The 144,179-nt window shown below is 41.0% G+C and overlaps 1 protein-coding gene across 1 annotated transcript; it reads left to right on the top strand.

Moving 5' to 3' along the window:
* Positions 1-77,387: 77,387 nt before the first annotated feature.
* LOC148033020 (uncharacterized) lies at positions 77,388-79,487 on the top strand. Its single transcript, XM_087683724.1, has one exon. The coding sequence runs from the start codon at positions 77,750-77,752 to the stop codon at positions 78,386-78,388; it is 639 nt and encodes a 212-aa protein (XP_087539850.1). The 5' UTR covers positions 77,388-77,749; the 3' UTR covers positions 78,389-79,487.
* The last annotated feature ends 64,692 nt before the right edge of the window (positions 79,488-144,179 follow it).

Raw genomic sequence — 144,179 nt, 5'->3', positions numbered from 1 at the left:
GTTGTATGATCTCAAAAGAAAATCCAATGTAATTACAAGCCATGAGTCAAAGCCATATGAAATCCCAAATGTATGTATCCCACGATTTATGTAATGGTTCAACAAGTCATATCAAGTCACAGCAATGTACCTATTTGTATCCATCTCAAACTCACTGAGAAAAAGAACCTTACAAAGAAGACTAGAGCACAAGATAATGAATAACAAGTCAAAGGTGAAGAGCATGAAAAAAAGACCAAGAAGATCGAGGACATCTCCAAAGGATGCCAAAGAAGCAAAAGAAAAAAGATGAAGATAAAGAAATTTCCGTTGTTGACAACAAAGAATTTTTCCCATAGTGGATCTCTATTTCCTGTAGTGGATCTTGTTTTCCTATAGTGGATCTTTATTTCACATATTGGATCTTATTTCCCATTATGGATGGAAAATCCCTTACCAAAGATGTAAAGTTTCAAGCCTTAACTTGACTAGGCTACCAAAGAGGTAGTCTCTTGGGCCATGTCATCATGTAGGGGGGGCAAAAGCCAGCAAGGGTCATGACTCGCCATTTGAGGGGGGGTGTTGAGAATAGCAAATTATGCTTGATATGTATGCCCATAGAGGCTAGATGTGTGCCCAAAAGAGGCTTGTTCATAAGTGGCTTTGTATGAGAGATATGACAAAGATGTATGATCTAGAAGCTCTAAGAAGAGATGTCTTGAATCCCATATGCATAGTGAGGAGAGTGGAACAACCCAACTACTATAAAACATTGTACTTGACTATCACTTTCAAGAGTTGAATGCAATATATCATGATGCTTTCTTCTTTTAGTTAGTGTCTTACACAAGATTATGTTTATGAGTCCAAGCTTCCATCTTGGAACCTAATTCCCTTGTGTAATAGTCAATCCATTGTATATGTCATCATGAGTAGTGTCTTCATCTTCCATCCTCCATAGCTCCTGCCATGCTCTAGATCTATGTTTTTGACATTCATATGGGGTCATATGGAATATAATGTTGTATCTTGGTCCATATAGGCTCTATCTGTCTAAAAATGAAAATATATAGTAATAAATAATAATATAAATAAAAAATCAAAATAATATAATAAAATAGATTTTACATATGGAAAATTTACAAAAAATCATGAATGTATCCTTGAATGTATGGTGGGTCTAGGGCATGAGGTTTACCCTCATCTTATCCCCATTATTTATGTTATAGTGCATGCTTATAGCTTTCCACATATGAAAAACACATACCATCAAATGAAAATCAGAAACAATAGAAAAATAGGGATTGCGAGAGTTAAACATCATTGAAATACTGATTTTATGCATATCTTGATACATGGTACTCGCTTGTTTAAAGCTAAGAAAGGGCAGTAGCACGGAATATTTTAGTGATGCCTTAGCAACGAAGCAAGACACACTACATTAGTGTGAAATCATGAAAAGAATAGTTTGTGCACATCCACACTATTTGGTCTATAAGTTTAGTTTTTTGTGCACTTTATGGCATTCACTTTGTATCTACATATGTGGTATTAAGAGAATCATCTCCTGGATGCATACACTTGTTTTTTAGCGATTGACCCTCATTGAGTGTGAGATTCTCTAAGCTATAGGTCTAGTATTATTGCTCTCTTTGGGGCCGATATGATAAGGATCCCATGAAAATGCTTGAGCATATGCCAAGAATATGAAAGAGGTCTTTCACAAGTTGAAAGTCTCTATTTCTATTCCACATGCTGCCTAGTTGTAATATTTATTGCATGGATTGGACTATAATATCCAAGTGCAGCTGAGTAGTGTCCCTCTAGTGGATATAGAGACTGCTATAGCCCGAGCAGAGGAAGTAGAGTCCCGGTTATAAGTAGCCTATGCATTGAGGGTAAATCTAAACTCAAGCCTTAGTCTTGGAAATAATTTGGGATTAGTTAGTGGAGATCAAGGTGTGATCAGTATTTCTATGAGACCAACTTGAATGGTAGAGGAAGTATGATGCAAAATGTGTCATTGTTGCTAGCTTCTCTAAATGTTGCTAAGACAGTAGGGAGCCAAAGAGCTCCTTTATAAATGAAGGGTCCACCATACAGGTAGCGGTCCCTTTGCAAGTTGTGCAACCTAGTGGGAGGATAGCTCATGAACCCATTGGTTATGAGTCCTCAGCATCAAACATTGTAAAGGGAGTAAAAGATATGATGAAACATTATACGAATATGATTACTAAGCAATACCACGAGTCGACATAGATGTTAATAATCTAAAATGTTAGCAAAATTTGATGGGTACAAGGAAGCCCAATGATGGGGACCCATCACGATTCAGCTATAACTGGTGTGGTGGGCAACATTTCCCTTGTAATTTTCCTAATGTCAAATGCAATATATGTGGAAAGTTTGGTCACTTATCCACCATCTATTGGAGTAGGGTTAGTTCTCTCCAGTAAGGTAGTCAAAAACCTGGTCCTATGAACCATCATGCCAATTATAAGAATACTACATGAGAGGGCCCTAAGAAAATTTTGCAAAGGGGTAAAGCCACACTACTTGAGGAAATGCCCAATGGGATAAGTTTGGTTGAAACTTTACCAATCAATGAGATTTTATCTCCTAACAACGTTAGGGTAGTAACTAAGGGTCAAACCTCCCACTATAGAATGGGAGGCACTTGAGGGAACCTCAACTACTATTGGAACCTCAAGTTCTAGTGATTTTGAGGAGGATTCTACTACTGAGGAGGTTTACCAAGTATTTTTAGGGCAAAAGGCAGGATTTGTGATGTTGATGTGATAGAGTTGAATCTTAGGACTCCCAATGGTTCTCACCCCATTAAACTTGGTATTATGTTATTTGCTTATAAGTGTGTAGATTATGTAGCAATCCTATAGGATTTTAGGGATATATTTGCATGGGTGAACTAAAGGGAATCCCACCATTTGTTGCCATGCATACAATCGTGTTGAAGGAAGGTAGTAAGCTAGTGAGGTAGAAGGTTAGATGTATGCCTTTTGAGCAGAGAGTGCCTTTTTTTTAAAGGAATTGATGTGTTTAAGGAAGGTTGGTCTGATCTTTCTAGTTGAACAATACAGAATGGTGCTCATTGGTAGTAATAAGAAATGAAAAAATTAATCAAATTTTCCTATGTAATGATTTTAAGGAATTAAACAAGTAGACGATGAAGGACTATTATCCTCTATCCTTTATCAATCAGATTTTAGATCAATTGGTAGGGTGAGAGATATACTATTTCATGGACTATTTTGTTGGTTATAATCAAATGGCTATTCTTGAAGAGGATAAGTTAAAGATGACATTCATTCTATTATTTTGTACTTTTGTGTACCATGTGATGGCTTTTGGCCTATGCAATGCTTTGGGTCTTGGCAAATAACAACTAACAAGGCATTTGCCGATATATCTCCTGAAGAGCTAAAGGTTTTTGATGATTTGGGGGTAGCTACCATGACTTGCCATAGACACTTGATTGTTTTATGCACATGTTTTGAGTGATGTTGTGAGTATTGCATAGATTTGAATCCTCAAAAGTGTGTATTCGTGGTGCCTTATGGTTTGTTATTGGGTCATGTTGTGAGTGTAGTTGGTATTGCCATCGACCCTAAAAATGTGGTTGTTATTGTGGCCTTAAGCACGCCCACTTGTCCTAGGAAATTTCACAGTTTTGTTTCATCCATGGGGTATCATTGACTCATAGCCATGTTTTTGAATGGAAAGAGGTATGCAAAGTGGCATTTGAAATGGAATTATTCAAAGCACTGATTTTAAAAACTCCAAAAAGGGGTTGAGGCTAATTACATCTTCATAGCAACAATAAGATGTAGTATTAGTTATTGTCTATCCCAAATTTGGAAGGCACAGCTTTATCATCCTACTACATTTGCAAATTGAAAGTTGGGAATTTTAAAGCTTCGTTACATCTACTTGGAGAAGGTTTTCTTGGCTATGGTATTCGTCAACAATACGTTTAGACATTATATTATTTATGAGAAGGTGGTGTTCTTTACCAAAGTAGAGGGATTGTGCTTATTATTGAACAAGCTTTAACCCCCTAATCACCTTGCCAAAGTGGTTGATTTCTTTGCAAGAGTTTGATTATGAAATTAAGAGGAATCCACCAAAGCTAAAGGGTATTGTAGAGTGCCTAGTGTATTTTAGTGAGTCTAAGGAAGAGTGGGCTGATATTAGTGAGTATGAGGATTCATGAAAAAATAATGCAACCTCTATTCTGTCATGGTATGTATCTATTACTCATTATCTATCAATAGGTAATTTGATGAAAACTCTTTCTAAATTTGAGAAGAGAAAGATTAAGCAAAATCACTTCACTTTTCATTGATTGTGGGTGTTTTATAGATGAGATTTATCATTGTTGTGTGGTGACTGATGAGGTATCCTTTATTCTAGAAAAATATCATGATTTAGCATGTGGAGGCCATTTTACTAGATGACTTGCCATCTAGAAAGCTTTACGTTATGGCTATTGGTGGCTAACAGTTTTCCAAGATTCTTTTGCATATATATTGTGTTGTGATGTCTGCCAAAGACACGATGCTAAGAAAAATTGTAAGTGGCTACTTAATCCTATTATGGTGACTTCACCCTTTGAGAAGTAGGGCACTTATTTTGTTGGACCTATGCATCCTTCCTCCACTACACGAAAGCATTATATCATTGTGGTGACGAACTATTTTACAAAATAGTCTAAAGCTCAAGCTATGATGAAAGAAAATGCCAATGAAATAAGTAGTTTTATTTGCCGTTTTGGTCTGCTTAAGGAACTAGTGTCTGGACACATTTTTTGAATAAGGTTATAGAATCCTTAACTAAAGCTTTGAAAATTAAACATAATAAAACCACCCTATATAATCCCCAAGCGAGTGGACAAGTAGAGAGTACCAATAAGTAGCTTGTAGGGATTTTATCCAAGACTATATTTGAGGATAAGTGCAATTGGGATAAGAAATTCCATGTGGCTATTTGGGTTTACAATATGACATTCAAGAGAGTGATAGGCCACACCCCATTTAAGTTGGTATATGGAGAAGAGTATGTCTTGCCCTTGAAAATTGAATTACCTACTATGAGGTTTACATTGAGCCATTCTTTAGGTGAAGAGGAATCATTGCAATAAAGGTTGACCTCCCTAGCATATCTTAATGAGATCTAATTGCAAGCTCTGTTACATCAAGAGGTAGGGAAGAAGAGGATTAAAGCACTTCATACCTTTGTGCTAAAAGATATAAATTTGTGAAGGGTTTTTTTGTCCTATATTATGATGCACGTCACGAGTTATCTCGTGGCCAATTAGAACCCAAATGGGATGATCATTCATATAGGATGAATGGCTCTACGACCCTTTTAGTAGATTTGCAAGGGTAGAGTTTAAACATAAAGTAAATTTTAATCAGTTGAAGCCCTATTATGTGTAGGGGATGACATCAGACTTGATACATTTGCAGGTCTTCCAGGATCTAGCTTAAACTTGCAATAGGTACCAAGGAAATCAAATGGGAAAAATCATTCCTTATCTTGAACATTCGTATTTAGAGCAGAGTTACCACCAAGGTTCAGTGATCTGGTGGAGTAAGCATTATCAGATGGATGTTTTATGTGGGATATTAAGGTCTACTACCACCGCTATCATAGGGTTCTTATTAGCATCCCTTATTGAGTTTTGTGAGGAAAGAGGGATTGTACCTATCATACATCCTCTCTCTTGACTTGACATTGACTACCATAAGTACAAGTAGACTAATCGATATAGCATGGTCTATCAATGATGCATAGATCTATACTTTGTATTTTAACAAAGCTTCATGAAGACCCCCCACATAGAGTCATTATGAAAATGAGAGTTTATTTAGATACCATTTTAACTAATAATATGGTAGAATACAATGTCTTAATCATGGGGCTAAATATAGTCCAATGTGGTGGTATCCACCATTTATTAGTGTAAGGAAACTCCTAGTTGGTGATCAATCAATTGAATGGGACTTACAGTGTGAGAGATCCCATTCTATGGATATATCATCATGTAGCTTTGGATATACTTGAGTTTGAGATGGTGACTTGTCAGCAGGTTCCTTAGCGGTGGAACCGCTTTGCCAATTCATTGGAAAATTATGCCTTTGTTGAAGATGTGTTTCTCAACTATGATCCTGGAGGGGTTATTAGAATTACTTGATCTTATTAGCCTAGGGCTACTATGGGTACTCCTTTGCTGACATGTCTTGTTATGGCCACCGATGGTTAGTATGGGTGATGAGTCGTAGTGACTGACCATCTTCCAATTCTTTCATGGATGCATAGGATTATTAAAAGACATAATTTTTGGACACCCCTTGTTATTTATGCAAGGAGGTTAGCCAATATTTTGATGCATTTAGTATAGGGCCTAAGTGGCCCATCCCTTGGTCCAGTGCTATGTCTCAGTATGATTTATGTGGGGACCAAGGATTTATTTTCAGCTAGAAGATGTTATATGGTGTGCCTTATAGTTTTGTTTTCATTAGGCCAAGAGTGTCATTTCTTTTGTAGTGTATTGGTTGATTTCATAAGGCCAAGAGGGCTATGTATTTGTTTGGTGCAAGTGCAGTTAATATTTTCTTATCTTAGTGTTGTACCAAATAGGTTCAATGGAGTACCTGGAGCGATCCTCTTGCTGCACAAAAGCTTCTTATGGCCAAGTCTAAGTGATGTCCTTCCTTTATGAGTTCTTTCCCTTTGTCCTATATATATGTGTGTGTATGTGAGGGATTTTCTTCTTTTGGGGACCAGCAGTCAAGGCATGAAGTCCCAAGATTAGGTTAGGCGTGTCTGGGGAGCTCGGAGTAGTGGTCCATCTCCTGTGAAGGCATTGTCAGGCACTCCAAAAGTTGTTTTTGTGAGTAGTCTTAGTGGCCCTATCTTACTAGCTTGCTAGGCGGTTGTTTCTATGAGTTTCTATTAGATGTGAGGTAGATAGAGAAGCCTGCCAAATAAAAGAAACTAATGAAATATAAATATATCTGGAAACTAGTATATGGAGGTATGTAAAAAGGGGTTCTAATCCTTGAACAAAAGAAAAAGGAAAGAAAAAAAGAAAAATACTAAGATGAGATGATCATTGCCTTGTGAAGGCCTGGTAGGTTCTTGGGGACAAGAGTTAGGACCCAAGGCCGATCCGTTGTCTTCCTGGGGGTGACATTTAGTCGAAAAATAAATAAGGATGATTGAATCAAAAATAAAAGTGAGTGCAAGAAAAAGATTTAGTGTCACCTTGTGAGAGATTGGTAGGTTCTTGGATATCGAGATATTACCTTGAGACCAATGTCTTGTTCTTCTTGGGTCATAATACGTTTAGCTCCCTCATGTTTACATGATCGAGTATCAAGACCTAAATTATAATAAAGTCATAAATCAAAATGACTTCAAAATGAAATCCTAGGCTATAGGAGTCCTCACCTAGTAGGAGTTCCTGGTCTAGTTATCCTAGGTCTAATAATAGGCAGGTTAAACCACCATTTAGGATGACTCCTTTAATAGTTCTTTTTGGCTAGTGTATGGGTGTTGGAATAGTTGGTTAGCGACTAACCCTAGCCCTCCTTGCAATTATTCTTAGTCGATCCCTTATGGATCTTCATATCTTGATTTTGTCAATGGTTAGGGTGAGAGTTGTGTTTGTGTTTTATTGTGTATTCTCCTTTTTAGCAACTTGATGCTCTTTATGATTTATTGATGTGTAGGTCATTTCATGGATTCGACAAGCTAAGTCACCCTATCCTGTGGTCGCCAATGAGAGAAAATTTTTGGAGCCGACTTAGAGCATAAAAGTAGCCCAAAAAGTGTAAAAGAGCAAATTCTCATGAAAAATGAATTGAGTGTGGATCAAGGAGCTAGAGTTTTCCTAGATACATTTCAATTCTAGGAATCCAAGGTAAGTCTTCGTTCATTGATCGAAGGTTGTTTGACCCCCCATTTAAGGGTTGCAAGATATGGCATTATGAAATGACTAGTCAAAAAGTGCATAATGGAGACCAGATAGATAAATTTTGATGCCACAAATCCATCCGTCCAATTGGATTGGAATTTGACATCCATTTATCTTGCCAAAGAGGCCAGATTGATAGATTGATAGATTTCGATGCCACAAAGCCATCCATCCAATCACATTGGAATTCGAACTCCATTTGTCTTGCCAATGAGGCCAAAACCACTTATCAAAAAGTGTGAACACACAAAAATAGAACTAGTTAATTTGAAGATTAGTGGTTGAGCCTTAGACGGCTTTAAAAATCTGAAAAATTAGTGTGAAGGGGGGGAGGCTTTTTTTGTGCCCCTTCAGTTCATCAATATGCCTCTTTGTTCTGAGCAAGATGATCAAATATTGAAGGCAAGGCTTTGATCTATGCAGAAGGCTCTCCGTTTTGGCTATATGCATGCGAGAAATGATGCAAGTAATGGAATTCTTAGTTTTTAGTCTTTCTCTCACCTCTTTCTACACCTTGTTCCAATGGGTATTCTATGTGAGAGAGGGTGTGGGTGTGATGAAAGATTTTGGATGTGTGATGATGCTAAAGTATTATGGAGCATAGGTCAATGGTTAAGGATGCATCAATGGCGAAAGAAGACCGTCAGCAACTTCCTGACTTTGAAGTGTGTATAGATTTGAATGACATTAATCACGTAAGTGGTCGTTTTTTACATTTCATGATTATTTTTTCATGCATATTATGGGAAATAGTTTAAAATGATTGAATACAATTTCCATTGCTTGAAAAATTAGAATTCTTAGTTGGTTCTTGTTGTTCGTAATATAAAAATGAAAATAAAAATATCGTAATGCGAAAGTTATGAGATTTTGGAAGAATTGAGAGATTCATGAGTTTTCATGGTTCTTATAGTGTTCATATGGGGTCATATAGAATATAATGCTATATCTTGATCCATACAAGCTCTATATGTCTGAAAAATAATAAATAATAAATAATAAGATTAATAAAAATCAAGAAAAATGAGAAAATTTAGATTTTATGCATGAAAAATTTATAAAAAATTATGAATGTGTCCATAAATGTATGGTGGAGCTAGGACATGAGGTTTAGCCAATTGACTTATCCTCATTATTTATGTTCTAGAGCATGTTTATAACTTTTCACATAAGAAAAACACATAAAAAATACTCTTTATATCTACCATTGAATGTAAAATCATAAACGATAGGGAGAAAGGGATTATATGAGTTAAATATAATGGAAATACTACTTTTATGCATATCTTGATACATAGGACTTGCTTGTTTTAAGTCTAAGAAAGGGCAGTAGTATTGATTATTTCGGTGTTGCCTTAGCAACAAAGCAAGATGCATTATTTCGGTATTGATTATTTCGATGTTGCCTTAGCAACAAAGCAAGATGCATTATGTTAGTGTGAAAATAATTATTTGTGTGAAATCATGAAAATAATTATTTGTGCACATTCACACTGTTTGATCTATAAGTTTACTTGTTTGTACACTATATGGCATTCACTTTGCATCTGCATATGTGGTATTAAGAGAATCATTTCTTGGATGCATAGCACTTGTTTTCAAGCAATTGACCCACGGTGTATGAGATTCCTTAGGCTATAGGTCTAATGTTATTGTTTCCTTTGGGACCAATATGGTAATGATCAAATTATTCCTTGGAACATATGATTAAAAGAGCAGACTATATGGTGTATATGCTTTATGTTGAAGTAGCACATGTTGGGGCTAATCCCTGGGTTATAGGAGAGCCGTAGTAGAGCCATAGCAATAAGCTGGGGGTGCTCCCTTTGTTTGTGCTATGAGGTGCTAGACACCGTTATGTTTGGGTACTCCAATTGCTTAGAGTTAGGAAGGGCAACACATTGGACTATGATTTAGAGGTTTTATCTGCAAATTCTTTGTTTCATTAAATCAGTTCATAGTGTTTATACCTCTCTAGCCATGAGGCTGTGGGGTCATTTACGTGAGGTTACAAGGCCCTAACCATATGTTGATGTTTATAGTTTCGTCTTTGCCTCCTAGATTTCGAGTGTGGGTCATTAGCCTTGCAAGGCCGTGGATTTATGTTTCTAGGTGGCAGTCCGTGATGTTTAGGTATCCATTTGAACTAGAGTTCAGGGGCTTTAGCATTGGGCTCTTCTGGCATTAAGGCTTGGAAAGTTGTGATGAGTCACAACCCCCCTCGTTAGACTTGACGATGGGTTTCTCTACCGATGGCTTTGCAGATTTAGAAGGAGTCATGCCGCCCTTGCTGAAAACTGTAACTATGCGAACGTTGCCCATGGTTAGGTGGATACACTACGACTCATAGTCGACATTGCAACGAGCTTGCTTCTTAAAGGTTCGTCCTAACAACAACTTTGTGCCTACACCTTTAGTGTTAGGCACCACATAGAAGATCATTGGCATGCTTTCAGACTCGATAGAAACTACAACCTTGCACTTTCCCAAGAGTGTGTACAATCGGCTTCCATACAGGATGAGCTTAGCATTAGTGGGCTGTAATTGTAGTTTGTCAATTTGGGTCCAATGTGTTGAGATGGCAAGCTCAACACGTATGGACATTGATGATGGACCGCTTGGCTAGATGAGTCCTCACGTCTACACTTAGCACGTTGGTGATAATTATGATACTCACATGGCCAGTGACTTATCACTTATTATATTTAGTTTGTTAAACCTACCTACAGCTAGCAAAGATATAACGCAAGTCAATTAGTGTAGTCGGTTATGCACTATTTGACTTAGAAGGCCACTTTCCTTTATGTTGTATCTTATCTATACTTTGTGTACATTATATAGCATGTGGAAGAAGAAGAAACTAGCAAGAAAACGTTTTGACCTCCATCTCTCTTCTTGTGTTCTTGAGTGAGCTTCCTCTTGTGTATACAGTGTGTGTTTGGTGCAACAGCTGAAGCACATCCCCCCATCACGTGATTCTTGACATGGTATCAGAGCCGTGCCACTGAGAGAGGCTGATTTTGAAGGTTGAAGTGAAGGAGAAGAAGCAAGGTTCGAGCAAGCAAGCAACGGGTAAGAAGCTCTCCCATTCTTCCACTCTCTCTCTTGGATAGTGCCTATGGAGGTACCAAAAGGAGGGTTGAGCAAAAATCTCAGATTGCTGTGAGATTTTGGGCGTCTGAGGCCATTTCAGGCCCCGTTTTAGAGCCGCAAGGTTGCGGATAGTAGTTTCAGGGTACACTGTGATTTCGATTGTATTGACCAAAAGTGGATGCACAAGTTACAAATTGCGAATCTGTAAATTTTGAGGTGTTTGCAAGAAGCAAACATAAGGTTTATTTGCAAACAGGTTGCAGATTACATGTACTATTGAGCAATCAGTGAAAAAGGTTGCTTGGTGTATTGTTGTGCACGTGTTGTGAAAGATTGCAGAAGACTAGCTTGTTGTGTTGTATCCTTGTTTTTGATAATGGCAGAGAACAGTGGAAATCCCATTATTGAGAAGCTCTACAAGAACAACTACCCTTCATGGAAGTTTCGTGTGACGAACTTCCTCATTGGAAAGGGCCTTTATGAGTTTGTTTCAGGTGAAGAAAAGGAGCGAAAGCTAGGTATCCCTTTGACTATAGATGAGTTAAAAGCATGGAAAGAGTGGAATAAGAAAGACAAAAAGGTGATGTACTAGCTATCTGCAATCATTGATAATACTATGCTTGGACATATCAGGAATGCAAAAACTTCACATGCAGCTTGGACAATTTTTGAGAGCATGTTTTTAGTAAATACAAAGGCACAAAAGATTCAACTCAAGCAAGATTTGAATGACTTGAAGAAAGGAAAAATGTCTATCAATGAGTATGTGTTGAAGGTGAGGAGCATTGCAGATGCTTTAGCAGCGATTGATGCAATGCCGGATGATGATGATTTGGTTTCATCCATTCTGAGTGGCCTTAACAATGAGAAGACATGGAAATCATTTGTTACTTCAGTATATGTACGGAAGCCATTTCCAGATTTTGATGAGCTGATCTCTCTCATGATTTCTTAAGAGATCAATATGCAGGGTGATTCGTTTGAAAGAAATAGTAAACATGTCCAAGTATTTTACTCGAGTTCAGGAAGGGGACATGGTAGATCCTCTTCGAGAGGCCGTGGTATGGGACGTGCTGACGATAACCAACAAAACAGGTTCAATCAACAGTTTGGTGAAATGTAGGTTTTTGGAGGTAGAGGAAACTTTAGAGGCAAGGGGAGCTCTAGAGGAAGAGGTGGATGGCAGAATAGAGGCTCTGAAATTCTACTATTGTTTGCCATTATTGTGGCAAAATAGGACATATTGCAACCAATTTTTATGCTAAGAAGGATGATATTCACAGTGGTAAATTGTAGCAAGAAAACTATGCATCGTCTTTGTAATGTGTCCACCTATTTCCTTCAAGACACGTCTTAGCAGTCCATCGGAAAGGAGATCTAGAAAACTCCACCCGGCACTCCCATGGAATGCTATAGGGTTTGCGATCTAGGACCTCCCGCATCTGCCACATAGCGGAAGTATTCTAGCTATTCCCACTTAGGACCGACCCGAATAAGGGTTTCCCCTAATGGTCATTTCCTAAACGGCAACTAGCGTCGAACTCCGAGCGAACTACTTTACGCAGAAATGCCCGGATCAAAGCGGATTCACGCTGCACTTGGTTCAAGGAGAGTGGGAAACGAGAGGGATGCAAAGCTCGACCTCTCTGCCATAAGGCATAGTCCTATTCCATTCCCCTAAAACAGCGTAAATTGGGATTATTATAACCTAGACTCTAGGTTAGCACCCTTGCTATTCATTCCCTTTGAAACGATCTTCTTGATGCCCATTATGATTGAGAAAACTTCCCGGCCAACTGGGACCACCCATCCGTAGGACGGACCCATGGCCACATCCATCGCACTTTCCTCAGTTGTTCTAGTTGTCTAATTACCTATCACATTTAGTTGGACATGCATCAAGCATATTCCTTAATTAGCCGGTTAGGCACCAGGTCCTTCATGTAATCATAGCACTTGACATAGAAAAGCAGTGTCAACAAGATCCTTTTCAACAGGTTATCATATTAATCTTTGGAATACATTTATAAAGTTCAGCCCGTAGGATTATCCATAATCTGCCCGAAGGTTATCCAGCAATCTACAGGGATTACTAATCCAAGATTCCGCCCGTAGACTAGTATGCAGGCCTTGAGATCCAATCTCGAGTCACATTGGCCTCTTGTGCAGGGCCCAAAAGGCGAGGGATTTACGGCCAGAGCCACCCCTGGCACCCAAGCATCCTCTTGCTCTAAGTAGCGCTCAACGGAGAGACCTCTCGCGGCGAGTTTAGTCCACCTTCACGGTGCGGCTAAACAATCCCCTTGGTTAGGGTTAGGCAGACAGTCGGGGGCAACTGAGGCTGCCACTTCCTTCAGGCCTTCAACCTGAAGCATTAGATATCTTTTCATCCTTTAATTCCTTGAGCAAACAAAGCAAACAGTGCTCTCTAAACTATTACAAACAGAATGATTTCCAGTGGTCGTTAATTTGGCCAACTGCTAAGGAGTGAATCCTTCTCTTCGAATGCATCCAGCATTCGATTCCGGGATGAATTGTGACTTGGCAAGATCCCCAAGGTTTTTTTTGATAACCCGTATGTCCTTCGGTTAGGGCTGTACCCTATTAACACAACTTAACCAATACCTTAAGTTCTATTAACAGTAAATATGTTGCTCCCAACTATTGATTGATCCTTTGCTTCCAAGTAAATATCTAATTCCCTTATCTTGGTCACTTTTCCCAAGAAAGGTGCTATAATAGGATGACTACTCATCCTCTTGCAAGATAAACTTGCGCAAGAATCTACCAATCTCATTCCAAGGAATTGGCCATTCTCGTATGATCAAACCACAAGATCATGCGACTCTGCAACTTGTTGCACAAGTGTCGCATCTAGACCATGGGACTATTTTACCCATTGAATGACGTCTTCTAATCATAGAATCATGATTAGATAGGAAACAGGGTTAGGGTGTCTTCATATCCCATCCATTCTTGATTGCACTAGGCCGACATCGTCGGTCCTAGGGTTCCAACTCCATCCGAGTTTCATCTTTTTGGCGAGCGATCCTTAGGGTAGAAACCCTAGATCGTTTCTCGCAAGTATGTCCTATTGTCCCTAGATTCTGTGAATGTGGGCAGGTCTTTAGGGTATGAGAGTCTCAACTTGGCAATAAGTGCGACTAGGTCACGTCCTCAACGTGCTAAACCCTAGTTAGCACTTGAGGTATATTGCATTGACTTGACCATCCTAAGCGAATCCTTTGTAGTTTAGGTATTTTGGGTAATTAAGATTACTTGTCTTACGATAAGGACGAATTATTTGAAAAGATTTTGTCTTGATCGAAGAAGGGAAAACTAGTTGCATTACGTCATAATTCATGTAAGCATGCGATTCATTTCCTCTAGATTTGCAATCCCTAACTTTTCTTGTTAAGACCAAGCACGCGTTAAATTTGCATAACTTCTATTGATCCTACTAAGACATGCCTTCACAATTCATGCCACTAAACTTTTAGGGTTTTAGGTTACAACGAACCATACAACCTTTCCTAGGTACACCGCAATTAAATGATATTTATGCCAATATAAAACTAGAGTTATCCTACTTTATGCAGCCCTAGAATCATTTCCATGCCTTGCAAATTCCTATGGTTGTTAGCAATCTTCTTTAATGAATCATTACTAAGAAAGATTTGTCTAATAATGCAACATGTGATTTAATCTTTTCCATGCATAGTCGAAGGTGTACTACAATAATTCTGACTTTATAATGATAATCATTGTTGTTCTAGATTCGTTACTTTGCAATGCACAGAGGCCACTTGCTAAAAATGCATAAACATCTTTCATTCATTCCCTTTTAAAAAAATACAATTGACCAATCTTCATTCAAATTATTTCCTTTCAAATAGCCAACGTAATTCAATTGCAAAAGTGCATCTTATCAAACTAGGTGGATTTGACAAGCATAAGCGCAACCTAATTCCATGAATTAGCCATGCATGTTTGTAATACCTCGACATAAATCAAGAAATAGGAAGGAAACCTGGACTTGTGGGTTCGGTGAAATGTCTACATGAATGTTAGGAGATGATCCTCCTGGGGTTGCGCCTTGTGCCTTTTTAGGGACCATGGAGAATTTGACCTTCCTACCTTAGCCAGACTTATGATCTTGGCCCGTCTCCCTCGTATGCGAAATTCCCTTTGCGGTACGGCCTCCTTAACTGATGCACCGTCTTGCGGAATTGGGCTTTGGAAGGCCTTATAGGCTTCCTACTCAAAGCTCGGAGGAAAGAGAAGTTATCTTTAGGAGGGTTCAATGGGAGAGCCCTTAAACCCGGCAAGGATATTGGCCTTGTGATGGATGAAATGAAAAAGGCTTTTAATTCCAGGTTACAATGGACTTAATAGGGACTTCACGGAAAGGGATAAAATGGATTTAAAAGACTTGTGTGGGAAGGTTTTTAAAAGGAAACCGGGGGGGTTTTAAAAAGGCTTTGTGGTAAAGCTATGGAAAGGGCCTTTAAAACCCGAGCTAAGGTGGCTTTTGGGAAATGCAAGGGGGAAAAAGGGGGCTTAAATTTAGAGGGGAAAAAAACCAACTTCATAGGGAGCAATGGAAAAGGGGTTTTAAAGAATCTCGGGGGTTAAAATGAACTTGTGTGCGGATTGCAATGGAAAAGGGGGCTTAGAGAGAGCCCCCTTAGAAGCTTCCAAGAAGCTTCTTGTGGAAGCTTCTGTGGGCGTGTGCCGTGGAAGAGGGAAGTGGTGATGTGGATTCCTGCAGGCGACGACAGCTGGCGCAGCGACTTCAGCTCTCCCCTCTTTCACCTCGTGAGTTGGAAAAGCTCGTGGGGGCAAAGACCAGCGATGTAGAGGTAGCAGACGTCTAGATCGTACTATTTGCGCTTGACTACCTGCATGTCACCATTCCGATTGGCTCACATGAGAGTGTCGAGCTGCTTTCCTAATTGCATCCATGTCCGGCACAAGAAGCGCGCGGGGCAGCAGCAACTATGGTCTCGGCGAGACACGTAGAAACGCAGGTTGATTAGAGAGGGGAAAGGAAGGACAAAGATCTCACTTGCTTTCTCATTGTCTCTTTCCTCCACTCCCTCCTTCTCCACCCCTTAGAGGGGGTATTCATAGGAAGAGGGGGGGTGAGCTCCCTCCCACGTGGTGCCGGCATGGCTATCCTCCCCTCCACCTCTCAAGTTCCCATTTTAGTCCATCCCCTTCCCTCAGCCACGCTTCGGCTGGGGTAAGGTAGTAAAAAAATTTGCCATAAATCTATCAATTATCCTCTTGACCTCCTCCCAAGAGGAGGTTCACATGTAGATATGCGGGTTTTTAAACCTCGGTCTTGTTTGGCCAGTGGAGAGTCATGATATGTCGGGTACAATTTAAGGATTGCACTGTCCATAACTTCAATGCCGGCATTGTCATTTGCATGAGTCTCACACGGATAGTAATATTTTCCAAATGAAATATTACATTCTCTCCCCCTTGGAGGAATCGAGATGTCCGCATCTCGAGATAAACTAGGGATAATGATGGATTAGAGTGCTTTCATCCATCCAAGTGGCATCCTCCTCAGGATAATCTTTCCACTGGATGAGGCATTCTCTCAAGGTTCTGGATCTCAGTTGTCTCTCCCTAACATCTAAGATCCTGTCAGGCCGTAGCTCAAGGACTCCTTGGCTAGGCATTACAACTTGTTGGTCATCAAGTACATGGTTAGGATTAGGTACATACTTCTTCAATAGGTTGATATGGAATACATTATGAACCTTTAGGTTCTCAGGGAGTTACAGTCTATAAGCATTAGGTCCTAGGCACTTGAGGATCTTGTATGGTCCACAATACCTTGGACTTAGCTTCTTGCAATCTCTAAGGATAGGGAACTCTTCTTTGGGCGTACGCGAATGAAGACCATGTCTGCTTCCTCAAAGATTCTATATTGACGCTTCAAATCCGCGTATGCCTTCTCATGTCTATCCTTGATGGCTTGGATGTCCTATCTTATTGACTTTACTTGGTCATCCATGACTTCCAACATCTGCCTTGAAGCTTCAACCCTCAAGGTTGGATCTGAGAAGTTTAGGGGACTTCGATAGTCATGACCTTACAATGCTTGAAAAGGGGTCATCTAAATGCTTTGTTGGTAATAAGCATTGTAGGCAAACTCAACCAAAGGCAAGTATTGAATCCACCTTTTTGGTTCACGATAGCAGTGTGCCCTTAGCATATCCTCGATGACTTGATTGACTCTCTCCATTTGGCCCCATCAGTTTGGGGATGATAAGCTATACTAAAACAGAGTTGGGTCCCAATGGCTTCAAAGATAACTCTCCATAAGTGTGATGTGAAGAGAGAATCACGATCACTAATGATTCTTCTGGGTAACCCATGTAGCTTGAATATCTCCTTGATAAAAAACCTTGCAATGTCTGAGGCTTTATAGTTTGTCTTTACTGGAATAAGGTATGCAACCTTAGTAAGCATGTCAACCACAACCATGATGGAGTTGTATCCTCCTTGAACTTTGACAAGACAAATACTCAGTGACATATTTGAGAATGTCACCTTTAAGCCTCTCCCAATAGTAGCTCTTACTAACTGCATTGAGAGTCTTGGCATAGCCAGGATGTCCTGAGAAAGGGGAATCATTAGCTTCCCACAATATCTTCTACTTAAGTGACTGGCTTGCTGGTATACATAATCTTGTTCTATAGTAGACAAGTCCACTATTGATAGAGAATTCATGATACTTAGCCTGTAGCTTTTGGTCCTAGTCCTTGATAGGGATCTCCCTTAGCATCTTTTGATAGGTTGGATCATGGCATGCTTTCTCTCTAGCTAGCTCAAGTATTGGGTTGTTTGGCATGGATACCTTTGTGGCTAGAGATCTAACTGTTGATGGATTTTGCAAGATTAGAGAATTAAGGAATGCCTTACGACTGAGTGCATCGGAAACTAAATTCTCCTTTTCCAGTCGGTATTTGATTTCAAAATCATACTCCTCCAGCACTTCAATCCACCGACGTTGCCTCATGTTGAGCTCGTTCTGGGTAAAGATCCACTTGAGACTTTTATGATCAGTCACTATAGTAAACTTGTTACCCAATAGGTAGTGTCTCCAAAGCTTTAGGGCATGGATGATAGCTAACAATTCAAGATTATGGGTAGAATAATTCTTCTCATGGCTCTTCAGTTTCCTTGAAGAGTATGCTACAAGATGACCTTCATGCATGAGCACACATCCTAAGGCAAGCGTGCTAGCATCAATTACTACCTCGAACTCCTTACTGAGATCTAGAAGTTTTAGTATAGGTGCTGATATCAAACTTTTCTTTAATCTATCAAAGCTAGATTGTTCGGCAGTTGACCATGCAATGAATGTTTGCTTCTTCAGTAAGTCCGTTTTAGAGGTGCTACAATCAAAGCATAGTTTTTTATGAAGACCCTATACCATCTTGTCAATCCAAGAAAACTGTGTATTTCTTTTACAGTTGTTGGTATTGGCCATTCTAGAACATCTCTGACTTTGACTGAGATTCCTTCCACTGATATGATGAATCCCAGATATTCAATCTGACGTTTGAAGAATGCACATTTCTTCATCTTAGTATAGAGCTAATGTGCTCTCAATGTCTCAAGCACAATCCGAAGTTGGGTTTCATGATCTTCTTCTTGTTTGGAATAGACTAAGGTATCGTCGAAGAATACGAGTACGAAGTCATCAAGATATGGTCTAAAGATATCCTGCATTAACTTGTTGAAGGTGGCAGGTGCATTCGTGAGTCCGAATGACATAACTAGGAACTCAAAGTGCCCATATCTTGTGTTGAAGGCCATCTTTGGGATATCTTCTTCCTTGATCCTTATCTGATAGTAAATAGACCTAAGATCAATCTTGGAGAATATCTTTGCACCCTAAAGACGATCAAGAAGCTCATCTATTCTAGGAATAGGATACTTGTTCTTGACAGTTGATTGATTCAACCCTCTGTAATCAATACACAGTCGAAGTGTTCCATCTTTTTTTTTTTTGGAACAATACTGGAGCTCCCCATGGTGAACTTCTAGGAGGGATGTAGCCCTGATCTAGCAGTTGCTTGAGTTGTTCCTTCAGCTCAATTTCTTCTGGGATGGACATCCTATAAGGTCTCTTTGCAATTGGTGTAGCTCTTGGCACTAGCTTGATCTCATGATCCACTTCTCTTTGAGGCGGGAGTTCTATCAACTCTTCAGGAAATACGCCCGCGTATTCCTTTAGCCATGAAGGTCCTTCACTAGACTCATGCTTCTGATCTAACTTATTGAGCTTAATCAAGTAGATAGGTAGTCCCTTTCTGACTCCCTTTATAATCCGAGATGCTTTGGCCAATTGAATTTTTGGCTTTCTAGCCTCACCTTGAGTTGTGACCAATTCCCCTTCAGAGTTTTGAAAGGAAACTTGGCCCTTTCCACAATGAATGTGGGCATCATTAGGTTTAAGCCAACCCATTCCGAGTAAACACTCATGGATACCTAGGTTCATGACTCTGAATCTGACCGAAGTCATCTTTCCTCCCAGAAATAATTCCACCTTAGCAGTTTGCTTGGTACAAGTGACCTCACGACCATTTGCTAATTCCACAAGCAAGGTAGGTGCTTCTACTATGGCTATCCCTAATCTTTTTACACAAGCTGGTGAGATAAAGGAATGTGTACTGCCACAGTCAATCAAGGTCTTGAAACCTTTACCTTGATAGTCCGATGGTGTCTGAATCACTGAAAACTAGCGATTGGGCACTTTCTTGTGAAGAGCGGCATGGACTGTCACCCTTTCAAACTCTGCTTCCATGGTCGGATCTTCTTCTTCTCACATTTCCCTATTGGCAACACAGGCGGTTCTTCCTCTGCCTCGAGTAGCAACTCCGTGGCCATGGCCAGTTCCTTGGAAAGGTGCTTGGCGATGTCCTCCTCCAAGCTTGGGACATTGACTCTTGAAATGACTGGGCTCGTTGCAGTGGAAACAACGGAGGTTTTGGCCATTGCTTTAGGTAGGGACAAAGCTGTTTGCATTATTAGTCCTTGCTTTCTTTCTTTGTCCCCGATTCTGACCTTGAACTCTCTTCACTTGAGGTCTATATGCTCCTCTGTTCTGGTCATTATAAGACCAAGTTTTGTTACTTCTTGGCCTCGCTTGCACCTCTTGAATTATAGGTGCAGCTCGAATGAGTGCGTCCTATAGATCTATTGGGCACATAGATTCGAGACGGGTATTCACTGGTGGGTTTAAACTAGCACAAAATTTTGACACTTGCTGTGTCATGTCCATCTATGGTGCATACTTAAGAAGTGAGATGAATTTTGAGTAATATGCGTCAAGAGTGAGTCCCAGCTATTTCAGCTCGTAGAACTCATTCATTTTCTATGTGCGATACGTAGATGGTAAGTACCTTCCTTGCACAGCTTTCTTCAGTTTTTCCCAGGTAACGGATCCTTCTGCGATCCCTTGATCTCTGCACCATTGCTTCCACCAAAGCCTAGCTTCGCCGATGAGCTTCAGCTTGGCGAGTATAGCCTGGTTGGCGGGTGCAGTACTGGCTGCTTCAAAGTAATCCTCCATGGATTCTATCCAAATCTCAACATCCGCTTGGACAATCCTACCTTTTCCATCAAATTTAGGCAGCTTAATCTGCTTGTGAAGAAACTTCTTCTCCTGGATCACGGTTGTATTTGATGTAGGAGGCAAATTGGGAATCTGTACCTGGGGTTGTGCGTGGATAAAGGATTCTTAACATTATAACTCATTAATCGTTATGATTTATATTTCATACCCAATTCAGCTATCAACCAAGAATCCTAGCCACTTAACTTTTTATCAATTCTCATAGACAAAACAGACATTGATAAAAAGAAGTCTTATTCCATTTATATGGGTCTAGCCCTTTCAGAGTACAACATTTCTTGAGATGATAGGGCAACTGTTTACGTTTAGTTTGGGGAGAATAATGTTGTATTACATTTATCTACGGAAATTGGATAATAGTATGGTTTTGGGTCATGGATCTTCAAGAATCGTAAGTCATCGAAAGATTAGGGTATCCTTTCCTTTGGAACCCACTCTTCTCATAGCGCCCCAACACCTTGATTCTGTCAGCGGGGATTACACGGGTCACTTCCTCATATACATATGAGTTCAGCTCAACCCTCGGACCTTGAATATGTAAAGTTGAGTTTACGTGAGCGTCCACAAAAATGAACAGCTTTACAATCTTTAGGTCTTCCAACCACTTGATCCTCTTTAGGTTGGTTTGAAGGTATGCAAACCGATGGGCAGCTATGTAGTAGATTCCTGAGTCACCCGTCCATCTTCGTTCCACGTACAAAGCCGATGGATTATAAATACGATCTAGGATGCTCATCATACCAACCCTTTGTCGATAATCCAGGGAATGCATCGCGGTCATAAACATGCCTCGGAACACTAAGAACCTGTTCCATGCTTCATAATTCTGCAAGACAGCATCGAAAGTAAGGAAATGTTCTGAACAGAAACATTTTCTTTACTTCTTCTTATTAGGATTTCTTAAAAACAAATCCTTCGTTGGTTTGCTCTGATACCAACTGTAACGTGTCCACCAGTTCCCTTCAAGACACGTCTTAGCAGTCCATCAGAAAGGAGATCTAGAAAGCTTCGCCCGGCACTCCCATGGAATGCTACGGGGTTTGCGATCTAGGACTTCCCGCATCTACCACGTAGCGGAAGTATTCTGGCCATTCCCACTTAGGATCGACCTGAATTAGGGTTTTCCCTAATGGTCATTTCCTAAATGGAAACTAGCGTTGAACTCCAAGCGAACTACTTTATGCAGAAACCCCAGGGCCGAGCGGATTCACGCTGCACTTGGTTTAAGGAGAGTGGGAAACAACAAGGATGCAAAGCTCGATCTCTATGCTATAAGGCATAGTCCCATTTCGTTCCCCTAAAATAGCGTAAACCAGGATTATTATAACCTAGACTCTAGGTCAATGCCCTTGCTATTCATTCCCTTTGAAATGATATTATTGATGTCCATTATGATTGAGAAAAGTTCTCGGCCAATCGGGACCACCCATCCGTAGGACGGACCCATGGCCACATTCATCGCACTTTCCTCAGTTGTTTTAGTTGTCTAATTACCTACCACATTTAGACAGACATGCATCAGGCAGCTTCCTTAATTAGCCCCTTAGGCACCGGCTCCTTCACGTAATCATAGCACTTGACATAGAAAAGTAGTGTGAACAAGTTCCTTTTCAACAGGTTATCATATTAATCTTTGGAATACATTTATAAAGTCCAGCCCGTAGGCTTATCCATAATCCGCCCAAAGGCTATCCAACAATCCACAGGGATTACTAATCCAAGATTCCACCCATAGACTAGTATGCAGGCCTCGAGATCCAATCCTGAGTCATGTTAGTCTATCGTGTAGGGCCCGAAAGATGAGGGATTTACGGCCAGAGCCGCCCCTAGCACCCAAGCATCCTCCTGCTCCAAGTAGCACTCAATGGAGAGACCTCTCGCGGCGGGTTTGGTCCACCTTCGCGGTGCGGCTAAACAACCCCCTTGGTTAGGGTCAGGCAGACAGTCAGGGGTAACTGAGGCTACCACTTCCTTCAGGCCTTCAACCTGAAGCATTAGATATCTTTTCATCCTTTAATTCCTTGAACAAACAAAGCAAACAGTGCTCTCTAAACTGTTACAAGCACAATCATTTCCAGTGGTCGTTAATTTGGCCAACTGCTAAGGAGTGAATCCTTCTCTCTGAATGCATCCAGCATTCGATTCCAGGATCAATTGCGACTTGGCAAGATCCCCAAGGTTTTGTTTGATAACCCGTATGTCCTTGGGTTAGGGCCGTACCCTCTTAACCCAACTTAACCAATACCTTAAGTTCTATTAACAGTAAATATGTTGCTCCCAACTATTGATTGGTCCTTTGCTTCCAAGAAAATATCTAATTCCCTTATCTTGGTCACTTTTCCCAAGAAAGGTGCTATAACAGGATGTCTACTCATCCTCTTGCAAGATAAACTTGCGCAAGAATCTACCAATCTCATTCCAAGGAATTGCCCATTCTCGTATGATCAAACCACAAGATCATGCGACTCTACAACTTGTTGCACAAGTGTCGCATCTAATCCATGGGACTATTTTACCCATCGAACAACGTCTTCTAATCACGAAATCATGATTAGATAGGAAACGGGGTTAGGGTGTCTTCATATCCCATCCATTCCTGATTGCACTAGGCTGACATCGTCAGTCCTAGGTTCCAACTCCATCCGAGTTTCATCTTTTTGGCAAGCGATCCTTAGGGTAGAAACCCTAGATTGTTTTTCGCAAGTATATCCTATTGTCCCTACATTCCGTGAATGTGGGCAGGTCTTTAGGGTATGCGAGTCTCAACTTGGCAATAAGTGCGACTAGGTCACGTCCTCAACGTGCTAAGCCCTAGTTAAGCACTTGGGATATGTTGCATTGACTTGACCATCCTAAGCAAATCCTTTGTAGTTTAGGTATTTAGGGTAATTCAGATTACTTGTCTTACGATAAGAACGAGTTATTTGAAAATATTTTGTCTTGATCGAAGAAGGAAAAACTAGTTGCATTAGGTCATAATTCATGTAAGCATGCGATTCATTTCCTCTAGATTTGCAATCCCTAACTTTTCTTGTTAAGACTAAGCACACATTAAATTCACATGACTTCTATTGATCTTACTAAGACATGCCTTCACAATTCATGCCACTAAACTTTTAGGGTTTTAGGTTACAACGAACCATACAGCCTTTCCTAGCTACACCGCAATTAAATGATATTTATGCCAATATAAAACTAGAGTTATCCTACTTTATGCAGCCCTAGAATCATTTCCATGCCTTGCAAATTCCTACGGTTGTTAGCAATCTTCTTTAATGAATCATTACTAAGAAAGATTCGTCTAATAATGCGACATGCGATTTAATCTTTTCCATGCATAGTAGAAGGTGTACTACAATAATTACGACTTTGTAATGATAATCATTGTTGTTCTAGATTCGTTACTTTGCAATGCACAGAGGCCACTTGCTAAAAATGCATAAACATCTTTCGTTCATTCCCTTTAAAAAAATACAATTGACCAATCTTCATTCGAGTTATTTCCTTTCAAATAGCCAATGTAATTCAATCGCAAAAGTGCATCTTATCAAACTAGGTGGAATTGACAAGCATAAGCGTAACCTAATTCCATGAATTAACCACGCATGTTTGTAATACCTCAACATAAATCAAGAAATAGGAAGGAAACATGGACTTGTGGGTTCGGTGAAATGTCTACATGAATGTTAGGAGATGATCCTCCTGCGGTTGCGCCTTGTGCCTTTTTAGGGGCCATCAAGAATTCGACCTTCTTGCCTTGGCCGCAGATGTATGATCTTGACGTGTCTCCCTCGTACGCGAAATTCCCTTTGCGGTATGGCTTCTTGACTGATGCACCGTCTTGCGGAATTGGGCTTTGGAAGGCCTTATAGGCTTCCTCCTCGAAGCTTGGAGGAAAGAGAAGTTATCTTTAGGAGGGTTCAATGGGAGAGCCCTTAAACCCGGCAAGGATATTGGCCTTGTGACAGATTAAATGAGAAATTCTTTTAAATTCCGGGATACAATGGACTTAATAGGGACTTCACGGAAAGGGATAAAATGGATTTAAAAGATTTGTGTGGGAAGGATTTTAAAAGGAAACGGGGGGGTTTAAAAAGGCTTTGTGGTAAAGCTATGGAAAGGGCCTTTAAAACCCGGGCTAAGGTGGATTTTGGGAAATGCAAGGGGGAAAAAGGGGGCTTAAATTCAGAGGGGAAAACAACCTGCTTTATAGGGAGCAATGGAAAAGGGGTTTTAAAGAAACCCGTGGGTTAAAATGAACTTGTGTGGGGATTGCAATGGAAAAGGGGGCTTAGAGAGCCCCCTTAGAAGCTTCCAAGAAGCTTCTTGGAAGCTTCTATGGGCGTGTGCTGTGGAAGAGGAAAGTGGCAACATGGAGACCTGTAGGCGGCGGCAGCTAGCGCAGCGACTTTAGCTCTCCCCTCTTTCACCCCATGAGTTGGAAAAGCTCGTGGGGGCAAAGACCAGCGATGTAGAGGCAGCAGACGTCTGGATTGTACTATTTGCACTTGATTACCTACACGTCACTGTTCCGATTGGCTCCCATGAGAGTGTCGAGCTGCTTTCCTGATTGCATCCATGGCCGGCACAAGAAGCCCACGGGGCAGCAGTAACTATGGTCTCGGCGAGATGCGCAGAAACACAGGTTGAATAGAGAGGGAAAGGAAGGACAAAGATTTCTCTTGCTTTCTCACTATCTCTTTCCTCCACTCCCTCCTTCTCCACCCCTTAGAGGGGGATATTTAGAGGAAGAGGGGGGGTGAGGTCCCTGCCACGTGGTGCCCGCATGGCTATCCTCCCCTCCACCTCTCAAGTTCCCTTTTCAGTCTATCCCCTTCCCTCAGCCACGCTTCGGCTGGGGGAAGGTAATAAAAAAATTTGCCATAAATCTATCAATTATCCTCTTGACCTCCTTCCAAGAGGAGGTTCACATGTAGATATGCGGGTTTTTAAGCCTTGGTCTTGTTTGGCCAATGGAGAGTCACGATATGTTGTGTACAATTTAAGGATCGCACTGTCCGTAACTTCAATGCCGGCATTGTCATTTGCATGAGTCTCACATGGCTAGTAATATTTTCCAACAAAAATATTACAGTCTTCATGAAAGAATGAAGAAAAAAATAAGCATTTGTTTGTTATGCAGCATATGATGAATGCAGTTACAGGAAATGGGACACATGATGATGTATGGTATGTCGATTCAGGTGCATCTAATCATATGACCAGTCATGTTGAATGGTTTGGAGAGATGCAGGACTTACAAAACCCAGGTTATATATCGATGGGTGATGATTCATGCCACCCAATTTCACACATTGGAAAGGTTCCCTTATCCTTGTATGATGGCCAGACAAAGAGTTTGACAAATGTATTACATGTGCCATCAATTACAATGAATCTAGTATCTGTTATGGTAGAGCAGGGGTTGCAGGTCCAATTCAATGCAAAACATTGTTTTGTAGAAGACTTTAATGATAAGTGCGGGTTGGTCACAAAAGGAAGTAGAGTTGGTCGAATGTTCGCTTTAGATGCTGGAATTCCTGCAATGGATGCTGCTATGCATGCTAAAGGAAAAGGAGTAGTTACACATATTGAAATATGGCATAAACGTATTGGACATGCAAATGTGCAAAGGCTGAAATTAATGCAATCCAAAGGATTGGCTGCAAGGTTGCCTTCTTTTAGAGTTGCAGAATTGCATAAAGTCTGTGAAGCATGCCAGTTTGGTAAGTAGGCGAGATAACCCTTCTCACATGATAGAAAAGTGAGAAAAAATATACTTGATGTAGTACATACAGATGTTTAGGGGCCTACACAGAATGTATCTCTTGGTGGGAGCAAATACTTTGTCACATTTATCGATGACTGTTCAAGGAACACCATATTGGGGAATATGGGAATTTCCCATAAGTTTGGGACACGTGGTCAAATATTTGGATTTGCCATAACTTGAGCACTATTACTCCAAATCAAGCGCTCTATAGCTCAATAGATTCTATTTTTCAAGCGCTTTCCAATGATAGGTCACATCATATGGTTTTGAGAAACTTATGAGCATGTTATCCGGGTGCCACCTTTTTAGTATTCAAAAAATGGAAATTGGGAGATTCCCAAACTCACTAATATTGTGTTAAGGAATCTATGGGTATACTTCATGAAGGAAAAGAGTGATGTGTTTGAGCACTTCAAATCTTTTAAGGTAGCTGTTGAAACATAAATAGGCTTAAAAGTGAAGTGCTTGAGATCAGATGGAGGGGGAGAGTACCTCTCTAATGCGTTCAATGGATTCTTGAGGACTCATGGAATAAAGAGGTAATTTACTTGCATGTATACCCCACAGCAAAATGGTATTGCAGAAAGGAAAAACAAGCATATTGCAGAAGTTGCACGTACATTAATGGCTGAAAAGAATATGCCCAAACATTTTTGGTCTGAGGCTGTCCATACTCTTATCTACATTATGAACAGAACTCCCATAGCTGCAGTTCATGGGATGACTCTTGAACAATGCTTTACTAGCAAGAAGCCTGATGTATCGCACTTGAAGGTATTTGGTTGTGTTGCATACGCTCATGTGCCAGATGAGCTACGGAAGAAGCTTGATCCAAAGGCAAAAAAATGTGTATTTATTGGATACTCTTTAGAGCAGAAAGGGTATCGTTGTTACAACCCTGTCACAAGTGAGTCCAGAGTGAGCAGGGATGTTATCTTTGATGAGATGGAAAGTTGGTATATACCTGTTGGTGATGTTTTGGATGATGATAATGATTAGGACAGCTATGTGCAGAAAGATAAACAAGAATTATGGAGTCTTAGTGGACTAAAAACATCATTTGGTACTACACCTACAGTGAGCCCTTGGTCTGGAAGACTAAGGAGTAGCCCCACATCTTCAGGTGGATCTATAAGTGTTGCAGGGAAGGACAAAGGAAAGAAGAAAGTGTTGGATGGTAATGATGTATCTACTAGTCATTTGGGATTTGATGAAGATTCTAGTGGTTTAGAGAGTTTGGATGATGAGCTTGGCATTCCTTTAGTCAGGACACCAAGTGTACAAAGAGCTCATAGTAATGTAAAGGCTCCATTGAGTGATCCGGTGATACACAAATCTAGCAGGGTCAGATACCATGTTAAAAGATTTGGTTTTGAAGGTTATGCATCTCACCATTATGCTTATATGGTGAAACTAGTTGAGGATGTTGAGCCCACTTGTTTTGAGGATGTTGCTGGTCATGCTCATTGGGATGTAGCAATGGATGAGGAGATGGCTGCATTAGAAGCCAATAAGACTTGGGATTTGGTACTCTTACCTAAGGATAAGAAAGCTATTGGTTGTAAGTGGGTTTACAAAGTCAAGCATAATGCAGACGGTTCAGTTAGTAGGCATAAGGCTAGGCTAGTTGCAAAAGGCTATGCTCAAACATATGGCATAGATTATGAAGAGACATTTAGTCCAATTGCTAGGATGGAAACTGCTAGGTGTGTGATGGCCTTGGCAGCAGCAGCCAAAGGTTGGAGTTTTTAGTAAATGGATGTTAAGAATGCCTTCTTGCATGGTGAGTTGCAAGAAGAAGTGTATATGGAGCAGCTAGCAAGTTATGAGGATTTAGAGCATCCCACATATGTGTGTAGGTTAAAAAAGGCGCTCTACAGGCTGAAGCAAGCACCTAGAGCATGGTCTAACAAGATTGGAGAGTATCTTGTCAATATTGGATTTTGTATTTCTGATGTTGATCACTCATTTTATGTGAGAAGGGAGATGCAGGTTTGGTCATTATAGTCACTATGTGGATGACTTGATTATTACAGGTGACAGTGACAATGGGATTGCTGAAGTTAAGGACTTCCTGAAGAAGAAGTTTGAGATGAAAGATTTGGGTGAGTTGAGATACTTTCTTGGTATTGAGGTGATTAGATGTGATGATGGTATATGACTGTCCCAAAGGCAGTATGGCTTGGATATGCTATCCAAGTATGGTATGATAGCATGTAAGCATGTTTCAGTACCATTGGAGCAAAATGTGAAGTTAAGTGCTAATGTTGGGGATGAGATAGAAGACCCTACTATGTTTAGGAGGATAGTAGGGAGTTTGATCTACATGACTATCACAAGGCCAAACTTTAGCTACGCTGTTGGCCTTGTCAGTTAGTTTATGGAGATGCCTAGAAAGCCTCATTTGGATGTAGTTAGACGTATATTGAGGTATGTGAAGTCCACTTTACATTATGGACTTTTTTATGAGGCAGATAAGGACATATAGGTCTTTGGATACACAGATGCAGATTAGGCTGGTAGCATGTCAGACAGAAGATCTACAAGTGGATTCATGTTTTTCCTTGGTAATGCAGCAGTTACATGGAGCAGCAAAAAGCAACCTACAGTTGATTTATCGAGTACAGAGGCTAAGTATAGAGGTGCTGCTATGGCAGCATGTGAGGTGGTATGGCTGTAAAAGTTATTAAGTGATTTGGATGTGTAGGGAGATGGTCCAGTTGTCATTCATTGTGACAACATGAGCAGCATACAGCTAGCTAGGAATCCAATGTTCCATGTTAGGACAAAACACATTGAGGTGTACTACACTTTGTGAGAGAGAAGGTACTTGCAAGAGAGATTGACTTGGTATATGTCAGCACACAGGATCAGATAGCTGACATTTTCACAAAGGTATTGGGTGCAGAGAAGCTTCGAAAGTTCCGAAGCTTACTTGGAGTTGTAGAGATAGAATTGAGCTTGAGGGGGAGTGTTGAGATGGCAATCTCAGCACGTGCGGACATTGATGATGGACCGCCTGGCTAGATGAGTCCGCACATCTACACCTAGCACGTTGGTGGCCAATATGATACTCACATGGCCACTAACTTATCACTTATTATATTTAGTTTGTTACACCTACCTACAACTGGTAAAGATATAATGCTAGTCAATTAGTGTAGTCCGTTATGCACTGTTTGACTTAGAAGGCCACTTTCCTTTATGTTGTATCTTATCTATACTTTGTGTACATTATATAGTGTGTGGAAGAAGAAGAAGAAACCAGCAAGAAAACGTTTTGGCCTCCATCTCTCTTCTTGTGTTCTTGAGTGAGCTTCCTCTTGTGTATACAATGTGTGTGTTTGGCGCAGCAGCTCAAGCACATCCCCCCATCACGCAATTCTTGACACAATAATCATGAGTTAAGACATTGAAGTCAACCCCCTCATCGATCAATGCATTGATGGTGCATGTGTATTTGGTAGTGACCATTATGCTTAGGTAAGCTAGTTTTATAGTGTCCTCATCCTCGTCGTCCATCTCGGTGATAGTGGTTACTTGTACTTTGATAAGGGGCGTCAACAATGGAGGCTCCTGCAATGGGTGTGTGGGAGGAAAGTACTTATTTATGCGGTTGCTATTGAAGAATCCTATGCCCTCACCTTCTAGGGTTTTAAGTTCTACGTTACCAGTCTAGCTGATGGTTCAAACTCTGGTCCTAGCCCCCAAAACTTCATTTTCTTTTTATGTCCTTTGACTGAGTACAATAATACTAAGTCACCTTGTTCAAAGTCTCACTACTTGGCATGCTTGTCAAACTAGCTTTTGCATCTTGCCTTTTCATATATTAGCATGTTGGTGGCTAGAAGCTGAGTTTCTGATAAGCATTCGAGCTCAATCACATGCTCCGTACATGCCTCCTTCCCATCCCATCTCTCTTGAAGGGCTATCTTTAGCCTAGGAATGAAGATATCTAAGGGTAGGATTGCCTCAGTTCCATAGGTCAGCCTAAAGGGAGTCTCCCCCACAACCATTTTGTAAGCCGTTTGGTAAGTCCACAAGGCCTCCATCAACTTGTTATCCCAGTTTTTGCGCGAATCGCAGACCACCTTGATCAGGACATTCACTAAGATTTTATTTGTGGATTAAGCTTGTCCATTTTCCTAAAGGCAATAAGGCGAAGACTTTCGATGGATGATTAGGAAGGTGGATAAGAGATGAGCTATCACTTCGTTGATGAAGTGTGTGCCTTGGTCACTAACAAGTTTGATGGGACAACTGAATCGAGAGATCACTTGCTCCCATTAGAACTTGGTAGTGGTTCGAGCATCATTTCTCCTTGTAGCATGTGCTTCTGCCCATCTCGCTAGATAATTGGTGGGGACAATGATGTATTTAGCTTGTGAATACTAAGCGTTGGGACTAATGGGTCCGATGAAGTCAAGTCTTCATTTCTTGAAGGGTTGTCGTGCAATGATTGGGATCAGCTCCATGTGATCCTTATGAATGGGAACATTAGTCCGTTGGCACTTATCAAAATGCCCTATGAATCTTGTTTCATTTGGAAGAGAATGGGCCACCACAACTGGGACTGCAGCACCTTGCGGGCTATCCTGTCTCCATTGAAATATTCTCATGCAATTCCACTATGTGTCTCTATGAGTACATCATGCATTTCATGCTCACATGCACATATGCGCAGCAACTCGTCTTGCCCCAACTTGTAGAGTTGGTTTACTATCAACTGATAGGGTTGGATCCTCAGGATGAGCTGTCTAAGTTGAGCCTTTTCTATTGGTCATTTAGGCAGTCTGTGCTCAAGCATTTGGACTATGTCATCTGTCCAATACGGCATAAAATTGGCCCTAAATAGATCTTTTTTGTTGGATAAGCAGAATAGATGCACGTCCGGCAGTTCATCCATCCACAATGCCTTATCCAGTAGCTTCTCCCGTGGAGATGCAAGATAGATGGTCAACCATGTAGCGTTGCTTCCCTTTATGTACCACAACAGAGAAGTCAAATTCTAAAAGTAGAAGTAGCCATCAAGCGATGTGTCCTGTAGCACAGGGTTTATTGACAAGATATAATAGGGCTTGATGGTCCACCAAGAAGGTAAAAGGCATAGCCAAAAGATAATGCCAAAATTTCTTTACAAAAAACACCATGGCCCAAACCCTCTCTCTTCGTGATTGAGTAATTTATTTTGGTCTTAGTGAGTTTTTTGCTAGCAAAGCTCACTGGATAGTCTAGGTTGTGCTCACCAGGCTAGCACACATAACTCTTACTGCAAATTTTGAAGCGTCAATGTGCACGTGGAAGGTGAGTGTCTAGTCTAAGGCTCATAGAATTGGTGCCATTGTCAAATCCTTTTTCAGTTCCTCATACACGTGTTGGCATTCCTTGGTCCATTTAAATATGATCACCAACTTGTATAGAGGTCTGGCAATCAATGGCCTAAGAAGCACTGAACGCCCTTGTAATCAATTGGGGGTGGGAGACTGACAATGATCCTGATCTTCAAGAAATCTGTGTCAATGCCATTCTTCAACAACATGTGTCCTAGGATGCATCCATGCTTCACCCAAAGCTAGAACTTCAAGGGGTTCAATGAGAGATGATATAGTCGATACCGTTCAAAGACCATTTGGAGTTTGTCTAAGTGTTCCCTCCAAGTAGAGTGTACACACAAGTCATCTATGAAGACCTTTAACTCCTTCCTAAGCATGTCTTTGAATATCGTGCATATCAGTCATTGGAAGGTGGCAGACATGTTAATCAACCTTAAAGGCATGAGTACATAGGTAAATATGCCCCATTCAGTGGCGAACATAGTTTTATGCCTATCATTAAGATGTGCTTGCACCTAATTTTAGGTAAAGATGCCCCATTCAGTGGCGAACATAGTTTTATGCCTATCATTAAGATGTGCTTGCACCCAATTTTAGCCAAAGAAGCCATCCAAAAATTTGTAGGTCTCCTTGCCAGCCACTCTCTCGATCATGCGCTCGATGTATGGCAATGGATAGTTATCTCGCTTCGTAGCCATATTTATCTTCTTGTAATTGACACACTCTCTAATCTTTCCATTCTTCTTTAATACAATAACTATGGGAGAAACCCAATACGTGTGTTCAATTTCATAGATGAATCTTGCTCTCATTAGCTTGTCAATTTCTTCCTTGATGGCATGGGTGTGCTTTGGGTTCGTGGAATATGGTCGCTACTTGTTGACTGGTGTTGCGTCTGGTATTATGGGTATGTTGTGAGTTACTAGACTTGGGTAAGACTTGGGTCTGCCCCTTTGAGCTCCTCTAGTGACCAAGCAAGGACATTTGTATACTCTCGTATTAGAGCAGTGAGACTTGCTTCCTCTTCCTTAGTCAAGTCATCGGCTATAAAGATAGGTCGGGGTGTCTCGCCTTCTCTGGCTAATTTGACCTCCTTGACCTTTGCAAGTCCTTCCATTGGTTGGTTCACTTGCTTGCCCCTGTCATTTAGCTCCCAGCAAGATCACTAACCTATCTCCTTTTTTGAATTTCATGAATCACTTTGATAGGTCTTGTGGTTTCTACTACTCTTCTGTCTACATTTCCTTAGGCAGCTTCCATTGTTCCTCCCTTAACTGTCGGCGTCTTAGGTAGATGGGTAGGTCTCCCTTGGTGTGTCTAGTCTTGGGAGGTTGAGGTATCTTTGGATCACTCTCTGAACTAACTTCCGACTCGGAATCAAACTCTCCATCTTTGCTAGAAGAGGGAGTCTCTCTTAGTAGCCGTAGCTTGAACTCAGGTGAGTCCATTCTTAGCAATGGTGTGTCGCTTGGTTGGGTTAGGCCTTCCTGCTCATAGTCAAGTGTGCCTATGTGCTCCACAGTTCAATCACAATCCATGCACATGACTCCGCTTCCTTCCCTAAAGGCATTCTCTTGCATGGTCTTGAGTCAATTCATTTTTTCAATTACATGTCCCCTAGTGTCATATTCTATACTATCTGTTTCCCCTTCACTCTCATCACTGAAGGAGCAGCATTCTTCATATTCATAATCAAAGCTGTCTTTGTCCTATTGCTCCCCATTTCCCAAATCCTGATACGTCTCTTCTGGTTGGTTGGGAACTAAGGCCCAATTGTACCTCAAGTTTAAATTGTGCACCTTGGACCATCGCCATTCAAGCTCGTCCACGAGATCTTGGAGTGGCTTGAGATTAGTTGCTAGATTACTAGCCAACTTGTCAGTTAAATAGCCTAGGATCTCCAAGAGCTCGCATCTATTGTTCGGGACTTGGAATGTGATAGGGCTAGGCCTTCTATGTAGGCTTCTCACAATCATGCAGATTGGTAATGAGGGTGTGTCCTTGGGCTTGCCAATTGTCTTGATCGATTGTTCGTACTCCTCATTGTCTGAGAACAGCAAGTCGATGGTAGCAAGAACATGCATCTAGTCTTGCTCGTCCTCAGGGCATGAGATATACTTGGTTAAGGCTACGTAGGATTTCCTAGTCTGGCCATCACCCTTCAACATGGTGGAGATGGCCTCTAGGTCAACCGGCATAGTCTTCTAGGTTTCCATCTCTACTCTTACATCCTCTGTTCGATTACCTAAGAAGATGAGACCGTTGCCCTAGTCTTCTATGACTCTCGCGTTGCGCATCTAGGGCCGGCCTAGCAAGATGGCGTAGTCCACTCCCCTCATGACTATAAAGTCAACAAATAATTGGACTCCTACGATCTTTACTGGCTAATTCTTTAACAGTCTGATTAGTTTTACCTTCATTCTATTAGCCAGTGTGATGTTGAACCCAGTAGTCTTGACATGTGGGTTACCCCAAGTTTGAAGCACCACATAGCTTAGGACAGTAACTCCCACTCCTATGTCTACAATTCCCTTTCTTGTGACATCTCTAAGAGCTAAGATTGGTAGGACTGCATGCATCTCTCTGCCTTCCCAAAAGGCATTCACATGCAAGGACTTAGATACTAAGTGTAGCGTTAGACTAGGTATTTGTGTTTTAGTGTCATGCTCATGCAAGTATGCGGTAACTTTTTCTTTGATTCTTCAACCCACCATTTCAGCTCTTGCCATAGTGCTAGATGCTATCTAAGAAGGTCTCCTAATCTTAGAGTCACAGCGGTAGTCACCAATGTATTAAGAAGGTTGCCAGTTGCTTGCCTCTCTCCTACCCCCACGGTGTCTGGCCACCAATGGCCTTGACTAATTTGTTGGCTCATAGCATTTAGAATTTGACTAAGTGGCACTGCTTGTGATGCACTCACATCCCTTGACTTTAGTCCTGGGGGTGGGACTGGTGTGCTCATGCCTGAGGGATCATTGATCTCATCTTCCAATATGGACTCAGCATCTTTGAGGTGCTCTTGGGCTTCTTTCACCCAATCCTTCACCTTCTCGATGGCTTCGAGATATCACTTTGGTTGGGGTACTCCCCGACCCTAGCACTTCTCATTGTTGCAGCCATATTTTTAGAGCTAATGTTTCTGTCTCTACGTCAGTGACCTTCTGTCCACTGGCAGGCAGTGTCATGGCACTTTTTGTTTTGAGCATGATCTTAACGTCTGGTCTTTTCTTCCTCTATCTCCAACTCTTCCTTCCGATTGAGGTTGCGTCAAGGTTGCTAGGCCTTGGCAATGATATGTCAACCTACTTTGTTTGTGCATGGATCATGACATGCAATGGGATAGGCATAGCCTCCCCATCGAGTGTCTCAACACCGAACAACCCCAATGGAGCCAATAGCTTGTTTGCCAAACTAGAGGATGTTTCTATCTAGGGCAATCAATAAAGAGATGAGTGATTCCACACTCAGCACATCTTAAGTCAACCTTGTCTCTATTAGCTTACTCCCTCTCGGGGCAACACAAAGAAATGTGTCCTGGGTGACAACAAGTCCAACACACAATTGGCTCTTGTGTCTATCCTCCTAGGTCTCTGCCTCTCCCTCTACCTAATGCCATCACTGGTATTGGTCAATAGTCCATAAGGATTGCATTGCATTTTTCATTGTATGATAACAAGAGTTTATATAAGGCTCATCTCATTGTTTGGCATAGTGGATTAGAGTATCACTCAGTGGACGGGTTACGTAGGTTCTAGGTGGTTGTAATATACCCCCCTTAAAAAGTTTTTTAATTTTAAAGAATTTTTTTTATCCCTCTCTCTCTCCCCGTCGACAGTACGTTGGGGAGAGAGAGAGAGAGGGAGTGAAGTGAAGTGATAGGGAGCATGCAGCCCCCCAGGTGGGAGGGGTGGCGGCCATACCACCCTCCTCCCCCTCCTATAAAGGGGATCCCTTCCCCCCACCCTCGTGGAGCCTGCACAACATAGCCCCCCTCCTCCCTGGTGATCACGCTGCCCTGCTGTCCCTCATGGCCGGCACTGCGTAGCCCCCCCTCCAGCTTCGCGGTAGGCAGCAGCACCCCCCCCTGTGGCCATCGTTTGAAGCCCCCCTGGCCATGATCAGAGAAACCCCCCTCCCCCCCCATGTTCAGCAAAGGAGAGAGAGAAGAAGGAGAATGAGAGAAAGACGGAGAGAGAGAGAAGGAGAAGAAGAGAGGAAGAAGAGGGAGAGAGAGAAGGAGAAGAAGGGAAGAAGAAGAAGAGGGAGAGAGAGAGAAGGAGAATAAGAGAAGAAAAAGGAGGAGAAGAAGAAGAAGGAGAGAGAGGAGGAGAAGAAGGGAAGAAGAAGAGGAAAAATGAAGAGAAAAAGGAGAGGGAGAGAGAGGAGGAGAAGAAGGGAAGAAGAAGAAGAGGAAGAGAGAGAGGAGAAGAAGAGAAGAAAAAGAAGGAGAAGAAGGAGAGGGAGAGAGAGAAGGAGAAGAAGAAGAAGAAGAGGGAGAGAGAGAATAGGAGAAGGAGAGAAGAAAATAAGAAGAAGAGAGAGAGAGAGAGAGAAGGAGAAGAGGAGGAGAAGAAAGAGAGAGAGAGAGAGAGAGAGAGAGAGAGAGAGAGAGAGAGAGAGAGAGAGAGAGAGAGAGAGTTGGTGAGTAGAGAAGGTGTTGAGGGCTGTGTTTGAGGAGTTGTGTTCGAGAAGCCATTTTTTTTCAAGCCACCCCCTCATCGGCAAAGGTCACCTTACGACCTTTCCTTTCCCAAGCCTGTCATCTTGAAGGTCCGGACTATCCAAACCCTACGTTGTAAATGGCTCCCAAAAAGAGAGTTGTGAGAAGTGTAAGTACTAGAGCTACCAATGGTACCGGTAATGCGGGAGAGGCGAGCGGAGCGACCAATGCAACAAATGCCCCTACGATTATGAATCAAACCCAGGTCCTTTTGATATCCTAGGCTTTATAATTAATTTTAGCTAAGCATATTCTATATTATTTCAAGAAGAAGAAATAAAGGGATAGTTAAATGCATGGAACAAGAACAAGCCTTAGGATTTTTGTTTACTCCAAGTGATAGTTTGCATGCATGAAATGGTAGAGAATGGAGTTTGCATAAGTTTATATGCATAGAATGATAGCTTTTACACACATAGAATGATAAGGTTTTTGCATTATTTCACATAAAATAATAGTTTTTAAACCAGTTCAGTGCATGAATAGTCATCTAGAATTCATGCTTCGCCATCGTGATTAAATTAAACATATGGAATGTTAGTTTCCGTTCATAGGATGCAATTGCACCGGTGGATAGAAACCTAGACTTTCATATATGCAAGTCACATGAGATCCAGTGCATTAGGAATAAGTATTCGTTGCCAGGTATGAAGAGAGTTAAAGATCGATTAGGATGTACTAATATATTAAACGCACCATGTGCATGATGGGTAAGTTCGATTGGAAAATTCTGCATAGTACCGCACTAAGAGAGATGGAAGGGACACATGCATCTAGACTGTATCCTGAAGGCCTAGATGAAAATTCTTGCATTTCCAAGTGTGTTAACTAAACTTGGTTAGAGGGAGATGAGTAAAGAACTAGAAGAATAAAAGAGCCTTGGTTGGGTTGCGAATAAGGCTTGTTCATTGCCTTGGTTGACCAGTTAATGCTTTGAGTTAGGGTTAAGATACCATAAGGTAAGACCCAAGGGGAAGAGCAAGTCAAAATAAGTTAACTTACCAAGAAAATTTGCTTGCATGATCTTGTTTGAGATTATTGGGATCTCGCCGAGTTGCAAACAATCCAGGATTGGATGCTGGGAGCGTCCGAGAAAAAGGAATCACACCTTAGCATTTGGTCATACAAACGGCCTCCGAAATGATCGTGATTGTACACTTAGGTACATTGTTTGAACTCCTTTGCTCAAGGAACTAATTCAAGGAAAACACTTAATGCTTCAGGTTAAAAGCCTAGAGGGAGAGGCAGGAATAGTTACCTCTGACTATCTGCCTGGCCTTATCCAAGGGGTTGTTAGCCATGCTAGGTATATGGACCTAACCCACCGTGAGAGGTCTCTCAGTGGGCTGCTTGGAGCAGGAGGACACTTGGGTGCCACGGGAGGCTCTGGCTGTAAATTCCTTGCCGCCGAATCTCGTACAAGAGGCGGACGTGACTCGAGATGGGATCTCGAGGCCCGTGTACTAGTCTACGGGCAAAACTTGGAGCAGTAATCCTGTAGATTGCTAGGATAGCCTTCGGGCATGATACTTGATGTACTCCGGGATTATGATAAATAAATATCAGTTATTTGAAAAAAAAAAAGAAACTTGCTTGACATTGTTTTTGTGTCAGTGTCTAAGTTATGTGAAGAAACCAATGATTAAATTGATTAATTAAGGAAGCTGCTTTTGCATGTCAATTGCAATGTGGTAGGTAATTAGATAACCAAGCAAACTGAGGAAAGTGCGTTGGATGTGACTTGGGTCCGTCCTACGGAAGGGTGGTCCTGATTAGCTAGGAACTTTTCTCAAAGGATGAGATAACGAGTCTATGAAGACCTATCATCAGTAGAGTTAGAACCCCGATTTATGATGTTTTAGGGGAAAGGAATGGGACTATGCCTTATGGCAGAGAGGTTGAGCTTCGCATCCCTCTTGTTTCCCATTCTCCATGAACCAACTGTAGCATGAATCCGCTTCGACTCTATTGTTCCTACGCAAAGTGGTTCATCTGGAGCTTGACGATAGCTACTTCCTAGAGATCTTGCTGATAGGAAAGGAACCCTGACTTCAGGTTGATCCTAAGTGAGAACGGCCGAACATTCCGCTTGGGGTAGACTCGGGAAGTCCTAGATCGCAAATCCTGTGACATTCCTTGCGAGTGCCAGGCGGAGCTTTCTAGATCCTCTTCCCTATGGGCTGCTAAGGCGTGTCCCACAAGCGGACGAGCGGACACGCTACAGTTGGTATCATAGTGAACCAACGGGATCTAAGGATTACAAGGGAACCTAATAGAGGAAAATAAAGGGAATAAGGGGATAATCATGGGAAGGTGAGTAAATAGAGCAGTGTTTTCTGTTGAAAACATTTCTTTACTCACTTATGGATGCTGGGTTGCAGAATCACGAAGCATGGAGCAAGTTCTGGTGTTCCAGGTCATGTACATGACTGCAATGCATGCTTCTAATTATCACCAGAGGCTTGGCATGATGAATATTCTAGACCGCATCTATAATCCTTCGCCCCTGTATGTGGAACGGGGATGGACGGGAGACTCATGGATATACTACATAGCAGCCCACCGACTCGCGTACCTTCAGACCAACTTGAAGAGAATCAAGTGGATGGAGGATTTAAAGATCGTGAAGCTATTCATCTTTGTCGAAGCTCACATAAACGCAACTTTTCCCATTAACGATCGAAAAGTCAAGCTGAACAAGTATGTCTATGAAGAAGTGACCCGAGTGATCTCTACCGATGACAGGATCAAAGTATTAGGGTGCTATGAGAAGAATGGGTATCAAAGGAAGGGATACCCTAAGCTTACTATGACTTACCGTTTCCTAAAAATTCATGACCCCACTCCATATTATTATTCCATCCCTGTAGCCGATTGTAACACAATGCTATTTTCTCCAAATTGATGTATCAATCAGCTTGTCCTACTTATCCAAAAATAAATGTACTCAAAGGGTTATGCCCTCATGAATGAATAATTCTTTTTACTATTGTCTATCTTGATCATAAATGTTAACTGTGGTGTTAAGTGATTAAATCACTTGGCTAAAGGCTGTGCTAGTCATATTAACATAATATGGAAATGTATGATAAGATGTTAACATAAAGAATCTTATTGTCCAAACGCAACCCCAAGCGTAGGTTCCAAGTCCGACTCTTGCACTAAGTCCAGCTATGGTTCAAGAGAAGAAGTTCTTTCTCAAACAAATTAAGCCACCCGAGTTTGATGGCAAGGGAAGGACTGTTCAAGCCGATGCCAAGATCTGGATTGAGTCCATGGAGGACTATTTTGAGGCAACAGGAACTGCACCTGCTAACCAAGCCATGCTCGCCAAAATTAAGCTTACAGGCGAAGCGAGACTTTGGTGGAAACAGTGGTGGAGAGACCAAGCAATCTCAGAGGGGACAGTCACTTGGGATAAGCTTAAGGAAGCTATGTGAGGGAGGTATCTGCCACCTGCTTATCGCACACAAAAGATGAATGAATTCTATGACTTGAAGTTGCTAGGATTATCCTTGGAGGCATATTATTCAAAGTTTGTTTCACTCCTAAAGTATGCAACCCCAATGGATATGACACAACAGGTGTCAAAATTCTATGTTGGGTTGAATTCACCCATAAACACTCGATTGGAATCAATGTGCCCAACGGACCTACAAGATGCACTCATTCGAGTTGCTCCAGTAATACAGGAGGTGCAAACCAAACCAAGGAACAATAGGATTTGGCCTTACAGAGATCAAAATAAGGGTATGTTTAAGGCTCAGACCAAGAGAGTGTAGAGTCAAAATCAGGGCCAAAGAAAGAAAGCTAGGGCCAATGCTGTCAATAACTTTGTTCCTACACAAAGTAATGATCGCAACCCACGTTGCTTCCATTGCAACGAGCCCGGACACTTCAAGAGGGAGTGTCCCAAGCTTAGCAGAGGACATCGCCAAGGGCAATTCCAAGGTCAAAATAGAGCCGCTCATGGCCAAGGAACCACCGTTATGGCTAGAGGGAGAACCTCCAGTGTTTCCAACAAGGAGTTGGACGATGAAGAAGATCCATCCATGGATGCTGACATTGAGAGGGCAACGGCTCACACCGCTCTTCACAAGAAGGGTCCGAATCGCCAATTCTCGGTGATTCAAACTCCGTCAGATTATCAAGGTAAAAGCTTCAAAACCCTGATTGACTGTTGCAGTACACATTCCTTCATTTCACCAATCTGTGCAAAAAGATTAGGGATAGCCACAATAGATGCACCTACTTTACTTGCGGAATTAGCAAATGGTCGTGAGTTCACTTGTACTAGGCAAACTGCTAAGGTGAAATTCCTACTGGGTGGGAAGGCAACTTCTATGAGATTCAGGGTAATGAACCTAAATGTCCACGAATGTTTACTCGGAATGGATTGGCTAATACCCAATGAGGCCCACATCCACTGTGGGAAGGGCCAAGTCTCCTTCCAAAATTCTGAAGGGGAACTAGTCGCGACTCAAGGAGAGGCTCGTAAGCCAAAAATACAATTGGCAAAAGCAACACTGATAATAAAAGGTGTTAGAAAGGGCCTACCTGCCAATCTGATTAAACTGAATAAGCTAGATCAGAATCAAGAATCTGGGGAAGAAACATCATGGTTAAAGGAATATGCAGACGTATTTCCTAAAGATCTGACAGAACTTCCTCCTCAAAGGGAAATCAACCACGAAGTCAAACTTGTGCCAAGAGCTACACCAGTCACACAAAGAGACCGTATAAGATGTCCATTCCAGAAGCTATCAAACTAAAAGAGCAACTCAAGCAACTGTTAGGCCAAGGCTACATCCATCCTAGCAGTTCACCATGGGGAGCTCCAGTACTGTTCCAAAAGAAGAAAGATGGAACACTTCATCTATGCATTGACTATAGAGGGTTGAATCAATCAACCATCAAAAATAAATACCCCATTCCAAGAATAGATGAATTACTTGCTAGTAGCCTATGTGCACACTTGACAGTTAAATCTTATATCTACATGTTAAGCATGCTAGGTTGTTGAGGATTTACCTTTTGAATAGTCCTCTTTCGTTGCTTGATTTCAATCATGAGGGGCTCAGTCACTCCAATGTTATTGACTCAAGACTTGGATTTTCATTTAGATTTCCTCTTGTGCTTCATCGCTTTTGATACGGTCTAGCCTTCAGCTAATAGAGGTGGTTTAGCAGAGGTTTTTGGTACCTAAATTCATCGGTTACCTGCGTAATACCCTTGGGCACGTAGCAACACTTTGGATATCTATCACAGCATTTTGTTGGCTCTCCATTGATACCGTGTTCTCTAAGGCTTGGGCTTCTTTTGTGGTCTTCTACGATATTTGTAGGTCCAAATCCTATCCTTGGCATTGTCTCCTGACCTTCTTGTTTTAAGCATGGCCTCACTCACGGGTTCTCTCTATTCAACATGCTCTTGTATCAACTCTTTGAGGAACTCCTTGCTCTTGTTATACTGGGCTTGCCTAGTATGTCAGAATATTCATGGTTTTTCCCTCAAGGTTTGATGAGGTCACCCTTGCTAAAGGTTGTGATTATCCTCACACCTAACAGTGTCAAGTATATCCTCTTGCTACATAATTGGCCTCACACTTCGTCGCCCTTCTGAAGGATCTTCTTAGGAGGGTTTCCTTTCCACAATTTGCACTATTTGGAGGGACATGGAATAGGATAGGCAAGCTTTCCATTTCAATAGTTACAAGGATCCTACATTTCCCTATAAGTGCTTGTGGGTATAACCCATAAGGATTAAGAGTTGCATTAGTTGGTGTGAGCTTTGGTTGGCCTAGTTGAGTCCATGCTTCATAGGTCAAGATATTAAAATATACTCCTTCATCGATGAGAGCATAGACACTATGCTCTCTTTTTGTGGCGAGTTTGACCCTAAGATAATTATGCAGTACTATGTCTTTATCTTTTGGGTCTTGACTTATAAGGTTAAGCCTTCTGATACATGCCTTTGAGTCCCCAACTGCACAACCACATGTGGATTCTCTACTAATGTATTTGGTCGTTTGTGCAGTGTTGTTCAAGGTGCATCTATTGTTAGGACTATCATGTCTAGTCATCCTCGCAGTTCTAGCTTGATGTTGTTGCATTCAGCTTTGACTAGATGCATTCCGAATGCAACATATATATGTTTTTGTGGTGTGGCCTATTTTCCCTTCTTGGCTAGATTGGCCCATTGAGGTTCTAGGGTCCCTGGTTGTCTTTGTTTGGGTATGGGCTTTTGGTTGTTGTTTTCAAGTGAGAATCTATGCTTGTGTAGAGCCATTACTAGGATCTAATTTGGAGGACCTGTCATGATGCGCGTTTTCTCTCTAGCCTACTTGGGGGAGGTGTGAAGGGGACAGAGCCCCCTCTATGGGGGTTCGAGGGGAGGGGGAGGGGGAGGGGGAGGGGGAGGAGGGAAGTCCCCCCAACCCGCAAGGCCATTACACTAAATACCATGCATGATTTGAAGGGCCATTCATAGCCAAGTTTTGAACTACTTACTCTAGATTTCAGCACTGTGATAAATCTATGATGTGCTTTTGGCTCTATATAGTCTCTGGGTCAGTTTCTAGGTCTACAAGGTTAAAATTTTGAAAAAATCTAAATTCAAATCAACAAATCTGAATTGTAGGGGTTGAATATTCAATTTGGCCCATCCAAATGGTTGAGGGCTAAATGAGAAAGGGCCGAATGCAACTTGTTAGAATGTCAAATTTGGCCAGTTTGAATATGGTTGTCCGAGGGCCGAATGGATGAACATTAGTGGGCCGAGGGCTAAGTGGTTTATCTGAATGGGTGTGGACCAAATGGCAAAGGGCCGAGTCAAGATGCAAAGTTGGTCCAAATGGTTGATTCGGCCCCGGGTCCGAGTCCTAAGTGTTAACCCTAACACAAAGAAAGCAAAAGGAAATAAAAAAGAGGCAGGGCAAAGGCGGAAAAAAGGTATCTCGATTGAAGAAAGAAGAGGAGAAAAGGCAAAAAGCACAAGGGCAACCTTAAAAGTCCAAGGAAAATGCAAAAGAGGAAAGGTGCATTTTAAAATACAAGTGCCAGGCTCTCTCCTGTGCAAATTGTAAAGATAGACGGGCGGTGGAGAAGAAGCAAGAAGGATAGGAAGGAAATAGGAAAAGAGGACCTAGGCCAATGGCCAGTCATGTAAAAATGGGAAGACCGCCCAAGGAGGAGTAGGGCATGTATAAAAGCCAAAAGTGGAATGAGAAGCTCATTCTTGTGTGTGGCCAAAAGTGGCTCTCCTCTTCTTCTTCTTCTTCTTCTTCGGGGAGGATAAGCTCTCCATCTTCTCCTCTCTTCTTCTCTTTTCTTCTCTTCTCTTATCTTGCTTGTGGCAATGGAGCTTGGAGCATGGAGCTTGAGGATGGAGCATGCTTGAAGCTTGCACTTGGATCGTGGAGCTACCGGAGTGCGCGGGAGAGGAGGTAACTCGATCGGCATGGAGGTAAGCTCACTACACCCATAGATATGGATGGCACATCGGCTATGTGAAAGGTAGCCATTAGTGCTCAGCTTGGAACGCTTGAAACAATAAGCGGTCTGAGGGTCTTGGCGGTTGAGTGAAAGCTCCCACATTTTGGTTCCGTTTCCAAGACCAACGGATTCAAGCCTTGAGCGCTTACGCGCTTCGAATCGAGTATTGAAGTAGAGTTTTCCCTGAACTAGTGCTTGAACCAGATAGGTAGGAAGCGAGGGAGTTTGAAGAGGTATTCAATCTCCTTAGAAAGTAGGTCTTTGGTTTTTTGGATTTGGAAAAGCATGTTGGAGTAGTGTAGGTGATTACTTTGTGATTTGTATGCATTTAGGTTAGGAAAAAACAAAGAACAAGAAGCAAACAGTAGGGTTTTCTGTTGTTGTATAACAGGCTGAAACAGGGAAATAGGGGCACAGATCCTTGGAGTGCCGTTTGATTCGAGCACCATAGTGATTCCAGGCATGTCTGACATTTCCTTGTAGTGTTTTGCATGTATCTAGAAGGCGTTGGATGATTTGGTGGAGTAGACATTGACCTAGAGGCATCATGCGCAACTCGCGGGCCATCATCCACGCCATCGGACTAGGCCGTCCAAGTCCCAGAATCGGTCTGCTCCAAAAATCGGACCTCTCTGAAAATCGGGCCACTCCGAAAATCGGACCACTTTTCCGATCCAATTCCTAGAATCGGACCAGTCCCAAAGTCGGACCAGTCCAAGAATCGGACCACCTTTGCCTGTCTAATCGGACACTCGACCAGTGTTCAATTTTGAAAATCAGACACTCGGACGTCCGATTCTGATAATCAAACTCATGAAAATCAGACATCTGAGAATCGGACAGAAAACTGTCAAAATTAGACAGGCATCTAGAACACAAATTTTGATGCATCTAAACCCCGAGATTCATCCCAAAGGCTACGTAGAGCTAAAGGCACATCACAAATCCATCACTGGGCTGAAACGTGCGGGCCGGGGGGACTGCCCCCTAGACCCCCGCAGAGGGGGCTCTGCCCCCTCCGCACCTCCCCCAAGTAGGTTGGAGAGAAAATGCGCATTGTGACAAGTCCTCCGTATTAGGCCCTAGTGTAGTAGTGGCTCTACACGAGCATGGATTCTCACTTGCAAAAGAGCAACCAAAAGCCCATACCCGAACAGAGAGAAACAGAGACCCTAGAACATCAATGGGCCAATCTAGCCATCAAGGGCAAAAAGCCACACCACGAGAACACAAAGACATTGTGTTCAGACCGTGTCTAGTCAGAGCAAAATGCAACATCAGCAAGAGATGTACCTTGAGTAGCACTGCACAGACGACCCAAGACATCAGTGGAGAATCCACATCTGGTCGTGTAATTGGGGACTCAAGGGCATTTGTTAGAAGGCTTAAATTTACAAGCCAAGACCCGGAAGACGAGGACATAGTACCACCTGCTTATCTTAGGGTCGAACTCAATGCGAAAAGAGAGCATACTATCGATGCTCTAATTGATGAAGGAGCAGATTTCAATATCTTGACTTATGAAGCATGGACTCTACTAGGTCAACCAGAGCTCAAACCGACTGATGCAACTCTTAATCCTTATGGGGAACACCCACAAACACTTCTAGGGAAGTGCAGAATCCTTGTAACTATTGAAACAGAAAGCTTGCCAGTCCTGTTCTATGTTCCTCCAAATGGCGAGAATTGTGGAAAGGAAATCCTCCTAGGAAGGCCCTTCAAAACGGCAACGAAGTGTGAAGCTGGCTATATAGCACAGAGGATACACCTAACACTACCAGGTGTGAGGATAATCACGACTTTTAGCAAGGGAGGCCTCACCAAACCTCGAGGGAAGGGCAAGGAGCATTCCGACATACCAAGCAAGCCTAGTAATGAGAGCAAGGAGTTGTTGAAAGAGTTGATACAAGTGCAGGTTGAACGAAGAGAACCAGTGAGTGAGGCCATACTTGAAACAAAACGGTTAGGAGACAAGGCCAAGGATAGGGTTTGGACATATAAATATCGTAGAAGACCATGAAAGAAGCCCAAGCCTTATAGACGAAGGCATCGATGGAGAACTAGCACAACGCCGCAATGGATATCCAAGGCGTTGCTTCGTGCTTAAGGGTATTATGCAGGCAACCGAGGGATTTGGGTACCAAAACCCCTTGCTAAACCACCTCTGTGAGAAGGCCAAATTATGTCAAAAGCAAAGAGGCGTAGGAGGAAACCTAAACGAAAATCCAAGTCTCGTACCAAAAATATTGGAGTGATTGAGCCCCTCCGATTGAAATCAAGAAACCAAACATGACCTATCAAAAAGTAGATCCTCAGCCTAGCGTGCTTAGCAAGCAAATATCAGAGGTAACTGTCGAGCGTGCACAAGGTCCACTAGTGCCCAAGGAGCCTTTGACTTCCCAAGAGGATAATGAGCACCACAAGCACAACATTTCTCATGATAAGGCTAATTGCTCAGCAAAGCTAATGACAGAATCATCTAACAATCATGAGCAAATTCTCCAGTCAGTGCCAAGTCCACATAGGAGTCCCAAATATCCTACGTCCTCTTCACCTAAATGGACACATGAAGCACGGCAGCAACAGCCTCGTGTCGCTGCTCAACTTGCACAAGTGAATGCACAAAGGGCAACAAAAGACATGACCACTTCTGATCTGCCTAAGGACTTGACACAGTAGTCTACCAATGGTAGCCAGTCCACTGAACTAGCCACCACTACTTCCAATCAGAGACCACAACAATCAGAACCTTTGGCCATGACAACACCCATTGCAGAACATGTCCTTAGCAATTCACCTTTGGAAGAGATGTCGCAACAAACATCCTTGATACCTCCAATCCTTCCAAAGCACCTAAAGCCTAGGTTTGAGGATAAATCTCTCAAAGACTTGGCCAAAGAAATGGCGCGTCTGACCAATGAACTAGAGATGAAGTGCATGGTGAAGCTTGATCACAAGTTGACAGCCATCACACGTGCATATGTCCATGTGGACATCGAAAGGCCAACACCAGAGCACACAAAGCTCATAGCTAAACCACTGACTTGGTATGAGCAACAACATGTTTGTTTCTGCTATGCAGCTATTGTTGAAGAAGTCATGAAGGACATCCCAAAAGCCACAGCTAGAGAATTGCAATTGATACCCTCATTTTATACAGCTCTATGTGAGACAAACAAGGAAAATCTTGAAGCAATTAAATGAAAAGGGAAAGGACAAGATACCTTTGCACAAAATTGGTACTTCAGCCAAAGTTTGGTTGGCCACCGACTAATGACACTTGCTGAGCAAAGGAAAGCCCTTTGGACATCAATACATGATTCCACGTACGTTGCCCCGATCTCATTGAGAGTGTTGGCAACTGTCCATGATGTCCAGCTTTCTACCACTGTCCAAAAACATCCCTTGTATGATAAAGTGCTTCTAAAAGAAGATCTACACATGGCTAGCAGGCTAGGAGTAGGGAGCATGGTACTTGATGTCAGTGCATATGCCTTCTGCCTCACTCAAGACCCTGCAATCCTAGATCTCTATGCTTCCCATCAATACAACCCTGACTTCTTCAATTGGTTTCTTCAAAGCCTACATGACAAAAATCCTAAACCATCTCATGGTTCTACACTAGAGTCACCCAAACCTCTAGAGCAAGAGAACAACAGCCCTAAACACAACACTCACCTTGACAAGAAGCAATGGAGACAGGTTCTAATAGATATGGACAAAAATCTAGAGCAAATGCCTAACCAGGAGCAACTGTCAATGCAATCGAATGCGGGACAGAGGAAAATTAGCTGGACAGCTAGACTCTCCAAAAAGAGAGGTAGTTGAACCCTCACAACCTAGCAAGGTTGTTCAACCTAGTGAGACCATAGCAAAATCCCATGACGACATGCCACAGAAAGAGAATGCTAAGGCCCAACCAAGCACATCAACTACTGACCTAGTTCAAGATCCTGAGTCCTTAAAGGATACACCTCTAGTGCCCAAGGGAAAGAGAATAAAACAATGAAAACAATGACAATTGCAAGCTACTGTAGGCGACAAGAAGATTGGGACCAAGAGTACTGAAGAGATGATGAACAAAGCGTCTAGTTCATCCATAGATAAACCCATTGCCATCTCTCCTAACAGCGGTGAAATCTCAGACACATCCATGTGTCCTGATAAATCAAAGCAATAATTACCGTCAATTGTTGCTTGCGACACTCAATCCACCAATAGAGAAACTCGCATTGATCAATCAAGAGTGGATACAACACTATCACAATAGGATGCTAAGACCACGCCGGTCACATCTGAGGAGAACCATGACACAACTACCATAAAGCCTCAGCAGAAACATGAAAACCTCGAAGGCATAAGCAATCCTAGCATTGATCAATCTTTCTCATCTAGGCCTGAGCCCCCAACTATGCTAAAGCCCAAGGAAAACCTTAGAACTTTGCATGAGATAGCAACCGAGCAAGCCCTCATAGAACATAGAGATGTCGCAGAGTGCTTGATCGAGTGGGACACTAAACTGAAATTATTCACACGTGTCTATGTTCATGCAGACATGGGCACATTCCCTAGGGAGCAGCTTGAGGAATATTTGCCTTATCCACCACGTGGGAAGAGCAAGAATACCTTGACACACATTATGAACGCATCTGACTCATCTCTGACGAGGAGCTGACGAACTATGAACGCATGTGCTCTTACATGAACGCATGTGACTCATCTCTGACGAGGAGCTGACGAACTATGCTTAACCGTGATATTTAATGAAATGCTCTGCCAGCCAAATCTCTTAGAGATAGAGCAACTAAAGCGACAATCAGAGGGTAGAAGCCAATTTGAAAAACGTTGGTTTGAAAACCGCGCTACAATGGCCGAACTTGGAGCCCAAATCATGACAGTCTCAGAGGAGCGACTGGCCAAATGGCGGTCCCAAAGAGACCCAACCTATGTGGCACCAACTTCATTTTGAGTTCTAGCTATAGTTCGAGGTATGGACCTAGCTGGAACTAGCCTAGCGATCCCTTTGATTGATAACGTTCTCACTGAGGAAGAGCTATATGTTTCCAGTAGACTCGGACAAGGCACCATGCTAATCGATGTTGCCAAATATTTATTATTTCTAAGTAGGCTACCACAGAAGCTAGATATGTGTGCCACACTTGAGTACAATCCTGAGTTCTACAATTGGTTTTTATCCTCACGGAGTGACATGGTTTCATGAACATGTACATAAATAAACGTGTTTTGTGACTGTGTAAATAATACCAAAAGAAGTAAAGGCCAACACACCCCATGAGCAATGATGACCAAGTGCAGGTGATATGCATCAAGTCAAAACTAAGGGATTCAGGTTGGCGATGTCTTGTTTAGCTGGACATTTTCATTATGGTTGAAGCATGTGACTTGCATGTGCTCTCACACCTTTCCAAGTGAATGCAGAATGACACAGGTCAATGTCTAGAAGTGTTTAATATCCAAGTCACCAGAAGACCACCAATCCCACAAAGAACCATTATGGAGGAAGTGATAGGAATACCAAGAAACAAAAGCCATGACAGAAGCACCATTGGATGAGAACCCAAGGACACCTTTGCAGAAAGCATGTCAAGATTGTGGGAGAGAAGGAAGGAGTCTCGCTTGAAGCTTTCTTGCTTGCACAATGGGGGAAGACACACAAGGGTGGAGGCTGAAAACAGTTTTCCTCTTCTTAGTTGTGTAAGCCAAAAGAACTCAAGTACAAAGAAATAGAAGAACCCTCTATATGGGTCTCAAACCAAACTCAACTAACTAAGGTGGCATACTAACTGAGCCACGAACTAGAATAGATAAGGATAGCTATCATGTAGCTATTATTCATGGGCGGTGTACCAACCGCATCTGCAACCGACACGTCGGTGACATAAATACACAACGGTCACCCTGGCCTATCACGAGTGGAGCTCGATATCTCAACACTCCCCCTCGAGCTCAATCCCAATTCCTGCACACCAAGCAGGTCTCTGAACTTGCGCAGCTTCTCTGCACCCAATGCCTTCGTAAATATGTCAGCTACCTGATCCTCTGTGCTGACATAAACTAGATCAATAAGACCTAGTAAAACCCTCTCTCGCACATAGTGATAATGCACCTCAATGTGCTTTGTTCTAGCATGATAGACTGGGTTATTTGCCAAGTGTATACTACTCATGTTGTCACAATAAATGACAACTGGCCCATCTGTAGACTGATGCATATCATAAAGTAGCTTATGCAACCAAGCTACCTCACATGCAGCCATTGCTGCACCCCTGTACTCAGCCTCTGTGCTCGACAAGGCAACTGTAGGCTGTTTCTTGCTGCTCCAAGTGACTGCAGCACTCCCAAAAGAGAATACATATCCACTGGTAGATCGTCTATCAGAAATACTACCAGCCCAATCAGCATCAGTGTATCCATGCAACTGTATCTGAACCCCAGTCTCATAAAATAGTCCATACTGCAATGTGGACTTCACATACCTGAGTATGCGTCTAGCCGCATCCAAATGTGGTTTCCTTGGAGCCTGCATAAACTGACTTACCAATCCAACATCATAGCTCAAATCTGGCCTGGTAATAGTCATATAAATCAAACATCCTACTATGCGTCTGTACATAGTAGGGTCTTCCAGAAGCTCACCTGCATCTGCGCTCAGCTTCACATTCTGCTCCAAAGGAACTGAAATAGGCTTACAGCCTGTCATCCCATATTTGGACAGCATGTCCAATCCATACTGCCTCTGCAAGAGCTGTATCCCACTTGGTGATCTAATCACCTCAATGCCCAAGAAATAACGCAGCTCTCCCAAATCCTTCATCTCAAACTTCTGCTTCAATAGCATTTTCACATGAAGGATATCTTCATCACTGTCACCTGTCATAATCAAATCATCAACATAAATGACAAGTAGCATAATACCTTTCTCTGTTTTTCTCACATAAAGTGAGAAATCTGCCTTGGAAATTTGAAAGCCAATAGTGACAAGATACTGTCCTATCTTGTCAGACCATGCTCTAGGTGCTTGCTTCAAGCCATACAAGGCTTTCTTCAACCTGCAAACAAACTCAGGATGAACAGCATGCACATAACCTGGTGGCTGCTCCATATAGACCTCTTCTTGCAAATCACCATGCAAGAAGGCATTCTTTACATCCATCTGATGTAAAGACCATCCCTTTGATGCAGCCATAGCAATGACTGCTCTTACAGTTGCCATCCTTGCAACTGGACTGAATGTTTCTTTATAGTCAATGCCATATGTTTGTGCATACCCCTTGACTACTAATCTTGCCTTGTATCTGTTCACAGAACCATCTGCATTGTGCTTCACCTTATAAACCCACTTACAGCCAATTGCATTCTTACCTTTAGGCAAAGGTACTAACTCCCATGTAGCATTTTCTTCCAAGGCATCCATTTCTTCATCCATGGCTTTCTCCCATTTTTCTTTTCCCATGGCTTGCTCAAAAGATGTGGGTTCTGGTTCCTGTATCACTTTGACCATATATGCATAGTGAATGGCTGTAAATCCATCATATTTCAGCCTATCCACAGGATACCTAGCTCTCGTAGACCTGCGCAAAGTAGGTTCACTCCCAGGTGCTCTCAAAACATCCCTGGTCTTCCTTACTCCAGGTGTAACAATAGAAGGAATACCCAACTCATCATCAATGCTCTGTTCTGAGCCACTGGATTCACCATCCACATAAGAGTGACCTGCATTCACATCAAACATGGGCTGATCAACCTTCTCTTTTCCTTTTCGTGATACCTGCATACCACTATCTGCATTGCTTTGAGAAGATTCTCCTAATCTCAATCTGCCTGTCCATGGCGAAGAATGTGAACCACTGCTAGAGGACGCTCCAGGTCCACTAATATTTTGTGACTGCTGCCGTGAATTCTGTGTAGCATTACCATTTTGTGCATCTTCATCATCAATCACATTTACTGGTTTATACCAGCTACTCATCTCATCAAAAACAACATCTCTGCTCACTGTAAACTTACGAGTAGAAGGGTTATAGCATCTATACCCTTTTTGCTGCAGAGAGTAACCAATAAAGATGCACTTCTCAGCTTTTGGATCCAACTTGGATCTCAGCTCATCTGGCACATGTACATAGGCAATGCAACCAAAAATTTTCAAATGAGAAATATCTGGTTTCCTACCAGTATACCTCTCCTCTGGAGTCATTCCATGTATTGCTGCAGTGGGAGTCCTGTTCATTATGTAGACTGCTGTAGCAACTGCTTCAGCCCAATAAAAATCTGGCAAGTCTTTTTCATTGAGCATGGCACGAGATACCTCTCCAATATGCCTGTTTTTCCTTTCTGCAATTCCATTTTGTTGTGGGGTATAACTGCATGAATATTGCTGCTTTATGCCATGCTCCTGCAAGAACTTTGCAAACTCATTTGAGAGGTACTCTCCCCCTCCATCTGACCTTAGGCATTTTATTTGCATACCTGTTTCTTTTTCAGCCATAGCTTTAAGAGTTTTGAAATGCCCAAAGACTTCACTTTTCTTTTTCATAAAATACACCCAAACTTTTCTGCTATAGTCATCAATAAAAGTGACAAAATAATGACAGCCTCCAAGAGATGCAGCTTTAGTAGTCCACACATCAGAGTGGATTAATTCCAATGGCTTCTCACTCTCTTGAACATGTCTAGGAAATGGTTTCCTTGCCTGTTTTTCAAACTGACAGGCTTCACATACCTTATGCATTTCTGCAACCTTGAATTTCGGCAAACCTGCAACAATATTTTGGGCCTGCATTGATTTAAGTCGCTGTGCATTAACATGACCAATGCGTCTATGCCAGATATCAATATCTGCAACTACACCGGTCCCATGTGCAAACATTGCTGCACTCAATTCAGACATGGCTGCATCCAACGTAAACATTCTGCCCTTCTTCTTTCCTTTTGCTATCAAGCGACCTTTATTTTTCATATCCTCAACAAAGCATCCATGAGGATTAAATCTGACCTGCAAGCCCTGTTCAACCATTTGACCAACAGAAACTAGATTCTTGGTGATATTCGGGACATGAAATACATCGGACAGGTATTTCTTTTTCCCATCCTGCATAGACAAGGGAATTTTTCCAATCTGCACAATAGGATGTGCAGTATCATCACCAGTCTCCACAAATCCTGGTTTTTCCATTTTCCTTGCATCCTCCATCCATTCTGCATGACCTGTCATGTGGTTTGATGTACCTGAGTCAACATACCATACATCATTGCTTTCTTCTGCACTTGTCACAGAATTGTTCATGTGCTGCACCATGAACAAATGCTCATTTCTGTCATCACCCTGTCTACTAGAAGATGCATAATTCCCTTGTTGCAGTTTTCCATTCATGATGTCATTCTGCTTTTTATAGCAGTCTTTAGCCATATGACCCATTTTACCACAGTAGTAGCATTCAACATTACTGTTTGCATTTTGACCTCTTTGCCATCCACCACGACCTCTTTGGCTCCCCCTGCCTCTAGAGTTACCACGTCCTCCTCCATAGGACTGGTTTTCTTGAGTTTGCTGCATATTCTGATTTCTACCACGGCCTCCAAATCGGCATCCTCTACCTCTGCCTCTACCTCTTCCAGCATTTGAGTAGAAGACAGCTTCTTTTGAAGTTCCTCCTGAAGAAGATGCACCACCATTTCTCTGCTCCTCAGAAATTAGAAGAGCAATCAACTCCTCAAAATCAGGAAATCTTTCACGAACTGAAATGGATGTCCGAAACTGTGCATAATCCTTTCCTAGACCATTCAAGGTCACGGAAACTAAATCATCATCTTCCACTGGCGACCCAATGGAAGCAAGTGCATCTGCAATCTTCTTCACCTTCATGTGGTAGTCGTTGATGCTCATATTTTCTCTTTGCACATTGTGCAACTCTTGCTTGAGCTGCATTTTCCTGGCTTGTGTATTTGTACTATACATTTTTGACAAAGTATCCCATGCCTCCTTTGGCGTACTTGCATCTTGAATATGCACAATCATAGAGTCTGAAATGCTGATAGACAGCCAGTACATAACTTTCCTGGCTCTCTCATGCCATGTTTTAAATGCCTGCATTTGTTGTTGATTGGGAACATCAGGAAGAACTGGTTCTTCTTCATTTCCTGCAACAAATTCCCAATATCCTTTTCCCATAAGAAAATTCGTCATTCTAAACTTCCATGCCTGGAAGTTATTCTTGTCAAGCTTTTCAGTGACAATCTGTGAAAGAGAATCAGACGCCATTACAGAATACTGCAAGAAATTCTGTCACTGCAAAAAACACAGCTTCACCCTCACAAGGGCAAATCTGCAAAACTGGCGAAAGTGGTATTTGACCACACAGTCACTTCCTAGTGACGCTTTTGCATAAACAGGAACCAAGGATGATTCTGAAACTCCCAATGTCTCTGCGCACAAGCATACGATGCAATTTCTACAGTAACTTTTCACCGACCTGTAGAACAGTGGCTGCACAGCATAAAACTGAGCCTTTTCCTGAGTGCGTGCAGAAAACTTCCGTCTGCAAAACAGGCCCCGAAATGGCCTCAAATCAAAAAAACAAGGTCGCCAAGGGCTAAAGCCCTATCCCGCAGCATATACTGCCCTCTTGCTTCACCGCGAAGGGCGTCTCAACCTGAGACAATGCACTCCTGCAATTTCCGGCTATGCTACCTGCAGAGATCTGCTCCCAAAACAGAAAATGAAAGCAACACTGCTCCTCTTACCAGACCACCGCGAGCTTGGCTTGCTTTCTTGAGCTCCTTACCACGAACAAGGCTCTGATACCATGTCAAGATTGTGGGAGAGAAGGAAGGAGTCTCGCTTGAAGCTTTCTTGCTTGCACAATGGGGGAAGACACACAAGGGTGGAGGCTGAAAACAGTTTTCCTCTTCTTAGTTGTGTAAGCCAAAAGAACTCAAGTACAAAGAAATAGAAGAACCCTCTATATGGGTCTCAAACCAAACTCAACTAACTAAGGTGGCATACTAACTGAGCCACGAACTAGAATAGATAAGGATAGCTATCATGTAGCTATTATTCATGGGCGGTGTACCAACCGCATCTGCAACCGACACGTCGGTGACATAAATACACAACGGTCACCCTGGCCTATCACGAGTGGAGCTCGATATCTCAACAAAGCACATATTGCAACTGAGCATGGCCAAAGCATAATCATCGATTACTTCCTCCTTCTTGGCCAAACTCTACATTTGGGCAGGAGCCACGCTCTCAACAAGGGCGAACGTCTCTTCATCATCTAGGATTCAATTCGCAAGATGCTCTACCCTTGTCCTACACAGCTCACTCCAAGTGCTACCTCAATTGTTCGATGTCTCACATGTTACAAGGAGGTTTGCAAAATCTCAAGTGTATCTCTTCATCTCAACAATAGTTCCTCTAGCATCAAGGCTAGTGACACAATCATCTCTGTAATATCCATTCTTCATAGCCTTTGGATCCCAACATTTCTCAATCCAAATGAAAGGCTAACAGCCTCAATGTATGGCATTGATTGTATTCATTTTTTCCGCCAAAAAAAAAGAAAGAAAAGAAAAGAAAAGAAAAGGAAAGATAAAAGAAAGAAAGAAAGAAAAAAGGCACACACGATCACAGCATTGCACCTAGGGGTCCTCAAATTAGGTACGTCTAGTGACCTTGGTCGGTTGGCTCCGTCCCTAATCCCCTAGCCCTTTGTACATCCCCCACAATTGTTCAGGGAACATCAAGGGCAGGACATACCTAGGGAGCTCACCTTGCCTATGGTTAGACCTGTCACCCTGAACCACTTGCACAATTCTTTTACACTCCATCTCAATGCCATTACAATCAACAGTGGTAAGCAAGGCATGAAAGACAATGGAAAAGTACATCATACTTTTCAAGCACTACAAGTAGCCACTAGCTACCAGAGGCTAAGACATCAAGGAGCTCAATTATGCTACATTGCCTTGACAAGACCATAATGATGTCTCAAGCAATCTTCAAGTGTACTCCCCATCTTCATCGACAAATTTTTCCATAAACTTAGCCCCTTGCTTCACTGACCCATTGCTATACAAGAAACCAAGCCGACAATCTTCTAACTAAGTAATACCTAAATACGCATGTGTATTCACTTAATATTCACACTATAACCTATACACGGTTTGGGTCCTCAAGTGCAGGACAATACTCCAGGCTTGCTTAGAGTTCAACTTGTCTCCCAAACTAATCAAAATATGGCTTGTGCACGATAAGAAAACTAGCACTACCCCTCAGGGAGAGACCGCATGAGAGGTTTTCAAATTGCAGGTATTAAAGACTCCAATGAAAGTGTCGTCAGCTCTACATCAACACTCAACCCTGAACTCTTGTCCTTCACTTCATCATGCAAGACCACCAGAGAATCATCACGAGTAGAATCCACCATGAGTATCATGAGAACACCAACACCCGTGCCAGCTATGAGTGACCATTCCCAACAAAGAGTAGCCCTATCGCCACCTACAACAATCATATCACCAGCCAATTAGAACAGCAAAGTGCCACCAACAACCTTCATCCGCACCAACATCAGAACTCCTCCAGGGCAAACCAAAACAGTCCCTTCCACCCACATCTTCGGTGCAAGCTCCGCATGCTACCTTCGACGAAGAGTGCCATGGAACTGGCACTCGTCTAGGAGGGGGGTAATGTTAACCCCAACATGAAGAAAGCAAAAGGAAATAAAAAAGACGTAGGGCAAAGGCGGAAAAAAGGTAGCTCGACTGAAGAAAGAAGAGGAGAAAAGGCCAAAAGCACAAGGGCAACCTTAAAAGTCCAAGGCAAATGCAAAAGGGGAAAGGTGCATTTTAAAATACAAAGGTGCACCCCCCTAAAATCTTGTAAAAGAGTGCCAGGCTCTCTCCTATGCAAATTGTAAAGATAGACGGGCGGTGGAGAAGAAGCAAGAAGGATAGGAAGGAAATAGGAAAAGAGGACCTAGGCCAATGGCCGGTCATGTAAAAAGGGGAAGACCGCCCAAGGAGGAGTAGGACATGCATAAAAGCCAAAAGTGGAATGAGAAGCTCATTCTTGTGTGTGGCCAAAAGTGGCTCTCCTCTTCTTCTTCTTCTTCTTCTTCTTGCTTGCTTGAGCTTGTGCTTGAGAGAGGGAGTGTGAGAGTGTGAGGGAGTGAGTGTGTGAGGGTGAGGGACGGGGAGGAGAAGCTCTCCATCTTCTCCTCTCTTCTTCTCTTCTCTTCTCTTCTCTTGCTCACGGAAATGGATCTTGGAGCATGGAGCTTGAGGATGGAGCGTGCTTCAAGCTTGCACTTGGATCATGGAGCTACTGGAGTGTGCAGGAGAGGAGCTAACTCGATCGGCATGGAGGTAAGCTCACTACACCCATAGATATGGATGGCGTGTCGGCTATGTAAGAGGTAGCCATTAGTGCTCGGCTTGGAACGCTTGAAACAATAAGTGGTCCGAGGGTCTTGGCGGTTGAGCGAAAGCTCCCACACTAAGCGTCTGAATGGTGGTGGGCCAAATGGTTGAATACAAGAGGGTCGAGGGCCCAATTCTGGGTGGTCTGACTCTAGGAGTCAGACTGTCCGATTCTAGGAGTCGAGCACCCTAGTGACAGCATCCCGACTCCTATGGAAAGGTTTCTAGGGATGATAAATATTGACTCAATTCTAATGATTTTGGTTATGGGGGGTCACACAAACTTCCAAAATGTAAGAGTATATCCTAATGAAGAATTATATATACCTGGAATAGCAAATAAACTCCAAAATATAAATTGGATACAAATCAAACCCTCTTGCCTGTTATGACAGTAAAAACCCCAATGCTTGTTTTTCTTTTTGTCTTCTTTGTTTTTTTTTCTACCCTAATGCACCCAAATCACAAAGAAAATACCTACACTGCTCCAACCTACTTTTCCAAATCCAAAAAACTAAAAACGTACTTATCAGGAGATCGAATACCTCTTCAAAATCCCTCACTTCCTACCTATCTACCCGAAGCACCAGTTCGGGGAAAACCATTCTTCAATGCTCGATTCAGAGCGTGCAAACACTCAAGGCTTGAATCCATTGGTCCCGGCAATGGAACCAAAATGTAGAGGTGGCGCAACCACCAAGACCCATGGGCCGCTTATTGTTCAAGTGTTTCAAGCCGAGCACTAATGGCTACCTCTCACATAGCCAACACACTATGTATCTCTACAAGTGTAGTGAGCTTACCTCCATGCCCAATCGAGTTGCCTCCTCTCCCGAGCATTTCAGTGGCTCCACAATCCAAGTGCAAGCTTGATCCTCAAGCTCCACACTCCAAGGTCCATTGTCATGAGCAAGAGAAGAGAAGAGAAGAGAAGAGAAAAGAAGAAGAGAGGAGATGATGGAAAGCTTCTCCACCATGGTCCCTCATCCTCACACACTCACTCCCTCACACTCTCACACTCCCTCTCTCAAGCACAAGCTCAAGCAAGCAATAAGAAGAAGAAGATGATGATGATGATGATGAAGTTGATGATGATGATGATGATGATGATGATGAGAGCTACTTTTGGCCACACACAAGACGAGCTCCTCATTCACTTTTCAACTTTATATACAAAAACCCTAAATCCCTTTTTGACGATCATATCCTTTTTGGTCTGGGGTCAGCTTGGCCCATTCCTTCAACCCTTCTTCTCCTCTTCCCTATTAGCATGGCCTTAGTGCGTGCCTCTAACCATTTACAATTTGCACATGTAAGAGCCTGATGCTCTTTTACAAAATAAATTATGGTACGCCTTGCACTCTTTTACAAAATTATTGACTTGTGCTTTTTCTTATGCGCCTCTCCTTGATTTAGGAATTTTTTGTACTTCTTTTGTTTCTATATTTTTCTTGACATGCCTTCGTCTTCCCTTTCACTTTTACCTTGGCATTGTCTTCTACTTTTGATTTTCCTGATTTTTCACCTTGTTTGTCTGAGGGTTAACAACTATAAAGCATTGTACTTGACTATCATTTTCAATGAATGGAATGCTATTGTCCTTTTTCCTTTCAGTCAAGTGTTAGTGTCATTGTCCATATACACAAGATTGTGTTTATGAGTTGAAGTAATTAATCTTGGAACTTAATTCATTTGTGTGACAGTAATTGTTCTTGTCTATGTCTCTACAAGTTTAGTCTTTGTCTTTCAAACTCCATAGCCATGCTCTAGATCCATGTTTCTCAACATTGACCACGGGGTCCATGAGGTTGTTAGTCTTGCACACCTGCTCAAATTGCTCAATGAAGCTGTAGGGGTCATTGCCTACTCAATATTTGTCAAGGTGCTTTGCAACTATGGGTATCTTTGTTTGGCTTCTCGTATTTGGAGCTTTTGAGCCCAACTAGCAACAATGATGCTACCAAGGCTACTCTAGTTTGCTCAGAGTTTGCTCAGCACTGGTGTTGACTAGCAATCACTTTGTGAGTAGTTCACTCACTATAAGATCTGCTTCTAATGCTCTCTCCCTATCGGCATTTCCTCCCGCTCTATTTCTATCTAAGATAGCTAGGATCATGTGAACCTCGTTGAACTCTCTCTCTCTTGGCGTAGCCTCTGAGCCTATTGCTCCTAGTTATAGCTTGCTATGTACTACAATGCAATCCTTCCTAGCCTCCTCTCCTCCTCAAGATCAGCTATGATATTGGCTACATGTCTTCCATGGTGTGTTATCCTTATCTCTTGGTCATACTATGTGATAAGTGGTCAGATGTCATTCGAGTACCCTACTATGTTAATAGTAGGCAGAAATCAATTGACAATGCAAGGTGAAATCTGTCCTAGAATTTCTAACACTAAAACAGGACATTGTTAGAGGTCATTCTCATTTGAACTGGTACCTGACATGGTGGTTGTCTCTTGACCCACTAGTATTTCTATGAGGTTGACTAGGCTGGCTAAAGATGTGTCTCTAACCTTGGTTAGTCCTTCCTTCCCTCAGTGGTCTGATGGTTCAGTCTTCTCTAAATCTTTGTCTCTGGTACCTTGGGTCGCTCATTTGATTTCTAGGGTTGCACTCCTATTGGTGGTTTTGTTTCTTAGCTTAATCCCCTTTAGTGTGTTCCTTTTTAATCCAATCAATCTATCAGTGTATACACATTTACATGCTTAAGCAGTGCAACTCAATGTGAGCTATACAAAATCAAGCTTTCTAGTTCACATGCACTTAAGTGTCTATGATGTAGTGTACAACCTTTGATTGAATTAATCACATCCACACTTTCACCAAATCAATTTCATGTAGTTTTAGCTCTTTTGCATGAATTGTGAATACTCCTAAACAGTTGATTTTGGGTCCCTCATGGGTTTTAATAGGTGGTCTGATGGATAATCAGCCCAATCAATCAAATTGAGTCTCTACTAAAGGGGTAAGAGGCCAGTGGTCAATAATTTCAGTCACTCCTGGATTGTTAGGTTAAAGTTCTGGTGACAATTAGCTCTATGGTCTCATATGTAAGTTTGAGTTCCAACTTGGATTACCGGGTAGCTAGGTGTTGGCCTAATAGGTCTTGAACTGGCCAAAATTATCAAAAATTGTGTTGTAGAGATAACCCATCTGAGTAGTAGGCTTGTCGGTTCGAGTCCCAAACGATCGTCCGAGTGGGCTGTGTGTGTGACCATCTGAGTGGTTAGACTCAAACTTGGATTATGGGTGCCCATTTGAGTGTCTAAGTTTGTTGTTTGAGGCTTGTGAGGGGTCAGCTATCCAAGGTCCAAAAGTGGTTTGAGTCTGAGTGGGACTAGTCCTTGACTAGTCCGAATGTCCAAACGGACCGGCTCGAACACCCAAGTGGGTCATCCAAGTTCGAAGTCATAAGGCATCCAAGAGGACTAAAGTGGTTCAGACGTCTGAGTCCAAGTGGACTTTGTTCATGCGATTGTCTTGCTTTAGTACTATTGCTATACCAAGGGTTCTAACTTCATTCAATAAGCATCAGGAAAGACTCAGAGCATGCTTGAAATACACAAATTCAATGACACTGCGGATTGTTGTTGCTACTGTCTTCTTGACTTGTGGCTCTCTCTCTTCTCTCAATAGCTCTCTCTCTGAATCTCTCAATGTCCAAATGAGCTCTCTCTTCCCCCTTTCTCACCTTTTGTTTCTCTGTTTTTCTTTTATATCCCTATTCTTTCCCTTCCTATTGCATTGAAGCTTCTTTTCTCCCCTTTTCCTGTTATCACAAAAACCCTTTTTTTTCTTCTTTTCTCCTTATTCTCTAGTCTTAATGTCTTAAACCTAATCAAAATACACTTCTTCTACTCTAACCAATGCACACAAGGCTTCCTAAACCTAAACTAATCCACAAAGAGATTGAATGGTCTTTGATTCGCTCGCTTTCTACTTATACGGAGAGTCATTTCAAAGACAAACTCCTACTCCATCACCTAATTTAGAGTGTGCAAACATTCAAGCTTGAATCTGTTGCTTTCGAAAATAGAACCAAAATGTTGGAGCTCTCACGAGCACATTGCCAAGACCCACGGACCCCTTATTGCTTCAAGCATCTTAAGTCGAGAGATATGGCTACCTCTCACATAGCCATGCACACTCTCTCACACATGTGTAGTGAGCTTACATTTGAATCCAATCGAGTAGCCTCCTCCTACGAATCCACCGAATAGCTCCACGATCTAAGATGTGCTTTCAAGCAAGCTCCATCTCCAGGTTCCCAACTTCAAGCTCCATAGCTACGTGTGCGAGAAGAGAGAAGATGATGATAAAGAGAGGAGAAGAAAAGATTCTACATGGTCCTTTACTCACTCTCATACATATTCTCTCTCTCTCTCACTCCCTTCCTCTCTCTCTCTCTCTCTCATACATAAGAATGAAGCGATAAGCAAGAAACAAGAAGAGAGCAAGTTTGGCCACACACCAAGAATGAGCTGCTTCATTCACTTTTTTACTTTTATACATGCCCTACCTCCTCCTTGGGCAACATCCCCTTTTTGGTCTTTGTCCATTCCTTCACTCTTTTCCTTTCTCCTTTCCTATTAGCATGGTCTTAACCTGTGCCTCTTATTCTTTACAAGTTGCACAAGAGAGATCCTAGCGCTCTTTTACAAAATAAATTACAATGCACATGGTGCTCTTTTTGCAAAAATATTAAGGTGTGCTTATTTTTGTGCACCTCTCTCTTACATTTAATTTTTTTTTCTACACTTTGTGTCTTCAAATTTTCCTTAGTGCACCTTTGTCCTCTGTCTTCCTCTTCCCTTGAGACTATATTCTGCTTTTGATTTTTTGGATTTTTCATCTTGGTCTTCTAAGGGTTAACAAATAATATTTTCAGGTACCTTCTCTATCTACAAACCAAAGGTAGTAGCATGCACTATTGCATTAGCATTTTGGGCAGCCATTCCTTCCCACAATTTTTGCATACTCCCTTTTACGAAGTTCAAGGCAAGAGGTACATTAGTCTCTTGTCATGGATTTTTTTATCCTTCCAAAAGATAACCTTCCTTTATAATGCATCATAGTATGATTCACAGTCACACCTCTCATGTTAAGGGTTGTCACATCACATGCATCTATGCACAAAGCCCTCACACAAAGACTTAGAGGCTATTGCCTGCCCTTTCTCATCCGACTGTGTAACCTTCATCTATAGGTCACACATTCCCTTCACCAACTTGTTTATAACATCCTCTTTTACTATCAAAACAGTAGTTTTAGTCTTAGGAACAATCATAGATACAAGTATCTTAACTGCAATTTCACTAGTCTTGACAAAAGCAGTAGGTAAGACCCCAACATGCAATCTTTCTCTTCTTCTATGCTTCTTAATAATGCATTTATAGCATATTCAACATATCCATTCAATTTTAAGCCATATTTAGTAGATTGATCTTCCAAAATAGATCATCTTACTTCTCTAGCAAAGTAGAATCTGCAATCTACAAAAACATCTCAATTTTTTGGGGCTCAAGAGCCTAATGCTCTACAATATCCAACTACTAAAATCTATTTTCAAACTCTCAAAGGAATTCCATAGCTATGAATCCTTTATTCAGATTCATGACCCATTCTTGAACTGTTGTGCACATAACTTGATTTCTATGTAAAACTCCTCTCTTTATGACTTTTTAAACACGTGCCAATTGGTATCTTGCAAATACAATTCCATAATCTTATCCTTTAATTACTACGCGATAAGTCATATAAAATATTTTTCCATGTAATTTGAGCTACCCCATAAAATTCCATCTTCAATGCATACAAATGCAGATATGCAAATACATTCTAACCATTTAGTTTCATCTCCTATTCTGCAACCTGCAAAGCCTTTATCTCAGTCGACTCTAATTTTGTAGAAGCATGCATACTTTGTTGTTGCTATTGTTGTGCCTAAAAAATAATATTCATATTCTACATCAACTTCTAAATAATGTCACTTGAACACAATCCTAATGATGTATCTCCCATCTCACACCCAATTGATAGCTTTCATATTAGGTTCACCAAATGTCAAGTGATAAAGGGACGAAAGCCAAAACCATGGGAGTTTTAGAAATAAGGTGCACATAGTAGTGGTTGAAGAGAAGAAGATGAGAGAAAGAAGAAATAAATCACAATCCAAATGTTTCTAAAGTCAAGCCTTTGAATTACTATCAAGTACAACATTGTTCAATCAATACAATCCTTGTGGGCATGATTGATAAACTCAAAACCCATTCCCCAACATATACTCTAACCCCGAATAAGAAAATATTGGCATCCTTCGGTACATAACCATATGCAATAGGAAAAAGCATCAAATTTCAATATAAATGCATGAATTTTGATGGGGAAAGGTCAATCCCATCAATTGAACATAGTATCAATTACTATGTATTATAATAGCAAATAAATGCTCTTAATCTAATCTAAAGTCTCTCCAAAATATGTCCTTGACAAGAGCAAAGTGTTCTCTTAATCACCCAAAGATAATACCAATCGGTAGAAGTAGTTGAAGATGGAGGAGACCTTGTATGGGCCTAATTTTTATGCTATAGCCTTGTTTGTCATTGTTTATTACTTTAGCAATAAAATATTCATAAATTGCCCCAAACCCTCTCAAGATTGTCTTCGATAGGTACAATTCATCCTCCCTAATAGTAGGGATTAGGATCCTTTACATAGATGAGCCCCCTGAAATCAATAGAAGGAGGCTAAATCTCTATGGACAGCAAGCTACCCTATTATATTCCCTATAATTCCATGTTCTAGATAGCAAGAAGAAGCCAAAGAACTCTCCTCTCCCTTAACAAGACACACCACTTACTCTTTCCGATGATGAAGCCTTCTCTTTCCTTGCTTTTTCTTCAATTTGCATGCCAAAAACCCTCTTTTCCATCCCATGACCAAAGCATCCGCCCTTCTTCTATTTGCACCTATTTTGCATGCTCCATGCTAGGCCCACACTCCCTACTTTTCTCCTCTTTACCCCTCTTCCAAGGTTCCACAAGTTGCCTCCCAAATTCCTACATCGTGCCACTTGCAACCTTGAGTTATCAAGATTTCCTCCTAACTTAACCACATAGATGACTTCCAAACACTTTAGACTTCGTATAAATTGAGTCAGTGTATTGAATAAGTTCTCCCATAAGCATGTCTCCGTCTCATGTAGGCAATGCATAAAAATTCGCAAGGTATGGGTAATCATCCTCTTTCAAAGCTTAGACCAAACTTCTCATGACAATGTGCAAACCATATCCTAGCAAATCATGGATCAACCTAGGAAGATTTTAAAAAAGGGCTCAAGGATGAATGATTTATGGAAGATGCAGGATAGGTGACAAAAAGAAACTTATTTCACAATAAGGGGTTATTGTGACAAAATTGTTGTGGGAATTTGAGCATAGATATGTGTAGTTGGATAGAATAGAGAAATTGACTCAAAATGGAAAATTTTGAATTGACTCTTTAGGTAGCCAAGTCTTCATTGCAATCAAGCCTTTGGAGGATGACAATACAAAAGAAGGCTAAAATTTGATCAGAAAGATGTATAGGATGTAGTTTCTAAGCTTGTAAAAAGGCAAATAGGAAGATAGAGGATGTCTAGTATAGTATCTAAGCTTGTAAAGAGATAGAGATGAAGAGATAAGATGGTTGTTGTAGGAAGCACGCCAGTTTTGACTAAGACAGATCAAGTGAGTAAATAGTCGGTAGGCATTGCATCTCCAAAGAAGGATGATATGACGGAAGAACTACTAAAAGGAATGCAAGATTTGCAGCTAATGTTTGCAAAGTTAGAAGAAAAATGACAATTTCAAAATAATCTAGATAGAGACAAAAAAATCGAGAAGGGTTTGTGTGCATATGTATTTGGTGTGATAGCACATAGCATGCTTGCAAGGATTGTGATACCTTAAAAGATGCTTTGAATAAGAATCTTATTTTCTTTAAAGATCCATTTGTGAGAAACTACTATTTATGGTCTAAATATTGAAAATGTCACAAAAACGGATGCAAAAATAGAAGGCATGGCTGATAAGAAGAATAAGCTTTGGTCTTATGCAATATCTCTTGTGTGTCTTATGTGTGTTTGATGTGGTAGCTCAAGCAAGTCCCCCACTAGTGATTCGTGACATGGTATTAGAGTAGTGCCATTGAGAGAGACTAGTTTTGAAGGTTGAAGTGAAGGAGAAGGAGAAAGGATTAAACAAGTAATCAATTGGTAAAAATCTCTCCAATTCTCACTTCCTTTCCCTTAGATGATGGTGCCTCTGGAGGCACCGAAAGCATGACAAAATAAAGATCTTAGATTGTTGTGAGATTTGGTGTGTAAATAGAATAGTGTGTATTTTGTAGTTCAAGCCCTCTAGGTCTTATATGCTATGGTTTTGACCATCTGAGACTATTTCAAACCCCATTTTAGCTTTATAAGGTTGCAGACAATAGAGTTTCAGGACATACTATAATCTCAGCTATATCGAGATTGTTCTCAAGTGCATAGGTTACATGTTTCAAATATATAAGTTATGAGATGTTTATCTATAAGAAAACACAAGGTTTATCTCCAAACATATTGCATATTATGTGTATTATTGAGAAGGTACTAAAAAAGGCTACCTAGTATGTTGTTGTGCATATCCAATGAAAGGTTATAGAAGACTTGCTTGTTGATTAGTAAGTTATGTCGTAATGACTAAGAATAGTAGAAATCCTATTATTGAAAAGCTAGATAAGAGTAAATGAATGATCTACTTTGAGTTCATCTTTAAAGACTCAACATTGGGCCAAGGATGTAGTTTGACATTGAGGGGGATTTTTAGTTATGCTTAATATCCCACCCTCATAAGATGCCACCAATGACCCATGGTGCTCTAAGTTGTAAGGCTCCCATTATGAGGAGAAGCCATGTGTGAGCCCGGGGAGACTGATTGGGTCTTGACTTGTATGTTAGATGAGGTCTATGTGACCAAATGGTAGAAAGGTGACCTTTGTGGATCTAGTCTTTGGATTAGATAGAACAGTTATGCTAGTAGCCAATGAGGCACAATGCAATAAATTGTAGGATATGGGAGTTATCAGGGACCCCTATTTTGGGGTTAGGAGAGGCAGCATCTCCAGCCTAACAATGAAGGAAATATTCCATGGCTGACTAAGGAAGGCTCATCATCGGACGACCAGACTACCTACCCGAACTATAAAAGAAATACTGCTCCAAAGTCATTGTCTATCTATCTTTCACCTAATTAGAGTTCTTCTAGCTAGCCTTAAGCTCTTTGCTTATCATCTCTCTAGATCGCCATCTAAGCTTCATAGTGGAAGTGCGTGCACATGTGGACATAGCCATCTTTGTATCATCTCATTTAAAAATTAAAGCAATTTTTAGTATGTCATGTTCGTTGTGTATTCTTTACTTCTTGTTCAAATTTTGACCGCTATGTTGTGTAACTTCTATATGTAATTCAAGAAAGTCCCCACATCAAATGATTTGTCACAAGTAACTATTAGGAATGTGAGAGTTGGTCCAATTGTGGATGATTTTGTAGATGCATTTGTAGGAAGGGAAATCTTTGCCTTGGATCTTTACTCTTAGTATGATAAATTCCCATTGGGCATTGAAATTAGGGATTTAACAACCATGAAAAACACTTTTGGGATTGATGGGGATATGTACCTTACCACACGAAACAACTAATTCAGTTGTGCATATGATGAATGCTATGAACATAGTCTTATGGGATTTTATACCATGATCACCATACCTTTTCTTAATGATGTGCTAATAAAAGTATGCAAAGAGGAGGATAGAGATAAATCAATGGATGCTAAAGGGTGCTAAAAGTTTGTTGCTGATCATATCACTTGTGAAAATATTTTAACTAGATAGGAAAATACAAATATAACTCTTTAAGAGAAAAAAATATTTTTTTGGAGTCAATGAAGTCTTGATTGTGGGCCATATGGTAGATCACCATGCCTAGCTAAGATGAATGTAATTGGGAACATTAAGGATGTATGTATTACTATTGTAGAGGTATGAATATTCTTTTATGGTTGTATCTTCTATCTTTTTTTGATTTCATGCTTTGCTCATGTTGCTGATACACTCTATCAATTGTTGAGGAAAGGCCAAAGGTTTCAATGGAATGAAATGCATACAAAAGCAATGAAGAAGCTAAAATATTTGTTACAAATAACACCAACACTAACAAAATTTGATTATGAAAGTGGAAGGCTTATCATTGACATAATTAATACTAGTCCTATAGGGATTGGATGGGCTATTGGGCAAGATGATGACAAGGATTGGGTATGCAATCCGGTTTGGTGCTAAGGTGTTGAATCAATGACGACAAAAATATCCCCACTAATAAAAACAAAGTTATGGAAAGTGATCATGCAATTTAAGTGTGATACATGATATTTTATTGGAACTCCAGTTATTATTGAGATGGATTGCTTACCACTACTTGGCATGATTGCTTGTTGCTCAACTCTAAATATTGTTATCTTATGGTTGATTTCTTATATCAAAACCTTGAACTCATAGTTTCATCATATGTTAGGCAAAGATAATCTAGGTGTAGATATATTATCTAGAGCCATGTATGAGAATGAGGAAGGTATGGTTTCTAAGGGTGAAGAAGTAGGTAATGCATGTGGAACACTTGGTCATATGTGCTTTGCTTCTTCAATTGAGTATTTTTTGAAAGATGCATATGGTGAATGGCTATTGATTGGTTGTTACTTAAGCACATTGTCAAGGCAAGAAGGATGAACTAATCAAGAAGGGCATTACTTAAGCATGTTGTTAAGGCAAGAAGGATGGACTAACCAAGGGTTCAAAAGGATTTGAAGGAAAGCATATGAGTACTTCTTGAAGAATGGATATTTATGGAAGCATCTAGCGCAAAGAAATGGTACTTCAGTAATGGTAGTATGCAACAAAGAAGTTTAGTAGTAGATTGTGAAATATTTTCATGAAAGTCTAGGGGCTGGTCATAGGGGTTTTTGGGCTACATTTGCAAAAAAAAAAGGTATTGGTGGACATATATGTACAAAGATGTACTACAGTTCGTAGAAACTTGTGCTACTTGCCAAATGTATTCATGGCTGTGATACCGTGATGGACTACATCCTACATATCCATTGGTTATGCATTGTAAATGGGTGGTTAACTTGGTGACTATGCTTATAGGTCTTTGGCAAATGTGATACATTACACTTCCAAGAGAAGATCTTACAAATCGAGTAGAAGGACAAGCTTTGAGAGTGAAGATTGCCAATGTGATATGCAAATTTTTTTTGGAAGGTGTGATATGCCACTATGGTCATGTTGAAAAAGTGACAATAGATAGAGGTGAATTGGATGCACAAGAAGGTAGAAATTCTTCCCAAGGTTGGGAATAAAGTTTGTTCTCACTACAACTTATAATCTTGAAGGGAATGTGAAAAGTGAGGGAGGACATTCGCCTATTGTCAAAGTTTTGGCTAAAACATGTAGGGGGAAGATTCATGAGTGGCCTAGGTTGCTTCCTTATGTTTTATGGATGGATTGTACTATACATAGTACAACCACTAGATATATGCTTGTTGAAGTAATGTATGGTCAAAAACCTATCATCCCCATTGAGGATGTTGCTACTACTTGGAATGTACTACCTTGGGAAGAAGATACGAGTAGGGATGACCTTCTTGCACTATGTATTCAATAGTTGAGAAAGAAGGCCTGAAGATACTGAACTTGTAATGATATGATTGAGAGAAGCCAAGTTGAAAAATAAGGATATGTTTGATAAGAAGCCCAAGATTTTTCCTAGGCTAGTGGAAGAAGGAGATTGTGTGCTAGTTTATGATAGAAATATTAACAATGATCATAGAACTATCAAAAAGGTTTCAAAGAGGTGGTTTGGCCCATAAATTGTGAAGCATGTACATGATAAAGATACATACTCTCTATGTGAACTTTATGGTAGAGAGTTGAAGTTTCTTATTGTTAGAAAAAGAATTAAGTTGTTCAAGAGAAGAGAGGTACGTGATCCCTATGTTGAAGACTAAAAGATGTGGCACACATCAGAGGATGTGTAAGGGGGCGGATGCCATGTGGTTTTGAAGGTAGGATATAAAAACATTATGAGCAACAAAATGAGAAAGCATCCTTAGGAGATACATAAGGCTTACTTGAAGTGGACCTTGCTAGATGTATTGTTCCCTTGACATGTCATGCAAGACTTGAGGATGGAAACTCCTTGTTAGTTGAGTACATTGCAAGTGAATGACCTTCAAGTTTGTAAGTCATATACTAAGGTTTTAATCTATAAGCATAAAAGACAATCAGAGGGGGTTATATTTAGGAAAGTTAAGCCTTAGTAAAGCATACTTTTGAGATTTTTTATCAGCAAACGTTCACGATGAATAGTAAAAGGAAGAGGGGCAACCCAATTTCCAACCTGATCTGGACTGATTTGGTGGATAACAAACATGTGCCTTTGTTAGGGAAACATGGATAGCATGAAGAAGCCATAAGTGCATGCTTTATAGCTATAGAGGATTGATCTATGAAGGTTGAAGAGAAGAAGAGTAGAGCTTGAATAAGGCAAAAGAGGGATGTTATACAACATGACTAAATTGTGGGAAAAGAGGCAAACATTGTTGTACATCATCAAGAGAGGTGAAGGATCGATCACGAGACAAGCTCTTCACTGCTAGTCATCATTAAGAGAGGCTATATCTTGGAAAGTCCTATATATTTATGAAAGGGTCTATTCATAGAGAAGAATAAAGAATTTTAGTACTATCTCGAACTATATAAAGAGAAGTTATGGGTTGTTTTGGAACAAGAAGAGTTCATTGATATCCTAAAGGATAAAAGGGGCATTTTGGGCTAAATTAGAGGGTTTTCCATAGCCTAGAACATGGCTGATCTTTCTCACTTGTTCATGACTAAAAGGAGGGCAAGCTTGTTTTAAATCAAAGTATACGTGTGGTTCTAGTAATTAAGAAGGTGCAAGACTAATCAATCTTTAAGTCTACAAGCATCCATAAACCTTTTATGCCAAAAATCTTGTTTATTTCATGTTAGAGATAGACTCCATTGATTTATCTAGTACAATGAATTAAAACTCTCTTCTTTTGGAGGGAAAATCGGATGTTGTATGCGCACATAGTGAACGCCGGAAGGTCCCCAAGGACAAAGAACTCTACAAAAGCTTCACAAAGGCAAAAATAGATTTTGCACGACAAGAGACAAGAATACCAATTGGGTGCAATCTCCTCCCATGCCTTGTATGAGTGCTTTACAAGGCATGTATTTATAGATTTATTAATCTCCAAGCTCAAAAATAGCCCAATTTACAATTAGCATGCTTTTGGCTTTTGTATTTGCTTTTGCCCAAATAAAGAGTAAAGTGTTTGGGTGTCCAAAAATCGAGATGTGCCCAAATACAATGTCCAATAATGAAATATTAAACCGAGTGTCTATGCACATATAAAAATAATAAATATTTGTCAAGTGCTTTAATAAATAAATACACCTAAATAAATATTGACACCATGCCTTTAGTGATAAGATGCGCATCCATCAATAATAATTCTTCTAGGTAATATGAATACATGCCATCGCCTGGTGCTTCCAAACGCCATCGTTGCCTGCTTTACACATCAATTGAACCATTCACAATTGTTAGAAAGTAAAATAAAATCCACAAAAGTGAATACCTAGCAATCTTCAGCTACAAAATAATTAAATAGGTTGGAACTCTATCCTAACCTTAATTTATTTCGAGTGCACTCTAAACTCATAAGTGTCCATTAATTTAATATGTATTTTGTAGAATCACCCACATGCACATTAAATCAATCTGACACTCGAAAAGGACAGGCGTCCCCTTCAACTTCTCGCACAAGGAATCCACCTTGTGTACGAGCCCCGACAAATAAATATAGTTTTATGGAATCCACCGAAAAACCTCATAGAATCCACCATGGAATAAAAACCTCACAGAATCCACAGTGGAATATACCTCCTGGCATCATACACCCTGGGTGGAATAGCAATTGTCCTCAATAGCTATTAGCTCAATGTGGAGCGAGTAGTGAGGGGTAAGCACTTAGGTTGTGGGTGTGCATCCATTGGTCCTCTTCAACAGGATGATTTTTAAACTTAACCATGAAAGCAATGAAAAATTTCTCACAAATTTTCTACAAAAGCTTGCAAGACCTAAGAAAGAACGTAACTCATGCACATTTTTAGGGATTTGCCAATTCAAAATTGCCTCTATCTTTTTAGAATCAACACGAATACCATCAGAAGAACAATGTGACCTAAGTATTCAATTTGGGTTTAGAAAAATTCACTCTTGTTAGGGTTAGCGTACAATTGATTCTCTTTCAATAATTTGAAAACCAAAGATAGATGTTCACAATGCTCATTCTCATTCTACTGAAAACCAATATATCATCAAAGAAAACAATCACACAATTCTGATACTTTAAAAATATATGATTCATCATACGACTGAAAGTAGCTGGTGCATTGGTCAAACCGAAAGGCATAACAAGAAATTCATAATGACCAAATTGAGTTCTAAATGTAGTCTTGAAAATGTTAGGTGTATCCAATTGTACTTGATGATATCTATATTTGAGATCTATCTTGCTAAAAATAGTGGCCCCTTGTAGTTTATCCATGAGGTTGTCTATCCTAGGGATCGGATATCTATTCTTAGCTGTGATCTTGTTTTGGGCACGATAGTTAATGCACATCCTATAGGTATTATATTTCTTCTTGATTAATAGGACAAGTCCACCAAAAGGAGAACTACTGGGCCTAATGAGTCCTCGGTTCAACAGTTCTTCAACTTGTGCTTGGATATCTTTTTGTTCAATTTGATTGTGTTTATAAGGTACTTTACATGGTGGTTGAGAACCTGGGATTAAGTCTATTTTATGATCTTCAAGACGTATTGGTAGTAAACCAAGTGGTAAATCAGCCAAAACAATCTTTAAATTGTGAAAGAAATTGTGCATGTCTAGGATGTATCTGATTTTTCTTAGCTTCAATTTCATTCACCCATACTAAGTATGATTTGCTACCTTTTCTCAATGCACATTTAGCTTGTGTGTAGCTAAGCAAGGAAAATTTATCAAAGGTGTGTAATCCATGTAATGTGATTTGTTTTCCATTAGAATGAATTTTCATGGAATGTGTGAAATAATCTATATCGGGATTATATTTGTGATGCCAAGGCATTCCTAAAATAATATCACTAGCTTGCAAAGGCACAACCAACAAATTTCTACGCTCAACATAATTACCAATTTTAATTTTTAAATCATGAACTTCTTATGTACCATTGTATCTAGTGCTTAAGAATGCAGCCTTTATGCGATAATGAGTTGGAACAGTAGGTAAATTCAATTCTTTTACTAACTTTGTCGAAATAAAATCATACGTGCTGCCATCATAATGCAAAACAATCTTTTCTTGACCATGCACAAAACATTTCATTGTTAATAATGAATGAGGATTTGGCATACCTGGTAAAGTATCTGAAGCATCGTCGATATCATCATCATCTTCAATGAAGTCTTACATATCTTTATGGTCTTTGTCTTCAGTCGCTTCCAAGTGATTGATTTGAATAGCTTGCTTCTTGGATTGAGAGTTCATTGCTAAGTGTCCAAGTTGATGACACTTGTAGCAGACTATAGACTTTTCTTTACAAACATTATTGGTAAGGGCTCGAAATTTGGGTATGTTGGGATTTGGCTGGAGAGAAGGCTTAGGGTTCGAATTTGTGTTTGATGGTAAAGCAGGAGGTCGAGTCCAAGGTTTACGGAAAGAATAATAAACAAAGCGATTTTGATTGAATATTCAGAAGTTAGAATTGAATTGCTTTGTACCAAAGTTACCATTAGTCGAAAATTATTGTGGTCGCTTTCGTCCACAAATTTTATCTTCCACATCATGCACTAAAGAAATTGCATCCTCCAAAGTCTTTAGCTTGAACATATTCACTTCTGCATAGAAGTGACCAAGCAAACCGGACATATACTTGCGCTTATAGATTACCTCAGAAACATCTGCAAGCATTCAAAGTTGTAGTAAGGCACTCCAGAAACGCTCAATGTATTGCAAGATGGATTCAAGATCTCTTTGTTGCAGAAGATCCCACAGTTTGATAGCTTTTTCATGGAATTGAGATGGAAGAAAATTTTGTAAAAATTTCCTTTGAAAGGCCTCCTAAGTAGACGGACAATCAACACTCTTGCGGACAACAGTCCATCGTAATGATGCTTTGTCTACTAGATGGTTAGTGACGTATTTAAATTTATCTTTTTCAGCATATTGCTCTTCATGAAAATAGTCATCAAATTAACTAATGAAAGAAATAACAATTTTGTCGTCACATTGCACATTAAAAGTACAGAATTTGAAATTTCTTTTACTTATCTTGGCTTCTTTCCTAAGAGACTGTGCATCGAGCGTCGCATCAATTGTACGTCAAATAATATCTTCAGGCTGCACTCCGTCTTGATCGACATTGGATCGTTGAAGTGTAGCCAGTTATGCTTGCAAATTTTGACGTGCTCTTCACTCTTCTTGAAGTTGCATCATGATTAGGTCCGAATTTCACTCCATAGTCGGCTCTAGCGATTACCTTCACCCATAAAATCTTACATGTTTTGATCAGACATCCTGCAAAAATCTCAAACAACCTCACACACTTAAAATCTCATTAGAAGGATGAGCGTAGCTCAAATTTAGGTCTACCAGGCTTGCTTTTTTAAAAAAAATAATGGCTTTTGCTCTTGCGATCTTGCTTTTTTGCGGGTACAATGATTAATGATGATCTTTTTCCAAGTGAAATTTTTTTCTACATAGACTGTGTGTGATAGCCCGCTTGTTGTGAATCAACTTTCCCAAGTTGTAGGTGTGAACAGAGGCTTGTTGGGTCTAGGAAACTAGTTCGAGAGTAATACGGTGTGAACGCCCACTATGAAGGAGATTAAAGATTGAAATTTTTAAGCTTTAGTAAGCTTAAAAACTTTAAGCTTTAAAAAGATTAATAATTTGAATAAGACATTGCAGGATGGCGGTATCTTCACGCCAGATTCATCGCCGTTGAGTACATCTTGTCGCCGTCAATTGTTGAATTTTGAAAAGCTTAAGCTTTATAAGCTTAAACAATAAGCTTAACAATTGATATGAAACTTAGCCATTTCTGTCTGAGAGAGGAAAAAAAAGACGTCTTCACAAAGGAGCTTTTCAAGTGGTCCTCTGCTAGGAGAGGTCCTTCGCAATCTGAGAGTGTAGCATGAGGTTCTTAACCACTAGGAACACACCTGTATTGACGGTTCATCTTACGAGACAACCTATAGAGCTCGTTCGTTCCAAGAGCTTTGCCTTTGCGCAAGATGGTAAGCGATTGGAAGCTCTTGATCTCAGATTTTCTTTGATACCAATGGAGCATAAATCGGATACTGTATGCACGCGTAGTGAATGCCGGAAGGTCCCCAAGAACAAAGAACTCTACAAAAGCTTCATAAAGGCAAAAAGAGATTTTACACGACAAGAGATAAGAATACCAATTGGGTGCAATCTCCCCCCATGCATTGTGTAAGTGCTTCACAAGGCATGTATTTATAGATTTATTAATCTCCAAGCTAAAAAATAGCCCAATTTACAAATAGCATGCTTTTGGCTTTTGTGTTTGCTTTTTCCCAAATAAAGAGCAAAACGTTTGGGCGCCCAAAAATTGGATTGTGCCCAAATACAATGTCCAATAATGAAATATTAAACAGAGCACCTATGCACATACAAAAATAATAAATGTTTATCAAGAGATTTAATAAATAAGCAGACCTAAATAAATATTGACACCACTCCTTTAGTGATAATATGTGCACCCATCAATAATAATTCTTCTAGGTAATCTGAATACATGCAATCGCTTGATGCTTCCAAACGCCACTGCTGCCTGCTCTACACATCAATTGAAGCATTCACAATTGTTAGAAAATAAAATAAAACCCACAAAAGTGAATACCTAACAGTCTTCAGCTACAAAATAATTAAATAGGTTGAAACTCTATCATAACCTTAATTTTATTCGAGTGCACTCTAAACTCATAAATGTCCATTAATTTAATATGTATTTTTGGAGAATTACCCACGTGCACATTAAATTAATCTGATGCTCGAAAAGGACAGGCGTCCTCGTCAACTTCTCGCACAAGGAATCCACCTTGTGTACGAGCCCCGAAAAATAAATATAGTTTTACGAAATCCAGCGAAAAAACTCACGGAATCCACCGTGTGGAATATGCCTCCTGGCATCATCTTTCCTCTTCTTTGTGAACTCTCATAGCCAACAAAGACCCCACATCTACCTATCTACACTTGCATGAGATTTCTCCTGACAATATGGCAATAAAATTAAGCAAGATGAGAACTGCAAGCAAACAATGATAATTCAAGTAAATCTTGATCAACATGGGTCCCCTATATATAGCTATTGTGTTTGAAGAAGCCGTTGCTTCAAAGAAGGATGCTCCCTAAAGGGGACCTTTACTGGTCAAATGCCTAAGATTTTTCATATTTATTGGTTGTGATGCTTATGTTTATGAAAAGGTTTGGATCTCAAGAATAAAAAACGCATCTTCATTGGATGCAACACTTCTTTCGAGGCCTATTAACTTTGGGATTCAAAGTCACATTCCATTTACACTAATTGAGATGACATATCTGACTCCGACATATCCTTTGATGAGTCTCCTTCGAGGGGGAATGATCCTTAGCCTTCTACCTACCCTTTTTAACAAGATGTATTGTTCTATACTTTGTAAGGTGAGCCACCCTCAGCCACCTCTCCTAGCAATGCCCTTCCTTTCATCTAACACTTCCTATTGTCCAAAATAAATCTATCATATGCATATAGACTTATCATGTGTAATGTACAAGCCTTTTGGTGGATCCTTAAAACCTTTGCAAAAGTATTATTTTTCAAGAAAAAATTAAGAATTGTCGTATTTTGTACAAGTTACTAAATAATGCACCATAGTATGGGCATTTTATATAGAGGTTACTAAACACCACACCATTGCCATGACATCAAAGCCACCTAAAACTAATAAATACTACACGGAATCTATGAAATAATCAAAGAAACGAGAAAACAAGCCTATAAACTCAAATTGACATAGCATCTTGAAGTCCACAGTGCATTTCATGTGTATCTACTTGACAAGCCCTATGTGCCTAATTCAAATCATATTTTGGATTAATTATGCATACATATTTGACTACTTCATATGCATCTTGAAGTCCACAATGGGTTTCATATGTGTCTATTGAAGCCATCATATTATGTGCCTAATTCAAATCATATTTTGGATGAATTATGCACAGATTGTCGACTTATTCCTTTGTTATTCCATGTGCGGAGTGATTGTCGACTTATTCCTTTGAAATGATTGTGATTGGGGTTCATGCCAATCTTTGGAGGCAAGGGACTCTCCAGCCCCTCAACCTAGGGTTGGAACTCTCTACAAATTTCTCACCTAAGCATCCTACCTACCACTTGAGGTGCCACGTGTTCGTAGCGATTTGTACAAACGTTGTGAAGGGAACGACCTTGCGATTTTTATGAGCTTGCTTTGTGGAGTGAAAGGTCCGAACGGGAGAGGAATTATTAATCAAAAGGTGAGCATATTTTTTGTGAGGAGGTCCGAGGCCGCCTTCGCGGGGCAAAAGAAGACAAGGCCGGAGCATTTTTGTGGTAAATAATGGAACGAATTGTTTTGGAGGACCAATGGATTCGGAGGCAGACGGATGACAGCACGCATGACGCCATGGATTCTCTTTCCTCGCTCTCTCCCGAAGTCACGAGACTAGGCAGGAGGCCAGGGAGCAAAAGACATTTTGGTTTCTTCTTTGTTTCTTCTCTCCCTCTCGAGAACGACGTCTGCGTGCATCGCAAGCTTGTGCCTGTCGACGGAAGCTGTTATATAAGACCATGCTTTCTCTCGAGAAGATGAGTCAAAACGCGTTGCAGCCATTGTCCGTGAGAGAGAGACTCTGAGAGAGTGTGTGTGTGTGAGAGGGAGACTCTGAGAGAGAGAGAGTCGGGGGATACGCGCTCGTAACATTTGTGAGAGAGAGAGAGAGATTGAGAGGCTACTGTCTTGCACACAGCGGGAGAGAGAGATAGAGAGAACCATGTGTCCCTCCAGCAGAGATGACGACGGCAGCAGCAGCGGTGGCGGCGGCCATACCCTTGCCGGCCAGCACAGCATGATCTGGCACCACATCTCCAAGTCCCCTTCCTCGTCGTCCTTCGCCTCTTCTTCATCCGGCTCCAGCTTCGCCCCCTCTCGCCTCCACGAGGCATTCCGTTTCCTCGACAGGGACGGCGATGGCGAGATTAGGCCATGCGACCTGGCCTCCTTCTTCGCCTCCTGCGTTGGACGGACCATCAGCCAGGAAGAGGCGGAGTCCATGATCCGCATGGCGGACTTCGACGGCAACGGAGCCGTGGACATGGACGAGTTCCAGCGCCTCATGACAGACTCGGAGAGCGAGGCCTTCTTTGATGTTGACGTGGCGGAGGAGACCAAAGAGTGCAAAAGCAGCACCTTGAGGGAGATGTTCGACGTCCTTGATGCCAACAAGGACGGCTTGATCAGCCGGGAGGACCTCCGGTGCGCCATGGAAATGCTTGGCCAGCCTTTGTCAGAGGAGGAGTTGGATGCCATGCTTCTTGCCGCCATGTCTCCTTCTTTAGCGGACTGCGGCCATGATTCTATTGATCTGGAGAGCTTTTCTAAGCTTCTTTCATCTCCTCAGGATGATTGGTGATAGCGCAATCTATGATTCTATCGCTCTCGAGAGCTCTTCTAAGTTCCCTCCATCTTTTCAGGATGATTGGTGATTAGTAGATATCAGATGATGAATATCAACTAGTGTCACAACATTCATCATGGTTGCAGGTATCAAATCACCATTTTGTTGGAGTGGAACAGTAAATTTTGTCCCTTCTTGCCCTTCCTCAGGAACACTATTTTTCGAACAAAGGCATCTACTTTCCTTTTCTGTAGCTTGGCACTAATCTGTATGGCATAATCAATGGCAGAATACTGGCATATGCATTATGAAGACGGCAAATGCATCAGATTTATGCACATGTGTGTTTGTTGTGGGCGTTTAGAGTGTGGAATCTGGATACGCATCTTAAAATGCTGAAAATTTCGTCTAAGAAAAGTCGAAAAGTTGCAAATTGAAGTTGTCTGAACTGTAAGCCATTTGAGGCGTTTTCTCTCTACGCCGACATCTTCTTCGATCGAAGCCACTGACCTCTCGAATTTCATCCTTTACTGTCGCACTGCAACAGCATGACCTCTCATGTTTCAAGCCCTATTGTCGCACTCCAACAATAAGAACTCTTTGCCATTGCACTGACAAATATATATTCTTGGGACAGGGTGGGTAGCTAATGACATCTCGAATATCATCCTTTACTGTCGCACTGCAGCATCATGGCCTCTCATGTTTCAAGCCCTATTGTCGCACTCCAACAATAAGAACTCTTTGCCATTGCACTGACATATATATTCTTGGGACAGGGTGGGACGTGAATGCAGGCCTTGGCCGTTGTATATCGCTAGAGAGTGAGTTGGCCGATAACAATGATCCGATGATCACCTTCCAAAGCAAAAATCAATACAAAATCATTCGCATACAAAGATAATCAAAAGACATATCTTTTCTATAATCATTCTAAATACTTTGAAAATTTATTTTTTGTATAAGTTGACAAATTGTTGCTGATGCAGATTTGTACTTTTTTAGACCTTATTCCTTGAATTTCACGGACACTATTTTTAACTTATTGTTCAATCAAAAAGTGACGAGGGAAAAGTGAAAAATCATGACTTGGACATTACAACACACTTGTGCATGAACACTAAACTTTCATAGCCCATAGTACCTTTAAAAATGTACCTTTCATGATACATTTGGAGGGATCTATTCTTGTATGGCTATAGTGTTTCAAAAAAGAAGGAATGTGTACCTTCATATCTCTTTCAATGTTGTGATGCTTTTGGAATTTTAGGCTTTGCAATGTGCATATCTAGCTTTAGATATCCTTCAAAAGATAGTTGATGTCTAGAATGTGATATTTTATTATGGATTTCTTGAAGGTTCTCTTTAGGCCCATGGCATAATTTTATTTAGAGTACTTCAATTTCTAGTTTGATTATATAGGAAGAAGTTCGCAATCACACCTCAAATCAAAATAGGTTTTATGGGTTTTCTTCTAGTCACGGCATAAAAACAATAATCTTTTGTTCAAATGCAAGGGTTGTTAGTAATCTTAGTGTTCACCTAGAGAATGTACTGGTATAAAACACTACTAGGAGCCACGTTGCACTTATATGTGGTGCAATCTTTCAATATGTATCATTAAAAAATGATACCTCAATGGATCTTGTATTCTCATCATATCAAGACAACATGGTGGATTGTCTATGCACATCCATTAAACCATGCTTGTTATTACCTCATACATGAATAAATGTTCCAAAATTTTGTTAACTCCAAGCTAGACAACAACCTTTAAAAGTTCCATTTTGATATTTTCAATGGCACATGGATTTTCCACTCAAGTAACATGTTAAGTGCAAGAATTGGAATATTTGGTGTAGCTTTTAAAAATGTTAATAAAGTAGAAAATGAAATAATTCATTTCGTGAAATGAGAACCCTTGTGGCTTATCTATTACCCTCTCAAATGACATTGATGATAGTGGTTATACAGATTTCCTGCTCTTTACTATAGTAGACTACACAACCAAAAGTATACCAGTCAATAATATTTTACAGTAGGTAGGAAAGTAGGGTTTATAAAATGCCAATTTTACAAAACTCAAATTACACCTCTCTACCAAAGCCAAAACCTAGGGCTACTATAGTAAAAAGGGATTAGAATGTATAGCAAGCAATTCTTTCCATCCATAGATTCTAGCTAGTTCCTCTTCTACAATTTCTAACCTCTTCAAGCACAAAACATGTTGATCTCGTGAGGGTTATAACTAACAAAAAAGTACATTTTACCCACAATTCTTGTTTTCACTACTAGTCAAGACACTATGTTGTCATGAATCTCAAATGAAGTGTGTATCATCCCTTAATCCAATCATAGCATGCACTCCGTGGAGCAAAAGTGTTACCAATCATTGCAGAAGAAAAAATGATTTTGCCATCATGATATCATAAGCTTTATGTGCAAAATTAATGCAAATAATCGGAAAAAATGATTTTGCCATCATGATATCATAAGCTTTATGTGCAAAATTAGTGCAAATAATCAGAAGGACGTAGCATAAATTTGTGCCATAAAATTGTGAACATGAAGTGGCATTGAAGTCTATTATTATGTATAGTGTACATAACTTATTATTAATGGATGCAAAAGACTTTTACAAGAGCCAAGCAATAGGTGCACATACACAAGCACATAGAATGGACATAATAAAGCCACACACAAGAGCGATGATGTAGAAAAAAGTATTTTGAGTGAGTTTAGGAGGTATTTCAAAAAGGAGTTTTTGCATCTAATTGTGGGGCATTCAAAATAACTCTTGGAGTAGAATATAGAAAATCCAAGTAATGTTTTGTAGATAAAGTATTTTGAGTGAGTTTAGGAGGTATTTCAAAAAGGAGTTTTTGCATTTAATTGTGGGGCATTCAAAATAACTCTTGGAGTAGAATATAGAAAATCCAAGTAATGTTTTGTAGATATCGTAGTGTGTAATTTAAATATAGAGAGAGAATCAATGTTTGTTAGTGTAACAATTGAGGATTCTTATAAGACCATTCCAAAATCGGTTTTTAATAATATACACATGATATAAAGATATATTCATGAGTAATATACCAATTTATTACTATAGGTAACAAATGGCATACCTAAAGAAACTCGACAAAGCACTTGGACATGAAGCTCCATATAAGAAAATGTGAAATTAGTTTTTGATGGTTCTTTTAAAATAGGGGAAGATGGTGTAGTCTATCAACTTTTTGTACAAATCCCCATGTGACATAACTTGCTTTATACATACACATCAACACTTTCCAATAGTTTGTAATAGTCCATTTGTCCTTGCCATTTATATAAAGAAAAATGATTTTTCAAGTTGTACAATGTAAAAATGCAAATGGTGCTTTTTTTAAAAAACTAGGAAAGATGGTGTAGTTTATCAACCGTTTGTACGGAGTATTAATACCAACATAGAAAGGAGTGCCAATATATCTAAATACTTTACCCACATTTAATATCTTAAATAAAAATTGCTACATATAATTAGGAGGAAAATCCAAACCTATAAAGAGAATTTCAACTTTTTATTGCTTGTTACTTATCTAGATGCATCACAAACTAGTCATACACCTATAACATCACCTCAATGTTCTCCTTATATACTTCCAATGTGTTGAAATTGTTGGCCACAAATAGTTGAATACACACTTGTGTATCATCAAGTAAATGAAGCCCTCACATTAACTTATTTTTCTCCTTCCACTCAATCATTCTTAAGAGGGGATCCATTGCAATAGCAAAAAGGAGGAGAGCCAAAGGGCATCCCTAGCAACATACAAATCGTCTAAGTTGAAAGGAATGGGAGATGAAACCATTAACACCTACTTTGGCATTGGTGTTGGAGAATAAGACTTTGGCCATGTTGCAAATTTGAGAACTAAACCCCATTTTAGTCATGAATTCTATTAGACAACCCATCAAAGGTGATTAGAAGCCTTATTGAGATCCTTGTTGGGAACACAATTTGCCCCCCTCTTAGTGCATAGAGTATTGAAACCATCAAATTTAGCACAATGTCATGTGTCTTTGTGCCATATATGAATTGATATCGGGAACTATGAAGCACATTATGTAAGATAAACAAGGCCATAGCCTTGGCAATGAACTTATGCATACATTCAACATTGTGAGGGGGTATTTAGGGACTTAGGGAGGATGCTATCCTCATTGATGAACTTCAATAATGAGCATCTTCTATGCAATCATTAGGAAAAGAACAAACATCGGCCTCTTCTATACAATCATTAGGAAGGGAACAAACATCTTGATTGCCTACCTCCCGCAATGCTTCATAAACTTCCATTTAGATGCCATCTAAACCTAGGGTCTTTTCCCTCTTCATTTTCTTCGTTATAAATCTAATTTATCTTCAAAGGATGAGCAAGATAATAGCATGGCATTTTCTCTCAGGAACACCTTCTCTATTTGGGACAAGAAAAAGAGAAGTGACTTACAAAAACTTTAGCAATATATATATCATCAACATGTTCTAGTTATCTTCTATGGTTGTGAGCATCTCTCTTCTTTGCTCTAATTGCAAGGACTTGAAAAAGGTTGTTCTAAGTGCATCTCTATCCAACATCTAGGTCCCTTTAATCTTGATATTGATAGAGTTAGTTCTATTTTGCTCCTCCAATAGCCATATAATCCTCCACATCCCAAATGAGGTAGACAAGGAAAGAGTCATTATGACAAAAAATAATAGAATCCAACAGACATAAGCTACATTTAATTGTAGATTCATATGCATCCTTTGGCACTAGGCTTGAGTTCTACCATATCTCTTGGCTTCCTTCATAATTGCATCAATGCACTTTTTTATTCTTGCATAGGGGGATTCAAGTTCTCTATCTACTTCTATCTAGCATCTATTTAAGTTCTTAATAAACTCTATGGCAAGCCATTATTAGAAGTAGAGGGGTAGTTGATTTTCAGGGTTACTTGGATTGGGCCTTGGTCAAATTCAAATTTTTTTGAGATGAGAAATAGTTTGGAGTGGGGTGCAATCCATCGTTCACACAATGACTAACATGAGTATGGTCTAACCTCGCTACACTCCATAAAGAGTATTTGTCCTATTGTGCCAAATAAAAACTTTTGTGGACCTTGCAAGAAGAAAGTGTCCAAATTCATAAGATCATGATTGATACATAGATTTGATCATTTCTCTCTCTCATTAATGAACATGGAACTACAAGCTTGCAATCTATTTCATTGACCAAATTCATGTTCCAATCCTCAATCAAGTTCATGGTTGGATGGGAAGGTGGAAGCTCTAGTTGAATCATGAGGACAATGCATGCTTTTCACAATTAATACATGTAGACTTGCAAACTACCAAACCCAATCATAGTGGAATATAGAGTCATGTTACACACACACACACACACACACACACACACACACACACACACACACACACACACACACACACACACACACACACACACAGAGTCAAAGAGAGAAGGTTGTGTTGCACACACGTGCGTGTGCACATGCACACACACACATTATGTGTGTGTGTGTGTGTGTGTGCGTGTGTGTGTGCATGTGCACACTATGTGTGCGTGTGTGCGCATGCATGCATGAGTGTGTGTGTGCACGCGCATGCACCACAACAACCTCTTGTTTTTGTGCTCTTGCTTGGTTTCATGGATGCAAGGAAATGAAACTTTTATGTATTAACATTTAACTCTTGCTTGGAAGTTTATGGTGATTCTTTGTGCTTGGAAAATGTTTGCAAAAATTTTCAAGTCCGAATATGCAAAATTCGTACCAACAGAGTACACATACCTCACCCATAATCTTTTGATTTATTAATCTAAGTCACACAAGAACAATGAACAGTCCAATGCATGTGCTCTACTAACTCATGAAGCTTTCTAGTAACACTAAGGTAAATTTTTTGTGCTTTTATAGAATTTAAATAATTTCACTTGCTAAAATTTGGATAGTCCTATATCTTTTTATGCATTTCCAAAGCTATTTTTCCTTAAAGTTTCTATTCCATACATGGAGTCAGAGTTTGTTTTTGACTTATAGTTAAGTGAGAAAAATTCAAGTGTCTAGCCAAAAGTAATAGTTTGATGTGAACTTCTTGCAAGGTGTGATCAGTGCGCTATTCGAAAATTTTGAAATGACCACCACCTTCATGTTTTAAAAGCAATCTCCATCACACATTGACGTTTTCTCAAAATTTGGTTTCAACTTTTTGCTCATAAAGGGAAAGATCTTAAGAGTTGAAGAGCATAATCAAAGCTTACCTATCTCTGCATAGATCTAATGTTATAGGTCATGTGCTTTGATATGGCTTGGCAATACATCAAAACTTTAATGTATGTGTGTGTGTGTGGGGGGGGGGGGGGGGGGGGGTGGTCACTAAAAATTATGTAATATGTAAATCTATCATGTGGGTTCAAAAGAAAGAATTTTTAAATTCTCATTTTTATACATATTTTACATATAAAAGGGTGTCATTTAAATGGATTATTCATAGATTGAATAGGAAAAGGGTGTGTTTTATTCATGAAAAAATCACATATAGTTAACCTCCTGAGGTTTCTAGAAGGATCTTTCTCTACCTAACGATTTATGCTGAGAAACCAATGTCAAACATGTGAGTGTAACATGGAGAGCTCTTTAATACATTCTACAACATCACAAATCATTGGGTGGATGACATTTCAATTCACAATCATAGAGATTTCATATTTATCCTACAAAAAGTGATGTTGTTAAAGAATTATAGGTTGAAGAAGTATGTATAATGTTAAAATTTAAGCAACCGTGCACTAAAATCTCAACTTCACATTCTAAGGTCCACTATTAATTAACCCTTGTACCTAGTACTTTCGTATTATCTTTTAAAACCCCCATATTTAACAACTTTTCATGAAAAGAACAATCCTTTTCTGTTCATAAGCCAATAGAAGTATATGATCTACATATTCTCAAGAAGTGCTCTTCTTCATAAGATTCTAGATACTTTTAGGGTTAACGTAAATAATATTTCTTATAGGTTTGAATAATTATTGTAAACTTTCTACATAATTAGCATTTTCGAAAAAACTCAAGTGATACATGTATGCACTTTAAAATGGTGCTCACTTTTAATATTTCCTATTGCATTTTAAGTGATTCCTTCTCATCTTTTCTATCCACCCTTACCGAGTAATTCAAACTCATTTCATGGTTACTTTTAGGGTTAACGTGAATAATATGTCGTATAAGTTTGAAGAATTATAGTAAATTTGCTACATAATAAGCATCTTTCTATGAACTCAAGTGCTACATTTATGCACTTTAAAGTGGTGCTTACTTTTCATATTTTTTGTTACATTTTGACCGATTGCTTCTCATCTTTTCTATCCACCCTTAGTGACTAATTCAAACTCATTTAATGGACATCAATGTCCTTGGTGGAGCAAGGAGCTTGGAGAATGTTAATACATGGAAGAATCTCAAGAACTCTAGTTCTGCACATTACTTATTGAATGTTATTATTTTAACTAAAACATTGCCCATATTAAATCTTGGTCTATCTTGGTTAGTATATGTATGTGTAAATCTATATGGATAAAATAAGGAAATGTGTCATTCATGCATGTCATGTAGAAAAATGAGGTAATAAAATACATGTTGTTTTTTTCTTTAGGATTAATTCTAAAGTCACACACTTGGTGATTCAGAATATGGACCATCTTTGTGCCTAGCCATTGTATTAGGCTCACCCGCATGCTCTAAACATTGTGTGTGATGAACCAATAGTTGATCCTCTTCTTAGGTAGTATCTAATATATACATAGTTTGTGATATATAACTTAGCATGCAATCATGTGTAATGTGAGGCTTTCTTCAATTGTATGTACTTGCCATTCTTTTAATATAAAGAATCATGTTCTCAAAATGAAGTTTGTATCTCCTTAGGTTAATCCATCCTATGCACCTTAAGAGCTACGTTTATAGAGGTGAATATAGTGGATGGTCATCCTTTTATGGTGGAGATGGTATTTTTGAAACTTTCATATTCATGAGATGGAGTTATGGACTAGCTCATTGTATTGATAGTTTGGTCTCAATCAAATCTAGTTCTTTTGGATGACACATGGAATTATTTCCATTACCCTAAGGTGTCTACCTCTACAATTTTTACTAAAATCTAGTTCTTTTGGATGCCACATGGAATTATTTCCATTACCCTAAGGTGTCTACCTCTACAATTTTTACTAATCCTTGTCTAGCATGCTTAGGATTCCATCCAAGCTATAGGGCCAACATAGTCCCATAGAGGTAAAATAACTTCATACCATTCAAGACTACTAAAATAAATAATCTCCTAGAAAGGTGAAAGTTGTATGTCAAGATACTATTACTGAATATATTGTGTAGCATTCGAAGCAATCCCAATTCATGTAATAAATCTGAGCATCAATAGTAAGAAATAAATGTTTTACTTTTTGCCATTTTCATCAATTAATTTTCCTTTTCAAAGTTCATTATCATTATAAATTTCACATTTCATAATCAAAATAGTAGTTTTATGAGATGCTTACCATGTTAGCCTCCTATGCTCACCATGTTAGCCTCCTATGTTTATCTTTAAACAGTGTCATGAATGCTGCTACAAATGATGGCTTGCATGCATGTGTAAATGCATGACTTGCACTTGCATTGTTATTTGTTGTTTGGGGTTCTATATGACTATGTAAGTGAGTGCAAACACCTTGTACACAATTGTTTAAATGCATGTTTAGATGGCTATGTAAGTGATTTATCTCAAGCATCCATGAAGGCACAATAAACATCTATGTCAATTTTTTAAGGTGTTTCTAATTAGCTACTATCTACATCAACTACTATCAATCAATTCATAGTTTCTTCTTTTCAAATTCATCCAATTTATCAATTGAGTTTAGGGTGCTCTGAGGCGTTGGAGCTCGTATCCAAGGTGCGGGAGCCTTCTTAGCATGGTGAGAACCCTCTTCTCAAAAGATCCCAAGTTCGCTTCACCTTGAATGTGTTAAGAATCTATATTTGCATATATTTGTTTTGGATACTTAAAGCTTATTTGTTGTTTTTGTTATTTAGATCCATACTTATGTGTTTATCATAATTATAGAAATAATTCATGTGTAGTTTAGTATACACACCATGGTTTTGCAATTTAATTCTCATGTGTACTCAAGCATTTATGTCTACAATTTTCTCATCAACATAGCAAAATTACTATGCACTTAAGCATGCTTATGCATTTCTCATTAGTATAGTACGAATTCATGTATACTTTAACATGTATAATGTTGTTTTGTAGCATAATTCATGTTCACTTAAGCATTGAATATTTTTGCATTTGTCTCATCAGTATAGCAATAATTTACATAAGAGAATATCACATGTGTTGGTTTTGAGATTGGGACACAAAATGATAAGACAAAAGAGAATAAGGCATAGAGGAAGTTGGTATCAATCCGAAAATCAGCTAAATTGGGGAAAACACTTCTAGTTTCCACATTTCTTCAGTCTTAGAAAGTTTTAATGTAGAAGCCAATGAGGATGCTAGAATAGCCTTTTGATGGATCAGACATTTAATACTCACGTGAGATAACATATATTATATTGAGCTATTCAACAAAGTATCGAGGTTGTTTTTATCTTGATTATTATCACACATAAAAGTCACACATTTACTAAACATTTTTCCTTGAAGGCTTTCTAAGATTGAAAAAACATGAAGCTCAAGTCTTTTCCCTTCTTGAAGGTATCATGAGATTGAAAAAATATAGGAACTTTAGTCTTTCTCCTAGAAGTGCCAAAATCTACATATAATACATGCTATGTGTGTGTGTGTATATGTGTGACATATTGTGAACTATGAGAGTGTATAGAAAACTTATTATTTTTATCTTGAAATATAAGTTGGTTTTTTATCATAGCCTATGTCATATTTTGATATTATATCATATATATTGATGCAACACAAAATTGAAGGTTTTTTTGTGTGAATTTTTATACTCCAGCATCCATGGGTGTTCATGTAATGAGTTCAGAACGTTACTTGATGGGCATAATACGAGATGCATATTTCCATTTTCACAAGAAAACAAAAGGTGCAAGGGGAAACACTAGGGTGTCATTAAAGGTTTTGTGAGTTCAACTCAAGAAGTTACACTTTGTTGGCTCGAGTACTACAAGATTCCAAATTCCATAGATACTGATATTATTAACCTAGATATGTTGGAGATGCAATTTTCCCAAGCCATTATGTATGTGTGGTTCTTCAACTACATATGAAACTTCGATGTAAAGAAGTCACAAAATTCTTTCGGATGTATATCATCCTATACATGGTGAATGAAGACTCTTCATCTATTAATAGTAGTTAAACTTATCCTATTCGACATGTTTTAGGATTTGTCATGTAGTTTTAGACTCTATCATATCTCATTTTCGCAAGGCAACCTAAGTATGGCAAGTTTTCATGTATCTTTTGGTGCTATCGTCATACACTTTGAAAAAAAAATAGTAAGCTAAGTCTAATATGGCTTCAATTAGCTTGTGTTCTTATGAATATACAGTTCGAGAACTTTTTTTAATTCTATTTGATTCATTTTGAGTCTTTTATAATTCTTTTTGTATATCATCATTCAACATTTTGTTGTCTCAAACTATTTTATTGTGTGTTGGTTTTTATATTATGTGCATTTAATTTGTAAAAGTAATTCCCACTGAGCTCACAAGTAAGGGCTAGAAAACCAAGGACTATTGATTGTTGTAGAACTATAGATGGAGCCATATATCTGCAAAGAAGTAGCTCCCTAGTTTTTGTCCCTCTACAAAGAAGGCATTTATAATTATGTAGCATGTTGTGTGAAAATTCCAAATAGAGCACATGTATAGTAGCATTTAATGTACCATGAAAATGACATATGTTTAGTATTTAAAAGTGTGGTTAAAGTTGCACTTATGCTTCATTGAATACATGTAGGTTTAGACATGGGTCTTTAGACACGAGATTGTGCACAATATTAGATGCACCCGTAACTTCTTTTATTAGTTCAATGAATGTGTCTATGAGGCCGTCTACAAGCCTGATCCCTTGTAGTGATCAACCAATATTTCTCTTTCCCAAGGATTTGAGCCTAGAAGGCTAGTGAGAAAAGGGTGTCCCCCCTAGCATCCCACCGCTTCACACTAGTAAGAGAACCTTTTAATGGCTACTCATGGAGAAATGAACAAAGAGATGATATCTTATTATCATAAGACTTTCCAATTAGGACAAGTTATTGATGAAAATTTTTTCTAACAAAAGTTCAAACATCCTTGAGGCAAAGCACTCAATGAAGGCCATGCTAGAAGTATATGAAGTTATCTTGACTATGCTGGGCTCCAAAATAAGTCCAAGCAAAATGGAGCTAATGTATATGGCAGCTTGGTATGACCCATTATATTGGGGAGCTTGGATTTAAGGTGATTCAACATAGCATAGTCATCCAAATTTTCTCAAATGTCTAATTGGACTAGGAATCATGCTAGCTATCAGCCAAGATCAAGAGGAAGCTACAAGGATGGAAAGGAGCAGACTTGGGGTAGGTGGAAGACTAGTAATAGTGCAAGTTGGATTGTCCTCTTACATAATGTTTGTTGGATCTATGCTAGCTTTCTCACAAGCATGGTGGAAGAAATTAGAGACCCTCCTTAGGGACTTTGTGTGGAGCTATAGTGGCTATCACCTATAGTATATGACCAATTAACACTAGTCTTGGAGCAGAAAATTCACTTTTATAGAAATTTGGACCCTCTATGAAAAATTATATTTCTCATCAAAGAGAAAGATTAAGAAGGAAAAGTTTTAGGAAAATATAATCAACACAAGATAGTAGTTGAAAATTTTTAGAAAGGATGAAAACAAGCCAGGAAATATATACTCTGTGTCCACATTTGAGACCCATTTTGTAGAAATCAACAAGTGTTAGTGCATCTAATCAAAACCATGTTCAAAAAATAAAAGACAAAAAATTTCATGAAAATTAAATTGATATGTGTAGCATACATTCCCATCAAGAGAATTGCAAGTAGGTAAATACTGTCAACTTTTTAAAGAGCTCTAAATGGCGTTGTTGAGTGCTAGTTTGACCAACTTTCATGCATGTTTGAAAATCCACTTTTTATAGAAGTTGAATTCCACTTGGAAATTGTTTCAAACTTTTTATTCTACTATCTTACAATACTGGTAGTGTGCCATCCAATTTTGGTATCATACACACGTGTTGTTTCAAATGTAGTGAAATAGGACCCGATCCACTTAAGTGGCTTGTAGCCACTTTTGTGGAAATTTACAAGAATAGTGTTAACAACACTAAAACTTGTAAGGGAGCTTATCCTTGAAGCTCTACAAGACAAACCACAATGCACATTGTTCTCCCTACTTAAAAGAATAGAAGAGGGAGAACTTGGACAACACTAGTCTAGCATCAAAGCAAATCTAGCCCAACCATTCCTAAGGAGGTGGGAGGACTCGACTAGGCAAACAAACTATTTGCTATCAAAATCAAGATATGCATGAAGGGATTTGATGCAATTAAGGAAATAATGAGCACCCAAAGAGGGGATGGAATGAGGATGATAGATGTGGTCCATTCCTAATTCAATCCATTGGTGCTTGCATAAAGCGCATGAGGCCAACTACCTCCCCATGCAAGATATGCCAAGGATGGTGGATAAAATTGCTGAGATGAAATGAACTTTAAGGTCTTGAGGGAATGCAACTCAAATAAGGAGCCAAAATTAAGGACTTCAATCTGATAAATCAAGATGTAGAGTGGGGTGCAACTAATGCTATCTAAGAAAAAATATTAGGAGCCTATAATGAGAGAGGTGGCATGAGGAAGAGCTCTTCATACTGGGTAAGCCACGAAGGGATTTGTCCACCCACACAAGTTTAAAGGAAAGGAATCCCTTCAAGGTGTAAGATGAGGCGTTATATTCTCAAGTTAAAGACTAGTTGAAATTAATAAAATCCCAAATAACACCATCTGAGCATGGTTCAAAAGGTGTAGTAGGATGTGGGGATCCTCAAGGTATAGTAGGGATACTTGTAGTCGAGGGGCACCCAAACCCTTGATTACCAACTTTGCATGTGGTTCCATTACAAGATTTAACTTGGTGACTAGCCAAGTAGATTCATCATCACATTTTATAATGTACAAGGTGCCTTCACTACTACTGCTCGTGAGAATCTCACCTATCAATTTTTCATGAATGAAGTTGAGAGGAGAGAGGAGAATGAGTTAAAGAGAGAGAAAGAGATAAGGAAGAAGAATAAGAAAGACTAGAAGAGGAGAGAGAAAGATAGGAAAGAGGGGAAAGAGGAGGGGGGAACCATGGAAGTTGGAGACGAAGGTGAAGAGTATGTTCTTGATAATATTGGATGTCCTAAATCAGGTCTCTTACACCTTATAAAACCCAATTAGTGTGACTCGATGTTTAATACCTAGTTCTTGTATATCTCGCTCATTATAATCCATTCCCACCCTGAAAGTTTTTGCCCTAAAAGACAAAAGACAACTAGAGGGACTTGATAGAGGGGCTAAGGAGTGGGTTGGAGAGTACTACTCTAGTCCACATTACAATGAAAATGGGTGGGTGAAGACTATGGATAGCATGCTGTCCACTATAGGCCTATTGAGGTAAATTTGCCATAATTTTTGATAGACTACTCCAAATGGGGCGTGTTGCATGCCAAAGCTTATGATGTGTACTTTCAAGCCATGTAGGAAGCACATGGTTGTGATTTGGGAAGGTAAAAAACTATTCTAAAATTGTGTATAGTCTACAGGTAGGTGTGGTCAAAAGGGGACATAATTTGCTAGTATTCAACCCATTGGGCATCTTGGAGGTGAGAAAATTCATTGATAATAGTGACTAGGTGCTAGGAGGCTTCTTCTGAGGGTAGTGCTTGCCATTTGATGAGGTATTCCTTGATGGATCGAGATCTTAAATATTTATCTAATTTTCCAATGATTTCCTTAGGGATGTGATGAATGATGCCTTCTTCATATATGAGGGGAAGATCTTCCACATAGTCCATTGAGGTGTAATGAGTGTGATACATAGGAACTAGGGGTTAGACACCCAGTCACACTGACCAGGGTATATAAGGTGTAAGAGTCCCAGTTTGGGGCAACCAATTATTATCAAGAACATACTCTTCACCTTCATCTCTAGCTTCCATGGCTTCCTCCTCCTTTCTCCCCTTTATTTTGTCTTTCTCTCTCCTCTTCTAGCCTTTCTTTCTCTTCTTCTTTCTCTCTCTAGCTCATTCTCCTCTCTTCTCTTAACTTCATTCATTACAAATGGTATCAAAGCATTAGGCTTTGGTTCTTTTCTTCTTTCCTCTTTCTCCTTTTTCAAATCTCCAACCCTAGTTACTTAGGTTACAGATATATGTATAGTAGGAAGGACCATAGTTAGTCTCATCTTTTTGGAATAGGAGCTATGCTAGAGACTTAGACATATCTGAAGGTAAAATGGCTAACTTAGTAGGTGGTCACTTCTTTTCATGCAAATTTTAGGGGTTCTAGGGCAAGTTGGAGGTTCAGGAGTTTAGAGGAGGGAAAAATCACATTTACTTTTTACTCTAAACTTCTCTCTCTTCATGAACAAGCATTTTCCTTAAGCTCCCATGCTGGACTGCGACCAACCTTCAGCCCCAACCTCTTACTGCTCCACAAGCTTTCTAGAGTGATTCTCCACCTGCCAAGCACCCTTGTGCTTAGTTTTTAGATGATATGGATAGCAAGCAGTAGCCCACAAAATGCGATGCATTTTGCACTGATCTGCCTACTGTCTACTCCTTAGTCTCTGCTCCTTCCTTGTTGGTCATGGTGCAAGGAATCCCTGGGTCATGCAATACTCCCCCCGGTAAACTTGATCTCCTCTTGCCCCCTCTTGCTGGCCTTCTTCTTGGTGAAGCACCCTGCCATACACTACTTAAGGACAACCATTAAAGCTTAGCCCAAGCTCTTAATTCAGCCCACAACCTCTAGAAGCTTAGCCCTCAAGAGATCCTTTAGCCCCTTTTGCCCCCTTCTACCCGAATTGAAGACATGAAGCTTAGCATGCATGAAATTATTGGGGCAGCCATGAAAGCACCATTTGAATCCTTCTATCTTTGAGATTCAAGCTCGGGAACAAACACGGCACAATGGAAGCATTCGAATGCTTGAAGGTTTTGTCCATTGGAGTGCTCTAACCAATCGGGCTTGCTTGATGGAGAAAATGGAATCATGAGGGATTATGCTTCAACTATCTCCCCTCCCAAACACTGAAGAGGTATGTCGATTTGATCTTAATCTCTCATCTTAATCCACTTACTGAGCTAAACTCCTTTTGTTGGAGAGATTAAGGTTACAAAGATTTTATTAGTTCACTCCTTTCATTGTATGCATGTGCCTACTATAATCAATACCATGTTTTCTTTCTGATGCATCATGATTAATCCTAGCTCAATCGCATTTACTGACATTAACTCTTTTTTTCTCTTGTGTGCTTGGATTAATCCCAAGTGAGAAATAATCCTTTGTAAATGGGTAATTAACAACTAATGAGTCACTGGACTACCAAGGTAATCCCTATCCAAGCTCTTGTTCATCCTTGCATCTCATGAAACTATCTAATGTTTCCTTTCCAATGCATCTCATGCTGATTGATCAATAAAAATGTTTGCCATGTATACTCTAGTTGAGAAAAAGGCCGATGCCAGACGAGGTGGTAAGCCAAAAGAGAGGTGACCCTCCCTTACCACTTAAGACCCTATAGGGGTACACAACCCAGCCCAACGGGGGGAGCTTTTCCCAACTCCTGGTGAACTAGAGCCCGATACTTGTATGTAGGTGTAGGTACTCTCCTATGGTCACCACCACTCTCCCCTTGGGACACCCTTTCAGTGTTTATGGCGCCCTAGTATGACACTTGAAGTGTGTGCAGTCATGAGTGATGTATGGCATTAAGCTCCACTTATGCAGTGATGATAGAGTAGATGGACATGTAAATGTGCTTGGGATTGTGATCAGTATGCTTAGGATGCTATTTATGATGTTTCTCAAGCCCCTCACTCTATGAGCCATTCATATAATGCATTTGCATGAAGGGATAGTTAGTGTTTTTAGTCACAGTCAATTAGGAGAGTCATAGAGATTCAATCACAAAAAACTATGTATTACAATTGGGAGAGACTATAGTTCCTCTTGAAGAAGGATTTGTCCCATCCGATTTGAATAAAAAATATCCTCGATTGGAGCTAGGTCTGAAAGTTATGGCCATTTCTGTGCACTAAGGTCATTGTGGACAAGGTGTAGACTGCTCCAAGAGACAGTCATAAAAAACCAATTGCAAAAAATTTTGTGGACAAGGTGTAGACTGCTCCAAGAGACAGTCATAAAAAACTAATTGCAATAAATTTGTGGACAAGGTGTAGATTGCTCCAAGAGATAGTCATAAAAAACAAATTGCAATTTTTTTTTGATTATTTTATGTCACAAATATTAATAGCTCACCTTGAAGAGGGATTCCTCCCCTTTGATTTGAATAAAAAATCTCATCGATCAGATTTTTTTACCAAAAGTTACACCCCATTTACCGATAATGAGTCCTGTGGGCTGCATCCAGATGACTGGCCAAAAAGGCAAAAGTAAGGCCCATGAAGAAATCCAAAGGGAGATTAGAGACTCTAGGACCTCCATTTATGAACCTAGCTTGGCACAAGATTACCATGGTGATATGCATGAGGAAGTGCCTGATATGGATCCCTACACCCTGCTCAACCACATTACTTTATGTCAACATGAGCTTCATCACATAGAGAGGCATAATGAATGGTCACCAATCACTGCCAAATGATGTCCAAATTTGATGAAGCAATTGAGAAAATGGCCCTCTCAAACCCTAGAACTCAGCAAACCCTAGAGCAACTCATCACTCTTGTAGCTCAGCTACCTACAACTTCATCCCAAGAGAAGGCAAATGAATCCAAGTGCGAGTCTCGACGCCCTCCACCACTGGAGCCATTGTATGGTCCACACGGCATTCTTGGATCTAAGGGTATTTCCCCTTCTACCTATGAAGTTGATAAACCCTCTAATGCTCCATGATGAGCCTCTATGAGCTCCCCCATCAACCATGTGGCCACCCCTCCAGTGAGCCTCCCCACCATTGGTAGAAGCTCCCCCATTTTCCTTGGGAGCCCCAATTGAACTTATATGAACCAACCCCATCATGGATATTATGGTATTAATGGCCATCATGGCAATAATGGGCAACATGGCTATAATGGGCAACATGGGAATAATGCACAACATGGTATGTATGGGAAACAAGGTATGCATGGCCATTATGGTATGTATGGATAGCAAGGGTTTCGTGGACAATAAGACCCTCATGATCTCCGTGACAAGATTCTACTCACTAAGTATAGTGGGCAATCCCCCTCCCCATCAGACTTGAAGGAATGGACATCCAAGGTAGAGTCCTATTTCAATATCTACCCCTGCACTAATGATAAGAAAATTATCTTTTTCCCACACATGGTGGCACTATATCAATAGAGATAATCACCAATTTATTGATTGGGAAGACTTTAAAATGTATATGGTTCAAGTATGTGTATCCCCTATGGAAAAACAATGGTTGTCAAGACGATGGTACACTCTTGACCAATGTAATCTCATGGTGCGAGAGTACGCAAATTAGTTTATGAACTTGACCATGTATGTGGAGAGCATTAGTGATGATGCCAAATTGCATAAGTACATCTATGGGTTGGAATCAAGCCTATTAGTGCGGCAGATATTATGGCTCAAAAGCCGACCACACTATTTGATGTGATTGAGTTGGTTGAAAGATATGCAAGAAAGTACCATAAGAATGACAGTTTTCTGCAAGGTTATGGATAGCCCCATACCCCTTCGAGATTAGACCCATATGGAGGTGGGTTTAGAGGTAATTTCACACCTAATAGCAACCCCAAAATATTTACTTACCCCACCCCATCTTACATGGTGAAAGAAAACATGGCACTTTTGGAACAACATTTGTCTCTAATGCTGAGAGTAAGTATGCTGAACATAGTCACTCCATTGCATCACCTTCCAATGGCTCTAGTGGCCAACGGTTCATCTCACTAGATGTTGTGAAGGAAGAGAAGGAAAAATGCCTATGTTCTAAATGTGGGGATAAGTACACTATTGACCATGCCTCCAAGTGCCCTTATAAGATAGCTAAGGTCAAGGCTCATAAATATATGTATTGGAAGATTGGCACAATGATGAGGATAACTTGACAATGATGAGCATATTGAGGATGTGGATCATGAGAACTTCTATGACCCAGAGACCTGGGTGGTTGTCCATCCCATGCCCTTGAATTGACATCCCACCTGACTACCACCTCCCTTTTCTCCATCTCCTTGGATGCTTGGATAGGTTCTCGGAGCCCTAGTACCCTGCGCATTCAAGGTAGTATTCATGGGAAGCATGTCTGTATCCTTGTGGACAATGGTAGTACTCACAGTTTTGTCAATAAATCAGCCATTAACTAGTTGAAATGCACCCCTATGGAATTACAACACCCCTTGAAAGTTCAAGTAGAAAATGGAGAGGAAGAAATCAACACACATGTATGTCATGTATTCCCCCTATGCATGGCTGAAAATTATGTGGCATTGGTTGACTATTGAATGCTGAAATGATTAGATTTTTTGGCTGCTTTTTGTTGTTTTTGAAGACTAAATGGTTGATTTTTTATGGATTTTGAGTGATTTTTGGTTGTTTTGAAAGTTTTTGAGAGTTTTTGGATGATATTGATTATGTTTTGGAAGCTCATGATGATTCTTAGTAGAAATATGAGGCTCTATGATGTTCTGATAGGTTCTATTGAGGTTCTGATTGGTTATGATACCTTCTGTTTAGATTCTATTTTGTTCTGATTTTCTTCTGTGTGAAGCATGAATTGATGATTGATGAAGGTTGATGTCTTTTGAAAGATTATTGAATAGTTTTTTATAGTTTGGGATGGTTTTAATATGAGTTATGAGGTTGTGATGTTTTCTGTTGACCTTCTGTAACCCTCTGATGAGCTTCTATAGAGCCTCTGTTCATGCTCTGTTTTTGTTCTGTTTTGTTCTATTCTGTAGATCTTTCATAAGTGTTCTCTGTGGAATGTAAGTGTGACTTTGAGAAAATTTTATAGTCTTGGGAAGAGATGAATATAAGTTCAAAAGAGCTCAATGAAGTGGAAAAAGTAGCTACTAAGACTAAAGTGAAGTGACAGTAGTGAGCTATGAAGAGACAATATAGTGGCTTTGGTGCCCTTTCATACCTCCCACACCTCTTGGGAGGAGCATTCACGACCTAAGAATGATTATTGAGAGAGATTATTGAGTATTTTAGTGAGGAGAGGATGTACTATTGATTGAGAGAGAAAGAGAGAGTCAGAGATAGCCAATTCTATCAAAACAATGTATCTATCTATGAGAGATTGAGAGAGAACTATGAAGACAATGAAGATGAATACTATGTGATTATTTCCATTCAAAAGTGGTGTGTTCTTTTTTGTTTCTTATTCTATTGATGTATTCTATGAAGATGTTGAATATTATGGTTGATTCTATTAAATCCATGGGAGATATCTACTATGATGTTGAGTGAAGATTTATTCTTTTCCTTGTTGTGGTTCTCAAAAGAGTGAAACAAAATCTTGTTGATGTTACAAGATAGATTTTCTTGCAGTAGAAACCTCTTTTCCTTTGTGTATTTCTTGGGGCTCCATGTTTTTGCTGTGTAGTCGAGGAAACTTGCCATCAACAAGCATCCGAAGAGGCTGAAAATGAAGGAAATGGCATTGCCAAGAAGAGAAGAATTCAATGGATGCTTGCAAAGTTCCTTCTTCCACTGAAGAGTTGGAGATTCTCATTACCAAAGACACTTTCCACAAGAAGCTCATCCTACAATGGTGGAAACATATTACCATCATGATGCAGGCTCTTTGTGGTGGACTATTCCCTCTTCCTGTTGAAGTAGTAGAAACTTGTATCTTGATGGCAAATTGTTTGGAAACAAATTGAAGAGTAGAAATAGAGAGAATGACCATCCATGGAAAATTTGGAATTTATTGAGAAGTTTCTAAACATTATCAAGTGGGAGACTGTGAAGAAGCTTCAGGAGTCGTGGTTAGTGGAGGTTCACGAAAACAAGAAAGAAAAGTCTTGGGACCTGTTCATAGATGCTCAACAACAAGATACGTGGGATGCTTGGTGTTCTGAAAATATTCTATTTGTCCAACTGGCAGCCCATTGGAAGATGGTAGACAGAGTGCTCTTTATAGCATACACTGTTGAAATCATCAGAAGTTGGCATTACTATGATGATGGCACCATAACAATGCTTAGACGCATGAACTTTGACACCTTCAGAACACCGAATACCTTCCTTTGTGCAGTGGCATGAAAGCAAAATTCAGAGACGTTGAAAAGAAAGAAGTAGAAGAAATGTTGGCAAGAGAGTCCTCCAGAGACTGAAGCCTTTTGCTACCCTTATATGGAGCACTAACAACTTAGTAGAGCCAACCCCCTCATGAATAGTGCCATAAGGAGACAAGCGCTAGAATGAGTCTAGAGGTATGCGAGAAGAGAGTAGACAAAAATAAAGGCCAAGAACGAGCTTGCAATAGAAGCCTCCTTTGACGCCCTAAAAGCACTCTTTACGGAAGTCTCCATGGAGACTCAAGGTCCCCTTCCTAGTTAGATTCGTCCTCAAAATATTGATGACATGCTAGCAAATGTAGTTCCATTGCCAATTTTTAAGGGAGAGTACAATGAAGACCATGATCTTCATGTAGCAAAGTTTATGATAGCATGTGTAGCTAACAATGTCAGAACCCCCGAGCATTGGTTAGCAATATTCCTTGCCACTTTCAAGGGTGCAGCATTTCAGTGGTATGAAAGACAAGTAGCAAGAACTTTTGGCACATGGGAGGACCTGAAGTTGGCCTTCCTCACTAAACTCAGGCATGAAGGTTTTGAAGAGCGGATATGAGAGGAGTTCGTGAACCTAAGTCAGTCCTCTAGAGAAAGAGTAGAAGCTTATGTCTCGCGAATGGAATCCATCCTGAAGAGATGGACCAATCATCATTTGGATAAATGCATCTAGAAAGGAGTGTTCCTCAGAGGCCTACAAGCAAAAGTTCACAAATTCGTGGAATTGAGAAGACCAGTCAATCTGCAAGCTGTAGTGGAAGGTGCAAGACTCTATGATGAAGTTGAAGCAAGGTTTTCAATGACCTCAAGAAGAGGAGTCTTACCTCCTCCCATGCTAGGAATGGTATACCCACCAAATGCAGTTCTAGGGACAGTTCCCTACCCCTACCCCCAGATACAAGCAGTGCCACAGTACAATGCACCTAATCTACAGTGGCTGCAAATGACAATGCCTCAAATGATGGTTCAACCAAACAAAAGTGGTCTCAAACAGTTCCTCCAATGGTGATTCAATAATAGTGGAATCCTATCTACTGGAATCTACAACCCCAAGTCTCAATAGGAGCTATGAATCAGAACTAGAACAGAGGACCTCTTGGATCAACCCAACCCGTATATGGAGTAATTACAAAAGCTTCTCAAAACCCTATTACTACAGGTACATCAAGAGGTAAAAATATGAAGGAGTACCTATCCAATTCAGTGGCAAGTATCAAGAAAGAGCTTATGGATGTGATTACCGAACAGCTACAGATGACAAAGGTGAATACTGCTAATATATCCACTCCTGTGGGAGGTGGGAGAGATGTGATGAGTTCTAATACATGGTGCAGAAAGTGCCATCAAGCGGGACATTTAGCCACTGAATGTACTCGAAAACCAACCATTCTTAGAGCCTTATGTTCATACTGTTTGAGGAAGAGCCATACAGAGATATTTGCTCTCTAAAAGAGATGCACGAACAAAGAAAGAAAGATGAAAATGCAAGATTCAACTTGCTAGAATCTAAAATGACAATGTAGGACATTGGACCAAAGCCTAGGGAGTTTGGTCCTGATTTTGGTCCAAGGAGGTTTCCCTCTCAAAGTTACAGAGGACGGCAGTCTGGCGGTGGTCTGAGATCAGAGGTGGAATGTTACAGATGTCAAAACCCTAGAAGATCTGTGGATTACAAGCCCTTATGCAGTCGACACAAAGGAGAAGGCCACACTGCAAAAGATTGTCCAAGTCCAACCCTTGTGAAATCTACTTCTGATACCCAACAGAAGACCCAAGAACCTGCTTCCAATTTGGTGGAATTGGAAGTGGTTGCAATAATGCGAGCAAAGAAAGGAGAATCTGTAGTTCCAAAAGAGAAGGTTTCTTCTGCCAAGACTGTAAAGCTCAACCTTCCTCTGAAAAAATAGAACAATGCAATCAAGAATAAGGAAGTACAGAGCACTACAGAGCCACAGAGAGCTATAGAGACAGTTGCAGAGACAGAACCAGAGGTCCAGGAATATAGAGGATGCAGATGTACCTCCTCAAGAAGAAGAAGAGCAGATGTTGCCACTCTTAGAAGAAAAAGGGAAGATAAAAGTGGGCATGGCTCCATTTCCCAGTCGATTGGAAAAGCTTGTGGATCTTATCAAAGAGTATGATTTGGTCAAAGACTTAGACACCTTTAAACCAAACCTAGCATTCCGACAGTTGTTGATGCTGTCCCTAGTTATCGAAACAGATTCAAAAGCATCTTGACAAGAAGATGCAGCCTAAGGATTGCTCCCCCAACAACAACAAAGTCCAACATAGCCTCAAGACCTGTGAAGAAAGTAGATGTGGCCAACATCTTCATGGATCATGGAACCCCAGAGATTAGTGTATGGATAGAAGGATGTTTTATTTCAGATGCATTGATTGATGGAGGCTCATTAGTAAACATAATGATGGATGCGACAATGAAGGATCTAGGTTTGCAAGGAATTCAACCTACATAATGGCTTATTAGATTGGTAGACCAAAGCAGAATCAAACCGTTGGGCATCCTCCCATATGTAAAAACAACCTTTGTAGGAAAAGGCTATTGGCAAACATATTTGGTGGTCAAACCAAATTTCTATGGGACCTCATACCCTCTGTTGTTGGGAAGACCTTGGCTTTTTGAAGTAAGAGCAAGGACAGGCTGGTTCAAAGAAACCCTAACCCTAGGTAGAGGACCCAATAAAGTGGTGTTGAAATTGTATGGATTGCAAAAAGGCAATGGATCTACGTCCATCAAAGTCATCACATACTTCTCCAATGAAGTAACATATGGTATATTAGGAGACGAAGAGGCTGTCAAACAGATCTTTCCCAAGAAAAAAAAGGCACAGTCCCTAACAGTGGGCACTACAAGCCAACTACCAAAGAAAGCAAAGTATTTGTCCATGGGAGAATACCTCTTATCCTTTTTTTACATGGCTGGCCATGGCCTAGACCCTTTTTCCCATTGTCCTCCTATCTTCCTAGCTTCCTTCCTATCACCCATCTTCCTTTACAAATTGCATGGGTGAGAGCCGGACACTCTTAAAATAGATCATGGTGTGCCCTGCGCCTTTTTTACAAAACTATTGACTTGCGCTTTTTCTCGTGCACCTTTCTCCTTGATTTAGGACTTTTCTGCACTTCTTATGTTTCCAAATTCTTCTTGATGTGCCTTCATCTTCTGTTTTGCTTTTGCCTTGGCCTTGTCTTCTCCTTTAGATTTTCTGGATTTTCCACCTTGTTCATTTGAGGGTTAACAGTGACTAGCTTTAGGCTTTCTGTCAAATTTTGCTAGGCCTACTCCTTGTGGATTTCATGCCTTAGTTTTGACAGGTGGTAGGGTGCGAGCTGTGAAATGTTTTTATGAGTATTTATTTTGTATCAGCTTGATGCTCTTTGTGGTTGTGTGTATGTGCAAATTTATTCGTGGGATTTGACGGATTGAGTCGCCCTATCCCGTGATCGACAATGACATATGATTTTTGACACCAAGAAGTGTTTAAAAATAATAATAAAATCCAAATTTCAGGGGAAAATTAGACTTCGTCGAAGGTGGCAGCTGTAATCAGTAGATTTTAAGCGGCAAAAGCCCAAAAGTGCTTTAAAGACCCACTCAGCGACAATTGGGGATTTTTCATAATTTTTTCGATTGTCGAATTGAATATCGGGAGATGCCCGGAAGTGGGGAACTTCAAGATTGTTGAGATGAAAAGCTCAACACATGCGGACATTGATGATGGACCGCCTGGTTAGATGGGTCCACACATCTACACTTAGCACGTCAGTGGTCATTATGACTCTCACATGGCCACTGACTCATTACTTATTATATTCAGGTTGTTACACCTATTTACAGCTGGCATAGTTATAGCGCCAGTCGACTAGTGTAGTCGGTTATGCATTGTTTGACTTAGTAGGCCACTTTCCTTTTATGTTGTATCTTATCTATACTTTGTGTACATTGTAAAGAGGGTGGAAGAAGAAGAAGAAATCAGCAAGAAAACGTTTTGGCCTCCATCTCTCTTCTTGTCTCTTGAGTGAGCTTCTCCTTGTGCATTCTGTGTGTGTTCGGCGCAGCATCTTGAGCAACCCCCTCCACCACGCGATTCTTGACATGGTATCAGAGCCGCGCCATTGAGAGAGGCTGATTTCAAAGGTTGAAGCAAAGGAGAAGAAGCAAGGTTCGAGAAAGCAAGCTACGGGTAAGAATCTCTCCCATTCTTCCACTCCTTCTCTTGGATAGTGCTTGTGGAGGCACCGGAAGCAGGGCAGAGCAAAAATCTCAGATTGTAGTGAGATTTGGTGTGCGCGAAGAGCGCTGTATATTCTGCAAATAAACCCTTTAGGGCTATCCCGCAGTGATTTTGGGCATTTGAGGCCGTTTCAGGGCCCGTTTTAGAGCCGCAAGGTTGCGGATAGCAGTTTCGGGGTACACTGTGACTTCGACTGTATTGACCGAACGTGGGTGCGCAGGTTATAGATTTCAGACCTGTAAGTTCAAAGGTGTTTACCAGTGAGTAAACACAAGGTTTATCTGCAAAAAAGTTGCAGATTGCATGTATTGTTGAGCAGACAGTTAAAAAGGCTGTTTGGTGTATTGCTGTGCACTACAGGTCCAGGGTTGCAGAAGATTTACTTGCTGTTGGTATTAATTTTGTGATAATGGCAGAGAACAGTGGAAGCCCTATCATTGAGAAGCTCGACAAGAACAACTACCCTTCATGGAAGTTCCGTGTCACGAACTTCCTTATTGGAAAAGGCCTCTACGAGTTTGTTTCAGGTGAAGAAAAGGAACCGGAGATGAGTGATCCTCCAACTGCAGAAGAGACAAAGGCACGGAAGGAATGGAATGCAAAGGATAAAAAGGTCATGTATTGGTTGTCTGCAGTAATTGACAATAATATGCTGGGACACATTAGAAATGCAGAGAATTCATATGCAGCTTGGACCATACTTGAAAGTATGTTTTCTGTAAATACAAAGGCATGAAAGATTCAACTCAAGCAAGAGTTGAATACATTGAAGAAAGGGAAGATGTCTATCAATGAGTATGCACTGAAGGTAAGAAGCATTGCAGATGCATTGGCAGCGATTGATGCAATGCCAGATGATGATGATTTGGTGTCGTCTACCTTGGGTGGACTTAACAATGAAAAGGCTTGGAAGTCTTTTGTAACTTCTGTATATGTCAGAAAGCCATTTCCAGATTTCGATGAGTTGGTCTCCCTTATGATCACTGAAGAGATCAACATGCAGAGTGAGACACCTGAAAGAAGTGGTGAACAGGTCCAAGCTTTCTACTCCAGTTCAGGAAGGGGACGTGGCAGGTTCTCTTCAAGAGGCCGTGGTACGGGACGTGGTAGTGACAACCAGCAAAACAGATTGAATCAACAATTTGGCGGTATGCAGGTTTCAGGAGGTCGTGGTAACTTTAGAGGCAGGGGGAGCTTTAGAGGAAGAGGTGGATGGCAGAACAGAGGTTCTAACAACTCTGGTATTGTGTGCCACTACTGTGGCAAAACAGGTCATATTGCAGCCCAATGTTATGCTAAGAGAGATGATATCCGCAGTGATAAGTTGCAGTAAGGAAACTATGCATCGTCTTCACGACAGAATGAAGATAAAAATGAACGTTTGTTCGTTATGCAGCATATGCTGAATGCTGTTACAGGAAAGGAAACACATGAAGATGTTTGGTATGTTGATTCAAGTGCATCCAATCATATGACCAGCCATGCAGAATGGTTTGGGGAGATGCAGGATTTGCAGAATGCAGGCTATGTGCAGACGGGTGATGACTCATGCCACCCAATTTCACACATTGGAAAAGTTGCCTTGTCCTTGCATGATGGTAAGACAAAGAGTCTTTCAGATGTATTGCATGTGCCATCTATTACAAAGAACTTGGTGTCAGTCGGTCAAATGGTAGAGCAAGGGCTGCAAGTCAGATTTAATGCAAAGGGCTGCTTTGTAGAAGACTTCAATGACAAGTGCAGGTTGGTAGCAAAGGGAAGTAGAGTTGGACGTATGTTCACTCTAGATGCTGGAATTCCTACTATGAATGCTGCTATGTATGCCAAAGGAAAAGGTGTTGTTGCAGACATTGAAATTTGGCACAAACGCATTGGACATGCAAATGTACAAAGGCTGAAATTAATGCAGTCCAAAGAGTTGGTTACAGGTTTGCCTACTTTTAAAGTTGCAGAATTTCAGAAGGTATGTGAAGCATGTCAGTTTGGTAAGCAGGCAAGACAACCCTTTTCACATGACAGAGATGTAAGCAAAAATATCCTTGATGTTGTGCATACAGACATTTGGGGGCCTACACAAAATGTATCTCTTGGAGGCAGTTCATACTTTGTCACATTCATTGATGATTGTTCTAGAAAGCTGTGGGTATATTTTATGAAGGAAAAGAGTGAAGCTTTTGAGCACTTTAGAACTTTCAAGGCTGCAGTTGAAAGAGAAACAGGCTTGAAAGTAAAGTGCCTGAGGTCAGATGGAGGGGGAGAGTACCTCTCAAATGAGTTCAGTGATTTTTTGAGGTCTCATGGGATAAAGAGACAGTTCACATGCAGGTATACCCCACAGCAAAATGGGGTTGCAGAAAGGAAAAACAGGCATATTGCAGAAGTTGCACGCGCCTTGATGGCTGAAAAGAATATGCCTAAGCATTTTTGGTCTGAGGCTGTTCATACTGCTGTTTATATTATGAACAGAACTCCCACAGCTGCAGTTCATGGTATGACCCCCGAAGAATGTTTTACAGGTAAGAAGCTTGATGTTTCACACTTGAAAGTATTTGGCTACATTGCGTATGTTCATGTGCCAGATGAGTTGCGGAAGAAACTGGATCCAAAGGCTGAAAAGTGTATCTTTATTAGATACTCTTTAGAGCAAAAAGGGTATCGCTGTTACAACCCTGTCACATGTAAGTTCAGAGTGAGCAGGGATGTCATCTTTGATGAAATGAGCAGTTGGTATGCATCTAGTGGTGATGCATTGGATGATGATGATGATCATGACACTCATGTGCAGGCTGAAAAGCAAGAATCACGAACTCTTAGTGGACCAGAGACATCATCTGGTAGTCCTTGGTCTGGGAGACTAAGGAGTACCTCTACATCTTCGGGTGCATCTAGTAGCACTACAGGTAAAGACAAAGGAAAGAATAAAGTGTCAGAAGGGATTGATGCAGTTCTTGATGGAGACTCCAGTGGCTCAGAGAGCTTGGATGATGAGCTTGGCATTCCTTCAGTGAGGACTCCAGGTGTGCAGAGAGCACGTGTTAATGCAAAGACTCCATTGAGTGATCCAGTGGTACGCAGGTCTAGTAGGGTGAGATACCCTGTTAAAAGATTTGGTTTTGAGGGTTATGCAGCTCACCATTATGCTTATATGGTGAAACTAGTTGAGGATGTTGAGCCCACATGTTTTGAGGAGGCTATTGGTCATGCTCATTGGGATGCAGCAATGGATGAGGAGATGGCTGCATTAGAGGACAATAAGACTTGGGATCTAGTATCATTGCCAAAGGGAAAGAAAGCTATTGGATGTAAGTGGGTTTATAAGATTAAGCACAATGCAGATGGTTCTATTAGCAGGTACAAAGCTAGGCTGGTTGCAAAAGGCTATGCCTAAACATATGGCATAGATTATGATGAAACCTTCAGTCCAGTTGCTAGGATGGCAACTGTCAGATGTGTGATTGCTTTGGCAGCAGCCAAAGGTTGGAGGTTGCAGCAAATGGATGTAAAGAATGCCTTCTTGCATGGTGATTTGCAGGAAGAAGTGTATATGGATCAGCCAGCAGGTTATGAAGATTTAGAGCATCCCACGTATGTGTGCAGGTTGAAGAAGGCACTCTATGGGCTCAAGCAAGCACCAAGAGCATGGTCTGACAAGATCAGAGAGTATCTTGTCAATATTGGCTTTTATGTTTCTGATGCTGATCACTCACTTTATGTGAGAAAGGGAGATGCAGGTTTGGTCATCATAGTCATCTATGTGGATGACTTGATTATTACAGGTAATAGTGATAGTGGGATTGCTGAAGTCAAGGGCTATTTGAAGATGAAGTTTGAGATGAAGGATTTAGGTGAGCTAAGGTACTTCCTTGGCATTGAGGTGATCAGATGTGATGATGGTATATGGCTGTTCCAAAGATAGTATGGCTTGGATATGTTGTCCAAGTATGGTATGACTGCATGCAAACCACTTTCAGTCCTGTTGGAGCAGAATGTAAAGCTGAGTGCTGATGTTGGGGATGAGATAGAAGACCCTACTATGTTCAGGAGGATAGTGGGGAGTTTGATCTACATGACCATTACAAGGCCAGACTTGAGCTATGCTGTTGGTCTTGTGAGTCAGTTTATGCAAGTACCTAGAAAGCCACATTTGGATGCAGTCAGACGCATATTGAGATATGTGAAGTCCACATTACATTATGGACTTTTCTATGAGGCAGGTACAGATGTACAGGTGTTTGGATACACAGATGCAGATTGGGCTGGTAGTATGTTTGATAGAAGATCTACCAGCGGATACATGTTCTCTCTTGGTAGTGCAGCAGTTGCATGGAGCAGAAAAAAGCAATCTACAGTTGCTTTGTCGAGTACAGAGGCTGAGTATAGAGGTGCTGCTGTTGCAGCATGTGAGGTAGTATGGCTGCAAAAGCTATTGGCTGATTTGGATGTCCAGGTGGAAGGTCCAGTTGTCATTTATTGTGACAACATGAGCAGTATACAGTTGGCTAGGAACCCTGTGTTCCATGCCAGGACAAAACATATTGAGGTACACTACCACTTTGTGAGAGAGAAGGTACTAGCAGGTGAGATTGACTTGGTGTATGTCAGCACACAGGATCAGATAGCTAACATCTTTACGAAGGCGTTGGGTACAGAGAAGCTTCAAAAGTTTCGAAGCTTACTTGGAGTTGCAGAGATGCAGTTGAGCTTGAGGGGGAGTGTTGAGATGACAAGCTCAACACATGCGGACATTGATGATGGACCGCCTGGTTAGATGGGTCCACACGTCTACACTTAGCACGTCAGTGGTCATTATGACTCTCACATGGCCACTGACTCATTACTTATTATATTCAGGTTGTTACACCTATTTACAGCTGGCATAGTTATAGCGCCAGTCGACTAGTGTAGTCGGTTATGCATTGTTTGACTTAGTAGGCCACTTTCCTTTTATGTTGTATCTTATCTATACTTTGTGTACATTGTAAAGAGGGTGGAAGAAGAAGAAGAAATCAGCAAGAAAACGTTTTGGCCTCCATCTCTCTTCTTGTCTCTTGAGTGAGCTTCTCCTTGTGCATTCTGTGTGTGTTCGGCGCAGCATCTTGAGCAACCCCCTCCACCACGTGATTCTTGACAAAGATGGTTGAGCAAAAATTTTCAAACTTTGATTCGGATGCCAGATGTGGAAATGGGGATGCCCGGGAGGCCAAGGGCCAAAGGTCAAGTGGAGATGGACTTTAGAAAGGGCCAAAGGGTGTGACCCTTGGGGGCTCCCTTTTGGGGGCCCCCTAAAAATCTTGATTTCGTGGGGGGGGGGGGGGGGACCATTTTTTTTGCCGCCTGAGAGAAATTGAATGCCATGGATGGAGGAGGCGATGTGTAGAGGAGAGGGGCTATGGGGAGGCTGCAAACAACCCCCCTTCTTATCATACCCCTAATCTACATCTTGTCTTCACTCCCTATCACCACCTTTGGCCTCTAAAATGGCTGCTCGGATAAAGAGGTGCAAAACTAGTCTTTCTCTCTCCTCCCTCTCTCCCCTCAAGGGGCAATTCATGCCCATGAAGAAGAATGAAGACCGGTTGAAGGATGCTTGCCTCGGCATGAACCAGATTGCTCCAAGATCAAGAGGAGATTGAGAAGAGATGTTTAGCATTGAAGATTTTCTACTGGCCGGTCCATTGTCAACCCAAAAAATTTAATAACAAAATCGAAAATACGCAAATAAGCGGTATGCCTCATTTTTACAAAGGAAATTTACCTCTTTTTTATATTTGATGGTTGAAATGGAATTCATATGGAACAAAAAATTATTTGGATATTTTTTTCATTGTGATTGAGGGTTGTGTATAAAACAAATGTAGACCTGTAATGATAAATATTCGTAATAATTAAACTGTAGCCTGAAAAGTGCATTTTTAGTGTAAAAATGAAGGTTTTATTGGTTTTAGGTGGGAAAAGGAGATGCACATGGGATTAAATTCTGAGATATAACATCTTTTAGCTGTCATGATTAGTCACTAATAATAAATCAAAAATAACTTATTTTTATGCACAAATAAATAGACAAAAATAGCTAAAAATGAGAAAAAAAATAATTTTTAAGTTATAAAAATCTAGAAAATTATGATTTATGGTTGTGGATGTAAAAAAAAGTTGAGGCATGAAGTTTGTCTTCAATTCGGATTTGTTTATGCATTATAGTTCATGGTTTTCCCGTTTTATGAAAAAAAATACATACAAAATAATACCCTACACCTATGCAACCCAGCATAACCTAAACGTTAGAGGGAAAGGGTGAGGTTAAGAGATTAAGAGGGCTGAGAGGGTGTGAATCTTTGAAATATTTGATTGTGCATTCAAATTAGAATTGCGATAATTAAGTTTCAAGGGCTAGTAGCACGAGAGATCGGTGCTAGTCTCCATACATCGAAGCATATGCTTAGTGAAAATCATGAAAGGGCTGTATTTTCCACATTACAAAATTATGATTTGATAAATATTGTTTGTGCACTAGGATCATATGCACTATGCATGACGCATGACATGGTATCATTCGTGGATTGCATAGTAATTGTCTTCCTAGGATATGACTTATACGTTGAGTGGAAAGGAGCCTTTGTTGTAGGTCAGTTGTACGCTTTCCTTGGGACAGTTTGGTGAGGATCTATATATTCCTAGATCATACAAAACAAGAAAAGAGTGGAGTTTGTGCGTTATGTCTTATATGTTGGAGCGATGCATCTTGGGCCTAATCCCTTAGGTGTAGGAGAGTCACAGTGGAGCCACGGCAATCAGCCGAGGGGAGCTTCCTGATGTTGAGATATCGAGCTCCACTCGTGATACGCCAGGGTGACCGTTGTGCATTTATGTCACCGACGTGTTAGTTGCAGATGCGGTTGGTACACCGCCCATGAATAATAGCTACATGATAGCTATCCTTATCTACTCTAGTTCGTGGCTCAGTTAGTATGCCACCTTAGTTAGTTGAGTTTGGTTTGAGACCCATATAGAGGGTTCTTCTATTTCTTTGTACTTGAGTTCTTTTGGCTTACACAACTAAGAAGAGGAAAACTGTTTTCAGCCTCCACCCTTGTGTGTCTTCCCCCATTGTGCAAGCAAGAAAGCTTCAAGCGAGACTCCTTCCTTCTCTCCCACAATCTTGACATGGTATCAGAGCCTTGTTCGTGGTAAGGAGCTCAAGAAAGCAAGCCAAGCTCGCGGTGGTCTGGTAAGAGGAGCAGTGTTGCTTTCATTTCCTGTTTTGGGAGCAGATCTCTGCAGGTAGCACAGCCGGAAATTGCAGGAGTGCATTGTCTCAGGTTGAGACGCCCTTCGCGGTGAAGCAAGAGGGCAGTATATGCTGCGGGAAAGGGCTTTAGCCCTTGGCGACCTTGTTTTTTTGATTTGAGGCCATTTCGGGGCCTGTTTTGCAGACGGAAGTTTTCTGCACGCACTCAAGAAAAGGCTCAGTTTTATGCTGTGCGACCACTGTTCTACAGGTCGGTGAAAAGTTACTGTAGAAATTGCATCGTATGCTTGTGCGCAGAGACATTGGGAGTTTCAGAATCATCCTTGGTTCCTGTTTATGCAAAATCGTCACTAAGAAGTGACTGTGTGGTCAAATACCACTTTCGCCAGTTTTGCAGATTTGCCCTTGTGAGGCTGAAGCTGTGGTTTTTGCAGTGACAGAATTTTTTGCAGTCTTTTGTAATGGCATCTGATTCTCTTTCACAGATTGTCACTGAAAAGCTTGACAAGAACAACTTCCAAGCATGGAAGTTTAGAATGACGAATTTCCTTATGGGAAAAGGATATTGGGAATTTGTTGCAGGAAATGAAGAAGAACCAGTTCTTCCTGATGTTCCCAATCAACAACAAATGCAGGCATTTAAAACATGGCATGAGAGAGCCAGGAAAGTTATGTATTGGCTGTCTATCAGTATTTCAGACTCTATGATTGTGCATATTCAGGATGCAAGTACGCCAAAGGAGGCATGGGATACTTTGTCAAAAATGTATAGCACAAATACGCAAGCCAGGAAAATGCAGCTCAAGCAAGAGTTGCATAATGTGCAAAGAGAAAGTATGAGCATCAACGACTACCACATGAAGGTGAAGAAGATTGCAGATGCACTTGCTTCCATTGGGTCGCCAGTGGAAGATGATGATTTAGTTTCCGTGACCTTGAATGGTCTAGGAAAGGATTATGCACAGTTTCGGACATCCATTTCAGTTCGTGAAAGATTTCCTGATTTTGAGGAGTTGATTGCTCTTCTAATTTCTGAGGAACAGAGAAATGGTGGTGCATCTTCTTCAGGAGGAACTTCAAAAGAAGCTGTCTTCTACTCAAATGCTGGAAGAGGTAGAGGCAGAGGTAGAGGAGGCCGATTTGGAGGCCGTGGCAGAAATCAGAATATGCAGCAAACTCAAGAAAACCAGTCCTATGGAGGAGGACGTGGTAACTCTAGAGGCAGGGGGAGCCAAAGAGGTCGTGGTGGATGGCAAAGAGGCCAAAATGCAAACAGTAATGCTGAATGCTACTACTGTGGTAAAATGGGTCATATGGCTAAAGACTGCTATAAAAAGCAGAATGACATCATGAATGGAAAACTGCAACAAGGGAATTATGCATCTTCTAGTAGACAGGGTGATGACAGAAATGAGCATTTGTTCATGGTGCAGCACATGAACAATTCTATGACAAGTGCAGAAGAAAGCAATGATGTATGGTATGTTGACTCAGGTGCATCAAACCACATGACAGGTCATGCAGAATGGATGGAGGATGCAAAGAAAATGGAAAAACCAGGATTTGTGGAGACTGGTGATGATACTGCACATCCTATTGTGCAGATTGGAAAAATTCCCTTGTCTATGCAGGGTGGGAAAAAGAAATACCTGTCCGATGTATTTCATGTCCCGAATATCACCAAGAATCTGGTTTCAGTTGGTCAAATGGTTGAACAGGGCTTGCAGGTCAGATTTAATCCTCATGGATGCTTTGTTGAGGATATGAAAAATAAAGGTCGCTTGATAGCAAAAGGAAAGAAGAAGGGCAGAATGTTTACATTGGATGCAGACATGTCTGAATTGAGTGCAGCAATGTTTGCACATGGGACCGGTGTAGTTGCAGATATTGATATCTGGCATAAACGCATTGGTCATGTTAATGTACAGCGACTTAAATCAATGCAGGCCCAAAATATTGTTGCAGGATTGCCCAAATTCAAGGTTGCAGAAATGCATAAGGTATGTGAAGCCTGTCAGTTTGGAAAACATGCAAGGAAACCATTTCCTAGACATGTTCAAGAGAGTGAGAAGCCATTGGAATTAATCCACTCTGATGTGTGGACTACTAAAGCTGCATCTCTTGGAGGCTGTCATTATTTTGTCACTTTTATTGATGACTATAGCAGAAAAGTTTGGGTGTATTTTATGAAAAAGAAAAGTGAAGTTTTTGGGCATTTCAAAACCCTTAAAGCTATGGCTGAAAAAGAAACAGGTCTGCAAATAAAATGCCTGAGGTCAGATGGAGGGGGAGAGTACCTCTCAAATGAGTTTGCAAAGTTCTTGCGGGAGCATGGCATAAAGCAGCAATATTCATGCAGTTATACCCCACAACAAAATGGAATTGCAGAAAGGAAAAACAGGCATATTGGAGAGGTATCTCGTGCCATGCTCAATGAAAAAGACTTGCCAGATTTTTATTGGGCTGAAGTAGTTGCTACAGCAGTCTACATAATGAACAGGACTCCCACTGCAGCAATACATGGAATGACTCCAGAGGAGAGGTATACTGGTAGGAAACCAGATATTTCTCATTTGAAAATTTTTGGTTGCATTGCCTATGTACATGTGCCAGATGAGCTGAGATCCAAGTTGGATCCAAAAGCTGAGAAGTGCATCTTTATTGGTTACTCTCTGCAGCAAAAAGGGTATAGATGCTATAACCCTTCTACTCGTAAGTTTACAGTGAGCAGAGATGTTGTTTTTGATGAGATGAGTAGCTGGTATAAACCAGTAAATGTGATTGATGATGTAGATGCACAAAATGGTAATGCTGCACAAAATTCACAGCAGCAGTCACAAAATATTAGTGGACCTGGAGCGTCCTCTAGCAGTGGTTCACATTCTTTGCCATGGACAGGCAGATTGAGATCAGGAGATTCTTCTCAAAGCAATGCAGATAGTGGTATGCAGGTATCACGAAAAGGAAAAGAGAAAGTTGATCAGCCCATGTTTGATGTGAATGCAGGTCACTCTTATGTGGATGGTGAATCCAGTGGCTCAGAGCAGAGCATTGATGATGAGTTGGGTATTCCTTCTATTGTTACACCTGGAGTAAGGAAGACCAGGGATGTTTTGAGAGCACCTGGGAGTGAACCTACTTTGCGCAGGTCTACGAGAGCTAGGTATCCTGTGGATAGGCTGAAATATGATGGATTTACAGCCATTCACTATGCATATATGGTCAAGGTGATACAGGAACCAGAACCCACTTCTTTTGAGCAAGCCATGGGAAAAGAAAAATGGGAGAAAGCCATGGATGAAGAAATGGATGCCTTGGAAGCAAATGCTACATGGGAGTTAGTACCTTTGCCTAAAGGTAAGAATGCAATTGGCTGTAAGTGGGTTTATAAGGTGAAGCACAATGCTGATGGTTCTGTGAACAGATAAAGGCAAGATTAGTAGTCAAGGGGTATGCACAAACATATGGCATTGACTATGAAGAAACATTTAGTCCGGTTGCAAGGATGGCAACCGTAAGAGCAGTCATTGCTATGGCTGCATCAAAGGGATGGTCTTTACATCAGATGGATGTAAAGAATGCCTTCTTGCATGGTGATTTGCAAGAAGAGGTCTATATGGAGCAGCCACCAGGTTATGTGCATGCTGTTCATCCTGAGTTTGTTTGCAGGTTGAAGAAAGCCTTGTATGGCTTGAAGCAAGCACCTAGAGCATGGTCTGACAAGATAGGACAGTATCTTGTCACTATTGGCTTTCAGATTTCCAAGGCAGATTTCTCACTTTATGTGAGAAAAACAGAGAAAGGTATTATGCTGCTTGTCATTTATGTTGATGATTTGATTATGACAGGTGACAGTGATGAAGATATCCTTCATGTGAAAATGCTATTGAAGCAGAAGTTTGAGATGAAGGATTTGGGAGAGCTGCGTTATTTCTTGGGCATTGAGGTGATTAGATCACCAAGTGGGATACAGCTATTGCAGAGGCAGTATGGATTGGACATGCTGTCCAAATATGGGATGACAGGCTGTAAGCCTATTTCAGTTCCTTTGGAGCAAAATGTGAAGCTGAGCACAGATGCAGGTGAGCTTCTAGAAGACCCTACTATGTACAGACGCATAGTAGGAAGTTTGATTTATATGACTATTACCAGGCCAGATTTGAGCTATGCTGTTGGATTGGTAAGTCAGTTTATGCAGGCTCCAAGGAAACCACATTTGGATGCGGCTAGACGCATACTTAGGTATGTGAAGTCCACATTGCAGTGTGGACTATTTTATGAGACTGGGGTTCAGATACAGTTGCATGGATACACTGATGCTGATTGGGCTGGTAGTATTTCTGATAGACGATCTACCAGTGGATATGTATTCTCTTTTGGGAGTGCTGCAGTCACTTGGAGCAGCAAGAAACAGCCTACAGTTGCCTTGTCGAGCACAGAGGCTGAGTACAGGGGTGCAGCAATGGCTGCATGTGAGGTAGCTTGGTTGCATAAGCTACTTTATGATATGCATCAGTCTACAGATGGGCCAGTTGTCATTTATTGTGACAACATGAGTAGTATACACTTGGCAAATAACCCAGTCTATCATGCTAGAACAAAGCACATTGAGGTGCATTATCACTATGTGCGAGAGAGGGTTTTACTAGGTCTTATTGATCTAGTTTATGTCAGCACAGAGGATCAGGTAGCTGACATATTGACGAAGGCATTGGGCGCAGAGAAGTTGCGCAAGTTCAGAGACCTGCTTGGTGTGCAGGAATTGGGATTGAGCTCGAGGGGGAGTGTTGAGATATCGAGCTCCACTCGTGATACGCCAGGGTGACCGTTGTGCATTTATGTCACCGACGTGTTAGTTGTAGATGCGGTTGGTACACCGCCCATGAATAATAGCTACATGATAGCTATCCTTATCTACTCTAGTTCGTGGCTCAGTTAGTATGCCACCTTAGTTAGTTGAGTTTGGTTTGAGACCCATATAGAGGGTTCTTCTATTTCTTTGTACTTGAGTTCTTTTGGCTTACACAACTAAGAAGAGGAAAACTGTTTTCAGCCTCCACCCTTGTGTGTCTTCCCCCATTGTGCAAGCAAGAAAGCTTCAAGCGAGACTCCTTCCTTCTCTCCCACAATCTTGACACCTGATGTTTGTGTGATGAGGCACTATGCCTACATGTTATAGTATCTCCCTCCGAGGATAAGGGAAGGTAAATGTTGGACTACATATTAGCTACAAACGCATAATTAAGTCTATCTAGTGTTCATCGGTGTATTACAGACACTCTTGGCCTGTGAGGTAGTGTGGTGGGGTTGTCTGTTTTGTGCATGAGGCCCGGCTAGTGTCGGCCCATTTTAGGTCCCATCAGTGGTGCATCTTCTGGGAGCCGTCAACAAGTGGTGATTCCCAATCTAGGGTTTCTAGGGACCAAATAGTTGGTTTATATCCTTTGATAAGAACCGTCAAGTCGAAATACAAAAATCAGAATGTGTTGAGAGGGCTAGACAGTGGTTGGAGATTGTAAGGCATTATTCCCCTCAAAGAAGCATCCCACTATGCATAAGCGACAATGGTAATAACCAAAGTTTCATAAGTAGCCCTTTGAGTGCAAGAGGAAGTCTTAGCACTTTCCCTCTTCCAATCAATCAACCCACTTCAAGTGGGGGTGTAGTTTTACCTACGCAAACTCCTCTTGTCAATCCAGTTGTAGCCATGGGACAACCCATCACAATTCCAGTAGGGACATCGAATTTATCGGCATTAGGAGCACCTTTGCCCATCTTGCATGGGTTAGCATAAGAAGATGGAGAACTCCATATCAAGGATTTTCAAATGCTCATGTCCAACTATCGAATCCAAGACGAAGGACACCTAATGATGTTCTTCAATATGACATTAAAGGGAAGGGCAGTAGTATGGTATCACTGTCTAGAGGCCGGAACCATAACTAGCACTAACCAATTCTTCACGGCCTTCCGTAGAGAGTTTTCTCCTGAGAGGGGTAGACAATATTGATTGCATGTCTTGAAAGTAACATGCCAAGAGCTAAATGAGAATATCTAGGCCTATGCCAAGAAGCTAAAGCAAGTTCTTTACAAACTTAACACTTATATCACCATTCCACCAGTTGCACAATATTTCCTACATGGATTAGATTTCAATATCCAAGTGCAGCTTAGTAGTGTCGCTTTGACCGACATTGACACTATTATCACCCCAGCAGAAGGAGTAGAGTCATGCTTGCAAGTGGCTTACACAATAAGGATAAATTGGAATGGTAATAATTTGGCATTGACCAACGGGAGTCAAGGGGACCCCATGTCAAATGTGAATGGCAGAGGGAGTATCGTGTCGAATTTGCCTATGTTGCTAGCTCCTCCCAATAGCATGACTATGCCTATGGCTAGTCAGACCAGCCGCAACCCACTACATGGTGGAGGCCAAACAACAAATCCTAATGTTGTCCCAATAGGCCCGTAGCCAATTCCTAATCAAGTGGTTAGGCTGATGGGACGACAAATAGATGATTGCGGCTATGAGTCGAGTGCCTCTAATGTCCTTGGCAAAGTTAAGGACATGATGAAGCACTACACCGATATGATTTCTAAACAATATAGACAAATAGCTGTGGATGTTAATTTTCTTAAGAAGCAGCAGAATTTGATAGGGAGTCGATGCCCTAATGAAGAGGATGCCCCCTCAAGATTCAGCTGTAAGTGGTGTGGTGGCCAACATTTTCCTAGAAATTATTCGAATGTCAAATGTGATATTTGCAGAAAGTTTGGCCACTTAGCTGCTACTTGTTGGAGTAAGATTAGTTCTCTCTGACAAGGGAGCAAACTGCCAGGTCCAGTTAACCATCATGCACAAGGGAATAATCTCCAACAAGATGAGGGACCAAGACACATACTGCAAAGAGGAAAGGCTATTGTAGAGGAGTTGTCTCATGGCAGTGGAGTTAGTCTTATTGAGGTTGTATGTGTCAATGACATTGAAACTTCTAATCTACAAACCGTAACAAGAGGTCAAAAGATTAAAGAGGGTAAAAAAGGAACTATAAAACCTGTTGAGGAAACACTAAGCAAGATGCCAGGGGAAAGTACATTCTGAATCGTGATATGGAAGGTGGACCTTTAAGGCCTGTTGATAGTAAAGTTGATCCCGAGAAGGATAAGGGATTGCCAAGAAAGAATGCAAAAGTTAAAAAAGAGACACAAAAGTCGGTACAAAGACCAAATGAGAGAATGGTTTGGTGCGAGAAGAGAACTTTGGCTAACTAACACAACTTTGATCTAGCAAGTTCTCTTTGCGAAGTTAAACTAGACGTGAATCTCTTACAATTAATTAAACTTTCTCCAGGAGTATGCAAGGAATTCAAGAAAATCTTGCGTATTGGGTATATTGTAGAACCTTTGGGCATAGCTAGAGTGGGAGAAGATTGGTTCAATCATGCTGAAAAGCATTGCCCTAGGGTTCTAGCATACGTGGATGGAATATTAGTAGAGCATGCTATCGTGGACATTGGATCCTCCATCAATATCATGAGTCCAAACTTGATGGAGAGACTAGGTCTCGAAATTCAAAAAGATAGCTCTACACTTCTTAGGATGGCGGATGATAGTCTAAGACAACCAGAAGGTTGCATCACTAAAGTCCACGTTATAGTTGTGAGCATGGAATGCTATCTGGACTTTAGGGTGATAAGGTTTGCAGGACGTCCTAGCTATCGAGTTTTGCTAGGTAGGCCATGGATCTTACTAACAGACTGCCAAGTTGATATACCCATTGATCGAGTGATTATAGGGAGAGGTGCCAATCCTATAATAGTGGATGCTTACCCTGAGTCCCCTCAAAGTGAGAGAGCTCCTTTATCCTCTACTGAACTAGAAACAATAGATGATCCATTTGGTAGTGAGATGTCATCGAACGATGGATCTAAAGAAGGGTCCACTATAGAGGACATTTATTAGATAACATTGAATGAGCCGATAGAGCCTCAAGATCAAATAAGAGATGCAGACGTTATTGAGTTGGACCTTGGTACACCTAATGATTCACAGCCAATTAAATTAGGTTCCATGCTCAGTTTGGAGGAGAGAGAGGACTATGTATCCCTTATTTAGGAGCTCCATGACATCTTTTCTTAGAGCTATGATGAACTTAGGGGCATTCCCCCTAGTCTAGCTATGCATACTATTCTTGTATGTCTCTTGAACTAAGGGACGAGTTGTTTGAAGAGGTACTGAAGTTGCAGAAAGTGGGTTTGATCTTCCCTATTCAGCATACTGAATGGTGTTTGCTAGTTGTGATTAGAAAGAAGAAGAATAATCAAATCTGGCTTTGTGTAGATTTTAGAGAGCTAAATAAGCAAATGGTCAAGGACTACTATCCGTTGCCCTTTATTGACCAAATTTTGGATCAATTAGCAGGTAGGGAATTATATTCGTTCATGGATTGCTTCGTGGGGTACAATCAAATGGAAATCTCACTGATGAGCAAGACAAGCTTAAAACGACATTTATTATTGTCTTTGGTACCTTTGCGTACTAGGTGATGGAATTTGGTTTATGTAATGCACCTTGTTCATGGCAAAGAATAGCCTATAAGACCTTTGATGACATCTCCCCAGAGGAGTTGAAAGTATTCATTGATGACTTGGGGGAAACCACCACAAGGACAAGGCATTTGATTATTTTACAGAGTGTTTTGAGATTTTCAGACAAATTTGCATAGCTCTTAACCCATGAAAGTGCATCTTTGGAGTCCCTTATGGGCTATTGTTAGTCCATGTGGTCAGTTCACTGGGGATTGCAACTGACCCTGAAAAGATCAAGGTCATAGTTGCTATGAGTCCACCTCGTACTCCAAAGGAAGTACTTAGCTTTCTGTCATCAGTAGGGTATTATCAGAGGTTTATCAATGCCTTGGCAGAAAGAGCATTGCCATTGACAAACCTATTGTCCTTCAATTGTCAGTTTACATGGAGTGATGCTTGCAAAGTATCTTTTGATGATGTGAAGCAGGAGCTTGCCAAAGCACCTATTTTAAAAGCACCTAAAAGGGGAAAAATGTTTTATATATTTTTAGTAGCCACCATATATAGTATCAGCTACTTATCCCAAATTTGGGAGAAAAAGTGGTACCATCCGATAGCCTTTGCTAGTCGGAAGTTGGGCATATCAGAAATTAACTATACCTATAATGGAGAAGTTGTGCCTGTGATGGTATTTGCGACCAAAAAGTTTAGGCACTACATTCTCTATGAGAAGTGGTTTTCTATATGAAGGCAGAAGGTCTTCGATTGTTGCTGAACAAGTTACAACCACTAGATCGTTTAGCAAAGTGGTTAATCACTTTGCAGGAGTTTGATTACGAGATCAAAAGCAAGCCACCAAAGCTACATGGCATTTTGGAATGTCTTGTGGATTTAGGAGAGCCCAAAGATGTCTTGGCTAAAGGAAGTGACATGGAAACTTTGTTCAAGATTGATACGGTGTCTATTCCCTCCTGGTATGCTGTTATAGCACACTATTTATCTACGGGAGAGACTGAAGCTACTTTATCCAAATCTAAGAAGAGAAAAAATTAAACAACAGGTATTGAAAATTTCCTTGATTGTAGGACATTATATCGGCAGGGTGTTGTGTCAAGATTGTGGGAGAGAAGGAAGGAGTCTCACTTGTAGCTTTCTTGCTTGCACAATGGGGGAATACACACAAAGATGGAGGCTGAAAACAGTTTTCCTCTTCTTAGTTGTGTATGCCAAAAGAACTCTAGTACAAAGAAATAGAAGAACCCTATATATAGGTCTCAAACCAAACTCAACTAACTAAGGTGGCATACTAACTGAGCCACGAACTAGAGTAGATAAGGATAGCTATCATGTAGCTATTATTCATGGGCGGTGTACCAACCGCGTCTGCAACTGACAAGTCGGTGACATAAATACACAACGGTCACCCTGGCGTATCACGAGTGGAGCTCGATATCTCAACACTCCCCCTTGAGCTCAATCCCAATTCCTACACACCAAGCAGGTCTCTGAACTTGCGCAGCTTCTCTGCGCCCAATGCCTTCGTGAATATGTTAGCTACCTGATCCTCTGTGCTGACATAAACTAGATCAATAAGACCTAGTAAAACCCTCTCCCGCACATAGTGATAATGCACCTCAATGTGCTTTGTCCTAGCATGATAGACTGGGTTATTTTCCAAGTGTATACTACTCATGTTGTCACAATAAATGACAACTCGCCCATCTGTAGGTTGATGCATATCATAAAGTAGCTTATGCAACCAAGCTACCTCACATGCAGCCATTGCTGCACCCCTGTACTCAGCCTCTGTGCTCGACAAGGCAACTGTAGGCTGTTTCTTGCTGCTCCAAGTGACTGCAGCACTCCCAAAAGAGAACACATATCCACTGGTAGATCGTCTATCAAAAATACTACCAGCCCAATCAGCATCAGTGTATCCATGCAACTGTATTTGAACCCTAGTCTCATAAAATAGTCCATACTGCAACGTGGACTTCACATACCTGAGTATGCGTCTAGCCGCATCCAAATGTGGTTTCCTTGGAGCCTGCATAAACTGACTTACCAATCCAACAGCATAGCTCAAATCTGGCCTGGTAATAGTCATATAAATCAAACTTTCTACTATGCGTCTGTACATAGTAGGGTCTTCTAGAAGCTCACCTGCATCTGTGCTCAGCTTCACATTCTGCTCCAAAGGAACTGAAATAGGCTTACAGCCTATCATCCCATATTTGGACAGCATGTCCAATCCATACTCCCTCTGCAAGAGCTGTATCCCACTTGGTGATCTAATCACCTCAATGCCCAAGAAATAACGTAGCTCTCCCAAATCCTTCATCTCAAACTTCTGCTTCAATAGCATTTTCACATGAAGGATATCTTCATCACTGTCACCTGTCATAATCAAATCATCAACATAAATGACAAGTAGCATAATACCTTTATTTGTTTTTCTCACATAAAGTGAGAAATCTGCCTTGGAAATCTGAAAGCCAATAGTGACAAGATACTATCCTATCTTGTCAGACCATGCTCTAGGTGCTTGCTTCAAGCCATACAAGGCTTTCTTCAACATGCAAACAAACTCAGGATGAACAGCATGCACATAACCTGGTGGCTGCTCCATATAGACCTCTTCTTGCAAATCACCATGCAAGAAGGCATTCTTTACATCTATCTGATGTAAAGACCATCCCTTTGATGCAGCCATAGCAATGACCGCTCTTACGGTTTCCATCCTTGCAACCGGACTGAATGTTTCTTCATAGTCAATGCCATATGTTTGTGCATACCCCTTGACTACTAATCTTGCCTTGTATCTGTTCACAGAACCATCTGCATTGTGCTTCACCTTATAAACCCACTTACAGCCAATTGCATTTTTACCTTTAGGCAAAGGTACCAATTCCCATGTAGCATTTGCTTCCAAGGCATCCATTTCTTCATCCATGGATTTCTGCCATTTTTCTTTTCCCATGGCTTACTGAAAAGAAGTGGGTTCTGGTTCCTGTATCACTTTGACCATATATGCATAGTGAATGGCTGTAAATCTATCATATTTCAGCCTATCCACATGATACCTAGCTCTCGTAGACCTGCGCAAAGTAAGTTCACTCCCAGGTGCTCTCAAAACATCCCTGGTCTTCCTTACTCCAGGTGTAACAGTAGAAGGAATACCCAACTCATCATCAATGCTCTGTTCTGAGCCACTAGATTCACCATCCACATAAGAGTGACCTACATTCACATGGGCTGATCAACCTTCTCTTTTCCTTTTCGTGATACCTGCATACCACTATCTGCATTGCTTTGAGAAGATTCTCCTGATCTCAATTCGCCTGTCCATGGCGAAGAATGTGAACCACTGCTAGAGGACGCTCTAGGTCCACTAATATTTTGTGACTGCTGCTGTGAATTTTGTGCAACATTACCATTTTGTGCATCTACATCATCAATCACATTCACTGGTTTATACCAGCTACTCATCTCATAAAAAACAACATCTTTGCTCACTGTAAATTTACGAGTAGAAGGGTTATAGCATCTATACCCTTTTTGCTGCAGAGAGTAACCAATAAAGATGCACTTCTCAGCTTTTGGATCCAACTTGGATCTCAACTCATCTGGCACATGTACATAGGTAATGCAACAAAAAAATTTCAAATGAGAAATATCTGGTTTCCTACTAGTATACCTCTCCTCTGGAGTCATTCCATGTATTGCTGCAGTGGGAGTCCTGTTCATTATGTAGACTGCTGTAGCAACTGCTTCAGCCCAATAAAAATCTGGCAAGTCTTTTTCATTGAGCATGGCACGAGATATCTCTCCAATATGCATGTTTTTCCTTTCTACAATTCCATTTTGTTGTGGGGTATGACTGCATGAATATTGTTGCTTTATGCCATGCTCCTGCACGAACCTTGCAAACTCATTTGAGAGGTACTCTCCCCCTCCATCTGACCTTAGGCATTTTATTTACAGACCTGTTTCTTTTTCAACCATAGCTTTAAGAGTTTTAAAATGCCCAAAAACTTCACTTTTTTTTTCATAAAATACACCCAAACTTTTCTGCTATAGTCATCAATAAAAGTGACAAAATAATGACAGCCTCCAAGAGATGCGGCTTTAGTAGTCCACACATGAGAGTGGATTAATTCCAATGGCTTCTCACTCTCTTGAACATGTCTAGGAAATGGTTTTCTTGCATGTTTTCCAAACTGACATACTTCACATACCTTATGCATTTCTGCAACCTTGAGTTTGGGCAATCCTGCAACAATATTTTGGGACTGCATTGATTTAAGTCGCTGTACATTAACATGACCAATGCGTTTATGCCAGATATCAATATCTGCAACTACACCGGTCCCATGTGCAAACATTGCTGCACTCAATTCAGGCATGTCTGCATCCAACGTAAACATTCTGCCCTTCTTGTTTCCTTTTGCTATCAAGCGACCTTTATTTTTCATATCCTCAACAAAGCATCCATGAGGATTAAATCTGACCTGCAAGCCCTACTCAACCATTTGACCAACAGAAACGAGATTCTTGGTGATATTCGGGACATGAAATACATCGGATAGGTATTTCTTTTTCCCATCCTGCATAGACAAAGGAAATTTTCCAATCTGCACAATAGGATGTGCAGTATCATCACCAGTCTCCACAAATCCTGGTTTTTCAATTTTCCTTGCATCCTCCATCCATTCTGCATGACCTGTCATGTGGTTTGATGCACCTGAGTCAACATACCATACATACATCATTGCTTTCTTCTGCACTTGTCACAGAATTGTTCATGTGCTGCACCATAAACAAATGCTCATTTCTGTCATCACCCTGTCTACTAGAAGATGCATAATTCCCTTGTTGCAGTTTTCCATTCATGATGTCATTCTGCTTTTTATAGCAGTCTTTAGCCATATTACCCATTTTACCACAGTAGTAGCATTCAACATTACTGCTTGCATTTTGGCCTCTTTGCCATCCACCACGACCTCTTTGGCTCCCCCTGCCTCTAGAGTTACTAGGTCCTCCTCCATAGGACTGGTTTTCTTGAGTTTGCTGCATATTCTGATTTCTACCATGGCCTCCATATCGGCCTCCTCTACCTCTGCCTCTACCTCTTCCAGCATTTGAGTAGAAGACAGCTTCTTTTGAAGTTCCTCCTGAAGAAGATGCACCACCATTTCTTTGCTCCTCAGAAATTAGAAGAGCAATCAACTCCTCAAAATCAGGAAATCTTTCACGGACGGAAATGGATGTTCGAAACTATGCATAATCCTTTCCTAGACCATTTAAGGTCAATGAGACTAAATCATCATCTTCCACTGGCGACCCAATGGAAGCAAGTGCATCTGCAATCTTCTTCACCTTCATGTGGTAGTCATTGATGCTCATATTTTCTCTTTGCACATTATGCAACTTTGCTTGAGGTGCATTTTCCTGGCTTGCGTATTTGTGCTATACATTTTTGACAAAGTATCCCATGCCTCCTTTGGCGTACTTGCATCCTGAATGTGCACAATCATAGAGTCTGAAATGCTGATAGACAGCCAGTACATAACTTTCATGGATCTCTCATGCCATGCTTTAAATGCCTGCATTTGCTGTTGATTGGGAACATCAGGAAGAACTGGTTCTTCTTCTGTTCCTGCAACAAATTCCCAATATCCTTTTTCCATAAGGAAATTTGTCATTCTAAACTTCCATGCTTGGAAGTTGTTCTTGTCAAGCTTTTCAGTGACAATCTGTGAAAGAGAATCAGGTGCATTACAGAACACTGCAAAAAATTCTGTCACTGCAAAAAACACAGCTTCACCCTCACAAGGGAAAATCTGCAAAACTGGCGAAAGTGGTATTTGACCACACAGTCACTTCCTAGTGACGATTTTGCATCAACAGGCAACAGGGATGATTCTGTAACTCCCAATGTCTCCGCGCACAAGCATATGATGCAATTTCTACAGTAACTTTTCACCGACCTGTAGAACAGTGGCTGCACATCATAAAACTGGGCCTTTTCCTGAGTGCATGCTGAAAACTTCCGCCTCCAAAACAGGCCCCGAAATGGCCTCAAATAAAAAAAACAAGGTCGCCAAGGGCCAAAGCCCTTGCCCACAGCATATACTGCCCTCGTGCTTCACCGCGAAGGGCGTCTCAACCTGAGACAATACGCTCCAGCACTTTCCGGCTGTGCTACCTGCAGAGATCTGCTCCCAAAACAGAAAATGAAAGCAACACTGCTCCTCTTACTAGAACACTGCGAGCTTGGCTTGCTTTCTTGAGCTCCTTACCACGAACAAGGCTCTGATACCATGTCAAGATTGTGGGAGAGAAGGAAGGAGTCTCACTTGTAGCTTTCTTGCTTGCACAATGGGGGAATACACACAAAGGTGGAGGCTGAAAACAGTTTTCCTCTTCTTAGTTGTGTAAGCCAAAAGAACTCTAGTACAAAGAAATAGAAGAACCCTATATATGGGTCTCAAACCAAACTCAACTAACTAAGGTGGCATACTAACTGAGCCACGAACTAGAGTAGATAAGGATAGCTATCATGTAGCTATTATTCATGGACGGTGTACCAACTGCGTCTGCAACTGACAAGTCGGTGACATAAATACACAACGGTCACCCTGGCGTATCACGAGTGGAGCTCGATATCTCAACATGTTGATGGTATCTATCGCCAATGTGTGATGCCTTACGAGGTTCCATTTATCTTGGAGGAGTGCCATGACTCCGCTTGTGGAGGGCACTTTATTGGGCAAGTGACGGTACAAAAGGCTTTGAGAGCTAGATATTGGTGGCCATTGATCTTCCAAGGTTCATTTGAGTATGTTAAGAGATGTGATACATGCCAAAGACATAACAATAGAGAGAATAGGAAGCAACCACTTACGCCTATTATGGCTATCCTTCCATTTAAGAAGTGGGGCATCGACTTTGTGGGTCCTATTACCCCATCGTCTACTACTCAAAAGAGATACATTATAGTAGCCTAATTACTTTACAAAGTGGTTAAAAGCACGTGCGATGAGGCAGGACAATGCAAAAGAGACCGAAAGTTTCCTACTTGAGAAGATCATCTGCTCTTTTGGTCCGCCAAAGGAAATAGTATGGGACCATGGAACTCACTTTTTAAATAAGGTGATTAAAAGCTTGACTAAAACTTGGAAAATTAAGCATAATAAGACGACTCCCTATAATCCACAAGCCAATGAACAAGTTGAAAGTACCAATAAGCTACTTATGGGTATCTTATCCAAGATAGTTTCCGAAAAGAAACGAGACTGGGATAAAAAATTATATGTGGCGGTTTGGACATATAACACAACGTTTAAACAAGCCACTGACCACATCTTGTTCAAATTAGTTTATGGGGAGGAGTGTGTTTTGCCCTTGGAAATTGAGTTTCCGACTATAAGATTCGCAATCAATCGTTCTCTAGGTGATGAACATGCCCTATTCTAGTGGTTTATGACTATAGCTCACTTGGATGAGCTCAAATTGTAGATTTTGTTGCATTAGGAAGTGGCTAAGAGTCAGATGAAGCGGTTGCGTGATCTAAAATCAAAGAAATATACCTTTAAGAAAGGACAATTAGTTCTATACTACGATGCATGTAGGGAGCTATTTCCAGGAAAGCTCGAACCTAGATGGCATGGCCCTTACAAGATAGTTAGGATAGGTAAAAATAAGTCCATGACTTTATTAGCTAATCTATAGGGAGTGGAATATAATAATAAGGTTAATCTTAAGATTAAACCCCATTATCTTTTAGTATGCTAACACACTAAATGCATTGCAGGTCCATGATGAGGTCGATTTGAGACCCGCAGGAGATCTTAAACTGGTTGATGGGGCAGTTAATCCCTTATTTGGAGCACACATATCTAGAGAAAAGATATCATCAGGGGAAGCTTATCTGGTGGAGCAAAGGGTACAAAGTGATTGAGCAAGAAGATAGTATCTTTGTGTGGGAGATTAAAGTTTTCTGCCCCATCACTGTTTACAAATTTTGACGAGTATCCTTGTTGAGTTTAATGAAGAAGGCATGATGGAGCCGTCAGTTCACCCTCTAAATATGTTGAATTTTGATTATCATGATTAAGAATAGGAGAGTTCTTGATGGTTGGTTGTGTAAACCCATTATGGACGTACACATTATACTTTGATGGAGCATCCGAGGGCCCTCATAAAAAAGGGATTGTTGGAGTAGTTATTTGAGATCCCCGACGTAGAGTTACAATGAAACTAGCTATTTATCTTGGGGTAGGATTCACTCACAACATGGCAAAGTATAAGGCTTTGATTATGGGACTAAATATTGCCAAGAAATGTGGTATTCAATGATTGTTAGCAAAAGGGGATTCCTAGCTGATCGTAAATCAAGTAAATGGGACATATATAGTCCGAAATCCCATCATTCGTATGTATCATTGAACTGCTATAACCCTACTTGATGAATTTGAGAGTGTCTCTCTTCAACTGATTCCACGTTATTGGAATCAGTTTGCGGGTTCATTAGTCAATTTTTCTTATGAGGAGGACCTCTTCTTCAGCTGTGGTCCTAGTCTGGATGTTGCCATTGATAATGAGACAGGACCTGGTCGCTTGTGGGGAGTTTTATCAGACCACACGTTATATGGCAGGCAATGTGGCTGATATGGGTAATGTGAAAAGTAGTCGAGACCCATCTACCACTACTATCCTGGACCCATATGTTAGTCAGATGACATGTTATGCATATTCCTCTTGCTATATATGCAGGAGGGATGGGTCACAACTTGATGCATTTAGTCTAGGGCAGAAAGCCCTAATTTTTTCCTTGGAATGGAGAGTATTTTCGTATATATGCCTTCTTCCAAGGAGGGATCTATATGAGTTGGTTTTCTTGATTTATTTAGGCTAAGAGGGCAGTTGTTTTATGGTTTTAATGTTTGATTTCTTTAGGCCAAGAGGGATAGTTAGTTTGTAGTGAAATTTGCTATTTATTTAGGCCAAGAGGGCCCTATGTCTATTTGGTACAAGTACATTTAATGGTTTGCTATTTTACTGATTGCATCATATAGGTTGACGAAGTCGCTGGAGGGAGCCGTGCTGCGAAGAAGCTTCTTGTGGCCATTCCAGGTGGTTTTGTCCCCTTTTTGAGTCTTTTTTCCTTAAGCAAATAATGATGCATGTGTATGTAAGGGTGCTCTCTTTCTGTTTGTTGGGGACCGTCAATCAAGGCATGAAGTCCCAAGTTTAGGTTATGTATGTCTGTGGGATGTCTGAGTAGTCATTGCCTCCTACAAAGGCATTGTCAAGTACTAAAAGACTTGTTTTAGATGGGAGCTCTAGTGACCCTGTTCTATTGACCTGCTAGGTGGCTATTCTAGGAGGTCCTATTAGTGTGGGACAGTTAGAGAAGCCTACTAAAAATAACCAAAAGCAAAAAAACCCTAAATATTCGAAAGAAAATATATGAATATACAGAGGTGTGTAAAAAGGGGTTCTAACCCCTATAAAAATAGAGAAGAAAGAAAAATCTTTAAGCAGTTGTTCATCGCCTTACAAAGGTTTGGTAGGTTCCTGGAGACAAGACAAGACCCAAGACCGATGCCTTGTCTTCCTAAGGGTGGCAGCTAGCTAAAAAGCAAAGCAAATTAAAAAAGGTTGGAGAAAAAATAAAAGTGAGCATCAGAAAATCATTGAGTGTCACCTTGCAAGGGCTTGGTAGGTTCTTGGGTACCATGACAGGACCTAAGGCTGATGCCTTGTTCTCCATGGGTCACTACACTCAGCTCCCTCCTTTTTACAAACCCATGTATGGACAATCAGAAGCTAAAAGGAAAATGTGCTCCAAATCACCATTTATTGATCAAGATATAGGAGTCCTCGCCTTGTAGGAGTTCCTAGTTGAGTTGTCCTTAGTTAGGTAGGTAGTTCAGAACACCACTTAGGATGACCTTTTTGATTGTTCTTTTTAGCTTGGTTATGTTGGAGCAGTTGGTTAGTGACTGTGCAGGCAATCGACTGCCAAGACCCATGGACCCCTTGTTGTTTCAAGTGTTCCAAGTTGAGCACTAATGGCTACCTCTCACATAGCTGACGCACTATCTATCTATGAGTGTAGTGAGCTTTCCTCCATGCTGATGGAGTTATCTCCTCTCCCCGCACTCTGGTAGGTCCACAATCCAAGTGCAAGCTTCATCCTCAAGCTCCATACTCCAAGATCCATTGCCGCAAGCAAGAGAAGAGAAGAGAAGAGAAGAGAAGAGAAGAGAAGAGAAGAGAAGAGAAGAGAAGAGAAGAGAAGAGAAGAGAGGAGAAGTTGGAGAGCTTCTCCTCCTCAATCCCTCACCCTCACACACTCACTCCCTCACACTCTCACACACACTCTCTCAAGCACAAGCTCAAGCAAGCAAGAACAAGAAGAGGAGAGCCACTTTTGGCCACACACAAGAATGAGCTTCTCATTCACTTTCAACTTTATATACAAATGAAGGGAGCTACAAGCTCAACCTCTGAGACCTACGGACTGCTTATTGGTCAAGTGTTTCAAGTCGAGCATCTATGGCTACCTCTCATATAGCCGACGCACCCTCCCTACCTATGGGGTGTAGTGAGCTTACCTTGATGCCCGATCGAGTACCCTCCTCTCCCGTGCATGCCGGTAACTCCATGATCCTTGAGGCAAGCTCAAGAAATCTCAATCCCTCTCCAACAAGCTCCATCCACCATAGCCGCACGAGACAAGAGAAGAGTAGAGAAGAGAAGAAGATGAAGAGAGGAGATGGAGAGCTTCCTCTCCTCAGTCCCTCACACTCACTCCCTCACTCCCTCACACTCACTCACTCTCTCTCTCAAGCACAAGTAAGAAGGCAAGAAGAAGAGAAAAAGAAGAAGAAGCTTTTTGTCACACACAAGAATGAGCTTCTCATTCACTTAATCAACACCCTAAATCCCTTTTGGGTGGTCATCCTCAATTTTTACATGGCCGGCCATGGCCTAGGACCTTTTTCTCCATTCTTTCACTTCCTAGCTAGTCCGACCGCCCTTGCAAGTTTACAATTTGCATAGGAGGGAGTCTGGAGCTCTTTTACAAGGATTTGAGAGCACCTTTGCATTTAAAGGTTCGTTTTCTTGCTTTTAACTCTTCGAGACTTTGGCAGCTACGCCTTGGACTTTTGGCGATTGTTTCCATGCTTTTGGATTTTTTTCGGATTTATCATTCTTCTGGGCACCTTCTCCATGCCTCCCCTATGCCTTTTCCTGCTTCTCAGATTTTTCTATTTCCCACTTTTTTCCTGGTGCTGGTGTTGCAATAAACATTACCCCCCTCCTAGCCAAGTGCCAGTCCCATGGCACTGATGGGTGGTAGCTTGGAAGGTGGTAGTGTTGGTGGTCAAGTGGCCTTTTAAGTTTGTATACATGCCCTTTTTAAGGATGATGTTGGAGGGATTCATCCTTGAAATTGAAAATGGTGTTGAATTGGGTCCCTCCAGCAAGGTGTCTTGACAAAGATCTGCCCTTGAAATTGAAAATGGTGTTGGGGCGGATCCATTGGTTGATGTGCTTTCTCCTTGATATGGCTCAAACTTAACCTGAAAGGAAAAGTTGTGCACTTCCTAAGGGGTGTGTCTGCCTCTCCGTGGTGCGTGTAATGCACGTGGCGGTGGAACTAGGAGTTGAGTCTGAATCTTGGCAAGCTCATGGTGTTGTCCCACACTTGAGGACCTAGTTCGTGCATCATCATGGGTGCGTTGCAGAGCTTAGGGTGACAGGTCTGGTAGTCCTGCCCTTGATGTGCTCTAAGTGTGAGGTGGGGAAGGGGCTAGGTGGAAACCCTAGGTGCAATGAATGTGGCAGTCAAGATGTTTCATGGGGAGCTTAAACCTTTACTTTTCTCTTTCTTGCATCTTTTTGTCCTCTAGTGCCCTCTTTCTTTTCATTCTTGGTACTAGCCTCTTTTCTTTTTCTTTTTTCTCTTTCTTTCTCTCTCTCTCTCTTTCTTTTGTTTTTTTTTGGATGACTTATTGATCATGGTTGTGACTGGAATACAAAAAGAGTTCTTATGTTGTATTCATATCATCCTCGGATGGTCCACAAGGTTACCTCAGGCACTTAGTAAAAAATGTGCGGCTTTGCAGATATTCTTTGATGCTAGATCTTACCTTCAGAGGTGTTGATGACAAAAAGGGATGGTTACACCTCGTGAAGTGGGTATCACTCATGTCCTCTAGGATTTCCGTGCAAAAGGAGAGGAGTAAGGTCGCCCTCATCATGAGCCTAGCCATGGTGTGACTATCGATGCCTAAGTTGATATAAAAAAAAAACGTGGGAAGGTGGGCTTCCTCAACTACAAGCTTTTGCTTAAGCAAGAACTTAATGAGCCTAAGGTAATTACAGGTTACTATAAATGTCATGTCTGGACATGAGGAGAAATCCTGGAGGAAGTGGTTGATGGATGGAAGGATATTCTTCAATCTAAAAACCAAGCATCCCTCGAGAGTTCGTGCATTGACATTGTAGATTGTTGGAAAGTCAAGGGGCCCATGCAGGTTCCTGTCATGGTTGACTCCATGTTTGCAGGGGTAAGGCATGTAGATGGGGTCATTCCGCTCTTCAGGCAATGAGCTACAAAAATCCATCCAGGCATCAAAGTTGGTATTCCAAATCCTTCTCCTCATAGCCTTGGACGGTCTTGGGAACCTGGTTCACCTTGTCCTGCCAATAATCTACTGGTTTTTGCCTCCATTTGTTAACTACAATGTTTCTCTCCTCTATCCATCTATTGGCAAGGTCGTTAGCCATTATGTTGATTCTTGCCACCGTCTCCAGGGGTAGAACACGATCCAAAGCTCATGGATAAGAAAAGGACAGCTCAAATGGTCGTGTCTAGAACTCCCACTGTCGCCATATAGTCAACTCCTGAGACCATTTGACGGGATGGGGATCCTCGTATATCAGCATGGGCTCTTCAGGGAGTTGTTGTGGCCGTACTCTCACTCTCCTCTAGAATTGCTCCACAAGCTCTTGCCTTCTTCTTTGGGCTACTACCATGTGTTCAAGAATTTGTGCCCCTTCTGGCTCTTTTGGTGGCAATTCAGGCAAGGGCGGACTGGGCTCTCTATGCTGTTCTTCCTCGAATTCTTGCTCAAAGTCTGGCCCCTCTTCCATGGCTTTCTCTACTTCCTGGCTAGTCTTCAAGTGGTTTTCAATGGAAAGGCCGGCTTGCCATAGGTAACTGTATTGTTGTGCCGCAGTAATACCTATGCCGGTTGGAAGGGTGTGTTCTTGAAGGCCGTATCTCAAGGCACAAGATGTTAATTCTAACTTCCTCTTCATCCTTTCCATTGAGTCCTTGCCTTCAACTTGGGTGACATTCAACACCATGCTCAAGAAGGCTTGTCTCTGAGTGTTTGAGAACACTTTGGCAACCTTTGCTCTTGATTCCGCGAACACTCTTTTGCATTCACTTGCCGCCAGGTGTTCTGTTAGTCCACACACTCTTCCAAAGTTGTGCCACTCCCATTACCGTGCCTTCTCTTCCATATTTTCCTTCCCTCCTTCATTTCTCGAGACAGCATCACTACCACTCATTGCTGCTCATTCACTAAGTCAAGCATCTGCCTCTTCTCCTTATTGCGGTGGTTCAACGGCCCTTCTGCTATTTTCCTTCCTTATTCCACAATGGTAAACTGCAGTTGTGCCTCTTCAAAACTCTCTGAGAGTTCTTCCTGAATCTACTCACGGCTTTCTAACTATGCAAAATGTAGTCTTTTTTTTGTTATTGCCATAGCCATGAGAGCTTCCACATCTCTTTTTGTGTTTTCCAAGTCATCTTTTAGCTCCTGGGTGCTTCTTCCTGTGGCATCCTGCCTTTCTTGCTTTAGGACTTGGATCTCTCTTTCTAGTCTTCCTTGCTCCTCTATTTCATTCCACAACCGGAACGCCAGGGCATGCTCTTGCTCTTTGACGTTGCTCTTCTGACTCCTGGCTTTCTTCTTGCCAGTGCTTCTCCAAGCAAGCAGTCCTTTCCTATAGCTCATCATACTGCTGAAATAACATTTTCTGACTCTTTAAATGAGCTAGTAGATCTTGTTCTTCCTTCTCCAATCTTCGCCTCAAATGATCCTCATTCTCTTGAGCTTCCTTGATCTTGGCATCCAATTGCTCTTTTAGGGCCTTAAGCTCTTTTTGGTGATCTGTAGCTTGCTTGGACACGTTGAGCCTCAAAGCTGCCGAGGTTTCCTTTTCAACATCTAGCTCTGCCAAGGTTGCTTTCTTTTCCTCTCTGGCCTTGCTCAACTGAGTGAGAAGTTCAGCCACATATGCGTCATAGTTTGTTGGTGACATTGTGAGAGGGGCCATGGTGGTTGATTCTTCGAACTTTTGCCACTTAGGGTCTTGCCGTGATTCTACATCTGCTATGGCTGGACTCTTTGTTCCTGCTTCGGGGGAAATCTTCGCCACTTTGTTAGCCAGGAGTTGTATCATTGCCATTAATTGAGTTGTGTCCACATCTTGCTATGTCATGGTGGATGTGGTTTCAATTGGGAGTGGCACAAGGGAAGAGGGGAGGGGGTGCAATGGGGCCTTGCCCTTTCCTACAACCATCGAGGTTGTTTCTATACTGCCACCAACTCTAGCCTCATGATGTGGGCTCAGTGGTCTCATATCTCCCCCTCCATGGGTCTCTTCCACAAACCTGTGAGTTGCCTCTGCTAAATTCATAGCTTTCTTCCTCCTCATTTCTTCATCTTTATCTTTAGCTCTTCTCTTCCTCTCCTCCTCGGCTCTTCTTGACTCTTCTTTGATGCTTTCAAATTCTTCCTCTTCTTTTCTCCTTTGTTCCTCCTCCATTCTCTTGGACTCTTCTTGTGCTATTTTCAACTCAGCTTTCTCTTTCTTGCTTAACTTTTCCCTCTTCTATTTTTGGATCTTGGCAGTCTTGCCTTTCCTTGTGCCCTAGCTTTGGCTTGAGTGGATGGTGCTTTAGGCTCTTCTCTGTACTAATGGTGCGTTCACTGGATCTGTCTTCCTCACGGTGTAGTGGCTAGGAGGGTGCTACTATCTTTCGATTCCCCCTACTTCCTTGGTGGCCTCGTGAATAATGGCTATCAGTACACCACCGTATCTGATGGTAGAAGCCTTGGAAAAGGACTTCTTGCGGGCTGATCTCACTGTAGAGGTTGGGGACTCTCCTCTAGCAGCTGGTGCACCCATAGCAAGGGCCTTTACTGCTGTCTCGATCGTCTTTATGGCGAACCCATTCCAATCCACCTTCTCAGGGGACCCTACCGCTATGCTTTCCAACACCGGGACACTGATCATGTTCATCAAAGCATTGTATCTCTATCCTGAGAAGAGGGCATGGACCATCTTTGTTTGCATCTTTACTTCCCAGTTTGGGATGTTTGCCAAACTTATTCCATCCATTGTGTGCACCTCACTCATGTTCATCCCCAGTATGGCATATATGTCTCTTCTATGATGCTTCACAGCCTTGGGGGCCAAGCCAAGGGCCTTCTCCACCACTTTAGTGTTAAGCGGTACCTCCACTTGGTGGGAAACATCCCCTCTTCTTACTATCACTGTGCCACAATTCCTATGAGCATCAAAACTCCTCAGGAACTCTGCGCAAGCATTGTAATCCACGGCTTGTCACACTTTCTCCACATACTTTTGGAGAGTACACTTGTCCACCACCTGCTTTACTGTTGGCTTGTTGAGATATCGAGCTCCACTCGTGATACGCCAGGGTGACCGTTGTGTATTTATGTCACTGACTTGTCAGTTGCAGACGCGGTTGGTATATCGCCCATGAATAATAGCTACATGATAGCTATCCTTATCTACTCTAGTTCGTGGCTCAGTTAGTATGCCACCTTAGTTAGTTGAGTTTGGTTTGAGACCCATATATAGGGTTCTTCTATTTCTTTGTACTTGAGTTTTTTTGGCTTACACAACTAAGAAGAGGAAAACTATTTTCAGCCTCCACCCTTGTGTGTCTTCCCCCATTGTGCAAGCAAGAAAGCTTCAAGCGAGACTCCTTCCTTCTCTCCCACAATCTTGACATGGTATCAGAGCCTTGTTCGTGGTAAGGAGCTCAAGAAAGCAAGCCAAGCTCGCGGTGTTCTGGTAAGAGAAGCAGTGTTGCTTTCATTTTCTGTTTTGGGAGCAGATCTCTGCAGGTAGCACAGCTGGAAAGTGCAGGAGTGCATTGTCTCAGGTTGAGACACCCTTCGCGGTGAAGCAAGAGGGCAGTATACCAACCTTCTTTGGAGGCCATTTCGGGGCCTGTTTGGAGGCGGAAGTTTTCTGCACGCACTCAGGAAAAGGCCCAGTTTTATGCTGTGCAACCACTGTTCTACAGGTAGGTGAATAGTTACTGTAAAAATTGCATTGTATGCTTGTGCACAGAGACATTGGGAGTTACAGAATCATCCCTGTTGCCTGTTGATGCAAAATCATCACTAGGAAGTGACTGTGTGGTCAAATACCACTTTCGCCAGTTTTGCAGATTTTCCCTTGTGAGGGTGAAGCTGTGGTTTTTGCAGTGACAGAATTTTTTGCAGTCTTCTGTAATGGCATCTGATTCTCTTTCATAGTTTGTCACTGAAAAGCTTGACAAGAACAACTTCCAAGCATGGAAGTTTAGAATGACGAATTTCCTTATGGGAAAAGGATATTGGGAATTTGTTGCAGGAAATGAAGAAGAACCAGTTCTTCCTGATGTTCCCAATCAACAGCAAATGCAGGCATTTAAAGCATGGTATGAGAGAGCCAGGAAAGTTATGTACTGGCTGTCTATCAGCATTTCAGACTCTATGATTGTGCATATTCAAGATGCAAGTACGCCAAAGGAGGCATGGGATACTTTGTCAAAAATGTATAGCACAAATACGCAAGCCAGGAAAATGCAGCTCAAGCAAGAGTTGCACAATGTGCAAAGAGAAAGTATGAGCATCAATGACTACCACATGAAGGTGAAGAAGATTGTAGATGCACTTGCTTCCATTGGGTCGCCAGTGGACGATGATGATTTAGTCTCAGTGACCTTGAATGGTCTAGGAAAGGATTATGCACAGTTCCGAACATCCATTTCCGTCCGTGAAAGATTTCCTGATTTTGAGGAGCTGATTGCTCTTCTAATTTTTGAGGAGCAGAGAAATGGTGGTGCATCTTCTTCAGGAGGAACTTCAAAAGAAGCTGTCTTCTACTCAAATGCTGGAAGAGATAGAGGCAGAGGTAGAGGAGGCCGTGGCAGAAATCAGAATATGCAGCAAACTCAAGAAAGCCAGTCCTATGGAGGAGGACGTGGTAACTCTAGAGGCAGGGGGAGCCAAAGAGGTCGTGGTGGATGGCAAAGAGGCCAAAATGCAAACAGTAATGTTGAATGCTACTACTGTGGTAAAATGGGTCATATGGCTAAAGACTGCTATAAAAAGCAGAATGACATCATGAATGGAAAATTGCAACAAGGGAATTATGCATCTTCTAGTAGACAGGGTGATGACAGAAATGAGCATTTGTTTATGGTGCAGCACATGAACAATTCTGTGACAAGTGCAGAAGAAAGCAACGATGTATGGTATGTTGACTCAGGTGCATCAAACCACATGACAGGTCATGCAGAATGGATGGAGGATGCAAGAAAAATGGAAAAACCAGGATTTGTGGAGACTGGTGATGATACTGCGCATCCTATTGTGCAGATTGGAAAAATTCCTTTGTCTATGTAGGATGGGAAAAAGAAATACCTGTCCGATGTATTTTATGTTCCCAATATCACCAAGAATCTGGTTTCTATTGGTCAAATGGTTGAACAGGGCTTGCAGGTCAGATTTAATCCTCATGGATACTTTGTTGAGGATATGAAAAATAAAGGTCGCTTGATAGCAAAAGGAAAGAAGAAGGGCAGAATGTTTACATTGGATGCAGACATGTCTGAATTGAGTGCAGCAATGTTTGCACATGGGACCGGTGTAGTTGTAGATATTGATATCTGGCATAAACGCATTGGTCATGTTAATGTACAGCGACTTAAATCAATGCAGGCCCAAAATATTGTTGCAGGTTTGCCGAAATTCAAGGTTGTAGAAATGCATAAGGTATGTGAAGCCTGTCAGTTTGGAAAATAGCCAAGGAAACCATTTCCTAGACATGTTCAAGAGAGTAAGAAGCCATTGGAATTAATCCACTCTGATGTGTGGACAACTAAAGCTGCATCTCTTGGAGGCTGTCATTATTTTGTCAGTTTTATTGATGACTATAGCAGAAAAGTTTGGGTGTATTTTATGAAAAAGAAAACCGAAGTTTTTGGGCATTTCAAAACTCTTAAAGCGATGGTTGAAAAAGAAACAGGCCTGCAGATAAAATGCCTAAGGTCAGATGGAGGGGGAGAGTACCTCTCAAATGAGTTTGCAAGGTTCGTGCAGGAGCATGGCATAAAGCAGCAATATTCATGCAGTCATACCCCACAACAAAATGGAATTGCAGAAAGGAAAAACAGGCATATTGGAGAGGTATCTCGTGCCATGCTCAATGAAAAAGACTTGCCAGATTATTATTGGGCTGAAGCAGTTGCTACAGCACTCTACATAATGAACAGGACTCCCACTACAACAATACATGGAATGACTCTAGAGGAGAGGTATACTGGTAGGAATCCAGATATTTCTCATTTGAAAATTTTTGGTTGCATTGCCTATGTACATGTGCTAGATGAGTTGAGATCCAAGTTGGATCCAAAAGCTGAGAAGTGCATCTTTATTGGTTACTCTCTGCAGCAAAAAGGGTATAGATGCTATAACCCTTCTACTCGTAAGTTTACAGTGAGCAGAGATGTTTTTTTTGATGAGATGAGTAGCTGGTATAAACCAGTAAATGTGATTGACGATGTAGATGCACAAAATGGTAATGCTGCACAAAATTCACAACAGCAGTCACAAAATATTAGTGGACCTGGAGCGTCCTCTAGTAGTGGTTCACATTCTTCGCCATGGACAGGCAGATTGAGATCAAGAGAATCTTCTCAAAGTAATGCAGATAGTGGTATGCAGGTATCACGAAAAGGAAAAAGGGAAGGTTGATCAGCCCATGTTTGATGTGAATGCAGGTCACTCTTATGTGGATGGTGAATACAGTGGCTCAGAACAGAGCATTGATGATGAGTTGGGTATTCCTTCTATTGTTACACCTGGAGTAAGGAAGACCAGGGATGTTTTGAGAGCACCTGGGAGTGAACCTACTTTGCGTAGGTCTACGAGAGCTAGGTATCCTGTGGATAGGCTGAAATATGATGGATTTACAGCCATTCACTATGCATATATGGTTAAAGTGATATAGGAACCAGAACCCACTTCTTTTGAGGAAGCCATGGGAAAAGAAAAATGGGAGAAAGCCATGGATGAAGAAATGGATGCCTTGGAAGCAAATGCTACATGGGAATTGGTACCTTTGCCTAAAGGTAAAAATGCAATTGGCTGGAAGTGGGTTTATAAGGTGAAGCACAATGCAGATAGTTCTGTGAATAGATACAAGGCAAGATTAGTAGTCAAGGGGTATGCACAAACATATGGCATTGACTATGAAGTAACATTCAGTCCGGTTGCAAGGATGGCAACCGTAAGAGCAGTCATTGCTATGGCTGCATCAAAGGGATGGTCTTTACATCAGATGGATGTAAAGAATGCCTTCTTGCATGGTGATTTGCAAGAAGAGGTCTATATGGAGCAGCCACCAGGTTATGTGCATGCTGTTCATCCTGAGTTTGTTTGCAGGTTGAAGAAAGCCTTGTATGGCTTGAAGCAAGCACCTAGAGCATGGTCTGACAAGATAGGACAGTATCTTGTCACTATTGGCTTTCAGATTTCCAAGGCAGATTTCTCACTTTATGTGAGAAAAACATTGAAAGGTATTATGCTACTTGTCATTTATGTTGATGATTTGATGATGACAGGTGACAGTGATGAAGATATCCTTCATGTGAAAATGCTATTGAAGCAGAAGTTTGAGATGAAGGATTTGGGAGAGCTGCGTTATTTCTTGGGCATTGAGGTGATTAGATCACCAAGTGGGATACAGCTCTTGCAGAGGCAGTATGGATTGGACATACTGTCCAAATATGGGATGACAGGCTGTAAGCCTATTTCAGTTCCTTTGGAGCAGAATGTGAAGCTGAGCACAGATGCAGGTGAGCTTCTAGAAGACCCTACTATGTACAGACGCATAGTAGGAAGTTTGATTTATATGACTATTACCAGGCCAGATTTGAGCTATGCTGTTGGATTGGTAAGTCAGTTTATGTAGGATCCAAGGAAACCACATTTGGATGTGGCTAGACGCATACTCAGGTATGTGAAGTCCACATTGCAGTATGGACTATTTTATGAGACTGGGGTTCAGATACAGTTGCATGGATACACTGATGCTGATTGGGCTAGTAGTATTTCTGATAGACAATCTACCAGTGGATATGTGTTCTCTTTTGGGAGTGCTGCAGTCACTTGGAGCAGCAAGAAACAGCCTACAGTTGCCTTGTCGAGCACAGAGGCTAAGTACAGGGGTGCAGCAATGGCTGCATGTGAGGTAGCTTGGTTGCATAAGCTACTTTAGGATATGCATCAGTCTACAAATGGACCAGTTGTCATTTATTGTGACAACATGAGTAGTATACACTTGGCCAATAACCCAGTCTATCATGCTAGAACAAAGCACATTGAGGTGCATTATCACTATGTGCGAGAGAGGGTTTTACTAGGTCTTATTGATCTAGTTTATGTCAGCACAGAGGATCAGGTAGCTGACATATTCACGAAGGCATTGGGCGCAGAGAAGCTGCGCAAGTTCAGAGACCTGCTTGGTGTGCAAGAATTGGGATTGAGCTCGAGAGAGAGTGTTGAGATATCGAGCTCCACTCGTGATACGCCAGGGTGACCGTTGTGTATTTATGTCACTGACTTGTCAGTTGCAGACACGGTTGGTATACCGCCCATGAATAATAGCTACATGATAGCTATCCTTATCTACTCTAGTTCATGGCTCAGTTAGTATGCCACCTTAGTTAGTTGAGTTTGGTTTGAGACCCATATATAGGGTTCTTCTATTTCTTTGTACTTGAGTTTTTTTGGCTTACACAACTAAGAAGAGGAAAACTATTTTCAGCCTCCACCCTTGTGTGTCTTCCCCCATTGTGCAAGCAAGAAAGCTTCAAGCGAGACTCCTTCCTTCTCTCCCACAATCTTGACATGGCTCCTCTAGTATGGCTTCATCTAGGTTTAGAGTGTGCTTGAAGGTGAACTGATTAAATCCTTGTGTCTCCACACATGTCCCATACTTGGCTTGTTCTTCTTCCGTGAACGGAAACTTACCGCCTTTTTCTTGTCCTGTCATTGTGGGTACCTCCTATGCAATAGTACTCATAATTGTTGAGATGACAAGCTCAACACATGCGGACATTAATGATGGACCGCCTAGTTAGATGGGTCCACACATCTACACTTAGCACATCAGTGTCCAATATGACTCTCACATGGCCACTGACACATTACCTATTATGTTCAGGTTGTTACACCTATTTACAACTGGCATAGTTATAGCGCCAGTCGACTAGTGTAGTCGGTTATGCATTGTTTGACTTAGTAGGCCACTTTCCTTTATGTTGTATATTATCTATACTTTGTGTATATTGTAAAGTGTGTGGAAGAAGAAGAAGAAACCAGCAAAGAAAACGTTTTGGCCTCCATCTCTCTTCTTGTCTCTTGAGTGAGCTTCTCCTTGTGTATTTTGTGTGTGTTCGGCATAGTATCTTGAGCAAGTACCCCCACCACGCAATTCTTGACATGGTATCAGAGCCACGCCACTGAGAGAGGCTGATTTCAAAGGTTGAAGTAAAGGAGAAGAAGCAAGGTTTGAGTAAGCAAGCCATGGGTAAGAAGCTCTCCCATTCTTCCACTCTTTCTCTTGGACAGTGCCTATGGAGGCACCAGAAGCAGGGCAGAGCAAAAATCTCAGATTGCAGTGAGATTTGGTGTGCGCGAAGAGCACTGTGTATTCTGCAAATTAGCCCTTCAGGGCCTTCCCACTGCTATTTTGGCCATTCGAGGTCATTTCAGGCCCCGTTTTAGAGCCGCAAGGTTGCGGGATAGCAGTTTCAGGGTACACTGTGATTTCGACTGTATTGACCAAAAGTGGGTGCACAAGTTACAGATTGCAAATCTGTAATTTTTGAGGTATTTGCATGAAGTAAACACAAGGTTTATCTGCAAACTGGTTGCAGATTGCATGTATTGTTGAGCAGACAGTGAAAAAGGTTGTCTGGTGTATTGCTGTGCACTACAGGTCGAGGGTTGCAGAAGATTTGCTTGCTGTTTGGTATTAGTTTTGTGATAATGGCAGAAAACAGTGGAAACCCCATCATTGAGACACTCGACAAGAACAACTACCCTTCATGGAAGTTCAGTGTCACGAACTTCCTTATTGGAAAAGGCCTCTACGAGTTTTTTTCAGGTGAAGAAAAGGAGCCGAAGGTGAGTGATCCTCCAACTGCACAAGAGACAAAGGTACGGAAGGAATGGAATGCAAAAGACAAAAAGGTCATGTATTGGATGTCTGCAGTAATTGACAATAATATACTGGGACATATTAGAAATGCAGAGAATTCATATGCAGCTTGGACCATACTTGAAAGTATGTTTTCCGTAAATACAAAGGCATGAAAGATTCAACTCAAGCAAGAGTTGAATACATTGAAGAAAGGGAAGATGTCTATTAATGAGTATGCACTGAAGGTAAGGAGCATTGCAAATGCCTTGGCAGCGATTGATGCAATGCCCGATGATGATGATTTAGTATTGTCTACCTTGGATGGACTTAACAATGAAAAGGCTTGGAAGTCTTTTGTAACTTCCATATATGTCAAAAAGCCATTTCTAGATTTTGATGAGTTGGTCTCTCTTATGATCACTAAAGAGATCAACATGCAGAGTGAGACATCTGAAAAAAGTGGTGAACAGGTCCAAGTTTTCTACTCCAGTCCGAGAAGGGGACATGGCAGGTCCTCTTCAAGAGGCCGTGGTACAGGATGTGATAGTGATAACCAATAAAATAGATTGAATCAGCAATTTGGAGATATGCAGGTTTCCAGAGGTATTGTTAACTTTAGAGGCAGGGGGAGCTTTAGAGGAAGAGGTGGATGGCAGCACAAAGGTTCTAAAAACTTTGGTATTGTGTGTTACTTACTGTGGCAAAACAGGTCATATTGCAGCCCAATATTATGCTAAGAAAGATGATATTCCTAGTGGTAAGTTGCAGCAAGGAAACTATGCATCGTCTTTATGACAGAATGAAGACAAAAATGAACGTCTGTTTGTTATGCAGCATATGCTGAATGCTGTTACAGGAAAGGGAACACATGATGATGTTTGGTATGTTGATTCAGGTAGATCCAATCATATGACCAGCCATGCAGAATGGTTTGGCGAGATGCAAGATTTACAAAATATAGGTTATGTGCAGGCGGGTGATGATTCATGCCACCCAATTTTACACATTGGAAAAGTTCCCTTGTCCTTGCATGATGGTAAGACAAAGAGTCATTCAGATGTATTACATGTGCCATCTATTACAAAGAACTTGGTGTCAGTCAGTCAGATGGTAGAGCAAGGGCTGCAAGTCAGATTTAATGCAAAGGGCTGCTTTGTAGAAGACTTCAATGACAAGTGCAGGTTGGTTGTAAAGGAAAGTAGGGTTGGATGTATGTTTACTCTGGATGCTAGAATTCCTACTATGAATGCTGCTATGTATGCTAAAGGAAAAGGTGTTGTTGCAGATATTGAAATTTGGCACAAATGCATTGGACATGCAAATGTACATAGGCTGAAATTAATGCAGTCCAAAGGGTTGGTTACAGGTTTGCCTACATTTAGAGTTGCAGAATTTTATAAGGTATGCGAATTATGTCAGTTTGGTAAGCATGCAAGACAACCCTTTTCACATGACAGAGATGTAAGTAGAAATATCATTGATGTTGTGCATACAAATATTTGGGGGCCTACACAAAATGTATCTCTTGGAGGCAGTTCATACTTTGTCACATTCGTTGATGATTGTTCTAGAAAGCTATGGGTATATTTTATGAAGGAAAAGAGTGAAGTGTTTGAGCACTTTAGAACTTTCAAGGCTACAATTGAAAGAGAAACAGGCTTGAAAGTAAAGTGCTTGAGGTCAGATGGAGGGGGAGAGTACCTCTCGAATGAGTTCAGTGATTTTTTGAGGTCTCATGGGATAAAGAGATAGTTCACATGCAGGTATACCCCACAGAAATATGGTGTTGCAGAAAGAAAAAATAGGCATATTGCAGAAGTTGCACGGGCATTAATGGCTGAAAAGAATATACCCAAACATTTTTGGTTTGGGGCTGTCCATACAGCTATCTACATTATGAATAGAACTCCCACAGTTGCAGTTCATGGGATGACTCTTGAAGAATGCTTTATTGTCAAGAAGCCTGATGTATCGCACTTGAAGGTATTTGGCTGTGTTGCATATGTTCATGTGCCAGATGAGCTACGGAAGAAGCTTGATCCAAAGGCAGAAAAATGTGTCTTTATTGGATACTCTTTAGAGCAGAAAGGGTATCGCTGTTATAACACTGTCATATGTAAGTTCAGAGTGAGCAGGGATGTCATCTTTGATGAAATGAGCAATTGGTATGCATCTAGTGGTGATGCATAGGATGATGATGATGATCATGACACTCATGTGCAGGTTGAAAAGCAAGAAACACGGACTCTTAGTGGACCAGAGACATCATCTGGTAGTCCTTGGTCTGGGAAACTAAGGAGTAGCTCTACATCTTCAAGTGCATCTAGTAGCACTATAGGTAAAGACAAAGGAAAGAATAAAGTGTCAGATGGAATTGATGCAGTTCTTGATGGAGACTCTAGTAGCTCAGAGAGCTTGGATGATGAGCTTGGTATTCCTTCTGTCAGGACACGAGGTGTACAGAGAGCTCATAGTAATGTAAAGGCTCCATTGAGTGATCCGGTGGTATGCAGACCTAGCAGGGTCAGATACCCTGTTAAAATATTTGGTTTTGAAGGTTATATAGCTCACCATTATGCTTATATGGTGAAACTAGTTGAGGATGTTGTTGGTCATACTCATTGGGATGCAGCAATGGATGAGGAGATGGTTGCATTAGAGGCCA

Source organism: Lygodium microphyllum, chromosome 8 (genome assembly GCF_053477565.2).
Source record: "Lygodium microphyllum isolate KBCC chromosome 8, Lygodium_microphyllum_v1.1.10, whole genome shotgun sequence".
Lineage (NCBI taxonomy): Eukaryota > Viridiplantae > Streptophyta > Polypodiopsida > Schizaeales > Lygodiaceae > Lygodium > Lygodium microphyllum.
Note: the sequence above shows the minus strand (reverse complement) of the source record. Positions and strands in the feature narration are given on the sequence as shown.

Bases quoted from the DNA above. Each gene is read 5' to 3' on its own strand.
- LOC148033020 (XM_087683724.1), top strand. From the start codon at position 77,750: ATGTGTCCCTCCAGCAGAGATGACGACGGCAGCAGCAGCGGTGGCGGC.